Source organism: Python bivittatus, unplaced genomic scaffold (assembly GCF_059951505.1).
Source record: "Python bivittatus isolate LINGU-HERP-01145 unplaced genomic scaffold, Pbiv_v1 ctg000330_np1212, whole genome shotgun sequence".
NCBI lineage: Eukaryota > Metazoa > Chordata > Lepidosauria > Squamata > Pythonidae > Python > Python bivittatus.
This window is the reverse complement of record NW_028277058.1, coordinates 3,208,409-3,352,587: the sequence shown is the minus strand read 5'-3', so window position 1 is coordinate 3,352,587 and position 144,179 is coordinate 3,208,409. Positions and strand designations below refer to the sequence as shown.

At 37.0% G+C, this 144,179-nt stretch overlaps 2 long non-coding RNA genes across 3 annotated transcripts; both read left to right on the top strand.

The window, feature by feature from the left end:
• Window positions 1-32,154: 32,154 nt before the first annotated feature.
• Window positions 32,155-63,321, top strand: LOC148215878 (uncharacterized). 2 transcript variants are annotated; one of them, XR_015796351.1, is made up of 5 exons: window positions 32,155-32,198; window positions 59,853-60,031; window positions 61,319-61,408; window positions 62,581-62,713; window positions 62,933-63,321. It is a non-coding gene; the product is annotated as an uncharacterized LOC148215878 (long non-coding RNA). The 2 variants fall into 2 exon arrangements; XR_015796352.1 differs by lacking the exon at window positions 32,155-32,198 and adding an exon at window positions 32,256-32,392.
• An 8,514-nt stretch (window positions 63,322-71,835) lies between these two features.
• LOC103052137 (uncharacterized) lies at window positions 71,836-97,346 on the top strand. The gene is made up of 5 exons (XR_456394.3): window positions 71,836-71,988; window positions 91,481-91,546; window positions 92,155-92,235; window positions 94,024-95,785; window positions 95,853-97,346. It is a non-coding gene; the product is annotated as an uncharacterized LOC103052137 (long non-coding RNA).
• Window positions 97,347-144,179: the final 46,833 nt, after the last annotated feature.

Here is a 144,179-nt window from a genome sequence, read left to right as displayed (position 1 = left end):
CAGTTCTCTCCTTGGGCCTGCCTTTAAAGAACATTCAGAAACTGCAGTTGGTTCAATATGCAACAGCCCACATACTTTCATGCTCCTGACATTAGAAGCAAATAACAAGTTTATTGGTCCCTACTTTGGTTGCCAGTTGGTTTCCAGATCCAGTTTAAGGCAATGGTTTGGCTCAGCATCCAGATTCTTTCAGGACCACTTTTTGCAGCCAGCTTCACATTAGATCTAGTGGGGAGAAAGTGCTGCAGGGGACTAAGACAAGGAGCCGGTGTTTTTCTGTTGCAGGACCAGAACTGTTGAATAGTCTTCCTGTGGAGATCAGGCTTGGTCCCTCTTTGCTAGTTTTCCTCAAGCTCTTAAGACCAAACTTTTTCACAGAGCCTTCCCTTGAGTTGATTTGACATTGCCATCTTTTATTTTCTTTTTATGGTGGTTGTGTCATCATATTTCTATGGGGCTTATTTTATATTCCATTGAGAGTTGTTGTTGTTGTTGTTTTACTGTGGTGGCATATAAATATGATAAATAATTAAATAAATGGCCGCATCCACTTGCAGGGAGGGGAATCTGCAGAATGAATGATGGGCCACACCTTTTTTCTAATATGTGTCCACAGCTGCTCCTCAGAAGTAAGCCCCATTGAGTTCAATGGACAAACCCTATAATACATGTTGTTTTGCATTTATTTTGGCATTGTCAACCATTTTTTGTAATTACTTTCTTTCTTTCCTTATGTGGATCTCCCAACTAATTTGACTTCCAATATTCCCTTCTTCCACACTTTTCAAGAAAGGAAGAAATTATCTTAGGTATGGAGAGACCCTTTGCCTTTTCCTCCTTTGCTTTTCCACTCCCCCACTTTCTTACCTGATTCAGAGAACAAGATTTTTGTCTCAAGCAATTCTACTGGAAAAATAAGCAGAGTTTGCATGGGAGTGAGAAGATATTTGCTTCAAGCTCCATGTAAATAGGTGAGTATGATTCAGTATTTGAAAGAATTGGATAAATCAGTGCTTTCCATTCTATGAAATCTAACAAAAATATGATTGGAACAATCATTTAAGGATAGTAGATGTTTCCCACATTTCCAGAAAGGAAGTGAGGGAGATAAGGAGAGACAGAAACAGAGAAAGAGAAAGAATACATTGAGAAAAAAATGGGTAAGGACTCAATCTTTCTAGCTCCAGGACTCTCAAAGGCCTAGTTCAAATGTGTTAGTGTTAATACTTGAACTTAGATAGATGTTTGGAATACATATACTTCATACTGGGAATACAATACGTTCTGCTTAGAACTACCAGATCTGGATTACAAATATCCAGATGACCACTAGATGAGGGCAAACATTGGTAATTTGGATTTTTGCAGTCCAGATCTGGTAGCCTATTAATGGTTTCATCCCCAAATGTTTTGCCTGATACCACATTAACCTTACTTCATCTATTATTTTCCATGGCTAGTTGAAAAAAGAAAGTTCTAATGGAAATGAATGGATAATTCCCAGGAGACAATGAAGCAGGATGAGATATTTCTCACAAAATAGGAATACTTTATTTTCCCATAAGGCTTATGTTGAAATAATATAATTATCCACGTATGCATAATGGGTACACATTTAATCCCTCCCACCTCACATACATAAATACACCATTTCTGTATTTTTTTTTTTTAATGTTACATCTCAGCGTACTGTTTCTCAAAAAAAATCTGTTCTTCATTTAGGAATTGTACATGGACTGAATACTCTTTATCACATACCTCTCAGTTGACTTTTTAAAAAATAAAGTGCTATGGAAATGCATCCTACACCATGTACTTCACTGGCTATGGCTATTAAATGCTGCAATCTCTAACAGAAAGGAGGTCACTTAGTGACAAAGTGCTTGGCTTTATCGTACCAGATGTAATGGTCTTTAGTCCATCAACTCATATCACCCAAGAATTTATAGAATAAAAATATAAATTATTGAAAAAAGTGAATAATATAGATATTTTTAAAAATCCTGTAAAGGACCTGCTGCACTACGTAAATTCTATACAATTCTCACATACAGAATTCCATACAAACACACAGACATACATGTATGCTTATTAAAGAAGCTGCTTCTTTTCCTGGACTTACATGGAAGCCATACATGTGTGTGTAACTCTAGGAAAAGAAGCAGCTCCTTTAATAAGCAGTGGACAGAGAGAGTGCCCATGAAACCCTTGCCCATTTTGCTAAGTGACCCTTAACTATATTATTTCAGTTTCTATTAAATATGAGTTTTATTTTCTTGAGCTGAGTAATATTTTCATGACCCAACCAATTTTTTCTTGCCAGTTCTACCCAATGCAGATAAAGAGACCAAAGACTGTGATGAAAATTATTTAAGAATCAACTCCCTAGAATAGAGCCTAATGGGAGATAAATGTCAAATGAAATTGATGACATGAAATGTGCCCATAGCCACTCAATCAACCTTACTTCTTAATTCTCCTCCCAACTAGAACATTTATTCCTGGAAGTGTTAATAATACCAGATAGTCATTATTCTGCAGTGAGGAAGAGCACAAGAGGTCACTTCCTCATTAAAATTGGAAAATTAAGTGCATTGGATTTAAAACTTTGTTTCATCTTTTATTCAACATTATTTAGGAGAAATGAATCCTGCTTAATGAGAGAAATCACATGCCTAGACTTCTGAGATGGGATATTTGGGAGTGGCAATATTTTCTGGGTGAAGTGGCACTGCTTCAGTATCACATTTAAGGAATCTATAGGCTAAGCCAAATATATATAAATAATATAAATATAAATGCAAGGATGAACTTGCTTGCATTATTTCATAGTGCCCAAGATAACTTGTATATAGCCCTTATATTCACATGTGTGTGGTTGGGAACTGCTGTTAGAGGAATTGCCCTGACAACATCTATGTGACTTGTTCTATGTGATAGAGTTTAAGCTGCAGCAACTCACTGAGTGTGATAGCTGCCATTTCAGTTGCAGTGACTACCAGAGTTTATGTAATGGCCACTAGGAATAACCTTGAGGAACAGGAGGAAGAGTAACATCCAAGACAATGGTTAGATAAAAGAAATCTGAGTCCGGGACAGAAAGGTAATTTGAGCAAGTGTCTCAGGCATCACCCTTCCTAGTTTTCATGAAGATAAAGGGAAGGAGGGGGGAAGTGCATTTAGATTTGCAATATTCTGCTACTGTAACCTTATAATAAAAGTAGTATAAGCATGCATAACTCTAGTGTCCTAATCTGGTTACCTTGAAGGGTTGACACTGTTTGGTGGATAATAGAGACAGGTCCTGAACTCTAGTGGAACATTTTAGATGTAGTTCTTAGCATCCTGTAGAATAGAATTCTGAACTGTGCAAGGAGCCTGATCAGTTTCCTTCCTTCCTTCCTTCCTTCCTTCCTTCCTTCCTTCCTTCCTTCCTTCCTTCCTTCCTTCCTTCCTTCCTTCCTTTCTACATTTATATAGCCACCTCTCTTGAACCAAACTCTGGGCAGCTCATAACTCCAAAATAAAACAATATACTGTATATCTACAATAAAATCAATTTAAAAAATTTAAACCAAAAGACCTGGAACCACAGTATATGAACTTTAACTCATCACATTTAGTGATCACTTATCCCATTTAGTGTGTATGTGTCTGTGTCTCTGTGTGTCTGTGTCTGTGTGTGTATTATATATATACAGTATGGGTGTGTGTGTGTGTGTGTGTGCGTGTGTGTGTGCGTGTGATCCAGGATGGATAAGAGTATCATCTGAGCCCAGATTCTTGGCCTTCCACATAGACTGATTCAAAGTCTATGTAGCCAGTCTAGGCAATATCATCTGACCTCCCAAGGATGAGCAGGAAGGTATAATTGGTAGTAAGTATGTCTTAGAAGTAGTTTTGTTGCATGTTTGATCCAGGCTCCAGAGAAAATATTCTTCATAAGCCAAGGGTCTGGTCACCACAATTTGTCTGAGTTTCTCATAGCTTTCGGTGATTTTATTTATCTTCTTGCAGGGTGCAGCCACATCTCTTTTGACCTTCAGACATGCTTCATTCTGTATCCTGTTCAGCAACATGTATTTTTTCCCCCCTCTCAAGAATATTCAAAGTCTATTTCCTCTGCAAGGCTCCAGTGCTCCAAAACAACTTCTTAATTGCCTGCTTCTGGATGTAATACTTGTTCACTGGATGTGTTCCTTTGTTTGGCTTTCTTTTTTTCTTTTTGGAAAAATGCTTCCTTGAACAGTTTCTATGTAGCAACTCTTTTCTTGGAGCTGATAAATTTTCATTCCCTCTCATCAGCTGAAGTGTGGCCACTCAGCATTTCAGTCTTTTGACTTTTTCTTCAAGGACCACTACAAGGTTTCACTCGCTGAAAATAAATGCCAGGTTGCTTTCAGGCAGGAATACAAACATGCTACAAGCACTGCTGTTCAGGAGTACATATTCCTGTCTGTTCATTTTTGTTTCTGTCTGTGATTACCTCTCTTTGTTCCATTCTCGGGGTTTCAAACTAGCCACACATACACTGTTCATACAGAGGAAAAACTTTTAGGAACCCCCTTCCCCCTCTAAATTCCCTGCTGGCAAACTCCTGTTTACTCTTCTTGTTCACTAGTTCACTGAGCTTGGTCCCTGGAATCCGACTGCTTTATATTCTTCATACAGTCTCTGCTTACTCCGAAGGAAGCAGTTAGTCAATCACTCACAATAGAAAGTCAGCTGTTCTCAGGATATATCACTTATATTCAGCAACTATTCAGAACAGAACCTTCTCATCTATTTTAGCTAAGCACACAGTCTTTCAGAATATACAGCATCTCTGGTCACTGTCCTCTCTTCCTTGTCTCTTCTTCCTGTCAAACTTCATAGGCAAACTCCTGTTTTTATTTGTTCATAAGGGAGGGATCTCAGAAATACAGTATTAAACTTCATGGTCAACCATCAATATTTGATCTGGACAGGCACACTCAGAAAGTAAAATTTTCCAGTACTTTCCCTCCAACAAAGCCACATGGAAAAGCTAAATAGTGCCAGCATAAAAGTTCTTCATTTGTTCATTCCTACATGTTCATAAAGGTAGTCTACGGACAAAATTTATTGTAAACCCCCACCCTGCTCTCAGATAACTAGCAAGGATGGGCAGTGCTTAGATTCAGTTTAGAAGGGATGCTTTGAAACAGGAATACAATGCAGCATCTGTGTTATTAAAGCAGCTGCATTTGTTTGCCAGACCATATACTTGCAGTGATTCCTCTCAATAACTGCAAAATCCTAGGAGAAGGTTCAACCATTTTATTGAAGCACATCTTCCAAATTAAATCCAAAGCCTTGCACAGCCATAATAATCAAGTATAAAAGTTAAAGTTCTCAAGAATTCAGAGTTCTGTGTATGTTGTATAAAAGCCAGCTTAGCGCAGAGTCCAGATTACTAAAAAAAAAAAAAAGGGGGGGGAGCTTCAAACTCATACATTTTAAGTTTATCAGTCAAAAGTCTCCTCTAAGCAGATAGGAAAGTATTCCATAGAATTAGACAGTGAAACTTGCTGGGGGAAAATACATAGTTTAAAATAAATCACCACATGCTCTTGCTTCAGTTTAATCCTATTAGCCTCTAAATACAGTAGTTCATTCAATACCTATTGGGAGCTAAGCAGATAGTCCTAAGAAAGTTTGATTGCATCGTTTAAGAAGCCCACATATCTGCAACTGCCTGTATATCATACACAGCTGAGCAACCTTCTTACTTATAAATGCCTTAATTATAGAAAACGTGTAGTGGTCTCTGCTAGTGTGAAAGATACTAAAGCTAACAGTCACTTCTGGGTAGTCTCACATATTTTATTTATGTTTTTCATAACTCCATCATTCGGAAAACTACTCCAAAATATTTAGCACCCATTGCCTGTTCAATTCTTGTCTTATTTATTTGCCTATTACGTTGAACTGCAAAGACCATTTTTATTGTCTTTTGATAATGAATAGTTAATCATCTATCCTGCATGGTGGCAATGATCGTGCTATTAATATCAGCAAACACCGATCTCTGGTGGAATCAAATCAAAGGCTGATTTAAAATCTATGGAGGTGTCATAAGGAGCTCCATTAGGTTTGAAGGTATCTTTTCCAACTAGATGTTGCAGAATTACACACCCTTGGAGAATTCGCTTTTATGTCTCTAATCCCTTGATATGTATTCTTGTTCTACCCAGTTCACTGAGTTCCAAAATAAATGTCTGGTGTAAAGCTTACTGATAACATTTGATAGGCTGAGGAGCTAATAATTGCCTAGATTTGATTTCCCTTTCCCCTTTTTTAGTAGATGGGAATTATAATTGGTCAATATTTACTTGCATGTAGTGAACATAGGTGTAAAGAACAGCCAAGAATGATTCCACCAATCAGTTTTCACTGTATCAATTCCAGAGGTACTGTAGGTCTTTGTCTGAGACTTTTTCAGCTTTCACCAATTTAGCTCTAAGACAAAAACAGATGCCTAGGTAGGGAAGGAGTTAAAACCAACCCAGATGGTGGCAAATAAGCTACACTTGCTGTAAATATAGAAGAGAAAGGCATTATAGCTGCTGTCTATAGACTAGACTTGGTAACTATTTACCAAATAGCAGGATCATGAGATTTAGAAATCTCAATTAATTGCTGGCAGGCAATCCTCCATGACTCCTTTTTTTTTCTTAGAAAAGTTTTCTATTTCTATTTTGTGTGTTGGTATATGCAATGCACTTCGTAACATCAACCAATTATTTAATCCATATAACACATATTTTGCCATTAAAGCATTCTTTGCCACAATGCAATCTTGATGAAAACACAGTTCAGATTAAGTAATTATTCTACTCCCTGCCCTCTTCTGCATCATGTTCTTTGAGATTTTAAGTTAAAGGGCAGGAACTGTCTTGTTTTAATTATTTTGTAAGTAGCTCAGGGATTCTTCCAGGCTGAAGGGCAGGAAATAAATGCATGCAATCAATAAATAGATAAAATATATTTTACATAGAAGGGCATTGGCACTGTCCTAAATGACCTTCCAAATTAAACTGAATTAATGCAGTTTTCAGAACTGAAAGTCATTTTCAGTCATACACTTAAATGGGGGCTACAAACTGAAGGGTGAAGAAGCCATGGCACCTCCTTACATTTTTCCTGACTTGTCTCATCAAGTGGCAATATCTGGAAAGATGTTTTATTTGCATTTCATTGAATGCAAGCAGAACTCTCCCCTCTATGACAAGTCTTGATAAAGCACTGCATGCCTGAAAACGGCTAGGTTATTTATGGGGTTATTCTAATCCGATCCAAGAATCTTTTACTCTTCATCCAAGATTATCCAGTAATATTTTAATTTTTAATTTTTTAAATATTTAATTTAATATTCATATTAAAATATTTTTAAATATTAAATAACATAAAATATTTTAATATTTTGATTTAATATTCATCCAATCATCCAAGAATCAAGAATCCAGGCAACTTCATATCAAATTATGCAAAATGTATATGAATCAAATTATATGTAATGACACAAACATACAAAACAATTAAATAGACCCAATGAAACTGGAATCATAAAAGGCATGAAATTATACAACCAAGAAACCACCTAAAATGGGTTTCGATAGCAACTATTTAATGTTTTTACAAATCTGTTTGGCACTGAAATCAGTGCTCATCCTACCTTCCTTGAGAGGGCCCTCTGAAGTTGAATCTTAGAGAAGGCTAAAATAACCCATTCATTAAGTAATTAAACAACCAAATAACTGCCACTGTTTGATAAGATTTCATGATATTGTAGCTTGTATTTATCTTCTCTGCAGAAGCTGATCCTCAACCTTCACACAGCCTGGTTGAATATATTAAATGTAGAAGCTAGCATGATATAATAGCTGGGGCTGAATGGAGCTGGGTTCATATTCAGATTCTGCTATGGAATCTCTCTGCATGTATCTCTCAACCCAGATTGCCAGACAGGTCTGTTGTTGTAAAGATAATATCGGAGAAGGGAATGCTATGCATACCACCTTGAGTTCCCCAAGAAAAAGAAATATAGAACACAAATAATTTTATGTATCTACCTACTTCTGACTATAATTAAGTTATGAGATATCCATACTATTCTGAAGATTAGTGAGCTTCTCATAATATAGTTTAATACTGTCAGAACTTGATGATATAGCAGAAACTATAAGTAATGAACTTCCTGTAAGCATCCTGTTGGCCAAGATAAAACCAGAATACAGAGCTACATAGGGTTTCTTAAGAATGTACAGTCGGAAATGATTTAAAACAAAGAAACAAATTCTGGGCCAACAAATTCTCCAGCATTTTTGTCCTAAAAGTACTCATTCAATTTTATGAAAGAAAATTTGCTTTTCTAGAGTAGAAGAGAAATTCAGGGAAATATAAAGGGAAGAATGTGGTGTTCTAAGATAGATATGAGGTAACTAAGGCATTAATTTGAAAGTCTTATTTTCCTTTGTAAAATAATTTCTTGATCTATGTTTAGCCTCATGGGCTTCTGTACATTATATAAATCCCGTAATAATAAAGGAAATCCTCTCCCTTGTCTTTCTTTTACTAGCCATTCTACTCCCATTACTAAAGAGAAATGTTTCCCTTGAGAAATGGTTGCATGATTTCCCCTTCTTTTGGAGGGAAAAAAAAATCCACCACCCAATTTCTTTGACTGCAAATTTAGGAGAGAAATTTGAAAGAGCATTTGTGTTCTGTTCTAATAATATATTGCTTTAACACCTGAAAACTATAAAGACAATGCAGGCTACATTACAGAATATTGCCACATTCTTTATGCTTATAAAACTGTTATGACACGTGTCATTCTTCAGTATTTTATCCAGAGTAAAGCAAAATAATATTTTGCTCATTAAAATTCAGGGTAACTCTCACTTGGGTAGAAGACTATGAATAATGGTGACACTTCCCAATTGCACCTTGCAGTTCACTATTTAGATTCAACTGTGAACACTATTTTGCGAATTGATTGCTATTCTTCCAGCTGCAAAGGGGGGGGGAACATAATGAGCTTTATTATAATTAGTTGCTCCTTTGAATTTTAGCATGGGGACAGCATCTTGTCATTTGCAAATCCAGGACATACTGCTAAGAATATTAAATTATTCACCTACAATGCAAACAAAAATGTTTCCTCTTCCTCTAACTTTTTTGTTCTGTGTCTGAAGTTTTGTTCAATGTCTCATTGTGCAACACTTCTAGGAACTGAAGAGGATCGATATAACAGATGTATGCCCCCAAAAAGAAAATGAAAATGAAACCCTATTCATACATACCCATCACACAATTCCCCCTCAAGGTAAGCAACATCAATAGAAGAAAAAAAGCAGTAGGCCAAAGATATTAAAGGCATAAAATAAGAAAGAGTCCAAACACCATTCATTGAACCTCTTTACATGTTTTTTATCTTCTCAAGGCATCCTTGTTTCCATCATGATCACATGCCACTTCATACATTGAGTTTTGTTCTTTGAACTTCTCAATTTTTGTTTTCCTGAGGGCTCATCAACTTTCTTTGTCTTTTTTCCCCTCTCAACCCATTAATTCTTCTGTAATATGACCATACAACTTCAGTGCAATTCATTTTCTCTGTATGACCACACAACTTCAGTGCACTTCCTTCATTTTGGTCACTTGCTTTTCTATTCAACCCAAATTCACTCAGCATTTATTCATTCTTGAGCCTTCCTTTTTTCTTTTGCCATGCAGTTTTCTATTTGTTTCTCTGGAGATACCAGTAGTTTATGGCCTCTTTCAGAGTGAAAAAGACCTTACATGCTGCTTCTTCAGCACCTGGAGCTCATCCTAACAATGTAACATACTGTACATAATATATTTTCATTAAAATGCAACTATAAATTCACAGTTGTACAGCTGGTGACCTAGTAGGGTAGAGACAGAATTATCCACATGTCTCTTTATTCATATATTTACTGATATGTCTGTGAATTTCAATCTCCCAGTCAGAGATAAATCCAGAGACACATTTCACTCATACATACATACATACATACAATTTATATAGCCACCCACTTCATATTAGTTACTCTGAGTAGCACACAAAGTATTAAAACCACCTTCCTCCCCAGAACGTAATATACAAAATAAAGAACCCCCAAAAGTATCCATTCTATTTATAACTTTTTCATAATGCCTGAATCCCAGCAACTTCAGGTGGTTATTTTCTTATGAACTGCCTTTCTTTACAAATCTATGAAGAGGAATCTACCGAAGAGAAAAAACCAGACAGACTTGGTCTTAAATGTCGGCTTCATATAGGCACAATGTGTTTGCTTTTAATACCTAAATTATGCAGTTCTATCATACGTATAATGAGCTTGTCTTGTCTCTTTCCATTTTCGTTCAGAGGAGATAGCAGGAGAAGAAATCCCTGTCAGAAACTGATAATGATTCAAAAAGCACAATCATGAAATGAAACCAAGCCAACCCCCGCCCCCCCAAAAAAGGCTAGTGATAGAGGGAAGTGATTGAGCTGCCAGAGATCTTAAAATTTTACATAAAGACCAGCTCTGTATGATAATTTGTAAACTAAATGTATACTCCTGTGCCTGCCATTCTGGATTGCTACTAATGCACCTGCGTTAGCACTTTGATAAAATAAAAGGAGCTAAAAACAGACAGACAGCAATAACATCTTGTGCAAAATATGCTTTTACATTCCCCACTGGATGCCACTGTTTGATCAAATTTTAGTCTGTTACATTTCTGAGAATTTATAGCTTCAAGATGTTATTCAAATTAAAACACAGGAAGCCTAGGAAACATATTATATTAAAATACCTGAAGCATAACTGTAGTGTGTTCAGTATGAGTTACAAAACAAGAAACAGACTGTCAAAGGTACCTGCTTGTACCTACGTTTAAGGTTTCTTGTGCCCGGTGCAGCTAGCAATAATAATAACCATATAGAATAAAGGTCAGGAGAGATGTGGTCCTAGACTTGAGATATCAAATGACCAAATAAAAGTTCCTAACAGATATGTGGCTTACTGCAAAACATTCCTGGGATTAGAAGATGAGGTTTTAGTAGCAGTTCAAGAAGACAAACTGCTTCCTCATTCTGGGCTGCTGAAAGCTGGCTATTTTCTTCACAGCTGTAATCTGGAAAAGGTTTAGTTGGTAGGGAACATAATGTAAACCATGTCATCTCTATTGTCATACCAAGAATGACATTTGTGCTCCTTTGACTTTCTTAGATCCACATCTTTGCACTGGGCAAAGTGTCCTCGGATGGAAAATCTCTTTTTTTCAGAATTTATGATGGGTTCACATGATGGTGGAGGCAGTCCTCAAAACAATAGTGTGGGGAATGCCAGGCAGTTGGGTGTACTCGGTCTAGAATCATAATGAAGTGGGAAATTAAAATGAGAATTAGACACAGCTACCAATAATGCTTAGAATATCAGAGTCCTGTCCTGTGGCTACTTGAAGCTCAAAGAGAAGTATGATATTTTTAAGACAGAGAATGATGACTTGACTGAATATTCTGTCAAGGAGAATCCTGAATATGTATATGTCTGACCTTCTTCTGAGCATTCTTCATCTAAATATTTTGTCAATATTGCAAAATGACATATAGATCACAGAAGCTCTGCCTGGTTGCTGGAACACCAGCCCAAGGACATAAGAGCCTAGATACAAACATTGTATCTATTCCCTAGCTTTTTGATTGTGTTTTGTTGTGTAATAAGTTTATCTTTGCTGTTCAACAGGACTGTTTAAGGGAACAGGGAATAAAGGGTGTGCAAATCAGCCAAGATCTAATTCAAACTCAAATTCAAAGATTTGAGATTTGAAGATAGCATAATTTGACATTTGAAAGCAGCAAGATTTGCTTCATGCTGTTTGCCCTGATAAAAGATTTGACCATAGTGCATAATATGGAAGCATCAAACTGCTTGCAGCAGCTTCATTTTCGGCAGAATCAAGAGAAAGAAAATAAGGAGAATAGTTCTTGAAGATAGTAACACTGCAAAATTTCAGTGCAATACCTTCAAGGTTTCCACCACAATGCAGTTTGGAAATAATCCCTTATATCTCTTTCAGGAGACAGCACTGCAGCCTTCAGATTGTCCATAAAAGAGCCTATAAAGAAATTATGTTGAACCAATGCAGAAAAATGTCTTACCTGAATTTTCTTCTAAAGTTGTTTAAAAAACAATCTCTTATTAAAGTTGAAAGAACACTTACTTTTCTGGAGTAGTAGGTTTGTTAGCGTGGCATTAGCATGGGAGTGATGCGCTGCTTTTCTGTCAATATCTGAACTCTGGATGTGTTATCATTACTACACATATAACAAATCATGAAAAATATACATATTCTAGTATATAAGCAATGATTTAAAAGCAAGCATATTATCTCAGTCTCATTCACATAGTACAAGACAAGGCAGACAGACAATTAATAGAAAGGAAATGGGGGTGGATTCCGTTGAGGGATAGGAGAATGAACACAAAAGAAAAAATAATGATGAAAAGTAGAAGAATTCAGGAGGAAGTAGAAGTTTGAACAAGAAAAGCAAGATTCAAGAGACCATCAAAATAAATTTGAATCTCTCCCTCCCTCCAAGTGAACTTCCTAAAACTAATTCTACCAGTGAGATCTAAATAATTAAATAAGCACTCTCCAAGCATTGTGATAGGATCTGTGGAGATGGTAAAAGTCATTGTCCATCATTATGTCATTATCAGACAGCCAATCATAATATTCAATTCCTCCCTTCTTTCCATGTATGAAAGAAAAGCTACAGCCATGTTTAAGCATGCAATGCCAGAAAGTCCATCACATCTTTAAACCACTCTTTAAATTCTGAAGCAATTTGAAGGCACCTGATTTAGTTTCACAATCTGAATGATTTGACTGGTTGATTCACCTGAATCTCCCTTGAATCAAATTTACTCTTCAAAGATTTACACAGTGCTTCTGGGAAATCTTTAGTTCCTAATATCCACAGAAAGTACAGCTAAGGCTATTTGGAGCTATAGTTTAACGACTTTTGGAGACCATATAACCAATATACAGTTATAGGCACCCTGGCAAATTATCACCTGGTAAATAATCATATGGAATAGTTTTTAAGAGGAAGAATGTCATGTTATAATTAAACATGGAATGTTGTCCCATGTCAAGCTAACCATCTTCATAAATGTAGCAGAACTTTTCCATGTCTTGATGTCATCCCATTATCTATCGGCCTGCCTTACAAAGCAAACAACATCCAGTTATGTGGAATGGTGGTAATGCACATTATGAATACATTAATATATGGTCACATGTTCATAATATTCATGGAGCTATAATGATTATTCTGTTTTGGCCAGGATTCTGTGCTAATCTCAGTTTGTGTAAAATTCTACAGAACATATCTTTGCTTGAATGACTGGAATCAATCTAGTTTTTCAGTGTTTGATTATTTAAAATTATTTGGAAATATAAATAGTTTCCAACTACAAAAATAGAAGGTGCGGATGGTCCCACTTATCCTCTATTTCTTTGCCATTCATCCTTATCACTTGCTTTTCCCTAACTTTGTGTAGGGTCCTATATCCAAAACGTACATACCATTCTTTTTATTTGTGGCATTGCATACAGTTAATGTTGGATTTAAAACAAACAAAAACAAAAAATCACCCTCTGAATATCGATTGTTTAGAGCATTTGGCTCTGACACATCATTTAATTCCAAGATTTCATAATGGGGTTGGCAACATTTCTGGCCATTAGCAGAAAATGTTGTTTTAGCTTGATCTTAGAAGGCACAAAGAAAAAAAAATTCTCATCTTTCACAATTCTCTCTGTTTCTAAGTATGTTTAACGTTGGCCTAACTAATCCTGCTCCAATCAATCACTGTTTAACTATTTAACTCTGTGGCAGAAGAGTTAGGCCAAGCAAAGTGTTTTAGACTATCTGATCCTTAAAACATCTAGTGGCATGATTTGTGACTGTAATAAGGTAAAGCAGCCAGACCTTGAAATGACATTAGTTGCACTTTCAGACAACTGCAGCAGTTTAAAATGTCACATGGATGGGTGCTTTCTAGAATCAAATGTAATCATCATTGGAGATTTTTAAGAGCGACACTTACAGGCAGAGAGAGCTTTACTAGAACTTAAACGGACTGATTTGAAGATAATATGATGTAGCACAGGAAAGAAATGACTAATCATTTTGCACCTATTTATTCTGCATAATGAAATAACCAATAATACTCTTGTAATGTTTCCTTCATAATATCTTTATTAGAGTTTTAATAATTAAAAGCTAATAGATAATTAGAATAGATACACAAACAAAAAAGAAGGAAGAGAACAAGAAAGAGAAAAAGGAAAGGAAAAAGAAAGGCATATGAAAAGTGTCTCCCCTTCCCTCCAGACAAGTATAAGCATTTACAATAACTTAACACCTTCTCTGATATTACAGAAAAAGAAATTTTCTTCCCATTTCTCACCACTAAACAATAACCAAATTATTAAAAAGAATCATTGATCAGTCTTACACAGCAAAAGCATTACCAGTAATAATAACCCATAAGTTTCAAACTTAACCAATTAAATCTAATTTACATTTTGACTTATAACTTTCTCTAATAAGGAAAACATTAAAAAATGTATCCCCACAAGCATAAAGAATATCAATAACAATAACATATATATTTTTAAACTGGATTTTAGATCCAATAGGTCCCTTTTACATTCCCTTTCCCTAACTTTCCTTAACAAATAGGAAATAAAAGATGTGACCATGTATAAAAAAATCTTTACATCATCTTGCAGTCCTGGTCAGAAAAAAGATTCCAATAATAACAACCCAAAATCAAGACTTATACAATTTAACCATGGTCAGGCAAGACCACTTTGAACACCTCTTTCTTCTTTTTAAGAAGCTTGATCTTCAGTCAGTTCTTCAAATTAAAGTCCCCCATAATAATTTCTTATCATTTTCCCCTGTCTGTTTTCAGAAGCAACTTCAGAGGTTTAACATTTCTCTTCTGTGGATCCAAAGTAAAATAACTCTCCAACTCACTCTTCTGATTTGTAATATGGATATCCCCTTTAATTATTAAAGCATCAGCCAGCAAAATTTATATATCCGTTACAACTTCTTCATGTCACTCTTGTAATCAAACATCTTTAAATCCATGTTCATATCCATGGCATCTTTTTCCATATCTTCCATATCTCTTTAATAATCTAGCATTTCTTTAAAGTTCATTTTAAACCCCCTATTCAAATCATTCTCAGCTTTTGTTTTATCCAGTAGAATCTTTTCTTCTTCTATAACCTCTGTTAGATCCAATTTTAAAAATAAGTCCTGAACACATTGTTCCCAAACAGATTTAAATTCTTCTGTAGTAAGACAATGTTCCTCCATTATGTTAGGAAGTATCTTTTCCTTTAATTGCTCTCTGGCCCTCCCCTGTCTGCTGCTGCCTTAGGATTCTCTCAGCAGCTCATCTTTGGGTGCCATCTTACTGATGTACTACTGGATGCTCTCGCTTTCATCCAGGACCGTGGCTTTGACACTCACCAGACCCCACCAGCCCTCTTTCCAGCTGGTGTACAATCTCTGGATGTTGGACTTGGGGTGGAAACCTCTGTGCATTGTGATGAGCTTCCAGGTCTTCACATTGGCAGCCTCCATGTCCTTCTTTGGCCAGCTCACTATACTGGCAGGGTATTTGATAACTGACAGGGTGTATATGTTGATGGCATGGATCTTGTTCTTCCCATTGAGCTGGCTCCTCAGGACCTGTCTTATCCTTTGGTGGTACTTGGATCTTGCTGTCTTCCTTGCCTTCTCATCATGGTTCCCATGTGAGTGTGAGATACCTACGTAGGTTCTTGTAGCTGGTCTCTATGTCTGCTATGTAGCCTGCTGGTAGTTCCACCCCATCAGTCTTAACTACCTTCCCTCTCTTTATTACCATCCAGCCATAATTCTCCAGTCATAATGACATCCCAATGCCCTCACTGTAGATCCATGTCAGGTGGATCAGCAAGTCGATGTCTTGTTCACTTTTAGCATACAGCTTGATCTCATCCATGTAGAGGAAGTGGCTGTCAGGCCCAGCCCAAGAACAATGGTGAACAGTCCAGTTGAGTTAAGTTCCTTTATTTACTTACACCATATAGACAGAATCTTGCCAGACTAAATCTATACTACTGCAACTAGTGGATATACCCTGGGAGATTCTAGGGAGTGGCTATCATGAATCTCTTATGCTTCCAATGCTCCCCTGCAGACTGTGTTGTCTTTTGTCTCCTTTCCCTTCCTGGAATGCACCCCTCCTTCCTGATAGCCTTGCTTTCTGTTGCTATCCACCACATCACCCTCCTCTGTGTAGATACATTCCATCACAGTGGCTGATGATACTTCCACTCTTGAACTTGTATCCATATCTAGTCTTTGTGATTATCTGGCTGAGGGGGTTTAAGTCTATCCAGAACAACAGTGCATCACCTTGGTACATGCCACATTTGATGGCCACTTGTGCAAGCATTCTTGAGTTGAGTTCCAGTGTTGTCTTCCAATGAGTTATTGAGGAAGGTCCTTAGTGTCCTGTTGACATTATATAGCATCAGGCATTCACAGTTCCAACTGTGTGGCATTGTGTCTTAGGCTTTCCTGTAGTCAATCCAGGCTGTGCTCAGATTGGTCTGCCTAAACTTTGAATCTCGGGCGACTGCTCTGAGCAACTGGTGTTTTGAGCCTCTGGTGTTGTTCCCAATGCCCTTATGAACTGTATTCATGTACTGGCCCATATGGTTCTGTAGCTTGGTGGCTATGATGCCTGATAGGACTTTCCATGTTGTGGGGAGGCAGGTTATTGGCCGGTAGTTGGATGGTGCTTTTCCCTTGTGAGGGTCTTTCATGATCAGCACTGTCCTTCCTTGTGTTAGTCAGTCTGGGTGGGAGCCTGCTGCTAGCAGCTGGTTCATCTGTGCTGCTAGGTGTTCATGCACTGCTGTTAGTTTCTTGAGCCAGTAGGTGTGGATCATGTCTGGGCCAGGTGCTGTCCAACTCTCCCTATTCTTGAAACACTATTGGATGTCTGCTACTGTGATGGTAACTGGTTCCTGTTCTGGGAGATTGCTGTGGTCTGCTTTCAGCTACTTTGCTATATATATATATATATATATATATATATATATATATATATATATATATATATATATGAATTATTTTAATTAAATGAAATACACTGTAGAGAAGGAATGAGTGCATGGAATTACAGCCCTCTACTTTATTTCAGCTAGCATTAGTACAAGGATTTCCATTCAAGTCTTCTGTGCTTATAGGCAACATCAAAGAGGAAGCAAAAGAGACGTTGCACATGCAAGTTTTAGATGGAAATAGATCCTAATTTTCAGCAATAGGAAGTATCACTTTTGTATAAAGGAGGTAGATCAAAGTGGAAACTAAAGACAACATATTGTTTGTCTTAATTTGGAATAGACAAACATCTGGAGGCTGAGGGCTACATAGAATGAGGGTAGGGTAATGATATAAATTGCACAAGATTATCTGTGGGACTGAAATTTCCATTTTTTTTCTGAGTTGAGGGAGACTGTTTCTCTCTTTCTTTTTAAAAGGTGTTATGTCTGTTTTAGGGCTTAATTACAGTTTTATATATTTCATATATTTCTGATACAACATCACAAATATTCAGCAATCTTGGTCAGATGGGGCTTTACAGTCTTTGTCCCCCGCCCACAAAAAAGTTTGCCAACTGCATGTCATCCTGCAGATGAGGGGTGTCTCCAAGGTAGGGTAAAAAAATCAAGATGGCAGCTGCAACCAAGTGATCAAAGCCGTCCCTCATTTGTATATGTGTTACACTTATGACACAAATAAAGAAAGGAGTAAGGCTTTGATTGCACTGAGGCAGGTATCATCTCAATTTTTTCAGGTCTCCAATTGCTTACTGTTGCTTGGTGACTGGAGGCAAAGGAACCACACAACTGACAGTGATGCTTCCTTGACCCTTCCACTATAAATAAAGTAGAAAAGAGAACAGTTGCTCAATCTATTATGTCACTGCATTCTCTTCCTGAACTCAACCAATTAGACAAGGTATTGGATATTTCTGAGAGTGAACATCCAATGGTGGGAATCATATTGTTATTAGAATTTGCCATTCTGCCTGACACCTATTTGCATCACCCAGTAAGATAAATCACACACCCTTCATGAGGATCACTGATTTTTATTTATTTTTTATTGTTTTGCATTAGACGTTTGTTTTGTTGTCCCTTTGCTCTTAAAAGTAAGAAATATTTGTTCTGGTATTTCTTCAAAGAGGAACCAATTCAACTAATCAGATTAGATTTCTTTTGAGGGCCAGTTAATTAGAAAGGAGGAAAAACTGATGGGAAGATTCAAGTTACAGGAAGGAAAAAGAAGGACAGTTAAACAAATAGCAACCACAAATAGTGGTTTACAGGCCGTATTGAGAATATTTATTCAGGAATGTCCGTAAAGAAGGATTTATTCCAAAATGTGTTGGGCCTGATAAACTTTTTCTTGTATACCTCCCTTTTTCTCTCAATTAATTACATCAACAAAACTTTTCAGATTGTAAATTAGTTGCATATCTTTCTTTTAAGGACAACAAACAATGGAAAACTAGAGATTTTTCTTTAAAAAAAAAAACTATAGGAATTATCTATCATACACTGGACATATGTCATCCTCATAACCTAGTGTAAATAGGATTTTGCCAGAACTGCACACAGTTGAGTTTATTACTAAGATGCTAAGTTATTTGCTTATTGATTCTCGTTTACATTGGAGAGCTATGTTATTTTCTGCTTTCAACATAGCACTTGGATGGGAAAATCCCAAAATGATTACTGTTAGAAAGGTTTCTAAATGGTTACTTGAATTTACGGACTAGGTAATCATTCAGATGGAGTTCTGAGATGGGAAATGTACGTAATCAGCAATGTGTTTCTTTGAAGATCCTTTTCAAACTGGCAGGATATGAGCAGATGTATATTACGTTTATCTGAACATTATAAATGTATAGATTTGGTTATGAGCTTGGAATGTACTTCGCCTGGATCACATAGTCATGTAAAGTTTTTAATTACTTTGCCAATTCAATATATTTTTATGACATTCCTGGGACTGTGAATGTATCCTCAATTGGCAAAGACAACACTTGATTATATTATACTGATGGCCCAAGGTAATTTATGAATAGGTTCATTGAACAGATTATGAAATGGTACAGGTTCAAATCCTGTAGAGACACCACTTCATTAACATTTCTCTTATTAATATCTACCTCCCTTATTGAGCTTGGATAAATTAATTTCTATTACTTGAAGTTATAGTTTTATTATAAACTTTAAAATAATAATATGCTAGCATGTCATACTTCAGAAAATTTAGATGCAAATTGTGGTTGAATAATTCAAGAGAAAAAAAAGTATTCTGTAAGTATGCTGTGTGTTCTATAAGCAGTCCAGTAGCACTGACAGCTCTAAAAACAATAATTCCAGTCTAAGGGCAGTAATACATGCAGGGAACATAGATGAAGACACAGAATTCCTTACACAAGCTTCTGCCTATAAATGTATGGAGTCTTATCATGTAAAAGTGCCATCTAGCAGTCTAAATCTCCCTTTTTCAAATGAGACAAAACTCCAGGCAGCAGGACAAGTGACCAGGAACTTGGAAGGAAAACAAAATCCTTCTGATACTAGCAAAATGTATTGTGAAACATCCAATATTTATAGTGGTTATGGAAAAAAAACTACAGTACGTGGATATTGAACTTGTGAGATGGCATGGAATAGTAACAGCAACAACCGTAGAGTAAAAGGTAAATTTATAATTTGTACTTATAATTTATTTGTATATTTATAATTTGTACTTATATAAGTACAAATTTATAATTTGTACTTATAACTATAAAGAAGATCACAAACTAGCTCTTTGTATCTTTTTTCTTTTTCTATTTTTCTATTTTTCTATTACTTTTTTTCTTTCTCTTTGATTTCTTTCTTTTTCTTTTCTTTTTCTTACTTTATATTAGTTTGTATTCATTTTTATCTTCCTTTTTTTAAAAAAAAATCTATATATATAGTGTAAATATTAATAGTGGTCCAACTTCACAGACAATGAAGACCTGTTAAGGATAGGTTGATTCATCACTTGTCTGTAGTGGATTTCACTTTCAAGTGAGACTTGAAGATCTGGCTCTTTTCCCATGGCTTGGGCTAAAATGAGTGGAAAGGCATGCATGCAAGGATGGTTGTGAGTTGCACTTTCAGGTTGCTTTCCTTGATTGTTGTTGTTGTTGTTGTTGTTGTTGTTGTTGTTGTTGTTGTTGTTGTTCTTCTTCTTCTTCTTCTTCTTCTTCTTCTTCTTCTTCTTCTTCTTCTTCTTCTTCTTCTTCTTCTTCTTCTTCTTCTCCTCCTCCTCCTCCTCCTCCTCCTCCTCCTCCTCCTCCTTCTCCTTCTCCTTCTCCTTCTTTCATTTTTGAAAGTATGATGGAGAAGGGGAAATCAATTAAAATTTGGAAAAATTAGAAACTGAAAGAAATTGAAATCAACACATTTGTCATGACTCATACTCCCACAAGGAACAACTGATAGGAGAAAAAAAATAGAGTGCCCCATACTGTTTTTCCTTTTTGGGCCATTGCTTTCTGATTTATCATTGTCAGATTTCCATCACTAATTGTGCAGTGCCAGGTACTTTTCATTTATTACACTACAGAATAGTTAAATGCTTGGCAAGGGACAGAAATGTCAGTAGAAATTCATTTCCAGCTGCATAGAAATGGGATAAAAATGACATTGCATTTCTCTGGGGTATCCTGCTGACCACAATCTGTCTTAACTTGATTACCAAATAAATACAGAAAAGAGCAAAAGTCTTATTCTGTATGTACCCAAGGACTTGAAGAGATTTCATTAAAATTCTTTACAGCAAAATACAACTGCTTTCCTATATTCAGACTTGCTTCTGGCATTGCAGGGTCACTGTTTCTGGTTTTCTTTTCATTTTTTTCCCTTAACTTCTGGACTTAGAACAGATCTGTTGTTAATGTGTATTTGGCCTTCACACTTCACCGATTTAGTAGAATCCACATACATAGGTTTGTTAGATGCTGTTTTAGAAGGTCTTATGGGTGCTGAGTTCTGCATAAAAGCTGCCTCAACCATTAGAAAGCTTCCATTGCAAACTTTTAGAATTTTAAGAAATTGTGCAAAAGTTTATATAGAAATTATCATTCCCTGATGCAGAATAGTAGGCCGCCCTGCTTTGGGGAAATTAAAAGGACATTATTGCATTCTGTGAAATGAGGTACGTAGATTTCCCAGGCTGGAAATAATTGCATGTCCAAATGTCTGAAAATGGAGATCAGTCACAAAACCTTGTGCCTGATGTTCATTCTTAATTCTATGGTTAGCGCTGGGATTAGACCAGGGCTGAGCAAGCCATAGTACTTAGTGCTCCAAGTCCTTTTTAAAAAAAAAAAAAAAACCTCAGAAAAGTAATGGAGTAAGACAAGTCTGTATTTATTCAACCTATATGTGGAAGATATATTAAAAGAAACTGGATTGGAAGAAGATAAGCATGGTTTTAAAACTGATGGAAGAAATATCAATAACCTGCGCAATGCTGATGGCACTAGCCTGAGAGTCAAATATGTAAAGGATCTGCAAGCTGTAGTAATAAAAGTTAAGAAACAAAGTGAAAAAAGGGGCTAAAATTAAATATAAAGAAGACCAAATTAATAACAACAAGTAGAACAATCAGCCTTAGAATTGGCAATGAAAGTATCGAAGTGGTGGATATCTTCTGCCTTTTAGGTTCAACCATCAACAATAAAGGGACAAGCAGTCAAGAAAAACATCTCAAACTAGCACTTGGTAGAGCAACCATGAAGGCTTTGGAAAAGATATTTGGAAGCTGTGATGTGTCTATACTTACAAAGATCAGAATAGTGCAAGCAATTATATTCCCTGTAACACTTTATGGAAGCAAAAGTTGGACTTTGAAGAAGCAGGATAGGAAGAGTATTTATGCTTTTGAACTTTGGTATTGGAGAAGACTCCTGAGAACAGTCAAGAAAACAAACCAATGGATCATTGAATAAATCAACCCAGAGTTCTCACTCAAGGCACAAATGACCAGGCTTGAACTATCCTACTTCAGTCACTTTATGTGAAGACCTTTCTCTCTGGAAAAAGCTCTAATGCTGAGAAAGGTAAAAGGAAAGACAAGAAGAGGACAACCAGCAGCAAGGTGGATCACACAGTTTTCAAAATTACAGTAGAGGAGGGGCCATCCATACTGCCTGGGAAAGATCAGGGGTGTCTACAGCAGGGGGGATAAAAAAAAAAATCAAGATAGCAGCCACAATTATGCAGTTGAAACCTCACATAAAAAAAGGTAGGGAATCAATCAATGACTATGGCTACCATTTTTACTTTTTTGAATCCCCTGTAGACACTCTTATGGGGTCTGCCACTGAGAAGGCCCCCATCTCATGAACCTTGGGACTACAAGAGACATGCAGCTGGACCTCATTCAACCTGACCAGATGTGCAGATGTGATTTTGACAAGGCATTGCTCAATATATCCTGGTGCTGTAGAAGTTATTATCATACCATTTGGCATCCTTCTGAAAACAAATCCAGTGATTTTCAAAATAGATTTTATTCTCACTTGACAATGTACAATGATGAGGGAAAGAATAGGAAATTATCAGGTCTGGATCATTTTCTACTCTGTTCCCAGATTTATTAAGATTTGATGATTTTGGGAGAGAAAGATTTCAAATCAGTGTTTAAGGACATTTTTTCATTTGCTTACTCCCCTTGCTTACTCCCCTTGATTTGCTTACTCCCCTTGATTCAATTTGCTTACATTTGCTTACTCCCCTTGATTCAAGTCTGGCAGAAACTCATCTATTTTTCTCCTTGGGAAAGCCACTTAAAATTGGGTCTTCAGTCCTTTGCACTTAGTTCAATAGCCTTCTTATATTCCTCTTTTTAACTAGATGGGGGGCAACATGTGCTTGGATCATATTAAATCCAGATTAAACTAATTTGCACTTCCTAAAATGGAATCTACAAACCTATCCTTATATTCTTACACTTCACTAAATTTTACAACACAGTTCTCTGCTCAAAAAATTATACATGTAAGTGTATACTTTAAAGAAAATTGTGTTTAAAAAAGCATACATTGGGAGAAATTGCTGGCAAAAAATGTCCATATGGTATTAGGGAAGATATCATACAAACTCACTTACAATGTTTATGCATAGAAGCATCAGATGAAAAGGCATTTGATTTTTCATGCAGACTTTACCAATATTTGGATGGAAAAACAACATGGAATGAACTAAAGCTTAAAAAAGACTATGCATGTAAAAAAAATATAGATAAATTCATCCATACCTGCTTTAAAGATGTTTAGTTCATTCTTATGCATATTTACTTAGAAGTAAGTTGGCTATCTCCAAAAAGGGGGACATAGGCCCTTAAAAATGTCACCCTGTAGATTTCTCATCATGTTTGCTGGGATGTAATTCAGATTTGTTTGGGAGGGATTTTCTGCTAAGGAACTGTGCTTTTGATTATCACTTTAATAAGCTTTTCTATGGCTGAATATCCCAGAATTCTAAGATGCCAAAGCTTACTTCTATATCTGGCAGCTTGAGTTTGACTGAAAGTATTATGTTTAGATTGAAATAATTATTTTTTCTGCTGGTAGTTTCTCTATTTTTGGTCTTGTCTCTTCAGGGACTTTCACTGAAGAATGCTATACAAGTGCTTGAATTGGATTAGATTGGATTTTCAATCATTCATTTATTCATAAGCTTGCTCATAACTGCCTGCATCAGGGTTTTAAAGCCCATTTGTTTACAGCCAGTTTATGGATAAGTAGCACTCTTGTAATCATTTTATTTGTATCTGTTGTCCCAGGCAATCCTGCCAAGATAGGATCTGAATCAATACATTGTTTCTCATTATTACACTTACAGGGTCTCCATTCTTCCCACTGTTTGTTAAAAATACAGCGAGAGGGAAAGTTCAAAGCTGTAAAGTCATACTAACATTAGCAGTTCTCCTTCTTGCATTACTTGGAAGGAAGGAAGGAAGGAAGGAAGGAAGGAAGAAAGGAAGGAAGGAAGGAAGGAGGGAGGGAGGGAGGGAGGGAGGGAGGGAAACTACTTATAGATTGTGCAGCTCTTTCTGCATATGGCAAAGATCCCATCCCTAAATATAACTGATACCATGTAACCTCAATTTCCATAAAAAGAGTGGAAGTTCAGCAATAGCCATGTCTAGGGAATTTCCCCCCAAATGCTGGACTAAAGCAATAAGAAAAATCTGGGACTAGAAAATCCCAATCTAGTTGTTGGAATTAAAAATGCAAAGTTGAGCATTTTGTATACATTACTTAATTACATACTTCAGTCTAGCTTTATCCATTGGGGAATGTTATGATGTGATTAGCCTTGGGAGTTTGTTTAAAGTATGCTAAGTGTGTGTGAGTGGGATGGAGAGAAAGGGGTGTGTGGAGAAATGAGAGATTTTGGAACACATTTTTATTCAACAAAGATAAGGCAGATAGCTATGACTCTTCTTGTCCTAATTCAACCCCCTCTGAAAAGCTCTGACTCCACCTATTGTTAAAAGTGATAGTACAGCCATTAAAAACTTCTACTTCTTTGCTCATATAAAAAGCCCTCGTGGGGATGAGAGGAATTGATCACTGCATTCAGTGATCAACATGTCTGTCCTCAATCCATGGTGGCCAGACCATTGTTGTTCACTGAGCCCCAACCTTTGGGATGAGTGATAAATTCATAGGAATATGGCTCGTTGGTACTGTATGGGCAGCACAGAGGGTTGACCAGAGATACTGAGAGAGTGGGCAGGTCAGGCATAACAATCAAATTTGATTTTTAAGGATTACTATTGGCTTGGGAACAGTGCTGAAGTGTTTGATGGTAGTGGTTGCTACCATCACTATAACAAAATATCTAGGAGAAGTCACACCTGTCTAAGGCTAGGGTCGAAAATATAGTTTGGGTTGTTGCTGAAATCATAAGAGATAGTTATGGGAGAGGGTCAATATGTTGAGCAGAGTACAGCAGTGCTCCCAGAAACCCTTTGCCCAAGGAAAAAATACACACCAGCATGATAGGTTTGCAAACTGCAATGTCCATATCTTGTTCTCCAAAGAAACTCAGCCAGAACATATATACTATCTGGTTGTTTATTGATAAAAATGCAAAACTTCATAAAATACAAGTTGTATACAAAATATAGGAAAAAACACTTCTTCTCATAAATTCAGCATCCAAGACTTATCCACAAACATAAAGTCTCTAGCCAAAAAACTCTCAGAGAAGAGGTACACTTCTTGGTTATTTGTTACAACTATATAACCCATAAATCTACATAGTGGCTAACACTCTACTGCAATTGCTACTGCAACTGCAACTGCAACTACAACTGCCAAAGCTGGGCATACATGCTCCAGTTATATTGTCACTCTATACCCACCCACTGGATAACTAACATACACAGGCCAATAGGTGGCAGTAAATAGCAGTATACGTGCACAACACACAGTCACAAGTTACACTAACAATAACAAATTTATCACATGACTCATATAGCCATAATATTGTTGTACAGATAACGGGATGAACTTCTTTCCCATGAGAAAATCCTGACACAATATGGGGCTTTGGGAAAGGAATATCAGACCTCCCCTCTTTGTTATGCAAATAACTAGTCTGCTTTAGATCTTTCTAAAGACCTGGAGGCTAGAAGTGACTCCCATATTTTTGTGTCTTTGCAAAGATCTTATAAATTCTAGGTAGTTGATTGTCCAAGAGAAAATGGATAACCAGGGGTCTCATTGCATTGAAGTGGCTAAGCTCTTACTACTTTCTAAATTAAATAACAGAAAAGAGAAACAGATCCATGTAATGTATTGGTATCTTAATGATAGGAAGAGAATCTTTCCAGAGAAGACAAAACTTTATTTTCCTGAATCATGCTCCAGTACCTGGAATGAGCTGAAGGAGACTAGCCCCAAACTATCAGATACCCCAAACTACCAGATCTGTGCTGAAAAAATCCAGTTGACTATTAGATGGCTATAAAGTTATACAGAAACCACTGATACTTTGCTTCTTGTAAAAATCCAGAAGTTTGCATATTTCTGGAGTAACAGATGTAGCCCTTAAATTATGTCAGGTGTCTCTTTCAATAGCTCATGTGTGTGTGTGTTCAGTGTTAAGGAGAAGCCCATGAAAAATGACACTGATTATATTAGTCTTCATTCAAAATACTTGAATAAGTTACATACATTCTAGAATATGCTTTCTTTAAATGAAAGCATTGCTTCACTCCTTCCCACCTAAGCAGAACCAATGGACATTCTTCTAAACAGTACATTTGGGACAGTACATTTAATGAACATTCATTAAAGATGAATTCTTGAAGATTCTATTGTATGCATTGCATTTAATCCAGAGTCTGAACTATTGCACAATGACATAAATGCAGGCATCTTACCATTTTCAAGTCATTCATCATATTAGGGTTAGAGACAGCCTCAAGCTTCTGTATTTTAAAAGGGCTGCTATAAAACCTGAAAAAAGCTGTTACCCATTTTCCCTGTATAATGATACAATGTCCTGGGTTGCATCATTGTTATAGCAAAAAACTAGCAATTTTGGCTTAGATAAATTTTGCAGTGTTATCTTCAGCTGATGGTACTTTAGGTCAGAAGGTAACAAGATTTTATATGCTGTCCATTATGGATCTTTTTTTGTAACTCTAAATTATATGAATAATAAAAGAAATGAGTTTTAATTAGTAGGGGTAGGATAAAGAAAATGCCAATAAAACTATTGAAACCTGAGGCTGTCACCTTCAGGTTCTGGGAATTCCTTTCCCCTTCTTGATGACCTTTTCTTGTTTAGCTCAGCCTTTCTTTATTTGGGTGATATAGACAAGCCCTTGGACTATCTATCACAAGGGACAGGAAGCTGAAGTTCTCAAGATGTTGCTGGACCACATCTATTGGTCATAGTAGGTAGTCAATTCCATAGACTCCAGGTTGGGACCTTTTGTCCTCCAGATATTACAGAGGTTCCAACATTTCAAGTATCCCTAGTTTTGTATCTCTGGCCTATTGTGATGGAATGGAATTATGAAGGCCAAGCTCAGGGAGACAAACATTTTCTTAGCTCGTCAGAACCGCGTAGGAGGATCAAGAGGATGAGACTGGCACCTCCCTGAGGAATTCACACTGGGAAGATTGATGTCAGGCCTAGCCCAAGGAACTCCAAGAGACAATGCTAATTCAGTTCAGCTATGTTTATTAGCTACAACCTCTAGCAAGAATCTTCCCAGACAAAAACCCCAGTTCCCAAAGTCCTCCAGCCACAACAGTGTGAATTCCTCAGGGAGGTGCCAGTCTCATCCTCTTGATCCTCCCACGCGGTTCTGGTGAGCTAAGAAAATGTTTGTCTCCCTGAGCTTGGCCTTCATAATTCCATTCCATCACACCTATGGACTTGTGCTCTTCGTGCTATCTTGGAAAGCATCATAATTGCATTCTAAAGGAGTCTATGATTCCAGTTGGTATGATAATATTCATCATGCAGCTTGTTTCCCCCAGTGGCCAAGGAAATGCCACAAGCTGGATGTGAAGGCAGTAACTGCTTCCCACTGTTACTGCCTGACAATATTGTCTCTAGCAGTAGCTTGTTTCTGTATAAGATGTTCTCATATAGATGTTGGTAGACTTAATATTCATTAATCCTCTTTTATGAATTGGTTGTGGATATGTCTCATTTTTAAAGCCAGTCGGAGTCCTAGAAGTCTAACTATATGAAAGCCAAACAAATGCAAACTCTCATTGGTGATTTTTCTAATAATCAACCTAAATTATAGGCATTTGTTTCAGTGCAATTGGTGGAGGCTGCCTGATAAATTAGAATGCCTTAAAATTTTCTGTGGCTGAACATATGAAAGGTTCTGAACCTCGCTCTTCTGTAATAAATCCTAATGCCAGAAATGAAGTGTTGATTTGGGCATTGGTTATTCCAGAATTTCATTTGTACTAAAACACATTCCTCATCATCTGACAATACTTTAAATTAAAATTACTGGCAGTGCATTTGAATCACCTTGTGGATATTTCATGTGGAGGGTGTTTAATAATCACATCTGTTGTTAGCAACAGCAAGCAATGAAATATGCACTCAGGTATTTCTTCAGTTTGCAATTGCTGTAGAAGAGTGAATGCATTATTAGCGCAGTGTAATTACGGCAGGGGAGAAGATCTATTTTTTTAAAAAAAATGAAAAATAAATGTATATGCTAAAAATGTCACTTTGTTAAATCACAAAGCTTGTCATAATGCAGCTGCCAAACATTTTGGACAAGGTCTGTTCTTCTCTCTTTGAAAGTGGATCCAAAACGCAGCTGGTGTCCAACTTGTTTTCTGGTGGGACCATTTGTATGCCAGAGCAGTCAGTAAACATTTAAGCAAATAACAATCAAACACACTGGGCCAAATTCATCACTGAGACAAAGCTGCATTTGTCCGTCCAGCAGGCTCTGAAGTGGTGTAGACCACTGGCTTTTATCACAGCTCAGTGCAGTAATCTTAATCATCAGCTAGAGTGTGTTCTGGAAACTTGTCTGTGTGTATGTGTGTGTGTGTGTGTGTGTGTGTGTGTGTGTAGCTGATGGCTGGTGATAGTCGCCTTACAAAGAAAGAGGAATTCTGTTTGGTAACCTTTCAGCAACACTCATAGCTGAGATAAAAGAAAATGAGGAAATGCAGCTGTCACTCTCTTTCCAAATGAAGAACCAAATTGAGGAGAAACATCTGTTGTGGTTGGCTCTGAATACCAATAGCTGGATCTCATTCCAGGATTTGTACAGGCTTGCCTGTACTTCTTCTTTTGCAAGTATCTCAGAATGTGTAGTACTGAAAAACATGCATTGTCATTTTTTTTTTCCCAGCATGATGGAGGGATTCCTCCTCTTGGAAGAACTACCAAGAAAAGTTGAGCTACGGTAGATTCCAGTTTCAGCAAAGATAGACAATACTTACACTATTTTAATAATGTAAAGGAAAACAGATATCATAAGGTTCTTCTATAGAGATCGTATCATAAATTTCTTCTACAGAAACATTTGGAATGATAGCTCTGATGCCAAGGAATTGGCTCCATTCTACACTTTCTCCAAGGACATTTGGGTAACATACATGACTTCCCTTACACATAATCTTTATAACAATCTTCTATTCTCAGAACAGGCTGTAAGGTTACTGACTAGTCCAAGGCCACTAGCGAGCTTCATAGTCAAAACAGGATTTACAACTTGGTTGTCTTCAGTCAGAATCAGGTACACTATCCATTGAATCACACTGGGTCCTCTGGAGGTTTTACCATGGATAACTGAAAGCCAGTGGTATAACAGTCAGTCCTGAAATATGACTGGAGAAACAGAGGGTATAGTCTACAACCAGGCTTCTTGGCTAATATAGGCACTATGCACTTAACCTATTACATATGAACTGGGGGGTAGGAAATGAAGAAGAAGAACCAAGAAATTGCCTTCTTGGAGGAAAGGCAGAATATCCATGTAATAAATAAATAAATAAATAATGTTCTCTATATGAACAGCTCCAAATATATAGCTACCATGAAAAGGAACCCTTCAGCTATATTACAGAATTATATTAAAAACATTGTTTCTATATTTATTTGTATGAAGTGCTGATAGAGAAAGACTTCAACAGCCTTTCAATTGATGGGATTTTATGTCTAGGTACCCACTGGCTAAATTATCCCCACTCTCGCTAAAACTGTCTGTAGCAAGTAATTCTTTCTGACAATAGAGATACTTATCTAGTGCTAAGTACATCTGCTAATTTGCTGACATCTATGATAATATCCCATTCATGAAACTAAGCAGATGGTCCTGCTTAGAATACTGTAAACTATTTTTTTCCACCCATTTTGCTATCTGAGAGTAAATTTAAGCTCACTTAAGTTCTGGATATACAGCTTGGATTTCAGAAACCCGAGAAAGTTAGCATTATGACTTTGAAATATAGTTTGCATTTGACCTGGGATTCAGTGGCCTATTCAATCCTGTTTAATTTCATTTCTCCCTCTCAGCTCTCTTTCTAACATGAATCGTTAAGCAGATGGAATATGGTGTTTACATGCCACCTAAAAGAGAAATGACTTTTATAAGCAAGTAACAACCAAAACATGGCTTAGCAAAAACAAAAAAAAGCAAAACAAAACTTTTATTTCCATAGTATTCAGTCTAAGCAGGAAATACTTGCCTTGCTTCTTTATTTGTTTTTAAGTATATGCTGTGTCACTTTTCTTTAAACTGCTCCTCTGGGCTAAACTAAAAGTGACAATAATTGCACAAATGCAATTAAATGTGAGTGTCTTATCTAAGGAGAAGCTTGAACTGCATTGGGGCCTTGGAGAAGGAAGAGCTGAATTTTTTCTACCCACTCCATGGACTAAATGAAAATCCCCTTTCCACTGTGGCTATTTGAAATTAAAGGCAATCTTCCACTTGCAGCAATGGGACTTCTTTGAGATGCAAATAGTGACTTCATGAACAGAAAAATTAAAAAAAAAAAATGATGGGACTCTGACAGAGAAGGAGAAATTCTCCTCTAGAAGGGCACAATCCCAAAATTGTTCTGGCTTTCCCCAAGCTACTATTTGCGTAACAAAAATTGACATGTTAATTGCACTGATGAGATTCACATTACAATTAATTTGGCCATTATGAAACAAACAAGAAAAGTTTCAACAATACAGATGCTTTGCTCTGCTGTCAGAAATAGGCCATCAGAGGAGACTTCTGCTTAGGGCTTAGAGTGGGAGTTCAAGTTCTTTGCAGTTCTCTTCCCATTGTTCTTGTCACCTAATGCTATCCCTGCTTATTTTACCCATGACTTCCTGCTCCTTTTAGAACAGTAGGTTAGTGCAATTCCTGATCTGTGCTGTTCTTGCTACTTTCAAAGCACATAAAATACAAATACTTGCTCAGGTTTTCCTATCGTGAGGCTAGTCTAGATGTTATTTTTACATGACAACAGTATACTGGAGTATTTATTTTGGTATGCTTTAAGGTTGGAGGATGGAAGAGGTTTTCCCATTCCATTACCTCTGGCTGGCAAGAAGGAGGGAATTCTTTGCTTTTTCATTGCCCAGCTAGCATGCATACATGTGTAGGTAGAGTGAAATTTGTTCTTCAGCACTTGACAGTGTCACAGCAGGTGGTGCCATCTAACTAAGTTTGCTAAGCAGGGTCAATCCTGGTCAGTATTTGGATGGGAGATGGATGAAAAAATCCCAGGGCTGTTGGCTAGACTATGAAATTAAACTAATAATCCTGGAAGAAGGTAATGACAAACCATTTCCAGACTATAGGAAAGACAATAAAATGGATGTATCCAAACACACACAAAGACCTGACCCTGATTCTAAGAAGATGTAGCTTTCTAAAATTGTTTAAATGCTGATTCATTTGTAAGTTCTCTGCCCTTTCTCACTGAGCATTTTTACACTGGTCTTCTTAGCTTATGCATATATAATATATATAAATAGTTTATAAATATGTATGTATTTCTAACATGAATTTGTATTTGTTTCTAAAATAAATTTTAGTTACCCCAAGGTCATTGCTCTTGGGGCTATGCATAATAAAATCCCAGCTAAAATAAATCCAGTAACAGTCCATGAAAGCTAGAAACAACAAAGTTACTAGAAACAACAAAAACTAAAAACTGACAAAACAGAATGACTTTAAACACTGCATAGTAGCAGGAAGGCAGAAAAGTAAAAGGCTTGGGAAAAGACAAAGGTCTTTGCTTAGCACAGAAAGGATGGCAAATGGGATGCCAAGTGAGTCTGTCTGGAGTGTTATTCCATAGTTGACAGAGGGCAGTATGATAGAAGGAATACAATTGAGTAGCTATATTTACCATACCTAAGCATGTAATAAGGCCATTTGGAAAAAGACGTCTGATGAGGACATCAGAATTCAGGATGGCCAAAACATGAATGAATCTAGAGTAAGTCTGGCACATCCATTCCCTTTTCCCTTTCCCCCTTCCCCTTAAATACTTCCTTTCATGGTAACTGATTGGACAAACCATGACTCATATTTGTCCCTGCAAGCCAGGACTTGACTGCATATGAAAAACCTACATTTGTTCCAGGCTTATTCTCAGCTGAGTCAAACATTGTCTGTATGTGAGATAGAAAGGTAAGCAAAAATTTTGTTTGCATTTGTTTGAGAGCAGGCTGGTAGCCACAAGAGAACGGTGAGTAGCCACAGAACAGTGAAATAAGAGAGCGTTGTTGCAGAAAACTTTTGGTGGGGCCATCTGAGAAAGTCTAAGCTTCTATTTCTACTCTGCATTTGTTTTTCTTTTGATTTCTATTTTGTTTGTTAGATTTCAGCTGTCACCAGCTTTCTTAGCTTCAGAAACTCTTCATATAGCACCATGAATGCCAGATAAATCAAACTTCCAACCTGAAACAGGCACGTGGGTTGCTCACCTTCTCACCTTAAGCTGTCTGAGCCTCTGCAGAAATGAATTGCAGGCAGTATTGTAAAGTGGAAGCTGATCCCACTATTCCTTTCTGCTCTTGATTGCTGTGCCATTTTCGACAGCACTTTTACCATCTGTTTAACAAACAGAGAAAGCCCACAGGGGTCTAAGTCTACCTACACCATCCTCCTGTGCCAGTCAACTTTCCTTAAAATCATTGCCATTTTGTTCTTCCATATAATTAACACTCACAACAATCAGTGGGATAAATATTATCTTGAATAAGCAGAGCAACAGCTTCTGAGAGCACTCTTTGGTATGTAAACCTATAAAAATGTATAGGGCAACACCTGGCCTTTTAAGAGTTTTGCAGGTTATTTCCAGTGACCTTTAGAAACTGCAGAAATAGAAGAACATATGAATCATTCTTTGGAATCTATGCTCTTTCTCTCATTCAGAACTGATACTGAATTCTGGCCTGGGTGGGCCAAGGATGTTTTTCTTCCTGTTATACAATACTATTAGATGGCTATCATTCTATCTTTTTAGAATGGTAGCTAGACCGTAAATTTTTTTTGCCTTGGATTTCTTTTTTAGAGTGAAAATGATACGATCCACCAATTTACACTTTGCTGTGTCACATGTAGCAATAATTCACAGAATCTAGCAGGGCCAGCTATTCTTAGCACAACTTTTTGTACAAGCAGTGTGTATTTGGGATAAAAGATGTGTCCAGAAAAGTTTAACTCTTGTGAAAGCTTAAAAAAACAAGTGAAATATATCTAGATCTAGATCTAGGCAGCTGGATAGCACACTGGTTAGAGAATCACCCTTTGATGTGGCGGACTGGGGTTCAAATCCCAGCTGGTACTTACCTTACCATCAGGGGTCCTTGAGCAAAGACCTCCTAATACTTCACCTGCCTACCTCAAATATGAGAGTGACACGAACTAAAAGAGTCATGCCAGCTCAGACGTCACCTGGATTCACAAGACCTGTGTAAGATATTGGGGAACCAGGACAATTTGATGATAAGTGGGCTACTGGAACAAACCCTGCATTGATGAGACAAGAGAACCTGGAATTGAGGGAATACTACTACAACACTAAACCTAATGAGAGGGGATATATGAAACACATGAGGGAACTATGGATGGCAGAAGACCCACACCCATGAGAAACAGCTAGTTATCCAATGTTTCAACGTAGGGAAGAAGAAGCTGCTGTCACAACTTTAAATAGACCAACTACATATTACATCCTGGACTCAAGCAGACCTGGAAGAACAACTGGATGTGCAGCCAACACCTGAAGCTGGAATGTCACTGCCACCCTCTCCATTACAGAGCACAGCAGCTGATAAGAGGCATAAGATCATGGATAAACTAACTACAGTCAACCCTTGAGACCAACAGCAGACACTTAACAGTCCAGGAAGAACATATGGGAGAAAGAGAAGATACATAACACCAGTGTAAAGTGTCTGAAGAACCTGAAATCAGACCACAGCAATCTCCCAGAACAGGAACCAGTTACCATCACAGTGGCAGACATCCAACAGTGGGTCAAGAACAGGAAAAGCTGGACAGCACCTGGCCTGGTCATGATCCACACCTATTGGCTCAAGAAACTAAGAGCAGGGCATGAATGTCTAGCAGCACAGGTGAACCAGCTTCTAGCACCAGGTTCCCACCCAGACTGACTAACACAAGGAAGGACAGTGCTGATCATGAAAGACCCTCACAAGGGAACAGCACCATCCAACTACCGGCCAATAACCTGCCTCCCCATAACATGGAAAGTCCTATCAGGCATCATAGCCACCAAGCTACAGAACCGTACATGAATACAGTTCATAAGGGCAATGGGAACAACACCAGAGGCTCAAAACACCAGTTACTCATAGATAGAGCAGTCGCCCGAGATTCAAAGTCTAGGCAGACCAATCTGAGCACAGCCTGGATTGACTACAGGAAAGCCTATGACTCAATGCCGCACACATGGATCTGTGAATGCCTGGCGCTATGCAAAGTCAAGAGGACACTAAGGACCTTCCTCAAGAACTCAATGGGACTGTGGAAGACAACACTGGAAGTGAACTCAAGACAGCTCGCATAAGTGGCCATCAAGTGCAGCCTATACCAAGGTGATGCACTGTCTCCACTGCTGTTCTGGATAAGCTTAAACCCGCTCAGCCAGATAATCACAAGGATTGGATATGGGTACAAGTTCAAGAGTGGAATCACCATCAGCCACCTCCTCTACATGGATGACATCAAGCTGTAGGCTAAGAGTGAACAAGACATCAACTCACTGATCCACCTGACACAGATCTACAATGAGGACATTGGGGTGTCATTCGGATGGTAGAAGTGTGGCTGGATGATAGTAAAGAGAGGAAAGGTAGTTAAGACGGATGGGGTGGAACTACCACTTACAAGTTTCCCTGACTTTCTCTAGTGAATGCAGCACAAATGCTACATCATCCATAGCACTTTTAAAGGCAACCTTTCCAGATTGATTGATTGATTGATTGATTGATTGATTGATTTGAATTTATTGGCGACCAAACTCCAAATCCTCTCTCACTCCTATGTTGCCTATATTAGTTCATCACATTTCCTATAAATCATTTTTTTTTCTTTTACAAAAATAGAAGAAGCTGTACTGTATATTTTTCCTGGATGAAACCCAGAGCTTTCAGAAGGGACCCTCCCTATTTTTCTGGAACGTAAAAGAGGGGAGAAATGCTTTCAGACTTGCAAGACTATACCAGACTTACTGTAACTTTATATTAAAGGCAGCATTAGTAATCAGTTTGTGCTTCTTGTTTGGAGTACCTCGAAGAGCTGTCTGATATATAGAAGGAATTGCTGGAATCAGAAGAATTGTAACGCCTATGATCTGGCTCGCAAAGCACTGCAGGATTCAGGCTTTATGTGGCCATGTTCCCCTCCTTGCAGATAGCCATCCCACCAATTTCAGGAAGAGCAGCAGCCACTAAGCAGAGAAATGGGAAGCTCACAGCACCTCTGTCCAGCAAGCAATAGATGTACAGGGGTTAGGTTGAATTAAAAAGCAGCAATGAAACCAGACTGCCTGTGGGAAACACTTTTGAAGCACAGCAGAACAACATAGTTAAAGCTTGCCTGCATACGGGGATAGTGGCAAGCTGAGGCTGACATCATCAAGGCACCTCAGTGTCACTGTGGAAGCATTGCTCACCTGCGGTCGGTGGGTCAGGGGCCCTCAGACTGAAGTACGTTTTAATGAGATCACTTTAGTATTATAGCTTTTCTTTAAAAAAGAATAGCTTTCAACAAAGCCTATTTTTGGCTCACCCAATACACTCATCTTTTTACATACATTTTGTTATTACTTTGCCTTACAGAAAAAGATGATAGATAGATAGATGATAGATAGATAGATAGATAGATAGATAGATAGATAGATAGATAGATAGATGCAAGCAAGAAGGTGATTTCAATATGTAGAAATGACCTTCTTGCTTACGTCACTCCATTTCTTACATTTCTTACAGTTAATTACTTTCTTCCAAGGTATCTAAACTCATTCTTCTTCTGAAGTGTGTGTCCATGTCCAAGTGTGTATGTGTATGTATCTAGATGCTCAAGCACATCTAGAGAAATGCCTCATGGAAGAAGCTGGCTGGTATTTCCATGTTGTCCATGGAGGGAAGGATGGCACCACAGTTGCACAATCCTTGCAAATGATTGTGTGTGTTGTGCACGTGCGTATTGTGTTTGTGTGTGTGTGAAATGTCCAGAATAGTGCACAAATGATGATGCACAATTGAAGTGACACTTCTGGCTCCTACTATTTGCTTTGCTTTGCTCTGTGAGATATGGATCAATAGGGTATTCAATACACAACCTTTTGTAATATTCTAAAGTGGTTGCACTTTTGTTTATTGCCTCTATGCACCAATGTTATTGGTGAGTGCCTCAAGGGCTAGAGCAACCATTGCAAACATTAAATATTAAAGGTCATTTGGGATTACTATATTTTAACAATGAAACACATTACTTTTTGACATTTTGAGAACAGAACATAAAATGGAAGCGATATGTCTGTGGAACTATATACCACTTTTCAGTTATGGCAAGCAACATCCAGGAAAGGTTGAACCAAATTTTATTAAAAATATAATCTAATTTGAAAAGGAAACCTTGTAGTTATTGGTAGCATAGAAGACTTTAAAATTAGATTTATTAAAGTAAGAGGTTTGTCCCTCCCTGAATTAAAATTAAAAATTATTAAATTAAATTAAAACCCACAATTTTAATCTCGGCTTGCTAATATTTAGCCTATGGCAAGGGAAATGGACAGAAAAAAATGTTTAGTGCTTTCTTCTAAGCATGGAAATTCCACCATTGTACATGCAATGTAAGTTCTTCTCACTAGCAGTGCTGATCTTGGAGCATGTCTCTATTGGAGAAGAGGAAAGAATTCTTGGGCAGGCATTCTTCTGTATGAGCTGACCATATCTTCTACTTTGCCACTCTCCCCTCTCCATCATATTGACTGCAGTGGTCAAGAATCACATAGTTAGATTTCTGGAACTTCTCCGATGAAAGAATAATGAAGTCCATTTACCCATAAGCATTACCTGTCCAGGGGTAACTGATTTTCCTTGCTAGACTATTAGTCAGAAACATTACCAATGCTTTTCTTAAGACTCGACTTGAAAACCAAATATTACTGTAGCAATAGTTATACTTATAGCACAATTATTCAAATATGTATTGGAACAGGTCTCCTCTCCCCCTCTCCACCAGTACTTCAGCTATCCTCATTATATATGCATTTATTTTAATTACCTACTAATTTGCATCCTATCTTTCAGATTACAAAAGAAACACTGTAGCTCAGTGGTAGAGTACATTCTTTGCATAGAGAAGACCTCAGCTTATGTCTCCCCATTCCAAGTTGCTCTTGGCAGTAGAAGTGATTCTTCTTTTATATATAATTTTTATTAAATTATTTTTAACAAAATAAAAACAATGCAAATTTTAGAGAAAATAATAAATATAATAAAGACAGCTAATAGATAAGAAACAAAATAAAGAAAAAGAAAGAACATAAAAACAAAAGAGGAAGAAGGGAAAAGAAAAGATGATAAAGAAGCAGCTACTGATCTTAAGAATGGTTATAAATACATTTATATTTTGCCCTCTCTCTCTAAGATTACATAATAATTTCCTATTTTCCATAGTCTACCCTTTCTAATCTTCAAACCCATAAATCACAAGTTCATTTTTTTTTCTTTCTTCAGCAAAAGGAGTTTCCAGTCACTAATAAATGAGGTTATTGTCCTTTCCTTAATCAGACAAGTCAGTTTTGCCATCTCTGCTAATTCTGCCATCTTCAGCAGCAATACCTCCATTGTGGGTATTTCAGAGTCTGCAGCAGAAGTGATTCTTACTGTCATTATTAGCATTCGGTTGTACATTTTGCTTTTACTGCATTTTATGCCATTGTCTGTGATGATGTTGCTCTTTGTATATCGGTTGTACAATGTAGACTGAGAGTGAAGAGCTTTATATGTTTTCTCATAGGGGAAAAATAACTTCCTATTTAAAACCCTGAACGGCCACCCCTGTGAGCCATTGGGCACTTCCCCAGAAGGTCCCTGTACCAAATCAGAGTCAGCTCAGATGTGTCAGATCTACAACTTCAGCTATTTCTGGGAGTTGAGCCAATGTATTGCTGACTCTGCTGTAGTGCATCTGAAATCTGGTCTTTTACTTTGTTTTTACTCTGCAGAGCTTGTAGAAAATTCATTCTTCAATTAGCAGGAGTCCTTCCCCTGCCTTCTAGCAACTTTCTCCATCCCATCACAGAGGTTCAGCCATTAAAATATTGTTGGAATAAAGACAAATGTGCATCAGTTCAAAATGCTTTTGAGAGTTTGGGGTTGGAAATGATAGCAGTATGGGTTAATTCAGGACAAGTAGTGGAATGTTAGTATCTCTACGTTTTGATTAAGATGGCTCACAAATGAGGAGGATGAAAGTTGTTCAAAGTACAATAAAAATCTAACAATTCTACATGGGAACCAATGTTCAGATAAACTTGAAACAGTTTATAAAATAAGGCAACCTTAAACATTGGCAGTATTATACAGTAAGGGAGAAATCATAATGTGGAAGAAGATTATTTTCCTCCAGTGGAAGGATTCTGGTGTACTTAATTTAAAAATGTAGACTGATGACTCCATACTTTCTATGTATGAATTGACCTTTTATTGACAATGTGGAAGGTCTGTTAATACAATTCCATGTGGTCATCATTTAATATATTAAGAATTGAGCTTTGTTGTATATAGATGTAAGTCTTTCTTTCTTTCTTTCTTTCTTTCTTTCTTTCTTTCTTTCTTTCTTTCTTTCTTTCTTTCTTTCTCTCCTTCCTTCCTTCCTTCCTTCCTTCCTTCCTTCCTTCCTTCCTTCCTTCCTTCCTTCCTTCCTTCCTTCCTTCCTTCCTTCTCTTTCTTTCTTTCTTTCTTTCTTTCTTTCTTTCTTTCTTTCTTTCTTTCTTTCTTTCTTTCTTTCATCTTGCCTTGCCTTGCCTTGCCTTGCCTTAGTTTTTTCTTTCATTCTGTTCTGTGTTTGTTAGTATTCTTTTTCTTTTGTAGATCAAAACCAATTACTTTTTTATAAAAAAGATCATAATGTGAAAAATGTTTTAGTAATTAAATAAAATGCAATGCTGCCAGCAAAGTATTGCTGAAACTTCCTTCTCTTCCTTCCACAAGCATTACAGAAAAGCAATTCATTGGAAATGGTACAAAAAGAGTAAGAGAGAAGAAATAAGGGGGGAAAATTGATCCCATGTTAGCTGATGGAGTGATTGCCCAATTCACTCTTTAACTTGCAAAGGTCAAGAGCCTTTTAACTTTTATTGCTAAACAGCAACAGGCCATCCTCACAGGCAATGTGGCATCAACCTGCCTTCCCAGCGTGGCTTTTAATCAGAGGCATGATATCTTGGGGCTTACAGGCTATATACAGTTTATATTAGTCTTTTTGTGGCCTTTTGAGTGACCCAAGATGCAAAAATTTAGTGGAATTATATCAGATATGGGTAGCAGAATTATTCCTATTTAAAAGAAAGAGGAATAAGCAGTAAAATGGCCCTATTAAACTTTAAATACTGTAGGCTAAATGTGGCTTTTTCTTCCTAAAAAAAAAAAGAAAAAGAAAAAACTGAAAAATGCTAGAAAAGTGGGAGGAGGGAGGAGGGGAGAAGAAAAAACTATCAGTTCATCTCCACTTCTTCCCATGATGTTAGAACATCACCACCATAATCCTGGTGGCCCTTGAAAGCTAGGAAATCAACAACAGAAGCCTGGCTTACATGAGAAAATAATACTCACTCTTGTCTTAATTGCTTCCAATACAACTTTTTAATTTCTTCTTCTTTCTTATTTTTTTTTAAAGGTGTCATTCTGAAGTAGAATCCTCATTAAAAAAAAAAAAGGCTTGCTAAACTGGTTAGCTAAAGATATGTAAGGCAAGTGACATTTTTATCTCCACCTTTCACACCAAGGAAGTTATTGCAAATTTCCCCACGATTTTGTAAAGTTGTACTTCAGAGTGTGCAGGTTCACCTTGGTTTAGGCACATATGAGTACTGGTGGAAGCCAAATGGACATTCAGTGGAGAGAATGGGTGTGCAATTATCTAACTGCTACGATATTAGTTTTACGGCTCACTATATAACGTGAACTTTCAAAGTGATAAAAACCCAGTTGGGAATAACTAAGGAACCAGAGACACTTTGGGTGTTACAAGATATTTAATTTGATAGCAAGGTTAAGAAGCTTGATTCAATATAGTATATAGTCAAATGGTACCCTGAGCACTGGAGACTTTTATTAGTTTCCAAGGCTGCTTAAAGGCACAGACATTGGTGGAATTTCTTCCTCATATTGACAAATGGTTTAAAGACCAACTTCAGTGCACAAATAACATTAGACTCTTTCTGTAGCATCTGACCCCAAGATTAAAACAGCAAGTACCATTGATTTGACAGTTAAATATCTTTTTAGTACAGATTCCCTCACCTATGAAAATACTGACCCAATAAATTTCCAGAAAAAGCTGGTGTTCTTATAGGGAAAGAAAACTCATGTAATTTTACATCTCAATTTATAGATTTCTAATTACCATTCTGTTTCATGCTCTATTCGTTCATAGAGCACAGATTTAATATATTTGCCATTAACAATTAGCAATAATCACAATGACATTCATGTTCCATGACTAGTTCATAAGAACATTTATAAATCCAAGATCAGTACTGTATGTTCCATGGTATAATGGAGGTAACATACTTACAGTTTTTAAAACAAAACTTTTCTTGTTATTTCTGAAAAAATAAATATAAATATAAATGGGCATTATCCTTCCTTCAAACTACTTCATGGTCTTCCTTCCTTCCTTCCTTCCTTCCTTCCTTCCTTCCTTCCTTCCTTCCTTCCTTCCTTCCTTCCTCCCTTCCTCCTCCCCTCCCTCCCTCCCTCCCTCCCTCCCTCCCTCCCTCCCTCCCTCCCTTCCTTCCTTCATTACTTCCTTCCTTCCTTCCTTCCTTCCTTCCTTCCTTCCTTCCTTCCTTCCTTCCTTCCTCTTATATGGCCACCCGTCCTATGTGCCATAACTCTAGGCAGTTCACACTAACAATAATAAAAACGTAAGGGAAACAATAAAAACCAGCATCCAAAAAACAACTCTCAACACCCTAAAACAACATTTCCCAATATATAACCTATCACAATTACTGGTCTTCAGTCTTACCCTATTCCTATTTTTCCATATTTTCTCTACTTTCCTATTGTTTCAACAGGAAAATAACAAATTTCTTTTGTAAATCCAGTATAGGAAAGTTATCCAAATCATGGTTCGGGTATGTTATTTGTATGTCCCTTTTAATTATTCAAACATCAACCATTTTCATTTGTGTATCTTTTTCCATACCATTCTTGTAGCTTGTCATTTTTAAATCCACATTCAAGTCAATTTCAGTCTTGTCTGGCAGCGCTTTTTCCTCTTCTGTAACATCATTTACACACCATCTATCTAAGATGGCAGATATTCTTAAAATTAACTTCTGAGTCTATTCTTCACAAATATCCTTCAAAACGCCCAATGTTAAAGTATTTTTCTCCATTTGAGTTGACTTTTTCTTCTCCTTTAATTGTAATCTTTAGTTTCTCCTAGTTCCTTCTAGTGTCCAACCTTCAAAGTCCCACCCTATCATGTTTTTTTTTCCCCCTAAGGAATCCAAACAACAGCAATTTCCCATGAGAAGGATTTTTATAATTAATTCCAAAGTCAAGAATTTGGTTTTCTGAATCTGGGGCTATTATATCATCATGTTTACCTATTGTCAAGTATTAAATACTGGAAGCCAACAATTGGTATTAATTTTCTGATTTGGGCAACTTTGGAATATACATATATAGCACCTTTGGTTGGATGGACAGTATTATGATCTAAATACACTAGAATTTTAGTATCTCTGGAAACAATTATGTCAATTAGAAAGTTATGGAATGTAATGTCTAATAAAAAAAAAAAAGATTCGACCCCTTTTCCCATGCTAAATTGATGGGGAAACCCAACTCTGAAAATTGGGAAAAAATTGTGATATGGAAAAATTGGATGGAGGTGGGGAAATTGGCTATGGATCAACTGATAGATGTTGAAGATTATTTTTTAACATATGCTGTGTTAAGAGATAAATATCAGATATATAAATATCAGATATAACCCAATGACAATATTTACATCTATAACATTTGTTAAAAACGTTGTTTGGACCAGCATTATTTTCAGCTTCTGAGACACCTGAGATACTAGAACAACTTGTTAAATCCTTTAAAACTAAAAAACCTACTATTAGGTTTTATAGATAGTTGTTATCAATAAATCAGTTTGATACGCAGATGTTAAGAAATTAGTGGAATAAAAATGAGAGGTTCTCATATTGTCTAGATAATAGGAGAGTGTCTTAACTTCTGTAGCAGGAGTATCAAAGGACCTTAAACTACGACTTATACAACAACAAAAAAATAATATTTAGAATTTATTAGACCCCATTATGTTTGTATAGAAAAGGATTGTCCATAACAAGATTTTGTTAGAGATGTAATAAGGATAATGCTTCTTTAAAATACATGTTTTTACAAAGTCCTGTACTTACTAAGTTTTGGAAGAAAGTAATGGACTATAGTATATGACTGTATGACAAAAGCTAAAATTTTCAGAGGATAATATTCTCTTGAATTACATACCTAGTACATGGAATTTGACAAATGGACACTGTAAATGGATTCTCCATGTCCTTACTATGGCTAAAAGACTGATGTTGCAGCATTGGAAAGATAAATGTGCAGCCCCATTCATTCAATGGATTAAAGACCTGATTGTACTTGCCACCTATGAGTGAATTGCTTATAGGCATAGATTTTGTATGGATAAGTATAATGAAATACGGAACTCATTTATACAAAATTCACTAGGTTAAAAAGAATGATAGTTATATAAGTGTATTAGAAATTAATATATACACAGTTAAATAATATTTACATTAGATAAGTATATATAGAATTGTAACTGTTGTTACAACAATATATTATACGTTTTCTTTTTCTTTTTTCTGTTATATTTTTTCACTTTTAAAAGCACTTTTTAAGCGTTTTCTTTGAGAATGCTTGAATTTGCATTACAATTATCTTTGTGCTTTATCTGTATTTGCATTACAATTATCTTTGTTTTGGTTCTTTTTTTTTCTGTTATTATTTTAAAAGCAATAAAAATAATTTAAAAAATTAATTTCAAAGTCTTATTTCAAATCCACCAGGGCCTTTAGTCCGTTTTTAACTTTCTAAAATCAACACTCTAAACACCCTTTTGCTGTTTTTTTCTCAAAAAGTAAAATTTTGCAAAGTCCTTAAACTCATACTTAAAACTTCTTTCGCTAAGGGGACTCACCCAGTGAATGGGATACAAGCTTGCCATTCTGAATGTTCCTAATATTTAAAAAGCAGTAAAAAAAAGTAATCCCAAAAGTGATTAAGAAAGGAGACTCGGTCGAGTTTTAGGTCCATATAGGCTACACTATGACTGTGAACTTAGATGAAATCCCCTGACTCCCAACTGCCTTGCTCATTAGCCAACTGCAAAAACTTCGGTTCCTGCAGTCCACTCATGAGGAGCAGCTGTCTGGAGTACCTGTGGCCAATCTCATAATCTCTCCTTTTTCTGGCTGCCACAATCCAGCATCTGGCTGCCAATCTCCACTGTAAATGCTGTCCCCAGTCTGTCAGGGATGTTTAGTTCACTATGTCCTCACCAGAAGTCAATAAATAATATATTTTATATACATTTGGTAAACATTTCAAATATACAAAGTGTCAGGTGATAAATGCTCTCATTGCTTAGATTACATGGTTGTGTAAATGCACTGTGATATAAAGTCTTCCTCTGATTGGACTTGATTCCTGGTGACTTCATATACATATGCATGTGGTCTTCTAGCAACAATTTGGAAATCCTTCCAAGAACTTTTTTAGCGTTCCATTCTAGCCTATACTCCTGTGCTTTCCTCATCATCAGACTTCCTAAACACATACTAAGGCTTGATCCAGGTGGACAATGTAGGTCTTACTTACCCATTATTACTGATTAGGATAATATACTGTACATACAAAGCATAAGTTCCAAACTGTTTATTTTGTTGAATATGGAAAGTATAAGGTTATGAGTAGAACTTCTCAACTTGTACAGAAATCTAAAAGACATCTGCTTTGGGTATTTTTTGTTTGTTTGTTTGTTTGTTTAATAATTCAAAGATTCTCTAACTTGTCTTATACAATTGGTCACCTAAGCATTTAGTAATTCACAGTAGGAAATAATATTGATAGATAATATTTTGTGTGTGTTTGTGTGTGTGTGTGTGTGTCTAATACCTGTAGGAAAAACTAAAGTCTTTTTTAAGACAAGTTTGGCTCCTGGTAACTTCATGGACAAATCCACATAGTTTTCTTTGCAGGAGTGTAGAAGCAATTTACCACTGACTTTTTAAGTTTTTTTCTTGCCAATATCATCTATATCTCTGATTTCCTGGTGATCTGCAATTCAATTACTAGCCAAGTCTAAACCTGCTTAGCTTCTTTGGGATCAGCCAATATACAGTTTCAAGACAAGATCATACTTTATGGAGGTACAGCAGAACAAATGACAAAATCAATATAAAGCAAATAAAGCTACAGCATTTTTTTCAAAGACAAGAGAGTCCTATATAAGGATAAGCATTAACTAAAACAAATATGACTTCAAAGCCTCCAATGGCTTATAAATATGCACAGCAAAATATTAATACTCATGGCAGGTTTGATTTATGCTGCTGCCTAAAAATGGATGAAAATAATTTAATACATTCCTGGACATTTATAAAAGTATATTAGGAAAATAGGGAGGAGATACAGAAAAAGAAATCAGTTCAGCTACATGTTCTCCATAACCCTTTTATCAGGCAAAAAGCCCTGGACGGCTGCTTTGTGACATTTTGACAATTCTCCCAGTCAACACAAAGCAAACTTTTTATTCTTTTTATTTCCCTCTCATTTTTCCACAAGAGATTTTTTTTTTTTAGATGCAGTGATGCAATCATGGCTGCAGCTACTAAGTCAGGTTGGGGAGTATGGGGGGGGGGGCTGGGGTGAAAAAAAGGCAAGATGGCGGTCCACTCACTGCAGTTTAAGCCTTGGATCTTTTGGTAATGCATCAGTGTCACGCACATGTACAAAGGGGTCAGGCTATGATTGTTCTGCCCTGGTTGCCATCTTGCCTTTTCTAACCCATCCATCCACAAACACAAACACACACACGCACACATGTGTGCACACACCCACACATGCTACTTGGAAGAGCCTACTGCCACCAATTTCTGTCCATTCTTCACATGTAGAAATACACACACACGTGCGCACACATACTTTGCTCAGGGCAGGTGGAAATCAGGATGACAATCAAAATGATCTTCCTCTGTAGAGACACTCCTTCTCTAGATGTTACCATAATGATTAGCTAATTAGCTAATATCTTCCCCACAGATTTAGTCTGTTGCTAAATCTAACCCCAAATGGTTGATTTTCTGATTCAGATCACCTTGCTTTGCTGTTTGCTATATCCTATTAAACCTCCGCAAGACCCAGTTAAGTGTGGTCTTTGAACAGGGCCAAAGAGTGTTTTCTTACTGGGTTTTCTTTAAAATATTTGGCTGGTGAAAGATTCTGTATGATCTTATTATCTTACTTCACTTCTCAACATGTGAATAAACAGATGCTTGTGGAAAGCAAACCATTAATGTGGCCCCGTAAAGTAGAATTTTTCAATCTCTAATTAAAAATGGAAAAACAACAAAAAGTGTAGCTCTAAGGTTGGAGGGCAAATAATCACAGATTTTCAGGTTTACTTTGCAAGTGCTATGCTTCGCCCAGCCAAATAAAGAGCTGGTAGTGAGAGCTGCCAAACATTTCCATTCTTCTGAGGCTGTTCGGAATGTTATTTTCTGCCTTTTACTTTGCTCTTAGACTGCTTGATCTCACTTACTGTAATGTTTCCTTCCAGCCCTTGTTTCATCTCACTTGCAAGAAGAGTGCTGCTGCCAGTTCTGCCCACATATAGTTATTTTTCTTAAAGCTGCCTTGCCTTTTCTCCCTGTGCTGTGGGAATGAGGAAGAGATTATCTGGTAAATGGAGAGAGGGGGAAAAAAATCAAGACTACTTTTATACTGAGTCAAAGAGCTGATCCATGCAGTTCAGTGTTGTGTATAATCACTGAAAACGGTTCTCTCAGATTTGTTTCTTTGTTAGATTTGTTTTCTGTCTTTCCTTCAGGATTTCAGACTGGAGTCTTTTTCTCACTTCCCTGGAGTTATCTGGAATTAATGCATAGCATGTGTGCTAGTGCTACTTAATAGAAGTTGCAACTTGGATGGTTGGTGCCCATTCCTAACTGTGATGTCACCAAAGTGATGAAAAGGGTGTCTGATCTCATGATGCCTTTCATACTTGGATCACAATATTGCAATGCATGTTTCTTCACTGGTCCTTCCCATAAATGTGTGTAGTAAGGGTCACACAAAGCATTCCTAGGTGTAGTGTGTCAAGTACATCAATGTTGAGGGTAACATCCCTTCTTCGAGCACTGAGTTAGCTCATGGTTTCAAAGGTTTTCCCAGGTCTTCTCTACATGGGTGTCCATGTGTAGACCTTCACTGGCAGAATTTTCTATGCATGCTCACATAAATAATTTGAGAAACCTTCTGAATCTGCTGCCAAGAGTCTTCCAGAGATTAAGACTACTTTTGTTTTAATGATGGAGACTTTCTTTTGCCAACTCAAGTCTATGTTTTTTACTCTCAGACTACAGTCTCTCTATCTCATATGAAGGTGCTGTGGTTTGCACTGCAGTGTGTAAAACCCACTAAGAATTGACAACCAGGAAGACCCAACAGGAGACCGTAGATCAGAGGGAGGCTGCATCTATACTAATATTAGTATTGATTGTTATATATTGTTTTTAGAATTAAACAGATCATCGTTTCATGCTAGTAATACAAAGTTTGAGTTAATTTTTCTATTTTATGAAAGTTAGGAAAGATTGTGAGAAAGTTGGGACAAAGGTAGTTAAAAGGTTATTTCAGAAATAATAATATGGTCCAGTTGCTGAGAAATCTGCTGAAAAGTGCCTCTGCCTTAATTAATTTAGACTGGGAAATTCCTATTCTGATATTCTGTATTTACCCCAGACTACCATTAAAATCTTTTGGAGTGGGGCAGCTATAACAAATTGCAATTATCCTCCTCCTCCTCCTCCTCCTCCTCCTCCTCCTCCTCCTCCTCCTCCTCCTCCTCCTCCTCCTCCTCCTCCTCCTTATTGAAATATATGTCCATCTTGTTTTTGTGGTCTTAGGTGAGGCTTAACAAGGTGGCATGGTTTTCCTCTATAAGACACTTCACATCATCTTGAAACCTTGATTAACAGTTCCAATAACCCAAAAGGGCTTATGTCCAAATACTGCACAAGTACAAGAAGCCCTGTCTACACTGACTAGGACACTGTCAGCTTCACTGTATAGACAGACCAGGAAATTAATTCCACAGAAAGTCTAGCACTACTTTGATTGAAATTGGCTATTAAAATAAAATCTTCCAAGTCTGATTGTGCTGTACCTCCCCCCACTCCCCCTTCTTATGTCTCAGTGAATCAGGGAGGGGTATGCCTGAGCTGTTTCTGAATATTTATTTATTTGTCACATTTATAGAGCTGCCCATCTCACACAAAGAAACTCTTGTTATCATATTTCCCAGAGCTTAAAAAATGATTCAGCCCCTTTTGCCTAGACAACATTCCTGCGTATTTCTGTCAAGGTCATCTTCCTTGTTCTCTACAGAAACACTGAAAAAAGCTTGCATGCATGTGAATGGCTGGAGGAGGCCTCAGAAGCCATAAAAGGCAGTCACGCTCAGAAGCAAAGGGCTACATTGCTTCACAAACCAAATTCCTAGAAGAAGAACAGCCATAGTGATACCTTTTGCCAGGAGCAATTCCTGTGCTGTGCCCACTGATCTATACATATATAGGATATTTTCAACCCCATCTTGAAAGTAGCTCCTCCTCAACTCCAGATTCTTTAGTGTTGGGAATCATGCCAGAGAATGAACAAGAAAGAAAGAAAGAAAGAAAGAAAGAAAGAAAGAAAGAAAGAAAGAAAGAAAGAAAGAAAGAAAGAAAGAAAGAAAGAAAGAAAGAAAATTCATAAACAGATACATGCACCGAACATCTATAGAAACATTTTGCTGTCAGTGCAGGTCTTTCCAAATCTTACATTTTTTCTAATTGTCGTCATCATCATCAACATCATCATCATCATCATCATCATCATCATCATCATCATCATCAATAAGCCCTGGATATGAAGAGCAGAAAAATAATGACAATGAATCATGTCCTTCATCCATGCAGTGGTGTTGACAGATTCTACTTACCAAGGAGCATAGGTGGGCGTGGAATGTTGCAAGTACACCAGACAGCTGAAGAAGGAAAAAAGGTCATTGGAAGAATATATGAAGGATAGTGAAGAAGATGCACTGAAGCTAGTACACCATGAAGGCTTACTGAATACTGAAGACACCAAACTGGCCTACAGGAAAGAACAAATAAAGAATAGAAAAGAGACATGGCAAGGAGTATTACGTGCCCAGTATACCAAAAAAAAAAAAAAATTAGCAGGTGAAGCAGATAACAAGAAGACCTGGCAATGGCTAAGAGCAGGAAAATTGAAGAGAGAGACAGAGGGGCTAATTCTGGCTGGACAAGACCAAGCCTTAAGAACAAATGAATACAAAGCCAGAATTGAGAAGACAACAACAGACAGCAAATGTCGCCTCTGTAAAAAAGCTGAAGAAACAGCAGACCACCTAGTCAGCCGCTGCAAGGAGATCACACAGACTGACTACAAACAACAGCATGATAAAGTAACCACAATGGTGCATTGGAATATCTGCCAGAAATACCATTTGCCTGTAGGCAAGAACTGGTGGGACCACAAAACAGACAAAGTAATAGAAAATGAAGAAGCTAAAGTGCTCTGGGACTTTAGAATTCAGACAGACAACCACCTGCCCACACAACACCCCAGACCTAACAACTGTTGATGAGAAAGATAAAAAAGATAAAGATAAAGTCTGGATAGTGGACATTGCAATACCTGGAGGCAACAGAATAGAAGCAAAGGAACTGGAGAAAATCACAAAATATAAAGACCTGCAAGGAGAAATAGAAAGATTGTGGCAAAAGAAAGCAAAGATAGTACCAATAGTAATAGGCCTCTTGGTGCAATGCCAAAACATCTGGAGCACCACTTGAAGACCATCAGCATTGACAAAATCACCATCAGTCAATTGCAAAAGGCAGCTTTACTTGGAACAGCTTACATCCTGCAACAATTCCTTTAACACCATCAAACAACAACACCTGCCTATCCCAGGTCCTTGGGAAGGACTCGCTAGGTGGATAAAAATGCCAAATCCAGTCTAAACATCTGGCTGACTGTGTGACCAACAATAATACTAACTATTGGTTAGTTTTATATAAAGCAAAATGGCATTGGACCAATAAGTTTGTTAAAATTTGGTTTCCGACTCAAATAGGGAAATATATGCGATACAGATGAAAGCCAACCTATGACTCATTTTCTTGTTCAATTAACAAGTGATTTAGTGCTTTCTTGGCAGTAGATGAGGATTTGAAAAGTCCTAATATGTAATCAGTGCTGTATTTCACTATTTAGGCAATTCCCCATTGCAGGCCTAAGAAACACTGAGATGTGCAAAGAGCTTTTTATATATGCTTAGAGGCAATTAAGTATTTCTGAGCAATGCCAAGTTAAAGGAAGTACAGAAACAAAATTGCCTTGAAGGAATAAAACTACTTTGAATGCTGTTGAAATTATTTCAGTGGGATAGGGATAGATAGATTTTTGTTGATTTGTTCGACATAAGTTAATATTTCAATAATGGGTGACACAGACCAATTGGATAAATGGCTGATGTCCTATACTTATGCAGTCTGTTAGGACATAGCTTTGAAATCCAGCTGATCCCTTGAAACGTTAACATGGGTTCATTCCACAACATTTTGCAAAGCACTATGTGCACTTTATTGCAAAGTTCTGGACATTCAACACAACAGGTTGCTAAGAGCCAGTAGCTGCTGTTCTCTGATCTTATCATATATGCACTTAGGAATAAAATATATGGCAGAATTACTCATTGCTGCAAGTGTGATTTGCTTTTTAGTCTTAAAGACCAAAGTAGAAACTTGGAAACAGAAAGGGAATGTTCCGTTAAATAGTTGAACTGTGGAGAGATAAAAGGGAATGTGCTGCTCCCCCTGGACCTAATTAAGAAAAGATGCAAGAACAAAAGCTATGAAGAAGACCCCTTCTTTCTGGCAAGTGATATCCAAAATTGCACCATCCTAGATCATATCGCTAGAAGGTGAGGTGGCTAGATGCTATCACTGATAAGCTTACAAGAAAGAGACAGTTATTGCAAAATGATGTCTATCAAATCACAAAGAGTTAGAAGTGACCAAACCAAAGAACAGTAATATCAGCTACATGAGTTTACTGGTCACAAAATGATTTGTCAACATGTCCTTACTAGGCACATCATTTCCTTGCAATCTCTCCAAGGCTGTAGAATGATCAGGGTGCCACACTACATATTACACTGCCCATGACAAAAATCACCATCACATAGGCCTATTCCACATTGTGGAAATAAAAAGATTATGAAAAGCTGATAGAAATATCTGACAAGAAGCCACAGAAATTCTGCTGTATGCTTAATTCTCTTAAATTCAGCACTACCCTCTCCAACCCAAAGGTCAAGAGACAACTTCTTGCTAGTCTCCAAGTAGCCTCCAGTGATCTCACAGCCTCTTACATTCCTAATTTACTACAAATGGGATGCAAAACTATGAGACAGTACTGCCATTTTGGACATATTCTACCCAATTAATGATTCCAAAGTAAACCAAGAGAAGTCCCCCCGCCCCCCACAACACTCTAGGAACTGCCTGAATAAAGTGTGGCATTTCTTTTTTCTTTTCAGCAAAAAAAAAAAAAAAAAAGACTAAGTTTAGCAGCATTTCTGTGTAAAAAGCTGTAAGCCTCTCTAAGGAGAGAGAGTCCCAAGGAATCACATTTACAACCGTTCTCACTGCACAGCGGAGCCATTATAGTAACAGCCTGGAAGAGTCTGATCAGTCAAACAAGCTATATGCCCTCAGACCATCCGGAAAAGAATGTACTCTGTTAACTACCTCATTGGTTGGGGCAGCAATTCAGTTTGGATTTCTATGCTTTCTGAGCATCCATGCACTAATATTTGTGAAAATGACAGCACTTCAGCTACTATGTTTTATTTGAAAATGGGGCTGGAGGAAGGAGAAAGAAAGGACCAAGCATAGGGAGAGATGGGCAATTACTGTAACTACTGTACCATGTTATCCTATTACTGCTATGTGCAAAAGTTTCTGAGCTTTTGCTTCCAAAATGTCATGTCAGACAAGACCTGGATTACTGTTGAATTTTTTTAATCTTCTGAGAAGAGAAGGCCAACATTTTTATAATAGGCTGGAAGCATTGATACTCTATTGTTGGTGACAATACTGCAGCTTTTCAGGTTCTTTCTCGGCACTGGGTGCATTGTCGATTTGACATTTTCTGTTCTGAGTCATTTAAAACTATATCTCCAGGAACTGGCTATTAACAATATATGGCTAAGATTTCAGAGACCCAGGCAGAGGCTTTCTCTGTGGAATTATATAGTTCAAAATGGAGATACCAACACGTCACTGCACGCAAAGGCTTACATCAATAAAGAAGTGCAATCCAGCCTTTGTAAGCTAGTTCAGCTATTCATACATGAATTCATACATTGTCACTTTTAAAAGGAGCCCATTTCCAGCCCAGGAGGGGATATTTTGATTGGAAACACACTTCAGAGCAGAAAGGGTTAAACCCACCCTATTTGCAGTCTGCCATGATTGGCTGTTATTATTTTTAAAAAAGAACAACAATGTGTTGGGAGACTGCTGGTGCATCTGTAGCATAACATTCTCATTTGACCTTTAGTCAAACAATTATTCAGCTTTCAGAACTGAGCACTGGTGTCCATCCCTTTGTTCGCATGAATGTGAATGTAAAACTCAAAAGGCAATCTAGGGTTTGCACTAGATAAACGTTTCCCCAGCCTTTTCTCATCAGCATTGCACTACCTTTTCCACTATGGAATTACAGAAGATAATTGAGCAACAGGAAGCACATTGTTGGAATAATCACATTTTATATCTCATGCCAGCAATGAAGTAGATGAGAGAGGGCTTTCTTCTGGATTCCCCCAATGCTAAATTATGCACTCCCTCAAGAACTGCATTTTGCCCTCAACCTCTTAACATTTAGAAACTATGTGAAGATGTATCTCTTCCACCAGATTTTTAATTATTTTTTATTTTACGTTTAATTTAAATTAGGATCTGGTTGTGTTTAGCCAGAAGAGGTGCAAGTTTAGTCTAAAGAATAGGGAAGACATGGTCACCATCTTTCACAACTGAAGGATGGTCACACAGAAAAAGGAGTGGGCTTAATTCTCCATTGGTCCAGAGGACAGGATTATAAACAGATTTCCTAAAGCTACAAGGAAACTTCAAGCTAGATATCAGAAGGAGCTTCCTCACTGCACCCTATCAACCAATGGGACAGGCTGCCACATGGACTGTTGGGTCTCCTTCAGTGGAGGTTTTCAAACAGAGGCTGGATGGTCATCTGCCAGACATGCTCAACTGAGTGTTGCACTGAGGGGGGGAAATGACTAGATGGTGAGTAAGGTCTCTTGCAATTTTAGGATTCTAGATTCTCAATTTCAAAATTTGGGATTTCATTTTGGGGGGGGGTTGGTTTTGTTTTTAATTTTTGTTAACTATCTTGCTAATGTTTGCTTAAGTAAAAAGATGGGGTGTGAGATAAATAAACAGAAATAGAAATGACATATTTGCGCTTCTGCATTCAATTCTTATATGCTCAGTCCCTTCTGATAGACATTCACTCAATGGCTGTTATATGTTCTCTTTCCCCACCCTTGCCTGCAACTCCAAGGTAAACAGGATAGTGGACTGATGTGGTAAAGAGTTAAAGATTTATTATGACATACCCTTTCACGAATTAAAGCTAGGCACCTGTTTTGCCAAATGTTTTGCCACAGTAAATTGTGGGCAGCAAGTTCTGGAATTTGGAGGCAGCCAACATAGCAATGCGATGAAAACAAAAGTGATTTATTGGATGAGCCCAGCAAGGAAAAAGAATGTATTAAAGGAAAATGATACAGAGCTAAAGATGAACTTTTACATCCTTACAGCTGTTAGAACTCCCTTCTTCTCCTGTTCAGAGAACAACAACAAAATAAGGCCAGTTGAAGTATAGCATTTTCCTAGGGTCCAGTACAGACTGAGATTCCACCTCTCAGAAAGCTCCCAAACTTTTTGTAATATACCATTTTATGATCCTAATTAGGTATTTCTATTGCTTCTATTCATTCACCAATTAGCAGTCAGAAATATCTGTCTGGTACCAGCTTCGCATAAGATGTATGTCTCAGAAACAGAAAGTAACAAAAAAATGGAGATTTATGTATGTATATATGTATGTACAGTATGTATTTATTTATTATATTTATATAGCTGCCCATCTCATGAAAACATGACTCGGTGGTGTACAAACATAACAACAGTTAAAACTACATAACAATCTAAAAACAATCAAACATAAATAAAATAAAAAACATAAAACCCAAGATTGAAGGAGAACAACAGTCACTTGACCTCATACAGCCACCTTGCAGATTCCCCATGGGAGCCTCAAGACTGAAGGAAAAAACATGTTTTGAGGGCTTTCCAGAAGGCTAATAAAGATGGGGCTCACTTCACCTCAAGGAGAATGATGTTCCAGAGGGTGAGGGCCACATCAGGAAAGGCTACCTGGGTCCCACCAGATGGAGCTCTTTTGAAGACAGGGCCCACAGCATATCCCTCCTGCTGGAACTGGTGGGACAGATACATGTGATCAGGAAGAGGCGGCCCCTCAGATAACCTGGTCCTATGCCATGTAGGACCATTTCTGGCTTTAGAAGTCAGAAACAGCACCTTGAATTGTACTCAGAAGCAAACTGGCAGCCAATGCAACTCATGGAACAAAGATGTCCTCCTAGGAACACATATAACTGTCACACAGCCACACTGCACTAGCTGCAGCTTCCAGATGTTCTTCAAGGGCAGCCCATGTAGACTACATTACAGTAATTCATTCTGGAGGTGAACAGCACATGAGTGCTTGTGAGTACAGCCTCATGGTTCAGAAATGGGCAAAAGTGGTACACAACATGAAGCTGTGCACAGGCCTTCCTAGCCACAACTACCACCTCCTCCTCAAGTAGGAGTCATGAGTCTAGAAGGACCCCCAGATTGCCCACTGAGCCTGTCTGGGGTAGTGCCACACCACGTAGTGCCAAAGATGGTGTATTCCCAGAACCAGAAGGCCCCAAAACCCAGAGCCACTTAGTCTATATGGAGGTGCTTTAAGCAGTCTGAAGTATAAAAAAGGTTTTATACTCAGACATGGTGCATTCTTCACCGTGATAAATATTCACAATATTTGTATTATAGCAACATGGATAAATACAGTCACATTTATGCATAGATTCAAGCCACTTCCCCAGCCCTTGACTGAACTCCCAAATGTGATGGACACTTGGGGGGGAAACATCCAGTAAACAGGAGAGATGCAAACATTTCATTTCCAATCAGCTGGGGTACAGCCAGGAAAACATTAAACAAGCTAGAACACTCTAGATTTGTGTGAAACAATAAGATCACTCTGTCCACATATCTTTAGTGCTTATATATTTGGAAATGTAGCTAGAAGAATGCTAGAAAGCAAGGGAATTAACATCAGATGAAGCAGAATGATTACTCTGGGGGATAATTTGGAGTGGAAATATAAAAAATAATCCTAGTTTAGATAATTAGATTTTTTTTTTAAGTCTAAAATACAGCAGTTCACAACCACTAGAGACCTTTGCCCTAAGGTGAAAGAAGACTGGACATCAGATATTGTGGCTTGAGATATACTTGTTAGTATCTCTTTATTAAGCATCATATCAACCATAAATGGCTGACATGTATTTGCTGATATATATTTTGCTGCATTCTGCAGACTTCATCCAAATAAAGCAAATCATGATTTCATTTTGCGTAGGCTACATTATAAGAGCAACCACACAATAATATTTAAATATATCTATTTATCAAACCAAAGAAGACCATATTAAAACTACATTAGCTTATCCAAGTTGACAAGAACAAATTTAAAAAGAAAAAACTCAACAGATCTCAGGTAAGCTATAATCATGTGTCAGAACAGAAAGTGCTGGAACAAACAGATAAATCACCAAGCACTAAATCATGAGTGGAATGTAAATCTGTGAAGAATTCAACCGAGATTTTAACATTGCATAAGGAAATTACCCAGATTAAGACAGTATTTCAAGCAAATTAAGTTTGCTTGCACGTAGCTGTCATTTTCAAGGCTGGACCTATAAATGAGGTAGATGTATATTACCAATCTTTTCACCACATGAATGGCTAGGGAGTACAACTCTATGGAAACCATTTGAGATCTATCTATCTATCTATCTATTTTCAAATTTATATATGCCACCCATCTCACTGTACAAGTGACCCTAGGCAGTTGTTATATAGGCTTTATCCCACCAGCAGAAAGGACTAGAGTGATGGTTATACCCTTTAGACAAAAAACCACATGTAGGGAATAACCATGTGTAACCAGAATAATTCAGCCTGGAAAGCATAGTAATCTTATCCCAGGGAGAACAATGAAGGTGAGATCAGATTCTCCCCCCCCCCCCACACACACACAAATTGCTGTCTGTTTCACTACAAAAGAAAAAATAAATAAATAGTTATTTGATTACAAAAGGCTTGTCAGATGAAGAAAAGGCAGAGGCTGTGGTGTGAATGGTCAAACTGGGCAATATAATATCTGCTTCAGAGAAAAACAATTGAGAAATATGAATTTCACAAGATGTGGAGATAACAAGAAAAAGAAGTAGAAGAAGGGAGAGAGAAACTGATATTAGCATTCCTTCCTTAATGCTCTTTTGAGAGTTCAAAGAAAATGCTGACTGCCTAAACACGCATGATGAATACCAAGCTGGAAACTCACCTACTTAAGAGAGAAGAAAGAAGAACCATTCAAAGGGGATGGGGGGGGGGGGGGCGGGGAGGATACAGGAAAACAAGAATGAATCAGAATTTTTGGTTTCCTAGACTAGTGATAGGTTTAGATACAAAAAAATTGCCATTTCAAGGTACAAAAGAAATCAACAGTGCTTGTTTAACAAAAGAACAGAATATACACTGGTGGTAAGATTTACACTACTTTATGATGCTCTTATTTCATAGGGCTTTCAATGCAATAGTTAGTAGAGAGAAGCTTGATTAGATTGCAGTGGGAAGAAGGCTATCATTTACAAAGTAGTAAACACGTGTTCCTTCTCCCAAGATATTATCACTGTGGTGTAGTAGGAGGGCAAATTAAGTAGAAAGCAGAGGAGAGAACAAGAATACTCGAATGGGAGTAATGAGAGAAGGGGTTCTTCAGGTGTGAGGGAAACTAGACTATCTAGAAGAAACTCCAAAATTCAACCTGAAAAAAATCAGGAACACATGTTTACTACTTTGTAAATGATAGCCTTCTTCTCACTACAATCTAATCAAGCTTCTCTATACTAACTATTGCATTGAAATAAGAGCATCATAAAGTAGTGTAAATCTTACCAACAGTGTATATTCTGTTCTTTTGTTAAACAAGCACTGTTGATTTCTTTTGTACCTTGACATGGTATATTTTTTGCTGTGAAAGTTGTATGGACATGATATTAAGTTTGGGTATCAGGTGATGAGACCTCCCAGGTCAGAACACATTCAACATTCTAGAAGAGTGTTGAACATTCTCACATAGAATTGGAGATGCTGACATAGCCAAGACCAAAGCCACAAGAAAATCTGGTTACCATGGTTCCAGTTTTGAAAGATAATTCCCTTGTGTTGCAAAGATATAGGTTGTAAGAAGTATGACCTGAGGGGAACATGAAACTGAGTCTACTAAATAGGATGTCTTAGTAATAAATAAACATAAGTGAATCATAGTGGTCCAACTTAATTCAGATGACTACAAATTTCAGATGGCAGTAATAGCTGATAAGGGTTTGTTTGTTTGTTTGTTCGTTCATTCATTCATTCATTCATTCATTCATTCATTCATTCATTCAAATAGGTACTCACCTATAATTCAATAAATGACAGAATCATATACATTAGTATTAGTGACTATAGCATAAAAATCATGTATTGACTATAGGTTCTGTAACCATTGGGGAATTTTTATAGAAAATTTCAAGTGATATTAAATGTAACATCAACAAAGAATTTAATACTACTAACGGGCAATTGATATGCAGTGGTTGGGGAAATAGACAAAACTTGAATTTCTGGAAGATTTGGATGGGATACATGCTATAATAGAGGAGATAGTTTAATATAGTTTCAAGAAGAAAATTCTTTGTTCATTGCCAATACTTCAAGCAACATAAATATGGGCTTTACTCCTTACTATCATCATATGGACCACAGTGGAATCAAACTGATCATATCATAGGAAATAGAAGACAGAGAAGAATAATTTGGTTAGACAGGGCACTTCCAGGTATGGATTGTAAAATATATCATAGTGGCAAATATTTAGGTTAAACTTAGAAATTAGAGAAAGTAGGCAGATCAACAAATTACCAACATTTCAAAAAGGCAAAGTTCCAAGTAGCTTTTAGAACAAGCTATCATGATAGCCAGGGAAAGACAGAAGATGAAAGCATTGGACAATGAGAAGGACATATGACAATTGAATGCACAATGTCAATGTCAAATAAGAAAGAATAAGAAAAGATACCTCAGTCAAGGATGTCAGCACAAGGACAGAGAGATAGAAATAGAGATAGAGATAGAGATGATATAGATAGAGATGATGTGTCATGTCAGAGAAATCAAAGATGTGTATAGCTAAGCCAGGATTACAAAAGAATAATCATGGAAGAGACCTCATAGAAACAAATGAGGTTTCAGAAATATGGCAAGACAATGCCAAAGTCCTTTACAAATGGAAATATAGAATGACAGAATGATATATGTAGAAATAGAATATATATGAGAATTGACTTCACCAGAAGTTTGACAAGTAGTGGACTAGTTATCAGATAGAAAAGCAGCAGGGGAGTTGCTTAAAACTGTAGCAGGAGCAGTTAAAGTGCTAACAGCAATGTAGCAACAAATATGGAAAAAGACTATGTTTTTAGGAATTGATAAGAATCTCTATGTATAGCTATGCTGAAGAAAGGAAATGTACAAATTTCCACATCATAGCACTAATTCTTCATACAAGTGAAGATTTCCTTGAGATTTTACAAAGAAGAGTAGAAACACAAAATGAGAAAAATGCCAAATGAAGGTTTTACAAAAGCAAGAGGAATATAAAATCACATTGCTAACACAGGATGGGTACTGGAAATAGCAAGAGAATACAAGAAGAAGATTTACTTTTGCTTAATTAACTAGAGCAAGGCCTTTAACTCTGTTGATCACATCAGAATGTGGAACATATTAATTTAAGATAAATGGATGTTTCAGAACTATTCTTTTGAGGGAACTTTTTGATAAAAACAAGCTACTCTAAGAACTGTATTTAGAATAGAATTTATGAGTTGTGAAGGATATGGAAAGGAGTGAGACAGGGATCTATATTGTTCTCATATATGTTTAACATATGGCAAATATGTTATAAGAATGGGAAGATTGAAAGATATGACAGCTAGGATCAAAACTGACGGTCAAAATGCTAATAGTTTCAGATACAGTATACAGATTATACTGGTTGGTTAGCTGAAAGTAAAGCCTCAAACACTCATTATGAATGTAAATTAATTAATTAATCTATTTATTTATTTATTTGTATGCCGCCCATCTCCCCCAGTGGGTGACTCTGGGTAGCTCACAATAAAAGTAAAAGCCTCAAACAGTTAAAAAATAAATATCCCCATTCATTCAAGAGAACTTCTGAGACTCCACGTAGGCTTCCCATATTCATATTTCTTAGAAAATAAATGCAGTTTGTGGTTGCAGCCCACTGATTTTATTTTGTAGTGTTCTTTCCTCTGCACAGATTCAAGTCAAGGACAAGGTAATAAAGAGCACTTTGGAGGGCTACAGGTGGCAGTGGGGATTATCCTGACAAGTTTAATTTCAAATAAGTAGGGATTTGGGACTGTCCGTGCCCACCATATCACAGCCCCTGTCTCATTGGAAAACATATGCTAGAACTACATGTTCCCAGAATTCCAAATGTGCCCACTATCACCCGAAGTTCATTATCTTTTCTTTTCCCCCCAGACTCAACAGTCACACTGTTGCTGGATAATGAATTCCTCCTCCTCCTCCTAACAGAGAATTTAAACAGGAAATATTAAGTGCATCAGACGCTTCAGCAGTTCGAGTCCAGCCTTCGCGTTAACAGGGTGAGCTCCTGTTTCCTCCCCGGTTCCTGTCAACCCAACAGTTCAAAAACTCACGTGAGTAGATAAATGGGTACTCTCACTCTGGTGGGAGGAAAAATCCTGGCGGCACCTTGCAAAAGGAGTCAGGAGCAGTTGCCAGTAAACGTGAAAAAACAGCGCTTGCCCAAAAGGGCATGAAGCAATGGAAACCCCGCCTTCTGAGCTCACCAGCTGGGCTCTGCTCTAGGAAGGAGGCACTGGGAAACCACTTCCAGAACACCTTGCCCTGAAAACTGCAAAGGACTCATCCAAAGCAGTCACTGCAGAGTCGGTAACAACTGAGCACAGATAAAAAAAAAAAGAGAGAGATAGGTACACCTTCAATCCCAGCTTGCTAACATAAACGTTGTATGACTTTCCAAGGGTCTGAGGAGGTATCCACTGATCTGAAACCATTCATTTCCCAAGAAATCCTAGAGTAGTTATAATAATTTTCACTAATTGGAATGGGAAAGACTTCAAAAACAGAATGGATGAAAAGAAAACCCCACTTCACCCATTTCCATTCTTAGCACGAATAGAACCTCCATGTATTCTCCACCAACAGTAGTTCTCTTCCACCTAGAAATAAGAACAATCTCTACCTCTCATTATGTAGATATTACTGTGCACTTATGCAGTCATTTCTAAATCACTTCTGAGACAGCAACAATGGAATAAATATTTTAAAAAATGAAGGAAAAGTAATAATTCCAATTTCTGCTCTACCCAGGATTTGCTGGCACAGTTAGGAACTGATCATCCCTCTGCCCCAGGTTTTCCTTCATCCTCTTAGAATTTCTTTGTCTAAAAATAAGAGTGCTTTTCCAAGCTTACCTCACCCCACTCCACTGCAGGATAGATGTTGGTCTATTTTTTTTTTCTCATTCTCCTTTAAAGCAATTTGGACTAAATGACATAATCTACCTTATTCTTTGGCTCTGCACAAAAGGATACCCTATTATAAAAGGATATCCTATTATAAATATTGTTCTCTCTCTCTCTCTCTTTTAAATTCACAGTTCAGTAGCAATTGTGCTTGTCAAACAAAAGAACATTAGCAAGGGGAAAAAAAAAAAAGCTTGAGCTTGTCATTAAAATAGAGATAGAGGAAGTTTATACCAGCCAGCCATTGACAGAATAACAGTATTTCAGAGGAGACATCTAAGTGTATCTGAAATTAAAGCTCCTCTGAAAACAAAGATGCATTGTGACTTGAAACTAGAAGCAGAAAAGCATCTTTCTTTCTTTCTTTCTTTCTTTCTTTCTTTCTTTCTTTCTTTCTTTCTTTCTTTCTTTCTTTCTTTCTTTTTCACAATACAGGTGCAGAAAGAAAAGCTGAATTGGCAATTGCCTTGTCAGCATTCTTCCAGGGATGATTGAAAACGCTGAATGCCATTGTCTTTCCACATGGTGAGGAAGCTAATGTCAAGGACACTGTTCAACCTTACATTTTTTTTAAATAACTGAAGAGAACCAAGAGAAGAATTAGTGCTCATGAAAAGCCAATGTCTCTTTCATTTTTTGATTTATACTTGCTGAAAAAAAAATAGTAAATGAGATTGCAGACAAGGTGATGAAAAGCCATGCCTTTCAATAGGATTGCCTCTTTGAGCTTGAGTCATGTAAGATGGGGAAATTACAACTGAAACACCTTTCTTCTTGGAAATGGAGCTAAACAAAGGATGAAGTAGGCAGTCAAGGGTAGCACACTGAAAGATCAGGAGAGCTACTTGGGTGGGTCACTGAGAGCTTGCTGTTGAATTTACAGACTGAAATGGAACAAAGGATTGAGAGTCAGATGGAAACTGAATGAAGGCAGAATTCTTTGACTGGATCTCTCACCACAGTAATAAAGACTTATGGTACAATTTCTATGTGTTTTGCAACATGTCTGTTAATTGCACAATAACAAATCATTCCTTTGTTCCACTTCATTCTGAATTTACATAAGATTGAAAAGCTGACTTTGTTCAGCTTTTAAAGATCCATCCTTAGGTGGAGTTGTGGGTTTTGTTTTTAACTTTCAGCAAGTATTGATAAATCCTGTTTATATTATTTTAAATGTCACTGTGTTAACATATATTTATTGCATATATGAATGACTGTTATTGTAGAGAGCCATGGAAAAGGCCTTGAAGAGAATATTCAGAAACTGTTACCGAAACAAGGCCAGAAGAGTTTCTTAAGACCTGGAAAAGGAGATAGTATTAGGAAGAGATTCAGGCTGGCTCCTCCCTGATTCAATGGGGTATAAGAGGGAGGGAAGATACAACACAAGCAGACTGGTAAGATTCTGTTACTACAGCTTATCTCAACAAAGTTTAGTTCTAGTCTTCCTGTGGAGTCTGATTCCTGGTCTGAACAACCTCATAGGGGTGAGGTGATACATAAGGTTATACATAGGTCTGAGGTTATACATTATACATAAAAAGGTATCTTTGCAGATCTTTTTTCCTCTGTACAGTTATTGTAAAAGACCATTTTCCCAACTTTTCAAGAATACAGAGATAACAACATCTGCTCTTGTTAAATGGTGTTTATTTTCTGTATTGATTTATTAGAGGCTTTTATGTTACAAACAGCTGACAGAGTCTGAAGGTCAAGCCAAAGGAGACAGTGGGCAGCATCTTGGAAGAACATTCCAAAGGAATCATAGCATCTGTTGGTATCTTTGCTTTGGGTGTTGAACCTGCCCAAATGAATCGGACAATGACAGTAAGCTTTGATGCCACTATGAGTGACTCTAAGTGGCTTACGAAAGCAAGCGTGTGTGTGTGTGTGTGTGTGTGTGTGTGTGTACATAAATACTTACAGTACATAATTTTATATTATATGTGTATATAAATATGCATCATAAATATCATGCTCATAAATCATTCTAATACCAACATGTAGTAGTGGTGGAGTAATGGCAGCATTTTTATTTCATCCTAGGTACTACCTTCATCCCAGCCAGATATTTAAGAGCTTTCTAATGAAGACCCTGTGCTTTTTCTGAGTATAGCTGATTCCACAGAAGAGGACCGCAGAGGGTTATGGCAAAGAGATTGTTTTTTGTGTGTGATGCAGTCAGAATGAATCTGCAGACCAAGCAAACCAGCCAAACACCTCTACATATTTCAGTGCAGTTTCCCTCTTTGTATATGCAAGCCATGCAGAGCAAGGGTGATTTGTGTTATTCCCTTGACCAGACTTACTGTCATGTACTCCAGCTGCCATTGACAGTCTGTCTCTCATAGCAGATGAGTTCTGTTGTTGAAAGATTTGTAAGCTGGACTGTTTCTGTGAACACTGATACAAAGCTGGAATAAATACAGTACTAGTGGGTGGAGTGAAGTTGTACCGGTTTATGTTATGATCTGCTTGAACTGAATTACACATTAGTTATAAGGTCCTGAGGCAAATAATCCCAAAGAAACTTTGCTTTTCAACTTTCTTTGCTCCCAGATGCCATGCTCCATAGTTTACTGGGCTTCTTCTTCTTCTTTGGGGTGGTTTCTAAATGATAAACATTTTGTGTAGAGTGGTTTCATTTTGGGCTATAAGAAGGACAAGGCTATTTCTAAATGTCTTCTGTTATGGCCATTACAGCCCAACCTACACACATCTTCTGCCTCCCTGCGTCTTTTGGTAATGTTAGAACTCTTTAAAGATTCTATAAGAAGTGTAAGTCATGTCCACTTCTTTTTCGTAGTTTTCTTTTTAGGAAATAATAATGATTTCCCCTCACAACAGAGGAACTCATTGATTCCAAAGTTCTGGGTCTCAACAGATCTGGGCTTTTGAACTTGGCTAAGAAGAAAGTTGAAAAATATATCTCAGAGGGTTTTCAGAGGGAAGTCATACTATTGTAGCTCAGTTGAAACTTCAAATTGTTCAAGTCAGAATGCTAGATCTTCATAGACCAGCTGAATAGATTTTAGCTTCTGTTTGTATACATATGTGTGTCTGTATGTGTGTGTGTGTGTGTGTACAGTTATCATAAATCAATTTCCAATCTACCAGTGAAGGTACACAAAGGTGTCCACAGGGTGTGATCAAAAAAGTAAAGATCATACCATAATGGGCACCATCTTGATCTTTTTGACCTTATACCCCTGACCAGAAAGTTATACGATAATTTAAGGAAGAATTCACTCTAGATGGTAGAGCTTATTGAGAGTATGATATAGTTATGTTTAGCTAGCAGATATTTACTTGAGTGGAAGAGGACAAGTCTAGCCCAAGACTTTCCTGAAGTGAATAGGATGGTATCATCCCATAACATCTTCAAAGTTGACCATAAAAGCAAGTAAATCTTATTCCAACATTTTTTTTTATGGGGAAACATCCTTTTTTACAGCTGTAGGGGCTATGCCAACTGCTGGTTTATGAACAAGTGGGATTCATATGGGGTAAGGATAAAATGAAATGACAAACAAGTAGAAGGTGTATTAGGTGGGAATTGTAAGGTTTACCCCGTTTGTCTAAAGAAAATCTCGTGACACTTGTGTTCAACAAAGAAGTTTACTTAAATGTAATGTACATAATTGCAGACAAAGCCAGGACTGGCTTGGCACATTTTACAATACAATTTATAGTCCCCCTGTTCCCACGCTTTGCTCCATTGCTATATTACAAACCACCCGCAGTAATTCCCCCCTTTGCCGAAATGGCAGATTCAGTTCAGTTCTTTTGTCTTTGATTTCTTTTACCCCACGGGCATGGTCGCACCTTCATTAGTTCTTTCTGTTACGTGCAAAGCTGGGGTTTTCCTGATCACGCGCTGATCACTTTGCCGCTCGCCGCCACTCAACTCTTTGTCCGCGGCACCCGAGGCTAATTGGCGCCAATTCAAAACATCCGCTCTGCGGTTTTAGTTAAGCAGTCCCAGCTGGCCCATTAAACAGTTCGTGGTAGTTCCATGTTCCCTTTTTCCTTTGCTTGCGCTCGGGCGGTGAAACTGACTCAGCGCAGCTGGGCAAGTCCCTAGCTGTGCCGCGCCGGCTGAATCTGACAGGAATAAAATAAAATGAGAAAACTTAAAAAAAAAAAAAATCTCTCTCTTTCCTATCCTGGTTAGTGTGGCATAAGATTCCACAGCATGGAAGGAGCTCCTATCTAAGCATCTTTCTCTGCTCAGCTGATACCACTCATTAGATAAGGAAAAATGTGTGCAAGGACAGTAACCGCACCAACAATAGGAAGCAGGACAGAAGAGTGGACATCCTTGCTGAGATAGAAAATGAGCTTGGGGCTTCATGCTTTCTTTCTTCTCTACAGGTTTCTAAAGTTTGAAACAAAGCAAATCTTTGCTTTCCTGCAAGAACTTTCAGTAATTTTGTTAGAGAGAGATAAGTAGCTTGATACTTCAAGTGGGGATTGTGGAAATACAGAAGACCAGAATACATCTGTGTCTGGTATTTGTGTATAAGTGTGAGATGTGAATGAGGCATTTTAGTCTCATGTGTCAAGGCATGTTTCCTCCTTGTGTCTGCCATCTTCTGTTGGAATAGTCAGTTGATGAGGTAACCATCACCTAACCACCACAATATTGCATCATCACCATAATCACAACCATATTCACAATGGTTCACAATCATAATCAAATTCTGCTTCTGTCACTCTCAGTTCTTCATTATGAGCAGAGGCATATGTGGAGCTGAATGACTTTTTCAGTTCTTATTCATTCAGAATGAAGAACAGAGTTTCAACAGAATGTTAAAGATCTGCAAAAACTGGGAGGTTACTAAGTTTCAATCTATATATTATTTCAGAGAGATGTGGGTTAACCCAGTTCATAATGGACTTCACCAACCAATTCCTGAAACAATTTCTTATGAATGGGACAGGGTGGATGAATGAAACATTTGCACTCAGATTTTCAACGTTGCTTTTAATGCAGCTGCTTCATTTGTGTCAGAGCTCTGACATGCATTAAAATAATAGTTTTATCCACAGCTAAAATAATTATTCATAGCAATGCATCATATGCTAGATTTCTTTGGTGTAAGCTGAAAACCTACCCATTTGGAAAACCTGCTGAAGTTTGAACTATTAAGATTGAGTGACACATTCCTAACAAGAAGTCATTAAAATGAATTGCTTGGTCAGTTTGCAAAAGAAAAAGCAGAGGGTTGCACGTACGCTTTGCATGACAGTGCAATATGATATATGGCATTATTTAAAGGATGATTAATGAGAGTGGCAAAATATGAGAGAATAATCAAATACTTAGCATCATTACAAGGCTATTATTCTAAATAAAAGCTTGTAAAAACTTATCCCTACAAACTTAGGGTTGCATCTTTCTGCAGCTCTTCTCATTCCATAAGGGAAGAGGTGTTTTTGGAAAAATATGAACAGAGGACAGGATGAAAGAAAAAAAGAGTCGTTGGTTAATTGATTATGCCCATCCAATAAGATCTGACAAGGTCAGCATGCTTTGGGTCCATCTATTAAGCAGTACTGTCTTGTAGAACTCAAGGGGCCTGCCTTCTCTATCATAGCACCTGCTCTCCACATTAGCATTCCTCACCCCCAAGATCCAGACAGTCCTGATGCCATTGTCTTTCAAGGACCTGGCTTTTTCCTCATGTCCTAGGCTCAGATGGGAGTGGACCCACTATGGAGGAGATGTTTATGTATTCTAATGGTTATAGACTTTCCCTAGTATGAGCTCTTGACATTTATTTATTTATTTGTTTGTTTATTCATTCATTCATTCATTCATTCATTCAATTTATATAGCCATCCATCTCACATTTGTGACTCTGAGTTATTTACAATTAAAAACCTAAACAATGCCAAAATCAATCAATCAATCAATCAGTCAATCAACCAACCATACAAACAATGCAAACATTAAAAAGAATTAAAAAACATACAGTACAGTCACCAGGACAGCACAGTCATTCAAGAACAGTATAGCCATTTTATGGGCTCCATATCATTCTCTGATCCCCAGGCCAGATGGCAAAGCCAAGTCTTTAGGCCCTTCTGGAAGGCCATCAAGGTAGGGACCAGCCTTATCTTTGGGGGAATGATTTGTAAATTTTAATCTATTGGTAGCTACCATCTGGGTAGCCAACACAATCAGTCCTAGCTGATGCAAACAATGATCTGGACTGGACCAATGCTTTGACCCAGGAGAAGAGTATTTCTGACATTAGATAACTCTCTTTTGCTGCTCTGGGAGTGGATGGTGTGCTGAGCTTTTTCAGGACAACTGCACTGGATTGGGAAAACATTTTTATTTGTTGCATTCTTACCTTTATTTGCTTAATCCTTTTGAGATGAAAGTAAATGGCAGCTTTTCATTTCCTAGTTTTAAGTGCTCAGAAGTAAATTAGCAGGTGGCTAATGAGTTTACCTCTTGTACAGATGCAATGATTGTAGATTAAACATAGATGGAAAGATAGAGGGAAATGGAAAGGTGGTTGTACCAAATCTGGTTGGCTAAGGAGCATAGATTTCCCACAACCATGAGGAAAATCTCATTAACAATGTTTATTTCCTGCCAGGGATCAATTTGATGTTTCATGATTTCCATAGATATGTACTTTTCACTATTCTGCTTCAATCCAGAGACACAAATTGAGGATTTGGCAGTGCATATTAATATACTACAAAACACTAGGGAATTAGCAGGTACTTTGAATTATACTTTCATTACTGTTTCTCCAGTCTTTCTCTTTTTGTGATTACAATGTGTCCTGATTCTTTTTTAGTGGACTATAAAAATAATTTAACCTGCAATTTGCAGTAATTGTTAGTCCCAAATAGCTTGCAAAATCCCTTCCTAATAGTGAGAAAGGGCAATAGGGAGATACCTTTGTGCACATTTAGTCTGAAGTAGATCTAAACTAAAGCATGAATTTTTCTGGCATTAGATTTCCAAAAGGAACTTAGATTTTGGTGTCAAGGAAAGCGTATCAAAAGACCATGCAAAACAAAGATGAGAGGATGTAAAATAAGCAGTCCTTGTTAATCTTGAGTTTTTGAGGGTAGCATTGAGAAAAAGTAATTAAATATATTCTTGCCTTTGGGATCTATGAAGCAAATACCAGACCAAAATGTAATTTGCATTGAAGGATGATTCCTTCATCCAATCCTATTGTAAAATAGGAGGCTGTACTTAATGTTACACAAGCAAACTCCACTCACACTATGGGACTTTCTTTCTCTTCAGCTTTGATGTAGCCATGACATGCCCCATCTTCATCAGTTTCTGAGTATTTCCCAGCCCTTCAAAGCAGATTTCTGCTGCACATTTCATCAAATCATTAACAATCTTGGATTGATATTAACAGAGACATAAAATTAGCAGAGAACTAATGGGCAAAACCTTAATCCCAGTCCAGTCTGAGCAGGGGTATCTGGGAAGTTAAAAAAGTCAAGATGGCAGCTAGGACTGCATAATCAAAGCCCTGTCACTTTAAAACATGTTAAATTGATACCACCACCACCATGACCACACCCCACAAGAATGCCTCTGGTTGCTGGATGTGAGTAGAGGTTCACTAGACAAAGCAACATGAGTAGATGTTCTTAAAGCCCCTCCCAATCTTATAATTAAAGGGGAAAGTCAATATCTGAGTAGCCAATTGCCCTTTCTGTTCAACCTTCTGATAGAGGGAGTCTGAAATTAAGCAAGATTAAAATTTGAATTTGTTCTTCTGGGATCTATTGCTCATCCATCATGAGTTTTCCTCTCTAGCATTCAAGAAAAAAATGCTTATATATACTGTTGCTAAATATGTTTAAAGCTGCAGTCCTATAAAATACCCATACATCACTGAATGCTTATATTTTGGGTGGGCATTCAGCCTCAAACTTTTTTTTTTTTTTTTTTGGTAATCCCTGGACACATTCCTCCACATTGCAAGCTCTTGGGAATTCAGTTCAATTCACACTTAAACTATTAAGATAATCCTACTGAATATTATAATGATAATTTATGATTTAAATATCAATAATTATGGTCACAGAATCCTACAGTGTGGAAGGAGTAATCTGGGTCATTGAGTCTAATCCTCTGCTCAATGCAGAAATCCAAATTAAAGCTTGCAGAAATATCAGATGTAGAACAAATTTTATCTGACAAGATAGAGATTATTTTGAAAGTGAATGTACAACTGACAGGCCAAGAGAATGATTTAGAAAAGGGTGTTTCACTGGATCTACAAAATAAATTAGCTGGGGTTTTAAAATTTAAAAGACAAATGACAAACCAAGAGAATGACCTGGATAATTTTTTCCTACTGGATTTATAAAAGAAGCTTATTAAAGCCTTGAAGAATTCTGTGCAATGGGACAAAGAAGAAATGAAGAGAAATCAAATCCTATGACAATATTTGAATAAACTAAAGATTAAGATTGTTAGTAGTAAAAGGAAGGAATATAATGTTGGTTTATTTGATCAAGATAGGTTGTTACTTTTGGCAACCCATTATGGACTTTCTGCTGACAGCAGGACTGAAAAGATGATGGTTTATGGATTTGTTTATTGATAAGAGATGGGATGTAGGATGAAGAGATAAATATTTGTAACTCTAGAGGGGTTAAAGAGTTACCAAATTTGTTTATACTTGTTGTGATGAAGATTGGAAGTCACTTCTATATCTATCTATCTATCTATCTATCTATCTATCTATCTATCTATCTATCTATCTATCTATCTATCTTTATTATATTCTTACTCTTATTTTTCTTTTTTTTCCTTGCACTTTTTACTCTTTCTATTCTCTTTTCTTTCTCTAAGTTTCGTTTGTATTAGAATTTACTACACACACACACACACACAAACACACATACATACATACATACACACACACATACACACATGTATATACTGTATTGTATATAAGAAATCCAAATTAAAGCATCTTAGATGGATAGTTGCCAGCTTCCACTTGTACATATCCAGGGTTGGGGAGCCCACCACCCTTCTGGTAATCAGTTGTACTGTCAAACTGCTCTTACTGTCAAGACTTTTTTTTATATATATAACATTAATGAGAATTTGCCTTCCTGTAATTTAATCCATTATTTTGTGACTTGTGCTCTGTAGTGAGAGACAACAGGCATTAATCTTTTTTACATATCTGTTGAAAAATGATCTGTTTCCTTTCACATATCTGAAGAATGCTGCAATATCTCCCCTGCCCAGGCACATTTTCTCAAGGGATAACCTACTTAGTTCTTTCAATCTCTCTCCATAGGACTTAGGTCCCCTAATTGTATTTGTGCTCTTCTCTGAACCTGTTCCATTCTCTGTGAAAAGGTGCGCTGTCCAGACGTGGACAGAGTCTTTGAGATGGAATTGTAACAATGCAGAATACATGAAGTTATTATTTCTCATGATTTGGGCATTATACAGTACATCTGCGACCTAAAATTGCATTTGACTTTCTTGTAGCTGCATCACACTGCCACCTCATATTCTACTATATCAGATACTATTCTATGTTTTTCACAAGAATGTTTAGTAAACCAGATATCCCCCATTCTCAACTATTTGATTTTTTCTTTTCTAAGTGAAATAAGATACTCAGTCTGGTGTAGTGGTTAAAGGCACCAGGGTAAAAACCAGGAAAATGTGAGTTCTAGTTCTGCCTTAGACACAAAGCCTCTCTCTCAGCCCTGGGAAGAAGTTGACAAGGACAAACCACGTCTGACAATATTGCCAAGACAACTGCAGGGACTTGACCAAATAGTCTGCAGAAGTTCAGAACTGTCTTGAAGGCACACAAAGTAAAGAATATTGCTTTTGTTTCTATTAAATATCATGACATTTATAATTGTTGTTACCCATTCCACTTGCTAAAATTGGGCTAAAATTCCAAAAATGTCACCCATCAGATTGTTACTTGTGAAATGATTGGGTATTGGAACTGTTAACCAAAGCATGGTAACGCAAGTCATCTTCTCCCAGTTTATATTCTGGAAGGTTGGGAGAATAAAAGACTGATCTGAGAAGTATGGGTAGAAGGATGAGTTTGAGGAAATACAGAGGCCTAGACCGAGGAAAACCTCCATCTGTCTGAGTGGCAAGTTTACAAGTACATATTTTATACTGAAGAAGACAAGAATTGACAGCATCTAGATAAAAATAAGTCTATTATCTATCTATCTATCTATCTATCTTTCTATCTATCTTTCTATCTATCTATCTATCTATCTATCTATCTATCTATCTATCTATCTATCTATCTATCTATCTTTCTATCTATCTATCTATCTATCTATCTATCTATCTATCTATCTATCTATCTATCTATCTATCAATCTATCAAATTTGTATAGCCACCCATCTCACAGAAAAGTAACTCTGGATGGCTTACAACAATCCGATAAAAACAACCCCTATATAATTTGGTTTTTCATTGTGAGCTGCCCAGAATAACCTTCTGGGGGAGATGGGTGGTATATTAATTTAATAAATAAATAAATAAATAAATAAATAAATAAATAAATAGTATAAAAATATAAAAATCAGTATTAAAAGATAAATAAGTCATGAATATTTACAACCCACTTTGAACTTACTTACCGTATTTTTCCGACAATAAGATGCCCCCATGTACAAGACGACCCCCACTTTTCCAGCCCAAAATTAAAAAATCAATATTTTAAAGATAGTGCAGAACATTTTTATTTAGTAATTAGTTAACATTGACCTGATACACTCGGTGGGAGGAGGTCCAAACCGTCTCTCTGCAGCTCTATTTCCAGGCTCTTTTGCTTAACTGATTACATTCAAGCACGAGTGAAACTGCCGATAGCTTGTATGTGCAATCAGCCTTCCTCTAAATGGTTTGTTCAGCATCAGCTGACGTCAGTTACATCAGGCTCGTGATTGGAGGAAGTCTGTTTGGGAGACAAGCTATTTCACTCGTGATTGGAGGCTAGCAATAGGAGGAAGCCTCTCTGCAGAAACTAAGTTTGGCAGTTTTGCAACAGCGATTCTCTGCTAACTTCCTTGAATAAGACGCCCTTCAGTTTTTAGGGTAAGGATTTTAGAAAAAAGTATCATCTTATAGTCGTAAAAATACGGTAATAAAAAATATTTCAATTCTGTGTTTAAACATTAACAAAGTAACTGTGCCGGTCTCTATTTTATTATTTAGTATTAGTATTTTTGTTCCACCAAGTAACGTCGTTTCAGACATTTATAAAGAAATAAAAGAAAAAAACTGAAAGAAGACTGAAAAACTGGAGAATTTCCAAATCAGGAAAGGGTTTGGTGGTGGCAGCAAAGACAGTAGATCTTTTAGAAATATCCCTCAGTTAATGTGATTATGCATTAGTTAGTTAGTTGGTTGGTTGGTTGGTTAAAACCGCATGACAGAGGAGGAATGTAACAGCCTGTCAGGCATTTTTCCAAGGATCTGTCTCTAAAGTTAATTTTCTAAAATGTCCTTTCTTGTGAATACAGCTTTTTCAGTAAGCCTTTAAGAAATCTTAAGACAAACTATATCATTTTCTTAGTGTTGCATCAGCACGCTGTGTGTGTATGTTCATGTGTGTGCGTGTATGTGAGTTTGAGAGACAAAGAGAGAAGGGAACGTAAGTTAGCTGGAAATTACTGTCTTGGAGGGAGCCTTTCAAGACTGCCTACCTGGCTGGCTGGCTGGCTGGCTGGCTGGCTAGCTTGCTTATTTATTTATTTGTTTATTTATTTGTTTATTTTATTGCCTCACAGACATGCTTATTAGTCAATGAAACAAACAAGATTTCATATTTAATGGCACTGAAAATAAGAGTATCACAGGTCATATGCATTTACCAAGATAGAAATGAAGCACTGTAGGGTCTCTGCCATCCAAGTTGGAAATAAGAAAAATCTATAGGTTGTTCTTTACAGTTAATTAAGCATCTACAAGTGTACTTTTTCTCAAGAAAATCAATTCCCATGCCCTATGAAAAGCTGTTCAGCAACCTATTTTTTCTCCCTATGTTGGCAAGGATTGGGAGTGGGGAAAGGAAGGGAAAGAAATGTTCATATAAGCAGTCCATTAAAAAAAGACTCACATTCTTTGGAATGGTTTTCTTGGGTAATAATGAATGAGTCAGTTTAAATACAAATGCTCCTAACTTTCTCGTTTCTGCAAGAATCATTGATTTAATTTCCTAATGACAGAAGAGTTAAGTAATAAGTTTGGGAAAGAAATGCAGGCAACCATGTGAATCCATGTGCCAAATTGATATTTCAGTAGCTCTGATAACTTATTAGGGCAATGACCATGGGACATCATAGACCAGGGTAATAAATCTTCAGATGACTAAGTTCATATTTCTCATTTCAAATCACTTTTGTCTCACCAAGTGTCAGTTTTGTTGCCTTGTTATTTTCTCCCCTTAATAGGATTAAACTAAACTAATGATATTAATATGGCAGGCAAGAAGAAAAATGACCTTTCATGAAACAGGAGTACGTATACGTACCATAAAAGAGAAGCACTCTTTCTGACGAATGAAGACATTCAACATATGGCACTGAGAACATTATTGATGGGGTGCTTCTAACTTGGACATGTAGGAATTTCAGACTAATATAGGGAGTTAGTTTTTGTGCTCTGTTTTGTCAGTGAGCATTCAGTATCCGTCTATAACTAAAAATCATATTATCAGGTTTCCTCCTCCCTGTTTCAAATTATTGGTGAGTATTGGTGGGAGAGGAGAAACTTAATCTCAGTGAGTGTTGTGCAGTAGGAAACAGGTTCTAGTCTCTAGCTATTCCTTAAGTTCAATTCTCAGCCAGCAAAATTAATTTCAGGGGAATGTGGGAGCTATAGTTCAGCAAAATCTGGAGATTCTTCAGTCTAAATATTAACAGTGGAGGCTGAGAAATTGCTAGGGTGTCTCCTGTTCCCTGAGGCAAATACAATTCCTTTAATAGCACTGAAGAACAACTTAGAGAACTGTCTTTATATTAAACATTAATATCATGTCAAAGCTGTATTCTTTATCCTTATACCCATCATCCTTCTTCAATTTTGTGGAGAAATGTTGCTTTTGCTTTTTATTTTTCCAAAGAGAACATTTTGGTGAAATTTTCATGGGTGGGTTTCTTACACTTTTTCAATGGCCAAGATGTGTCTGTGAGTGTCCTGACGCTTCTCAAATGGTCTCCAGCTCCATCCCATATTAAATCTTAGAAGAATCGTCATGAGACTTTTTCAGTTTTAAAGAGGAGACAAGCGAACAACTGTCAAGGGATGGACAGGTACAGTATGTAGTAAAATGAAAAAGAGTATCCACCATCAACATGAAATAATAAGGTAAGCTCAGTATGCAACCCAAAGACATTGTAAATCAGTGTTTCTTAAACTTGGCAACTTTAAGACATGTGGACTTCAAGTCCCAGAATTCTCCAGCCTGTCTTAAAGTTGTCAAGCTTGAGAAACACTGTCCTGCGTGTATGCTAGAAAAATAGGAGCCTCCTTTGGAACCTGGAGGACTGGTTTTGGAATGGTATTACTCAAATCAATAAAGAAAATGTATGGCTTAATCACTTCAATGATTCTATAACTAATTAAATGAGACAGAAAATGTGAAAAGAAATGCTGTGAGGGATAACAGTCTCAACAATCTCAAAGGTCATGCTGAAGAATTGTTGAATAAGATACTCTTCCAACCCACATTCTCAAAAAGAAGGGCAACTCATCCTCTCCAATCGGAAGATTGCTATTGATTATAACAAAACAAAATTACAGCACTGATAAAGTGACTGGGCTTGAATTAGGAATATATTGAACAAATATGGAACTGAATCTTGGTTGCTGAATATGACAAAAACAAAAACTGCAATCAGAATATATGGAAAGTTTAAAAGTGAGTAACACAAATATGTGTTATGTCTTCTTGATTCTTTAATCTGTTTATGAATAAACATAGAAGGAATGTTTGTAGTGCCGTTAAAGGTGCATTGGTTGTAGACATGAATATATGAAGTCCTTGGTGTTCTCTGAGTTTGGTTGTTTGATTGCAGACGTTTCATTACTCAACTCGGTAACATCATCGGTGCTTGTGAGTGTGAGGTTTGCTCTCCGTTTATACACAATAGCTTGTCCTGCCAGTGTTGGGGGTGTGGTTTTCTCCTTGGTAGTTCTTTGATTAGGATATTTTCTGCTTGATTGTTTGTCTGGTGTTAATCCCTGCTTATCTGAGTGTAAACTGCTAGAGAGGCTATGCTCTGGTCTTTTTTTTTCCTTCATTCATTTCCTTCCATGATCATTAGCCATATCATTTTTTGGCCACTTTGTTGAGCTATTTTCCATCCAGCTGTGCAGTTTATTGGAGGTTTGTATCTGACACTGGTGGGCAGGACATGCTGTTGTAGGCATTCATGTAGAAATAATAGTTGTTCCTTGGTGAAGGTTGCCTACATGCAAACTTCTCCCATTTGTTGCTTTCTGAAGCTTTCTGGATGTTCACTTCAGGCTACACAAATTCCAGCACACCATAGATAACCTCGAGGAGCAACTGGAACAAACTATGACCCCAGAACATAGAAAAAAGCTGAAACCACCATCAAGACTACATCCCTAAGACAAGCTGAAAAAAGGAAAACAAACTCCAAACTATAAATGTGGTAGAAGGAAGGGTGAACTATCAAAATAGAAAGGTGGTCACGTTAATCTAAACTAAGTTTACCTATATTTCCTTTTCTCTTTCTTTCCTCATCCCTTAATTTCTTGGTTTAGTATTTCTTATTAGGAATATTTCTTATTCTTCCTGTGGCTGAAGTTTTCATTGTGGATACAATTTTGCCCTTCAGCTCCCGAAAGTAAAAACACACATGTGGGCCCATTTTGTGTGTGCCAGGTCTCTGCCAGCCATGTGCTATTGTACTTCTATCTGTAGTGGGTATGTTAATGTTGTTTTTCTTAGTGATTATCCCACATAGGCAGCAGCGTGCACTTGTTTTTGCACTGCTAGTTTTTATAGCAAAGCTTATTAATCCATGATGTGATGAGGGGTTTTATTTATCAGCTGGCTTTTACAGAGCCTAATGCTAATTTCGGTTAAAAGGGAAAGACTCCTAGTCCACTCCTAGTCCACTCCTAGTCCAGCATCTTAACCTCTATTCCACTGTGGCTCTCACTGTACTGTATGTAATCATATTTCTCTTTAACTTTGGAAGGTTACAAAACAAATGAGTTTGGAAAATTCTCTAAGATATTAAGATTCCAGTTCATTTTGCGCCCTTGATGCTGCTGCTCTGGGGTTGATGTTTTTAGCTTCTGACTTCATTACAGCATATGAGGTGCAATGGGTTGAGTGGTTTACTAAGGTCAGGGAGACAAGAAATTGAATTCCCACTGAGCCAACTCACTTCTTAACCTGGGTTGAGTTAAGTCACCATCAGTGTGGTAAAGCTGAAATTTATGGGAAGGCAATGAATGCTGGTTTGAGTTATTTGGAGAAAATATGGCACACATTTTTAGGCCATGTGGGGCTAAGAGAAAGAAACAGTACTTCACAGAAACAACAATAGAAAAATTAAATATAATCAGTGGACCACTATACAACATGTATGCTTCCAAAAGCTAACATCTAAAATGGTTGTGAAAAGACTATTGCCTGTGGTCAAAAAGGTAAACATGGGCTCCAGGAAAGCGTTGTTTGGGGGAGGGAACCCCATAATTAGGAAGCCACAAATAACATGACCCAATTTTCATAACAAAACTTCCTTTGGTAAGATCATATACAAAATAGCCTCTGAAACTGACAAAAATGTCTGAGGAGGACATTTTGGGATGTTCCTGTAAATACTTCAGCAGCTCCTGGCTGCTTTTTTTTTTTTTTTTTTTTTTTGGTGCCTTCAAGTCACTCTTAACTCCTGGTGACTGCCTGGACAAGTCCCTGCAGTTTTCTTGGCAAGGTTTTCAGAAGTGGTTTGCCGTTGCCTCCTTCCTAGGGCTAAAGAAGAAGGACTGGCCCAAGGTCACCTTGGTGCCTAAGGCAGAATTAGAACTCACAGTCTCCTGGTTTCTAGCCTGATGCCTTAATTACTACACCAAACTGGCTGTTCCTAGCTACTTAGGACTTTAAAAAGATATTGACCTAACCTCAATGACTGCATATGAACCTTTGTGTCTACTTATTTCTTATTGTGAAATCTTTATTATTCAGAACACCACTGTACAACTATATTCTGTACATCATGCATATAGTATTCCACAAAATATCTGTACATAGAAGAAAGAGGGATTCTTGCAGGTGTAATTATCTAATCTAAGTTTTTATTCATTTGTTCTTTGCTTTCTGAACTGGAAATAGTTCTTTGCCTCAACAGAATAATTAAAGGATAGCATCTTTAAGTGATTGCATATAGGTTCTCTGTTGCTTTGAAAATTCCTTTTGTTTCCCACTCCTTGGGCTTTAATGAAGAAGTGATTGCTAGGCTTTCAATAAGTCATCATCACATAAAAAGGAATCTGGGAGGAGAATGCTACTGGATAATATCACAGGATTTCTTTTGCATAGTTCTATCTTTCATCTCGGGTGTTTATTATGATCTCTGTGCAAGGCTATCCTAGCATCTGCAGTAACAGTAGTCAAAGCAAGTCATTTGTTTCATTTCCACGATGCGAGATGGTGTTGAAAGTAGTCAGCTGACAGAGAATGGAGCTGTACACACTGTAAGTGGCTTATTATCTCACAGCAGTTTGTGTTATCCATGAATCACCTGTTTTTGGAACTGAGAAGTCACTTTTCGACATGGTTATACCATTCAATTCTCTTTGGCAACTTGCACCTGTCAAATGTGATTCATCAGTACATATTACAGGATAGTATATTACTAATGTCTTCTTTAAACAGGAATTTAAGTGTAGGTTTGAGGTACGTATGAAACCCATGTGGTATTGATCATCCTTTCTAAGTCTGGCTGAGTTTAAAAGTGCTTCATTGAGATCAAAAAGAAAATTGAGACAATAATGCCTCAATAATTTTCTAAAACTCACAGAAATGGGAGAGAGGTTACCCTCCCTGTGTGCCTAAGACGGAAAGCATCCAAGAGTATGAGAAATCCTACTGATTCAGTTTTGTTTGTTAAAACAGTTTCACAGCAAATAAATTTGGGCCTGATCAGCTATATAATTCATTTATGGCACTGGATAGTTATAGAATGTGCAAGCAATGTGATTGAATGAGTTGGCTAATCTGCACGTGTCACAAAATTGTAATCAAAAAATCAATTACTCATAATCTACTATACATATTGCTGTGGGCATTTCAGCCCTTTGTTTTCTGTTGGTTCAAGGACAAGAGAGAATTTCAGTTTGACTACATGGAATTGCTCAAGATTTTATGAAAATATGTTGAAATTGCTGAGCATGTTTTGCCTTGAGAAAAGAAAGCTGAGGGAGGATATAATAGCATTCTTAAGTACCTGAAAGGCCATCACACAGAAGAAGGCTAGGACCTGTTTTCCATGATTCCCTAGAGAAGAGGAGGTGAGCTCCCCTTAAATTGGATATATTTAAGTAAAACTCAAAGAGTTACCTATTGGATGAAAAATGCCCTTTCTGCATTTGGAATAAAGGGATTAAAGGTTAAACATTAAAGTTTCCTTCAATTCTAAGATTTTAATAAGATTTTATAGAATTGTCCATCAGTTGTAAGGGAAGGGAGGGAAAATCTCACCCCCAAATTTAATGAATCTACATTTTTAGCTTATATTTGTGAGTGGAAAGAAGCCATCTCTAACTCTTCAGAATCCATATCCACTCCCCCACCCCCAGAAACCCAGATAATATTGCAAAGCATGCTCTAGATGCCACATCAGATTCCATCCATGAAGTACCAAGATTATGGCAGCTGGGAGCGATTTCTTCAGCAAAATGTTACACTAACAAGCCCAGATGGTGGATCTTCCAATCCATGTGTCCCTGATAATGACTAGGCAATCTTAAACAAGACCACTAGATGGCAACCTGTTGATGCAACAAGGTAAAGAAGCACAAGCTGTATGTCATTCTTATGCTATGGACTAGGCTCAGATATGACCTCCTATCCTTGCTTGGTCAGATTCACTTTTCATCATTCTCCACCCGCACTCCAGGTGTTGCTTTTGCTGCTTCCTCTCTTGCAGTCCCCCATTTTCTTCATGTCCCAGAGGCCCTCGTTTGATGAATAAAGCCTTACATATGTCAGCCTCACTCCCATACAATCTACATGTACTCTTAGTTTTAAGAGTGGACCCCATTATGGATTTGCTTCATGCCATTTTTTTTCCCCATCTTCCTCTTTTTACCCAAGCATTTTGAGGGGTTTTTTTAAGTTGGGTTTTAATTGTTTTATTACATATGAATATTAGTGAAGATGTATGTGAAGGACAGACTCCCACCTTGTTAAACAAAGCTTAGCGTGAGTCTTCTAAGCAAAGTTTCTCTAAGGCTGTTTTCCCAGCTTTCTTTCCCCATGGCTCAATCTAATAGGTACAGTAGGAGTCAGATGGAAGATACCTGATTAACTCACCCAAGACATTAATTGTTCATTCTCCATTCCTGGCAGTTTCTCTCACTCTTATTCCCTTGAAAATCCCTGTTGGGTAAACCTAGTTTGTTTTCAAGCATTTGTGGAAAGTAAAGACCAGATCCACTGCTAGAATTCCTGAGAATTGCCCTGTAACTATGGTCAAGGATTTATTATTGTTATTGGTTGCACAGTCAGCCAGATGTTTATACTAGATTTGGCATTTTTTTATCCATCTATCGAGTCCTTCCCTAGGACCTGGGATAGGCAGATGTTGTTGTTTGATGGTGTTAAAGGTATCACTGCAGGATGCAAGCTGTTCCAAGTAAAGCTGCCTTTTGCAATTGACTGATGGTGATTTTGTCAGTGCCGATGGTCTTCAAGTGGTACTCCAGATGTTTTGGGATTGCACCCAAGAAGGCTATTACTATTGGTTCTATCTTTGCTTTCTTTTGCCATAGTCATACTACTTCTATTTTCAGGGCTTTGTATCTTGTGAATTTCTCCAGTTCTTTCTCTTCTATTCTGCTGTCTCCAGGTATTGCAATGTCCACTATCCAGACTTTTTTATCTTTCTCATCAACAATTGTTAAGTCTGGGTGTTGTGTGGCAGGTGCTTGTCTGTTTGAATTCTAAAGTCCCAGAGCACTTTAGCTTCTTAATCTTCTATTACTTTGTCTGTTTTGTAGTCCCATCAGTTCTTGCTTGCAGGCAAATGGTATTTCTGGCAGATATTCCAATGCACCACTGTTGCTACTTTGTCAGTCAAGTATTTTTATTATTATTATTATCATTATTATTATTATTATTATTATTATTATTATTATTATGACTACGACTACTACTACTACTACTACTATTGCTACTACTACTACTACTGTTATTATTATTATTACTAGTATTCCACTTCTCAAAATGAATTGGCTTGATTAGTATGTCCTGGATTAATGTGTTGACCAGAAGACAGTCATCACATGGATTTTGTATCTCTATGCATTTAGTTTTGGACCTTTTTCAAAAATCTATTTTAGTGAAAGAGAGAGAGAAAGATAAAGATGTGCCCACATGCACATGTATCAAATGCTCTGTGATAATTAACATTTAGAAATAGTGTATTTTTGTGAGAAAGTACATTGAAAATAACATATGTAATATTTTGTTAAAGTTGTTCATGTAGGTTTTCTTTTCTTCCCTCATTTTTCCCCTTGGGTTAGGGTTACCCTAACCCTAATCCTCAGTAAGGATAGATTTATCTGGGAATAGAGCGAGAGGAATGGATCCATACCAAACCAGCAGAGTACATGAGGGCAGTCAGAATCTGCAAGATGGTGGTCGCAGCATAATGATTGAAGCCCTGCCCCTTTTTAACATGTGTTGATGTACAAGAGAAGCTGGCCTTTGACTGCAATGGTACACTTAGCATCTTGCAGATCTTGACATTCCATTCCATGGACCCCTTGCATCAAGCTGGGCTCTCTCAAGCAACTAATATTAATCCACACATCTATCTAGAATGGTTCATTCCTCTGAACCATACCATGTTAACAGTCATATATTTGTAGTAAAGTTGATTCTAATTGAAAATCTGCAGGTAGTTTTATATTTGTTAAATCTTATTCTGTCCTTACAATAGCCTGCTTTTTTCATTAACCAAAGCCAAGCTGGGATTTACTTATTTATTTATTTTAGAATGGTTTATTGAACAATGCATTGGGGTCTGGTTCACATACCATGCTGAGTCCTAATATGTACATTTACACATCAAATAAGTCAAAAGAAAACAAATTACATTGCAGATTGCAGTGGTGTGCAAACAGGGCAACATCTAAGTTACCAAGTAAGAGCCAATCAAGGTAACTGGTTCTCAGAAGCAGTTTCAGCACTGAAGTTGGTCTTACACCTTTCCTGCTCATATTGACTAAGCTGCCCAGCTGGAGACACCAACAGTTGATATATCTTCATTTTATTTTTAATGTTGCCCCTTTCTGAGATCTTTTCTGCAGAGCAGGTCAGACATTTTTTACAAGAATGTATTTCAGAAGAACAATTTATAAATTCACTGAACTTGTAGGAGGAGAAAAATGAGTCCATAATATACATCTTGAGTAGCCTTGGAATACAGGAAATAAATCATTCTGGTTTTCTTATCAGTAGTTGAGAAGCAGAAGTGTTAAAAATGGGAATGATTGTTATACTAGAGGGTCCTTAGGGTCATAGATAGGAATTTGGATGCAGTGACTAATATTTTCCTCTGGGAACAGAAAGTATTCAAAAGCAAAGATATTTGGAACATGCCCAGGATATATAAAAAGGCTTTTTGCAAAGAGGAGGGTCAGTCCCTGACTGTTTAGCAGATGGAGCAGATGTTACTACTAAACTGATGCTTGTTGTTGTCAGTGGAAGCCTTATGGGGAAATATCTAGATGGATATTGATGTATGAAACTTTGGCAGTCATAGATCTTTGGCTACTTTTGTTTGCAGCATTTCCTTGAGTTCTTGTTAACAAGCTAAGTTGTATTGCTAGAAAGGAAACGAATTAGGTGCCACCAGCAAAGACCTCTTAAAATGACCTGATAGGATTTTTTTTTTTTAACAAAGGATGTTGACCCACCAAGGCAGACTCCACCGTAGCTTCTGAAAAAACAGCATGCAGAATACATTGGTATTTGTTGTCCTTATCTGGAAGAGTTCATACAAAATAGCATTTCTAAATAAAAAATAAAATAAAATACAAGCCACCTGAGTAGCATTTATCTGGGAAAACTGTGTGTTATAAACTAGAAGTATGAACTGTTCAAAACCTCCCTGGCAGATCCCACTTTCAAAGAACTCTTCTCTAAAAAATAATTTTAACTAATTGCCACCAGTCAGGTTGAACACCTGGTCTGTCCAATTGGGGAATTCTTAGGCCATCTATCCAGAACTTCTCCCAGAAGTAGAAAGCAAGTATGTTTCTGCCCAAGTTGCAGAATTCAACAAACCTTGTGGCAATCCTGAAACACGAGGCATTTTTGAAGGGTTTCTTGGTAAAAATATAGTGAAAACAAGGGAAGTTCTCAATCACACACAACATTCCAAATAAAATAGCTAGAATCAGCCTAACTAAATTTGTCATTTATTATCTCTGAGGCCTTGGGTTTGAGCACCACTGACTGAAGACAAGATGGCTGGAGAGTGATTTTTAGGGGCTAATGCCTGAATGTTTGTAGATAGGATCTTCCCTTTTTTCTTCTCCTTCTCCTTTCCCCTTCCCTTTCCTCTTCTTAAGGCATACCATATTTCTCCTATTGTTTTCTCCTGAGCACTTATCATAAATTTTAAATAATGTAGGGAATATGTGAAATCCAACCTGTGTTAGAAAAAGAAATTTGAGTTCCCTCAGCACTCTTCTCCCTTCTCAGTCACCTAAGTGATGAGATTTAAGTCCATTCCTCTACTCAAACAGGACACAATTCGTAAAGTCTGCAATACCTTTATTAAGAGTCTGGTCAAGCATTTAAAGAACACATTTGATAATGTTTCCTTCGGAAAGACCCCAAGCACACCCACAAGTAAGCTTTTGTAGTCATTTATACACAAACAGTTGTAGGTGGTACAATTGCATTGGCTAATTCATGAATTTTTCCATATTTGGTCATTTTCTAGCTAATCTAGAAATGCTCTGCTTATAGTTAATTTTGCACATGCATAACGAAGTATCTGTAATGCTATCTGAAGGTACAGTGGCTAACAATAGAAATTTCCAGGTGTCTACAGCTTTCATGCTAGGAAAGCCAGTGATTTTCTAATACCGAGACCTTTTCCTGGAAGAGAAGAATTTGTGTTAACAAGCCCCTTTTGTTACCATATGCGACATTTAAGCTCCTCTATTCTTTTGTGGTCATCCTGGTTTCTTACTTCAGAACAGTTATTTTAACCACATCCTTGCACATGCTAGCTACTGGTCAAGCCCAGTTAGATCATGACAGCTGCCTTGCTCCTTTATTCCATGCATCCCTTATAGCGCTTTGGTGAGACTTTGCTCAATAAAAAACAGGACTCCATCTCTGATGTCCTGGGTTTACTTAACAAATCAAATTATCAGGAGCTAAACTAACAGACTTAATGAGTCCTAGTGGAATTATAAAGGATTGGAGATGTGATACAGCACAATCAAAATGCATATTGGATTGCCTCCATATTGAGTGTATGCCTTTGTGAGGATGCATACTCTGAAACTGGAAATATGTACGAGATAACCTGTGTATATTAAAAGTCAGGTTAATGGCCTTATACAGAGCATACATTGCTGGGCCAGGTTTGAAATGTTTGTGACCCTCCCTTGTTCATTTTGCACAACTTCTGAACAATTTGCAGATGTAGACGTACTTGCTGTCAGCATGACTGGAAGCTTTATTTTTTTCCTCATATTCTTCATTCCTTATAAGCAGTGTCTTTGAATATACAGAGCATTCCCACATATACTTTTTCCAAGTAAAACTGGTACAGGGAACCAAGCCAGCAGAGATAATCATGGTCTTGCCCATATGTATATTTCTTCTACCCACCAGTAATGACTGTATAGATATTAGGAGAAGAATTGTACCTAGCCCTTCTGCTAAGTTTTCTTTTTCTGAATGTGGATTATTTTTTACAGGGAGAAGTATTTCATCATTTGAGTCTTTCTGAGGCAATAGAGATCTCTGATCTTTAAAATTCACTTTAAAGAGATGCAATCCATTTTCAGGTATATTCAGAGTGATCCTGGCTGATCCATTGGCTTTCGGTAGAAGCTACAATGAAATTGTATTTTTCATAATATCATTCAGCAAGCAATACAAATTATGGAATTTGGCTCAGTGGTCTCGTTTATATGATGATATCCTAATGTGTGATATCATTTGCCCTCTTCATCCACCTGTAGATATCCATGAACTGATCTTCCAGTCGCTTAAACCAGATAGCCAGCAATAGCCATAATCACAACTCATTTATGCAACAAAGGAATAGCAGATATTTCTCCAGGGACTCCATCTGGCCTTGAGATACCTAGTTCCAGATCTTATTGGTCTGACTTATGATTTATTGTCCTGATTCTTTTTTAATGGGTAGTGATATTGACACTCTTTTATTGCTATTCTGCCTGTTATAAATCCAGCTTCACCTACCTTACAGCCATTTTCACTGATTCATCCAGAATTTGTGTTGCTCCACTTAACTCTCAAGTTTAAAATAGCCTGGCAGTTTTGCATTGTCTGCTTAGAAGTTTAGCAGCTCCATTTCTGATTTGCATTTCATCACAACTTAATGGATGAACAGCAATGCGTTGGTGAATTAAGGCTTGCAAGATTAGGGAGTTTGTTCACCAGATTTCAAATCTCTGGTGAACAGCTTGCTGCAGCTCTACAAATCATGCTGTCAAAACAAATTGCACAGTTAAAATATACCTTTACAAGTATGCTTGCAAGTAGGTAATATAAAGGTAATTGAAAAACCCAGACTGTGTACAAAGATTTGGTAGGTGAGGAAGTTACAAAGTAAGAAGGGGTGAAATGAAAAAAACCTGAACAAAATAAAAATCTAAATAATTATAAATGTAGGAATGTATTTTTAATTCATCGCAAGCTGCAGCTGCAAAGCCTAACAAAGGAAGAGAGTTGTAATCACCTAATGCAAACTTTCAGAACCAAATGCAAAGAAAACTTATATGAACTTCTAGTCACAGCAAATTTGCAATATGTGCATTGTGTGATTTGCATTAACCTTAGCAAGCTTGTATTCAATGCCTTTATTGCTCTCCAGCGGAAATGTTGTAATTATAGCAGGGGAAAACCAGTGGCCGAGAGGCAACATTAATTGTGTAAGAAAAACATTTGTTAATCAAACATATCATTCAGGGAGAGAGAATGGGGCAGAGTAGGGATAATTCTGCTTCAGGAGACCAATGAAATCTCACTCCATGTGAAGTTATATAACAATTAGAACCATTGCCATGGTCCATGTATTCCTCTTCAAAAATGCATCAGTGTTGACTGCCTGGACTTATTTGCACTAAACACTGAACACCCACTACTGACTCTGAAGGAGAGAATAATTTCATGGGCTGCAGTTCAAAAGGGAGATTTAAAGGTCCAGAACTAAACAGGGAAACAATTGAAACATTCAGGAGAAAAAGTCACTTCTTTATTCCTTTCCCCCCTCTAAGTCTGTTTTTAGACCTAGAGATAAAAACATATTATTATTATTGTTGTTGCTGTTGCTGTTGCTGTTGCTGTTGCTGTTGTTGTTGTTGTTGTTGTTATTATTATTATTATTATTATTACCACTCCTCCTCCTCTTACACATTTTATAACACAGATCCTACATCTCATACATGATCAAATCAGACAACTCTATATAAAAAGAGTGTCATATAATAAAACCGCTCCTATGTTTTGTTTTCTTAGCAGGGTGGGGTGAACATTTTTTGTAGTTTTTTTTACCCCTTTTCCTCTTGTTTCAAAATTGACAAATATTACATTTTTTTTTTTCCAGAAACAGGTTGGAACAACTTGAAGCTTGCTCTGTTGATCTTTCCAAACTATCTGCATTTGCACTTAAATAAAGGAGGAGGATCTGTTTGCATGGAGGAACATTAAATCATAGGCATCATCATATGAAATGGTAGAACACAGATGCAAGTTTTCCACTTTTATTGAAAAGACCAGCTTTTCCTTTGCCTTTCTTCTGTTATGATTAGCACACCAGGATTGCCACTAGACACTGACATTTTACAGAACTAATGTGGTAGCCCTAGAAGGTGGAAGAAATTGGATATTATTTCCCAATCTTGTTTTATCCTCAGCTGAAGTCAAAATTTTGAGTAATTTCTATCACCTGTTCAGGGTGAGCAAACTTTTCAAATTCTAGGGCCACACTGGTTGCTGGTTGCTGACTCTTGCATCAAGGGCCACACATTATTTACACACATTAATTCTCCTTCCCTCCTGACAGTAGTGTTGAGCAGATCAGCGGGAAGAAAGAGGCAAGAACAAGATTTTGTTTTCCTCCCAAGTATCCCTGCACAGATCAATGGTTTCAACTACCACTAGCAGCATGAAACTAGCAATCTTGAGCAAGGTCATTGTTTTAGCCTTTCTCCTAGTAATCTGTCAATATCTGTCAAAAAAGCAGTCATGGCTAGGACGGCCTTTACACAGCTTCATGTTGTACGCCAGTTGCACCTGTTGCTAGATCAGAGGGCTCTGCTCACAGTCACTCATGCCCTAGTCACCTCCCAATTGGATTACTGTAATGTGCCGTACATGGGGCTGCCCTTGAAGAATATCTGGAAGCTTCAGTTCATGCAAAATGCAGTGGCGCGGGCAGTTATGTGTGCTTCTAAAACTGCACATGTTACACCTCTGTTCCATAAGCTGCATTGCTTGCCAGTCTGCTTTTGGGCCCAATTCAAGATGCTGTTTTTGACCTTTAAAGCCCTTCAAGGTATGGGTCTGGGTTATTTGAGGGACCACCTTTCCCCAATTATATCTGCCCTTCCCATCAGATCTGGCAGAAGAGGCATGCTGAGGGTCCCATCTGTTAGGGAACTGCACTTGGCGGGTCCCAGAAGCCTTCTCTGCTGTGGAGCCTACCTTATGGAACATTCCCCCACCCCCAAGTGAGGTTAGTTCCATCTCTCCAGACCTGGCTGTGTCATTAGGCCTGGGGCTCCTAGGGGACTGGTGAGATCTTGAGGTGGCTCCATTATTGCTGTTAACATCTAATCTCTTGTATGCCTTATGATTTTTTAAATGTTTTAATAAAGACTGCTTTTTTATAGGTTTATCATTTTATATCTTCGTTGCACGCTGCCCAGAGTCACTTTTTGTGATATGGGCAGCCATATACATTTGATATATAAACAGATAGATAGGTAGGTAGGTAGGTAGGTAGGTAAATAAATAATGCTAGCCTTCCTACTGGCTTTATCAGCAGAAAAGCAACAGACTGGTGTGTAATGTGGGTGAGGATTATGACTGTTCCAAACAATATAAAAAATGTAGCGGTAGACTTTTGTGATCTTCAGATTAGAATTACTGAACTATTCCTTACTGCTGGAATGCAGTAAAGGAGATGGTGAAGATATGTGTACATTCCTTCATTAAGGAAGCATATGAACGAAGTCTTAGACTGCATATGTGCAAATGATGGTATAGTTTGTGCTCTTGCTTAGAACCTGTGCTATATTTTAAAACCTGTATGAGGACACATTTTATTCCTCATTAGAAATCAACTCCGTTGAATTAATGTAATTTTCTCATGACCTTTTATCCCCAGGATTCCTAATCAACTGTCTCAGCTGATTAATCTTCCTCTGTATACTATAAATTACTCTTCAAACCTTCTTCTTAAAAATTCTGTGTAATTCTTAATTAGTTGTAAAGCATTTGAGATTTTGACTTTTTTTTTTTTAATTCCCCAAACTGGAGACCAGATTTAGCTGAATACAAATGATATCAGTCCTGTGATTCCTTAGTATAAAAAATATTCTGATTATTTTTTAATTTTAGATAATATACTGTATTAATCCTCTGAACCTGAAGATGACATATTGATGATTTATTTTTTCTCATAGGAAAATATAAGTTGAAACTGAAAACTTCTGCCCAACCAATTCAGATTGTGATAGTAACTTGACTCTTCACAAAGAATAAAGTTAAGTCTGCTGCAAGCATTTCCTAAAGACCAAATCAATGAATACATTTAGCATAATAGTCAATACGAAGATGTGAGAGTTCCAGTGATATTTCTATTATTAGATATGAAAATCTCCCTGAGCTCTCAGTTTTGGAATCCTTCATTGTAGTTTCTGGTAATCCTCCTCTCTGTTGTTCCTACGTAATCTTCTCCAGTAGATTAAGAAAGCTTTTCCAAAGAAGCTGTAAATGCAGAGCTGTGTTCTCATAAAAATTCTAGAAAGGTATTCAAATGTTGGCTTAGCATGATGAACAATATATCTGGTGTATCTGACAAAGACCCATTGGTATGAATATTTCTTCTTAATATAGCATGTGGATGATTTTGGGTGAATGTTTTCTTGGGCACATACGAAAAAAAAAAAAAGTAGAAGAGAAGAGAAAAGGAAAGAAAAGAAAAGAAAAGAAAAAAGAAAAGGGAAAGAATCTACTATAGATATTTATGCCCGTAGACTGCATTTCACCTTAAGTGTTCTGTGCATGTGGGAGTGAGCATATGAGCACAAGGAGATATCCCATGTTTCAACTTAATAGTTGGCTGGATTGGGCTGAAGACCCATCTAGCCAAGCATCCTTTCTCTCATAATGACTATCAGAATGCTCTACGAAGCCCGCAAAGAGGACATGGTGAATTAATTCTTTTCTCACTGTTATTGAAAAGCACACTTTTGTGACCCTGAGGACAACATGTATCTCCTAATATGCAGCCTGTTCATACAAGTAATGGATTAACTGAGCTTCTGTCCTTCAAAGGAGAATAACTTGGACATTCTAGCAACTGCTGAAAAAAAACAAAGGAACAACTTCACTGATGTCTTCCTCCTCCTCCTCTTCCTGTTGTTTACTTGAAAAAGATTTCACCGTATCTCTCCTGAGTCCCTCTGATAGCCCCTGTAAAAAGCAATGTACTATTTGTATGACTGTACTATTAGATGTTCTTTTCTGTGGGAAAGGACTGGTTTTGAGCCCTGGCTTACAAAGCAAGAAGAGGAGTAGGGTATTTAAGCAAAAGGTAGAAGTTGTAAAAGGTGAGGAAAAATATAACTAAGGGTAGTAATGAGACTGTTCTGATCATTAGAGTATTAGAAGGATGTTAATAGTAATTCTCTTGGACGTGTGATGGTGGCCTTATTAAAACAGAATCTGTGCAGAGAAGGTTCTTCTATGATTGCAGAGAAGACGTGAAGGTTCAACAGAACTTGCTTAATAAAAAGACCTAAGGGATCCAAAGGGACAGGTTAAATGTGTATAGAAGACATAGAAGATGGGCTGACATATGCAGTCTTGCCTTAATAAATAAATTAGCCCTAATGTGCTCTTCAGATCACTGGAAGAGGGCTAGTGAGTTACAGAAACAATCATGTTCACATCCTTATTCATATTTGGAAATGCATCTGACAAAAGCATTGATGCTCCTCATACTTTAAGATTTGTCTTTTTAATTTCAGTTTTAAATAAAGGACACTGGAGATTGTGCTCTCTAAATTAATTTCCTTCTAAACGAAATGACATTTCCTATCTTACTTTTGATCACAGTGTCAAAGGAAATGATCCTTAGAAAAATCTAATGATTGACATTAGCAAGTCTTTTTTTTTTTTTTTTTTGCCTCCCAAAGCAAGCTTTGGTATGTAGTATTCATATTAAAAAATATTATGCTTCACTTGGCTCCTTTGATAATCTAAAACTAGATGCACGTTATTCCCTCCCTGGAAAATATGTACGAGATCTATTAGTGAAAAGAAGTAAAGAATCTTCCACATTCAAGAAAAAACATTTCAGATAAGCTGTGTAGGATTTTTATTAAACGGAAGTCAACGCATAACCCAAGCTAGAGTTATCCACTTCCTTTTAAAAAGTATCTTGCACTGGAACAGGATTATCTGAAACTAATTTTGTAGGCACTTCTGCCTTCTTTCATAGAGCCATGACACCACCAGCATGTGCACAATCAGTTGCTTGTCATGGTGTCCATAGAATATTGGTAAGCTGAACAATGGTTGTATATCCAGCCCAGCAACTGGTTTCATTAATTGCACGGCTGCCCTGCTGAGAACCTTTCTAAGGCTGAATTGTCTATAGCACATTGATCTGGTTATCTGAGTGTTTCATATCACATGAATGTAACAAGCATCCCACAGAATTAACCTAAGGGGCAGACTAATAAATACATTCTTTCTGATTTCCACATGTTCTTGCACATGGATTTTCTACAACAGTAAGTCTGTAAGCAGGACTGAGACAGTATTATTTTTTTCCCAGCTCCAACATCTAAGGTTTGAAGCTCCACTAATTTTGAGCATGAGATTCCATTTATTTCTCAGGGCGTGAAAACTGTCATAACTCATTAACATCAGGCATGTATCTGCAGCACCTGTTTTGCAGGTCCCAGATCTCTCCAGAGTGGGCAAGGCCAAACACCTTTCATTTGAGGGGAAGTTACAAAGGTTTTCAAGGAGTAAAGCAGGTGTTAAGCCTTGCAAAAACTTAAGCCCTATATTACACCCCTAAAAAATCTCAAATCCACCCCCAAGTTTGGCTGATGGAACTTAGGTTTTTGAGTGCAACCCTCAACATACCATGTGTGATACCACATTCATACTATCAGAAGTTGCTTGCTCAAAGTTTCTATGGACAGAATCACTGATGCCATCCAGGCAAGATTTAAGGACACCAATTTTGGGTCCCCCACAGTAGAATGAGTTAGAGGTTTCAACAATGCAACAGAACTGTCCTACTGCAGATGGAAACAAATAATGCAAATTGCCATCTAAAAAAAAAGAAAGCTCTTCTTCAACGATTAAATGAAATCTAAAATCTTTTGGACTTCTGCTTTGCACACACCAGCTTCCTGAACTTCTGTACCTATTGACCAGTAGGGGCAACAGATGTAGAAATAGTTTATAGAGGATTCTGCATTTATGGCTGACTTTTAGCAAGACCTTTAAGATGTGGTTCTCTCACCAGGCTTGGGAATCCAGATGTGTGGCAGATCCCATGCAGTAGTTTTCTTAATTTGTTGTTGGTGGTTGTTTTATCTTGGCTGCTGATTATATTTGTGCTGTTTTTATATTGTTTTGCATAGTTTTGCAAAAGTTTTGCAAAAGCATAGTTGCTAGCTGTCCAGAGTCATGAATTTGAGATGGGGAGCTATATAAATTGAAATAATAAAACAGAACAAAATAAAATAAAATACATCTATTTTTCTTGTTTAAATTGCCTCCTGTTAGAATGATAGTCCCAAACTTTCATCACTTCCCTCCTTTCTCACTTCAGTCCTTTCCTCTTATGCAATTCAGGTCTCACCAGACTGATTCTTTCTCCATAATGGAAGAGACCAGGCTTTTAGCTGTAGACAAACTTAGGTAACTCAGACTTTCCTATCAGTATATTATTTCTTAAATAAAACTTACCTATTTTAGTGTTTCTCTCTATGTGCTTTCTTTCCACTGAGCAACACTAACAGCTAACTATCATCTAACTGAATAATTGGAATGGGCATGTTCTTTAGGGGTGTGTTTAATTCCCTGTCCAAACCACTGACTATCATAACTTTTCATTCCAGTGATTTCCATAAGTTCATATAGGTTGTATGAAAAATTGCTCAGCTTGGTTTTGATGGAGGGTTTGCCTTTTTATGTTTTGACCACTATGAAGAGGGAAGGCTACGAGTCACAGCAATGAAAAACAAATGCATGCTTCCCAAAACAGCTGGACTAAGGTTAAAAATAAGCCACTATTCCACCAATGCATTATTCTTGATTTTTTAAAAAAATTCAAATGGTTGGAAATGTTCAGTTGCGCTGGTACAGCACAGTTGCACAACATCTCACACCCTACTGCTTACAAGGTGCAGTGACATCTAGATAAAACGGTAGGACTTTCCCCTATTCTCTTTTTATGTCTTACTTGGCCTGAACTTTTTTTGTGACATTGTGTATCTCAGGATGCTTCCTTCCTTTTTTTGTTGCAGGCACACTGGGTCTCTTGACTCTTACCTGAAGAGAATGTAGAGGCTAGACATTCACCTATCCAGAGGCATCTTCAGAATCCAGTGGGTTTGTCAGAATGATGAAACAGGCGTTGCAAACTTACAACACAACCTTCAACCTTTACATGTTGGCATAACAGCTTGACAAGAGGGCAGGGCTTGTGTCATGTTCTTGCAACATTCCTTTTATCGTGTGCCCCCCTTGACCACCAGATGGATGCCCAATGCCCGTCTTCTTGTATTTCTTATAATAAACTGTATTTCTGTTAAAGTTTCAAGAAACTGCTTCACAAATCCTTAGTTTAGATACCCACTATCCAGAAACACTGAAATTGCTTCCTCCCATGGTAAACACATGCAAGGCTTGATTGGAAAATAGGTTGGCTGGTGTTACAGAATCTATCACAGACATTTCTCAAACATGAATGGAAACTGGGCTAAATTTTAGCCGTCACTAAATTTCAGGAGTCACTAAGGAAGTTTTCTCAACCTTTGCCATTTTAAGATGTGTGGATTTCAACTCTCAGGATTCTCCAGCCAACATGCTGCACTAAGGAAACACAACAGAGTCCTGGAACCACAGCCATTCACTCACAGGATTTCAGCTTTTTCCTTTCTTTCTATTTAATTTGCAGCTTCAGCAGGCTATTCACAGCCTTAAAACTCTTTTTATATGATTCTCTCATTCGAGTTTGACAACATTTGCTAATAACATAGCCTCCTGTGCTCATTAAAAGGAAAAGAGAGGAGGAAAAAAAATGTAAACCACACAAGGGTAATGCATGTAACCTTAAATATTCCATTACGCTGTGCCTATTTCAAAAGGCAAGAACCCATTAGCTGTCCAGTTAACAGCTGTCTTTGAAAAGGAGAAAAATGACAGTCATCAGGTCTAAAAAAAGTCCCCAAGGGTTTCTCCTTTCAGTGTTCCCAAGAAGAGAACTGCAATAGTGAAATAGTGAAAATGAGTAGTTTGGGTCCCTGGTGAAAAGTATCCAAAGAGAAAGTGTTGTGTGGATACAAAAGAAAAATGCCCATCCAAATTTTAAGTGTCTGAAAGATGTATAAAATGAGAGGCTTACAAGAATAGGGCTAATGTTCTGTGCCATTGATAGCTCTTAGAATCTTAAAGTAAATCCTTTCAATAAAGAGCTTTTCAGTTACATCAAAAGGTAGAAGAACCTCAGGCTTTGTTTCTGCTTCTTTTATGGCTTCCTGAAATCTAAATGTTGCGGAAGGAAGGAAGGAAGGAAGGAAGGAAGGAAGGAAGGAAGGAAGGAAGGAAGGAAGGAAGGAAACATATTTCTCTCTGGAGATTCCCTCAGCACTATAGTATGTTATATTATGATGATGGATTGTGATTTATTGTATAGTAAACAAACCTCCCCAAGTGCAACTATGTTACTTCAAAGGTTAAATAGCATTCCAGGTGGGCCTGGGTAGAATATTTACAGTGGAGAAGGAAAAGGAAACCCGCTGTGCTTTCCATTGGTATCAAGTGTGAGCCAGCCCTAAGGCTTCAAGGCCACAGTTTAAGGAGTCTGTTCTCACATGCTGGATCACAAAGCACAGATGTGAATTCGTATTCTGAAGCATGCTTGATACTCCTACAGCCCACAAATTGCTATCGCTATTGAAAAAAAAAAAGTATGAATTTATTACATTCAGATTTTTAATTTATTAGGGCACTCTTGGCTAAAATTAGAATTATGGTGTTTGACATTTATTTTGCATATACATTTAATATTGACAGAAGAAGGGAATTCAGGAATGCTGAATTGTGTTTTATATCTGCTTTGCAAGATAATTTATTAACAGCATTTTGAGATTCCATCTTTTTGTTTATTTCAGGTCATGGAATGAATAAGAACCAGACAGCAGAACCCGAAGGATGGAGAAATGACAGTGTCACTCAAATGGTTTTTATCAAATGAAACACTGACAGTATCTAGAGGAAAAGAGGTTTGCAAGTACAATTGTCACAACAATTTCAACCCGGGTGACTTTTACTTGACTGCAGCCATCTACAGATTCCCTTATGTTTTATTTGGGGGGAAAAAAAATCTTTTTGACATGGTTGACATATTATGGATATTATGTCCTCTGGGTTTCCTCCACATGCTCAAAAATCAAGAACTGTCCTCAGCATGAAACTTTAATGCTTGGCTCAGTTATTCATGACCTTACTAGTCTGTCCTGATTAGGTGGAAGATTAATTGCCCTTTGATTCTTTTTTGGAGACATCTCTGAATGTGTAATAAACACACTAATATCAATGAGTGGCTCACCATGCAGAATACTTATGTTACATTTAGATAAAAATGTCAACCCTATCATTTTAGCTATTTAGTTACTTAGCTTTGTGAATGAAAATACTGTATTTATAAAACATATATTTACAAAATATTGGATTTGATTCAAAGAGATGAACCAAATGTTCCTCAGATACATCCATTCTCCCAATCCACATTCTCTTATAAATCATGAATGGCCATTTCACCCCTGGAAATCAAAACTCTTTTTAACACATCTCTAAGTTAGTAAGGATATGTATGTATGTATATGACCACAAGCGTGGTGTAGTGGTAAAGTGGTGGGCAAGGAGTGAAAAGATCCAGTTCTTCCTTAGGCATGGAAGCCAGATGGGTGACTTTGGACCAGTCATTCTCTCTCAGCCCTAGAGTGGGAAGTTGAAAAATATCTACCAACTCATACTGGACCAGCTTGGTAGATTTTGGTCCATTACTTTCAATGAAGAGAACTTCTTCTGCATTGAACTGATTTGGAATAATAAGAGCAAGAATAACAACAACAGCTCATAGTGAAGTGGACATGGAATGCTGAAAGTCAGCAAACAATTGAAAAAGAAAGAAAAAGAAAGAAAGAAAGAAAGAAAGAAAGAAAGAAAGAAAGAAAGAAAGAAAGAAAGAAAAGAGAGAGAGAGAGAGAGAGAGAAAGAAAGAAAGAAAGAAAGAAAGAAAGAAAGAAAGAAAGAAAGAAAGAAAGAAAGAAAGAAAGAGAAAAGCTCTGTCTGAACATGCTAAGGGTAGCCAAGAAGAAATTCTAAATGATCTAGGTGTACTAAAAGCAATGAAAGCAAGGATGTCTATAAAAATAAGCAGCTGATGATGATAAGGCAAAGCTGGCAAAAGAAGTCATTACATGGTCAGTACTGTACATTATCAACATTTAAGAAATGTTGAATGGTTAAATGGCTAAAAAAAAGGTACATTTACAAAGGAAATGGAAGGGTTCATTTTAGTGGTTCAAGAACAGTTGCTACACAGAAACGTAATGAAAGCTAAAGTCGAAAAAGCTCAGCATGACAGTAAACACCAGATATGGAAGTAATAGGAAGACACTGTTGAATACCAGGCAGGTAGTATAAGATGACTGCACAAAGGAATGTTCAGAAAGGTACAATAGCGGCCACCTCGATTCATTGGAATCTTAGTAAGGCCAGTTTTGCCCAGATGCTCTGTATCTTTGACCATTTAGAGGTCTACCAGAATCTTTTTAAAATGTTCAGAAGAATCTGATTTAGACTCCCAAAGTAGTTCTTCAAGTTCCATGAATTTGGCAAACAGTTTTGAGATGTGAGCGTATCTAAAAGGTAACACTACCTCATCATCTATATAGCTTCTCAAACAGAGTATTGGTAAGAAGTAATAGATGGTGAGGTAGTGCTACCTTTTAGATCATAAAGTAATAAGCTTTGTTGTAAGAACTAGGCAAGTACAGTGGAAAACAAGCAGACCCTGTAGCTAAGCAGGACAAATGCTAAGAGAAACAACCACAACAGGAGATCAGAGACACTGCAGCTCACTGGTGAGATGTAAGGCAAGATATTCACACCCACCCTGGCAACTCATTATTTAAAAAGGTGGAAGAACACCACACTTCAGCCACGAACATGTCTTAGAAAGTTGTTACTCCTTTTTAAAACGTATTCTGTTTTAAGCTGGTAGAAACGTTTGAAGGAGAATTTTGCTGACCAGCTATATGGTTCTGTAACAAGTTTTGTCCTCAGTGTTAAATTATGGAAGGAGCAGCAGTCCCCGACTCTTTTGGTTCCACCTGGACGATTGCATGATGGGCGAAGGCGCTTCCTCTGGATCTTCTGCCTCATTGTGCAAAGGTTGGGGAATAAGGGTGGGGATAGGCACTGTGGGAAGGCTGAATGCATGTGTCTCTTTCCTCTCCCGAGTAAAAATGTAAATAGTCCTTGACTCAAATGCAGTCAGCTGATCTTTGGACAGCACTGCACATGAAATTATGACACAAAAACACAAATATTACTGACATAGAATTCTCCCCAACAGCATAACTGGATTTCTCAATGCTAACCAGTTTGACAATCATGTAATTAGTGCCTTCTGTATATTGTGATAGATTCCTTATATATAAAAAGAAAGAAATGTTTTGTTTTTAATCCTCAATTATCCCGACAAGGGCTCTGTTGATTCCAGAATATATGGAATGTCCAGTGAGAAAAGGAAACTGGGGTTGAGGGTAAGGTAGAGTAGGATAAAGGCAGTGGCTTATGGTTTATAACAAAGATTTACATTTTTAGACCTCAGAACTATTTCCCTAACTCTTTGGCGTGCCTACTAATGCTTTGAAACATTGCTACCCAATTGCCATTTTTAATGTGACAAAAGGGAAGACTTATTAAATACAAGGCTAGAGGGTAATCATATTAACAGTATTCAAATTTAATTAATTTTAAATATAGGTTAAAATTAAGCTACCTTTCCAGGCCACACCTGTTTCTTTTCAGAGAACAGATGCCATGCCATTTAAAAAATCCTAGTGTAATCAAACTAGCAGAATGTGTGTAAACACAACCCTACACTATACGGGGGTAGTACAGAATGAAGAAAAAGAATTTGGGAAAACAGCTTTTTTATCTTTGTCCCAGTCTTTAAAAACACTACCCTCAACACACACATTATCACATTCACAAACAGAATGAACCAAAATTAATTTTGCTAATGCTAAACGATACAACCAAGGCAATTATCCTTTTTAAAAAATAGTTTTCATTAAAAGATTTTGCATATATAGTAAGAAGTACACTCAGAGAAAAAGATATAGTAAATGTGAAAGAAAGGAAGGAAGGAAGGGAGGAAGGAAGGAAGGAAGGAAGGAAGGAAGGAAGGAAGGAAGGAAGGAAGGAAGGAAGGAAGGAAGGAAGGGAGAAAGGGAGAAAGGGAGAAAGGAAAGGGAAGGAGACAGAGAAAAAAGAAAATAGAAAAAGAAAGAGCTAAACTGTGTGATTGGAGCTATGGAGAGTTCATTGGGTGTGCTCAAAGTGTTAAAGACAGAGAAAAGCAAAATGGGGGTGGGGGGGGAAGCTTGTCCTTTACTTTCACCCTGGCAATTGTCATACTTGACATACTTTCACTTTTGGGTCATAAATATTACAATGGCAACCACAAGAAAAGCAGCAAAAATAGGAGAAGAAAGGAGAGGTTCACTAGAGCAACTTACAGACAAGGGCATCACACCAGATTTATTGCAGAAAATGTTTGAGGAATTTGACAAGAAGATGACTGAAACAGTTGCCAATAGTTTGGGATGCTTTTAAAAAGGAAATGGAAGAAGGATTTGCAGGGATAAAAAAGGGTATGAAAGAAGTTAAGAAGACTGAAGAATCTGTAGGACAATTGGCTGGAGATGTAAAATTGATGACAAAGTGGAAGTTTTGGAAAGTAAGACCGAAGTTATAAGTAGAGAGATGGAGAAATATTTGGATAACCTGGCATTACTGGAACTGAGAGAAAAAAAATTGTTCATTACGCTGCACTCAAAGTCCTGCTCCCTTTTTACATGCATCACATGCATTACATATATGTAAAAGAGGGGTGGGGCTTCAATCACGCACCCCATCTTGACTTTTTGACCCCTCCCCCAAAAGGTATCCTTAGTCTTAACCTAGTTTTCCTAGCAACCACCATGAACTGCTTAATAATACACTTGTAGTATCATTTGCTAAGCTAACCTAAAACAGGAGATAATTCTGTGAACGTCTTATTTTATCACTGTTAAATACTCAGGAATGTTAATGTACAAGGTAGATATTTACTGAAGTTTATTTTTAATCATTAGAGTAAAAACTGCCTTTATTCTCTCTTTTCAAACAATTGGCTGGAAGCATTAAGCCTTTTAAAAAATGGAGGAAAAAAAAGGTGGGGGGAGAAAAGGATATTTACTGCAACTGAGAAGCTATTGCTATTATCCTTAGTTTTATTCCTAGAGGATTCTACAAATACTTCAATGAAAGAAAGAGATGCTTTTTTATCCATTCTATCTCATGAAAAATGTGCAGTTTGGTATATTTCAAGCAACATGTTTTAATACTTATCACTTTTCTTGTCATTAGAAAGCTGGACAATGTTTTTCTTTCCATCATTTCAGTTGACTTTAAAAAATCCTCAAGAAAATAAATATATGGAGACTTCAGGAATTGTTTGAGCTCAACACTTAAAAAAAAAAAGAACATATTTGAGTCTAATGCATTCAATCTCACAAGAATTCAATCTCTCACACACATAATCAAGCTAAATGAAAAGCTTTTGTACTCACTTGAATTAGTGCACGTTTCTGCTGTACTAAAAAGCTTTTTGTATTTGCTCTGCAAGAGCATAAGAATGTTTGCCATTATGAAAATTGTACAAATGAGCAAGATTTAAGCAGAGAACTGCCTCATTTATTGGGCTGGGCTAAGTGTTATCTAATCTATAGAGTGTTCTTTTGTTTGGATAAATAAGAACAAATTGATGGAGGGTGGGGAGAAAAACAATGGCAGCACGGCATACTTTACAACAATTATTCATTCTCTGGCTGAAGAACTTAAGATATAAGAAAATAGATTTTGGTTGAAACTGTTGCTACAAATCCTAGTGGGAGAGAACCAATTTTCAGTTTGGTGAAAAGTCTCATGAACTCATGTTGTCTTCATATGCATTTGTCTCTGTGTATGGATGGATGAGTGTGGAATTTGACCCTGAATTTAGGACCATCCTAAAAAAATAAAAGAGTAGATAGAATGGTAAGAATCCCATGCTTCCATATGGTCAATTAACAGCTGCCTATTTCTGAAACCAGATTCCCCCAGATGTGACAATGTGTTACCCTAACATATGTGAGTATCTTGTTGGATCTACATTCAAAATGGTAATTTACTTTGACCAGGACAAAATAATAATAATAATAATAATAATAATAATAATAATACAATATCATTGATTTAAATTAATTGCTTGTAAAATGAGGTGTACCATTTATAAATTTCATGGATCTCTTGTCTGCATATATCAAGCATTTTCTCTTACACACAAACCATTCTCACATGCAGAAATATCCATACACAAAGCAAGTAAACAAATAGTAATACATTCCACTCTCTTCTCCCAGTAGAAACAACAGAAAGGAAGAAGAAAAGAGTATTAAGAAGTGCTAGTCATGGGGGTCCACAGAAGGGGGACAAGGGGAGCATGATATGAAATATGCATTGATTGCAAGCAATCTCCACCCCTTGTATATTTTGTACAACTTTGTGACACAAGTAGGAAATGGTGGTGCTTCTGTCATGAGGTCATCACATCATTTTGGCATAATGATGCTTCAGGACAGACACCTACAATGGTAGCTGCACTGAGATGACAAGGGAATAAAAACAGAGCTGGGGGAGAAGGGAACTGGACGGGAAGAAAGAACAGAAAGAGCAGCCCTGTTTGTACAGTATGGAAAGGGTTAACATTTACAAGATGAGCAGCAGGGATGAGCCCCACCTCTCCCATATCAGAAATCTTCAGGGACAACAGAGGTATCTGGAATCATTCGCACCCCTTTAACAGTACACAGAAGTATGCATTGTTGGTTACTATATTCTACAGTATTTCAAACATAAATGGCCATATGTTAGATCTGCCACTGTAAAGAGCATGAATATGACCCATGACAATAGATGATAGGTGATAGTTGATTGATAGATGATAGTGTAGATAGATAGATAGATAGATAGATAGATAGATAGATAGATAGATAGATAGATGGCATATCGTGCTGAAGCAAAGAATAGGAATGCCTAAGACTGTTGGCTTTCCAAAAGGCCCTGAAAACATGTTTTTTCTTCCAGCCAGAATGTTGGATGAGCCTTTCCAGAAATGTTAGGACCTGAATGGGACTGCTCTGTTGGCCTTGGTACTTCTGTATTGAGTGTTTGTGTGTTTTGTTGATGTTCCCTTTTCATTTATGCTTTTAACCATACAGAAGCTGCTCAGAATCACAGCTGCAAGTTGGATATCCATAGAAATCATCTAAATAAATAAATAAATAAATAATCTATCTTATTTTCGCTTAATTCTTCAATTTAATACATTTTAAGTTTGATGTGAACATTTGTACAAAAATTGGGTCATTAATGTATATGTTGGGTGCACTCTTTTAAAATATACATTGTTTCAAGCAAATTTGACACTATAATTTCACACACTTTGTCTGAATTTGTAGTCTATATAGGTAGGTAGGTAGGTAGGTAGGTAGAAAGAAAGAACATATTCAAAGTGCATATATAAGTGCATATTTATTAAATTGCATAAACAAATAAATAAATAAATGTGTTTGTCTATGTGCATGCTTGTGTATGTTTGGTGAACTGAACAGTAAAAGCAGAAAGTGTGTTTTGCTGACTTTCTTGTAAGTTTGGAAAATATTAATATAAAATAACTTATATAGTATCTTGTATGGCATCTTCTGGTTTGTTAGAGTGATGCCATGACTTATGACTTGTCCACTCCAGAGCTTAGTGGCATCTCCTTAACTTATAGCTTTATTGATAAAAAGTTCTGTTCAAAAGCACACACACACATCACCATCTACAGTAGTTTCTTTTCCATCCCCACTGGAAATTATATTGGTACTGTGTAATTTTTTTTTGCCCTTGTAGAAAAGTGACTAAGAAGAGATCAATTTGAAGGAAATGGTTAGGGCAGGAAGGATTGAGCAATTCTCTCCAGTCTTTTTCTTATATTTAAACTTTCATTTTTAAACTACTTTAATCCAGGACTGCTATGGGCTGACAGTAAAAAAAAAAAAAATTAAGCATGGAAATAAACTTATAACTACAATTATGTCTAGTTTGAGCTTGTGTTATAGAAAAAAAGGCACAGAAAAAGTAATCTATATTTTACTTGGCACATCAATCCATTTGCAAGGAGAAAAAAATGGCCATGTGTGTTAGCCTTCTGTCTCTGTGTGCAAAATTGCATGTACTCCAGAGTGGATTATTGGCAGGGTGAATATTTCAGAAATATGACATGTCTTTCACAGGGGAAAGAAAGAAAGGAAAGGAAACCATGCCAAATGTGCTTTAGAAAAGAGGCTTGTAAGTGTTGCTAGAGGAGCAGTGTCAAGACCGGGAGCCAGCAGAAATCAAAAGCAACGCATGAATGTGTGAGAGAAGCAGAGACCTCAAATAAAGGGTGTATAAACCAAGGGAACACGCAGCAGGATGCTGGAAGCAATTCCTGTCCTTGAATTCAGAATCAGTTTTCTTTTGTATTGAGGTATCCACTTTCAGGGGCTTAATGTTTGCCTGCTATGTCAGATAAAGATAAGTTCGTGCAACCATCAGTTGAAGTATCCATAGGTGGTTTTTTTTTTTTTAATGTAAGCATCCACACACCTGCTCCTGTCTCTCATCCTCCCTTTCTCTATTATCACTTCACTTCACTTCCACACAGTGCCATAAATACAGTGGAGAAGCTGCCCCAGAGTCTTACAGAATGCAAATGTAAGCTGAATTTGGAGATGAAATAGATCACAGGAGGAATATATTGGAAACAAAGAAGCAACAGCAACAAAACCCACATTATACCACTGAGGATCTGCTGAGCTAATGGTGTTGCCAGAATTTATATCATCCTGGTCTGAAATATGAATTTTCCCATATCATAATATTTGCCATACAATCTGTAAGTTGGTGTCCATGTAAGTCTTCCTTGAATGCTTCGGAAACAGCTATGCTGGAAACTAAGGAAAATAATGTTAAAGTTGTTACCTAGTACTTTTGATATCCCATGTTTTTTTTCCACTGAGCAATCCAAGTATACCAGATCTTAGGCCATAATGCCATGTTTCTGAAGTATTTACCATGCCAGGGAGTGAAATCAGAGGACTCCAAGTGAGGTTTATTCTGTGTGTTTTCACTGCAGACCTGGAATCCACCAACTTTTCATAGGCAGATCATAAGATAGGATCTTGGAAATTATTTTTCAGTTTTACTTATAGTCATTAAATAAACTCTTTCCAGAAAATTAGTTTAAAACATCACTGATATACTACAATTTGCTCAGGTTGCTTGGTGCCCACAATCATTCTTATCAGTTGAAGATTCTGGATTGCTGCTAAAAACATATAAAACAATATTGTATTGTAGTTTAGAAATAACTAGTAAGATATACCTGTAGTTGGATCTCAATCTACTTCTTTCATCTTGCTTTCATCTGAAGTCAATTAAAATTAGTGATCTTATTATGGTGAATGACCAATTGAACTAATAGTGTTCAGTCTAAAAGAATGTATCAAGTGCTAAAGTTAGCTTTTCAGGGGAGTACAGTCCTATCAAGAGTCAATCACAAACAGCAAATCAGCAAACAACATCTCCCCTAGATCTGCCCATTTCATCCATTATTCCATTTCTTCCGCCTCCAAACTCCCTTCAGGTACTGGATAAGGATGTCCACTGTTAAGTGATCACAGCATCATTTTTTAAAATAATTTTTCTTCTATTTTCCTAATAAAAATCAGAAAGTAGAGAATAAAATTGTATAGTAGTGTCAGAACTAAGTTTTGGCGCACACAGGACTCAATTCCAGCTATATATATGTAAGAACCATGGTACTCAGTTCCCAATGAAAGCAACTGTCATTGAAACCAATGCAGGTTGAAAGGAAAGTTCATTTATTGGAAAGTAGTGAACAGCTCTAGAAACATAGCTGGAACTGAGTCCCAAATACACCAAAACTTAGTTTTACCTCACTCCCATTTCACACACACCCTTCTGTCTTTGAATCTCTCTTGCTCATGTTGAAGATGTTCTCAGGTTCCCACATTGGTACAACCTTGGGCTTTCCTGACAACCAGATAATGGCCCATATGCACCTACATTCCAACCTTCTCTCCCTTCCTCCCTCTCTACTGCAATGGCAGAAATGAAGCAGGCGAACTAGAAGTGCAAGTGATTGATTGTGAGGATTCTGACATGTAGGTAGAGATTTAGCTAAGGTTAGGGCTTTGGAAACCCAGGATTAAGTCCATTTTCAACCATGTGTAAGTCACTAAATCTCAGCCCAACCCATCACATAAGGGTCTTCCCATTGGATTAAAACTGGAGGGAGAACTATGTATGCTACCTTGATCTCCTGGAAGAAAATGGGTGATAAATCAAATGAATAAACAAAATAAATACATTAGGAAATAAATGAAGAAGTATCAGTACTTCAAAGTAGGCAAGGTCAAGAAATAAGAGCAGGAGAGGTTTATTATAATGGGTATAATAACAGAGGTATTGAAAACCTGTCCAAGTTTCTCTTTACTACATCTTATACTAAACAAAATTAAGAGAGAGGTATTTTGAGCTTCTTCCTCATACCTCCTTCTTTTCCAGGACTGAATAATACTTTGAACCTTCTTCTTCCTTAACAGTTCATTTATCCCTTCCCCAGGGCCAGGTGTATAGTCCATCACAGGAAGCAAAAATGAAGCAAAGTGCATCAGAGGTAAAGTCAACACATCAGTGAATGAACGCTGATGGATACAACTTAACCCCATACTATCATTAATTCCAGATACATCTGTAACATGTGGCAGAGAACCCCCCCAAAAGAGAGAAAACAATTAATAGAAGAGCAATGGGGATGATAAAATGGCTGAAGGGACATTCTTGTGAAAGAAAATTTAAAGAATTAAATACAAATAATTTAGTGGAGCAATTACATATGGATGGAAATAAAGACATGATGACTCTAAGAAATATCTGAAGCCTAGAAACAGCAATGAGAGAGGGAGGAAGGGATAATTTAGCCTGGTAGAAGAGAAAAAGATAGTTTCATTTAAACTGAATATTGGTTTCACCTTAATTGAATACTGTAATGAGGATGGATTGGGAAAACTGATGATGAGACTATAAAAATTATTTTATATGAGCCTATTTTAACAGAATTAATGAAAATTGGTATTGCTAAGTGTGTATGTAGATCATGTGTGTATGGACACAAACACATATCCCACACATGTACTTTCTTACATCTTTATTACATTTGTATCCCACTGCCATCAGTTCAACTCTCAGTGGCTTACACAACAAAATCAAATTTAAGATATTTATAGTAAGTTTAAAAACAGAACAAACCTCCTAACAATTAGATAACAAGACAACTAGGATCTAGTCTACCTTCAGCCACAAAAGCTCACTGAATGACTTTGGACTAGTCATCTACTCTCTATGCAATCAATCTCACAGGATTGCTGAAGTGGAGAAAAATAGAAGGTAACTCTCTGTACTCTTCCTTGAACTTCTGAATAAGAGGCAGGGTATAAATCTAATCAACAATTAAAATAATAATAAATAAATTCTGAATTATTGTCTATTTCTTTTTTGAAGGTGTATAACTGTTAAAGATTCAGGATAACTACTATAGGTACATTTAAGAGCTGCTTTGTAAAATTATGTATTTCAAAATATCGGAGCTGGCATCATTGACTCCTTATATGCCTTTCTTGGGACCAGAAGTCATTTTCTATGTGCAACATATAGATATTACTGCAAAGAGAGGGAGAGAGGGAGAGAAGAATGGAGGGGCTGTATTTTCTCATCTAATCATTGATAAAAACAAATCCCGTGTCATATAAGATTGCTTATCTTCTTACTCTAATTTCAAATCTCAATTTAACTCATCTCTGCACATTCCATAATTTTGAATAACTTCCTCCTGCATAAGTACTTTTTAATTTTTCCAATTCTTAAGAGTTACAATTCTAACCAATATCAGTTACAGTATCAATTACAATTCTAACCAAGTTACAGTTCTAACCAGATTTCACTACATGTTATACAATTTTTAACTATATATCTCAGATTTATACTTTATTCCAGCGCTTGCATAATTTTGAGTTCACCCTTTTCATTCAATATCCCAAAATATCTGGCTGTTCATTCCTTTTTTCTATATTATTGGATAAGAGAAAGCAATAATAAGTGTCCTTTTGAACATTCTGCTGTAATAGATTAGGAAATTTTATAATAGAAATTTGATATTAATTATTATATATATACACATATAATAGATAGATGGAGATGTATTACTAATCCTATTGAAAGTTAAAATTTTTTGTAATATATGATTTTATAGATTAGCTATGAATGATTAATAATTGTTAATTGATAAGTATATAAGTATATTTTGAATAGATGATATGAGAATTTAAGATTATGAAAGGGGCACCAACGAGTTTAACTGGTTGACATACGGTATAAAATGGAAGATGCTTTTTTATGCCTTTTTATGTTTTTGTTTGTTCATGTTTGTTTTGTGTTTGTTGTAAAAATAAAAAAAACATTAAAAAAAAAAAAAAAAAAGAATGGAGGGGCTGAAGGCCTGGGACAGAAACAGATATCTGTATAGTTTTCATGGGAACATGATGTCTATAGAGATCCCGAGGGGACAAGGGGGAAGGAAGTGATAAAATGTCCATTGTGATATCACAAAGTAAATCCTGTGATTTATGTCTTATCAGTACAGGTAGTCCTCACTTATCGACCCCAATTGGGACCGGCAACTCTGTCACTAAGTGATGAGGTCATAAACTGAAACATCAAGTGACTACACCAACTTACAACATCAATTCGTCAGTTCCATCTGTGGTCATTAAGGGAATCACCCACAGTCATTAAATGCAACATCCTGTGACCACCACTTCTGACTTCCTGCTGGCTTCCCTATTGACTTTGCTTGTTGGAAGCAGGCTGCGTAGGTCACAAATGGTGATCACCATTGTAAATGTTCACCAGTTGCCAAGCATCCAAATTGTGATCATGTGACAGCAGGGACACTGCAACAGTGGCAACTTCAAGGACCAGTCTCCTTTTTCAACCCCGTTGTAACTTTGAATGGTTGCTTAATAAGCAGTTGGTAAGCGAGGACTACCTGTATATAGAATCTTTTGCTGGACATAAAAGAAAACCCAAAAAGAAAACCCAATCCAACCTGCTCCAGCCCCAAGGTATGTTGCATTAAAGTCAGCACATTTGTAACCCAAAGTCATTTTAAGCTGAGATAATATGCAAAATCCAAAGAGCTGAGAATAAAATTAAAATGATAGAGCTTTTAAATAATACAACATCCTTAGCTATCCATTGTCTACCAGGAAAAAAAAATGAATAAATGCACTTTGTGAAGTATAACTAATAACTAGGGCAATGGAATGAATATCCACTAAATGTCTCTTCATCATTTCATAAAATGAGGATTGTCAGAGGAACTCAGAACTAAGAGCACTGTTGTGAACAAAGATAGGAGGAATAATGTTCTGGTTGCAGCTATATTAAGCTATATGTATTAAGCCTGATGGGTAAGAGGCAAGAGCTGGAAATGGGTGCAGGACAGAATCTCTGAAGCTTGGGTTCTCATTTCCCCAAAGGCATTACAGTGTGTGTGAGAGGAAGCATGAGCAAAGGTGATATGGGAAATTTAGAAGCTATTATTCTTTCCTTCTTATAGCTAGCAAAGAATATACAGGTGGGGGAGACCTACATTGGCTAATAAGAGAATGAGCTCCATTGTCTCCAGGGCCTCTTGCAAAGAAAAGTGAAAGCAAGAAGGGCTATTAATATTTCCTCAGCTCATTCATGAATCCATTTTCCAGGTTGTTTCTTTACTCTAAGTGAACTGGTGTTGAACCTTGGCAATTCCACTTTTCAGCCAAAAGCAATTTGTTTATTGTGTTTTTTTCCAACCACAGCTCCCTGCTACCACCACCCACTTTTAATTATATAACTTTATTTTCCCAAGCCATATTATGGCATTAAAAAAGGAAATAGCTCTGTGGGGACATATTCTTTGCAGCACAACTGGGCATCAATGGAGCTAAGCCCTATTTGATTAGACAGCTGCACTCTGGTGAAGAAGAAAGATCATAGCATCTGCTTGTGAAATTCAGAAGCTTTCAGAAGAAATTCAGAAGATTCATAATACCTGCTTGGTTCATCAGAAGCTTTCAGTTGCCAGAGGAAAGAGATGTGAAATTTGTATTTGTCATAGCTTCTCCTCCCCAATCTTTTCTTCTCCTATGCCTTATCCTTTTTAATGTGGCATTCATTTCCATGACCATAGGAGCACTATTTAGTAACACCAGGATCCAAGAAGTTGAAATATAAATCTCAGAAGCTCAAGGCGACCCTCTGCCACATGCTTCTTAGCTCCTGATGAACTTCTGAAGTTTAGACTTGGTTTGATACATTTTTTATCAGCCACATCTCTAAAACTTATGTTTAGGAAAGATGACAGCAAATGTAACATTTTCAACAAATGGCAAAATTCAGATGATGCCAAAAGAGTAGGAAGATGCTATTGTTTTCTGGTTCTGAGCATGTGGAAGAGCTTTCATTCAAGCTGATTTCTCACACTTCCCAGTTTGAATACTTCCACAAATGCTTGCCTCATGCTCCATTCATGCCAAAAAGTAAGCTAAACTTTAAAACAGGTCCTTTAATTCTCTAGTTGCAGAAAGGGCAGCTCCATGGCTAATGTCAGGGAAGACCACAACAGTGTAGACTGGCAAAAAGCTGTCTTTGATATTTCTGATCTGTTGGATCTGTACTTTTTTCTTATTTTGTTTTAAATGGAACTATTTAAAATATATATATATATATATATATAAATTGGGTGACAACAATCTTACCCAACCCTGGGGGTGGCTGGCACCTTGATGATGCTCCCTGAGTGACTGCCAATTTTATATCTATCCTTGGATCTATTTATTTTCTATTTATTAAGATTATTGTATATTGTAATTTTAATTGATTTGAAAACCACCCAGAGTTGTTTCAACAAGATGGGCAGTGACAAATTTGATATATAAATAAATAAACAAAATAAAAATAAAAACCACAGTGCATTTAAATCATTGTTTAAACAAAGCAGTTTATACATTATTCTAAAGCCCATTCAGAATAGACACCAATCACCTAGTGAGGTAGTAGTAGGTTGTGGGGTGGTGACCCCTGTAGGGACAGAGATGGAGAATGAACACACAGTTTATGTGTCAGAAGGCAAGTACTGGACATCCTAGTGCCACAGTTGCCCTGTCTTTCTATTCTACTATTTGCACTGAGCTTCAAAGTTAGGCATGGATAACACTGTTTCAAAGGAATGATTACCACTTCTACTAATACCAAATGGAGATTGTGCCCAATAAATCAAGCATGGCTGATTTATTAGGGTCAAATTGCAATTGCATAATTAATCCTATTTTCATAATATATTCTGACTGAACTAAAAGTGCATAGTTTGGATTTCTGGAATGTAGAAACAAAGTCCTTTGCACAAACTCTTTGAAAAGTCTAAGCAAAAGTGTGCTAATGTGGTACATGATGGATCTCCTTCTATTTATTGATCTATGAATTTAGAACCTATTCATTCTCAACTAACCAACATTTTTCATATCTTTCTTTTTCAAGAACAAAAGATGAAATAGCCCTTAATCAATGACAAGAGTATTATATCGGTTACTGGTGAAAATAGATTAGCAAGGATCTGGCACATTTTACTCAGCCAAAAAATGTGAAATGTGATATTTTTTGTATTATAAATAGCTCACTTGAAGGGCAATGGGCTTCAAGAAGAGAATGCAAACAAGCCAAAGTATTTGATTATACAAACTTTTATTTATATATGCTTATTCAATGGTTAAATAGTCATTATTAAGTCCACACATGCCTGGGGTTGGATCCCCTTAGTAACTCTACCTACTGGCATTGTTTATATGATATAGATTTCCTTCTGACATGAATGATGTAAATTTCTGTTGGCAATAATCAGGGGTGTCCTCAGGGTGGGGGTCAACAAAGTCAAGATGGAGCTCACAACCATGTGATTGAAGCCCTGCCCTTTTTAACATGCATCGTGATGCATGTAAAAAGGGGCATGGCTTTGGTCACAAAGTTGTTGCTGCCATCTTGACATTTTTTCACCCTTCTGCAGACACTCCAGGCAATCAAAATTAATTGTACAGAAGCAGCTTTTATACATACCACTGTACACAGGGAAGCTTCAGTGCAAGCAAGAATTTCTTACTGTAATAGTTCTGCATTCTGGAACAAACTTTTGTGCATAAAACTGTATCCATGAAGGTTTTTTTCTGACAGTTGTGTGGAGTTGGCTAGGAAAGGCGGTGAGGAAGGGTTTCGTGTTAGGACCAGGGCTAGACCTAAATGTATGTGGCTGCTTCAAGTGGTAGGTGCTACTGTGCAGTAGAATGAGGCAAGAAGAGTAAGTTATGGACTATGTAGTAGAATGGCAGGATAACCTATGGACTACACAGTTTAACTAATGCCCATTAACTATCCTGATACCTTCAGAAGAACTGGAGAATTATTTTCTATTTAGTAATGTTTAAAAAAAGAAACCTTCAATTTTCAGATGTTTCCGCTTTTGTAGATCAAATGAAAGGCATTATTATTTCATTATTTCATTTTGCTTCAGGCAGCAAAATGTTTCAGACAGCCCTAGGCATGCACTTATTCTTACCCGCATGTTGAATACCATGCTTTAAATCATGAATGGACAGTCTGTGAACTATGAGCTTCATGTAACCCCACCATGACACCAACAACCTGAGTTTGTGCTGTTGAAATTTAGGAGCAAAATAGATTAATTTTGACAATGGAATTTCAGGCCTTTTGGTGGGGAGGTGGTTATGAGGGGAATTCTAGTAATTTGATTTCCAGAAGCCTTCTGCTCCTATTCCCACCTTTAATCTCCCAAAATCACACTAAGGTGTGGGGGGCAAAAATTCAGCCATATTCCTTCTGGCAAATCACTCTATCATCAGACCATAGCACTTCAGAAGGCTAGGAGATTGAGTTGAAGCCTGACTCCCTGTTTGGTATAATGCCTGAATGGAGAATAAGTCATTGAGAAGCTTGATCTTGATGAACACACACACACACACACACACATACATACACACACACGCAGAGAGAGAGAGAGAGAGAGAGAGAGAGAGAGAGAGAGACATCAAGTCCCTATAGTTATGTCTATCTAGCCCTTGCGAAATTTCAATCAAATACTGATGGTGGCTTCATTAGGTTTTAGGGAGCATGCTTGAAAATAAAATTTCTCAGGAAATTTCTTGAGAAGTAATTGAGGGGAGGTATGACTCACCCATTTGTGTGGATTTTTAGGATTCATTAATAAGCAGCTCATGTAATTTTGGGTATGTGTGCTTTTGAGAGTTGGGTGTCAAACTTCCTGAAGTGTCACTCATCAATGTGCTTTGTTTCTGTTTTTTGTTGTCATTGTTTCTAGTCACCCCCACAACAAAGTGGTCTGAAAACAAACCATGTTGGACTTCTTATCTAAAGCCATCAGTTTAAGTCAAGATGTGAGGCAGCACTTATTTTCCCCCGCTCATGAAAACTGGAGTAAAAGGAAAGTGTCATCAATATCTTTTTCTTTTTACCCCCTCTCAACCAAGAAATCAGTATCACACTTGATGTTTGAGAATGGCCTGTTGTGGAATGAGACTTTATAATGTTTCTTTGGACATTGTGAGAAAGCAAATAACAATGAGTCTAAAGAGGCAGTTCACTCTGGAAATGAATAACCATACAGGCATAATTGTGTCTGAATATATAAAGATGTACATAGGCTTGGGGGATACTTGGTTTCAACAGGGTAAGGAACACTGTATCACTAAAGCCTGGGCAGATTATCACATCTTTGGTTCATTTCTATTCCACCTCTTTGCGTAAATGCTCCATATTATGCTGCACGTAGAAATAATGATAACATGGCAATTTTTTTTAATTCAATAAAGGCTGAAGTCTATTTACATCTGCACAGGAGTAAGAAGCTCTGAACATAGTATGGAAAACTGTTGTAATTATGTGTCTCTCCCATCATCTATATTTACAAAAACAGTAACACTAGTGCACCTAAAGAGCCAGTTTGGTGCAGTGGTTAAGGCATCAGGCTAGAAACCAGGGGACTGTGAGTTCTAGTCCCACCTTAGGCATGAACCCAGCTGGGTGACTTTGGGCCAGTTACTCTCTCTCAGCCCTAGGAAGGAGGATCCCATGCCCTATCACAAGATTGCCATAGAGGTCCATGTACCATCCTCCATCCTTGCATCCTGCAAGGCAGTTAACATTTTTATTCCACCATGCCTTTGGCTGTAATTAATTTAGTGGGAAGATTCCATCATGGCCTTCAGTTTTAATAGAGGTTGTTTTTATTCTTCTTGACTTGTGTCACACCATTGACAACGTCTTACAGTTAGGTCAGTCTACAAATGTCATAAGTAAGAAAGCAAGTAAATAAATAGATAACCATGTATCCCATATCTCCTTGCACTTTTTAAGTACACTGTATGCTTAGATTTCCTATTTAGTATAATTTACCATCAATTCAGTATTCTTTCATAAACTATGCGCCATTCCTATACCTGAGAGTAGGTCTCACTTAAAGACATTTAGTACTGAGTTACTAAATTGCCTGTGTAGTATCTCAAGGATTGCATCTCATTTTCTAACCCATGACCTATACAACTCTGATCCAGAACAACCAATTTATTCTACTATAATCATACAGTCAGTTTCAATAATCCATCATAAAGCATGTTCTACATTTTAAATATAAAGTAAAACTAATGGCTATTGTTTAATTTGATTTTATGAAAAATTGTACAGAGAAAGTAGATACATAATGGCTTGTCCATTTGTTTCCAATAGTCTAAGACAGAGTACTAAGTGAGGAGTAGAAAGATTGATTTTTGTTCAATATTTCAGTGGATATATTTCAAGTGGAGATTCTAATTTCCTAAGTGTATGACTGATTTAAACTATTTATAGAGATTAGTAAATGTATGGTATATGCATGTATATGTATACATACACACACACACACACACACACACAATTAATTTAATTAAATCGAATGTAATTTAATTTAATTTAATTTAATTTAATTTAATTTTTGGATTTTGAGGCTGCCAAACTCCAAAAAGACTCTGGGTGGCTTACAATATTTAAAATACACAATTAAAGAAATGCAACCACCTGGTTAATTATTGTTATCATTACTATTATCATCAGTCTGAACCACTCCATTCCAGGATGAAAGCCTCTTCACACAGGTTTACAGATCGTAGCATACTACATTGGTCCAGTGTGGACTGGTAAATAGATACTTTTGGATTTCCCATCTAGGGCTGAGAAAGAATGACTGCCCCCAAATCACCCAGACAGCTTCTGTGCCAAAAGGAGGACTAGAATCAGGGAGTTTCCATTTCTGGTTCAGCATGTTAACCACTACACCACTTTCATTCTCTCTCTTGATAAATTTAACTTGAATAATTGTATCTACTTTTAGTAACTTGGTTCATATATTGGTCAAAAACTTCTTAACTGAATCCAGTCAAAACATTAGATTAATAATGGACCTTTTTATTGGGAACTAGCCTTTTGGAACTAAAAGTTGTATACTGAAGTTGCAAATTTGCATGCCAAACATCAAAGGTATTAATACATTTTAAAAAATAAAGTGAATATATTAGGTCACATAATTTTTTTAAAAAATGTGCATATCAGTGGGAATAAAGTCCAAGTTTCCAAGTCATCTAAGTTTCAACAACATTTCTGTCTAATGGTGGTACTGATGAACTTTCATAGCCTCCAGGCCAGAAGCCATCAAGGACTTCTGAGAAATGGGAAAGGAGAAGAAAAAGGAAATCAATATATAGCTGCCTGCAAGATTTTATTAACACTATATTTTCATGTCTCACTTTGCCCCTTTAATGATTTAGTAATCTACAAACTAGGGCTAGCCTGTTATCTCATTAAAGGGATTATTCTTCCATTAATTTCAATTGCAAATTCCATTAACTTTAATGGGTGTTATCCACATACATCAGTTAGTGATCAGACCCTAAAAGCTCATAAAGGACAAGAAAAAAAATTACTGCACAATGATGGGCAAAGGATCAAAGTAGCACAGGATTAGAACTTTAATGCATCTGTTTTGTTTTTCCTTTTGTCCCAAATGAACTTAATTTACCGTCATTTCCTGAATTTGACTTTGATTTCTGTGGAGTCCTTGGGGTTCTCTGAGCTTGGCTGTTTTCTTGCAAACATTTCATTACGCAGCTAGGTAACATCTTCAGTCCTAGAAGGGAGTGGGGTTTGCTCTCTGTTTATATACAGTGGCATGCCCTGCCAGTGTTAGTGGGGGTGCTCTCATCCCCCGGTAGTTTCTTGATTAGGGTATTGTTTATTGCTTGATTGTAGGTCTGGTGATAATCTTGGTGTTAATCTCTGCTTAACTGGGTGATGATTGCTGGTGAGGAGATGTTCTGGTCTTTTGTTTTCCTTTCTATTGTCTCTTTTGAATAGTGCGTAGATGTTGTTTATCTCTATGTGCCTGTTGATGGCTGCCTTGTCTGAATACCAAGCTTCCAGGAATTCCCTTGCATTTTTGGATTTAGCTAGGTCTAAGATGCTGACAGTTTCCCAGTTGAAACTATGGTTAACTCTGTCCATGTGTTGTGAGATTAAGGAGTTTTCAACATGTCTTCTGACTGCTAGTTGGTGTTCATGGATCCACTCTGCAAGCTTTCTGCCTGTCTGTCCTACATAGTGGTTGTTACAGTCCTTACACTGTATGTTGTAGATGATTCCTGTTTTTTTCTTCTTGGACTACTGGGTCTTGTGGTTTACTTGAGATGTTTTGAAGGGCTTTAGTTGGTTTGTGTGCTACAGAGATGCCATGTGGTTGTAATAGTCTTTTGGTGGTTTCTGAGACATTTCTGATGTATGGCAGTGTGATCCTTTTCATAGCTTGTTTTGGTTGTGTTGTAGTAGGTTGAGTGGTCAGGCACTTTTTGATAAAGTTGTGTGGATGTCCATTTTGTTAGAAGATGTTGTATAGGTGGTCTGTTTCCTTTTTCTGCTGTTCTGGGTTGCTGCAATGTGTTTGTGCTCACTTGAATAATGTTCTTACACAGCTCCTCTTGTGGGAGGTAGGGATGTTACTTTGGTAATGGAGTACTTGATTAGTGTGGGTTGTCTTCCGATAGACTTGGGTTTCTAATTTGCTGTTGTTTCCTCTGCTCAGGAGGATATCCAGGAAGGGTAGTATGTTGTTGTTTCCTTCCTCTCTGGTGAATTTTATTAAGTTTCATGTGTCTTCATGTGTCAGGTCTCATGTGTCTAGTTGTTCCTTTTTTATTTATAACAAAGTTGTCATCTATATACTGGATTCATACTTTAGGTTGTATGTGGGGAAGTGCTATAGTTTCTAGGCATTGCATTACAATTTCTGCTATGAGTCCTGACAGTGGTGATCCCATGGGTGTGCCTCTGATTTGTTGGTATATTTGTCCATCAAACTGAAAATGGGTAGTAAGGCAGAGGTTGATGAGGTCCATGATTCTGAGTGTATTTGGTTAGGTCAGGTGTGGTGTAGTACTGCTGATATGGATTATTTCATTAGTTCTGGGTTTATGGATGTAAAGAGTACTGTGACATCAAATGAGACCATAATTTCATCTTCATCTATGTGTACATCTTTGATTTTCTGGAGGAACTGTAGTGAGGAGTTGATAGAATATTCACTCTTCTCTGTGAGATATCCAAACTTTGATTTCTCTATGTTGATTTAGAGTTACATCTATAATCCTTCTAAAGATCAACCTTATTTCATCCAATGTTCTGACAGAAAGATGTTCAGAGGGTCTTTTATCCAACCCTGCTCCAAATCATACTTCTTTCATAGACATATAATCAATTTCAGTAATCCACCATAATGTTTGTCCCATTTTCCATGAGTAAGTCAGAAGTCTGATTAATAGTTTTCTTTTTTAATTTTAAAAACAATTATCCACCACCTAGAAAATGTTGAATAAGAGGAAAGCAGTTCTAGAGCTAGACTCAGGGAACTTAAGAGAAAATAATAATCATTCTAGAAGCTACATTTTTTTTAGATTGTTATTGTTTATTCTTCTACATTAATATCCCATTTTGTGAATTCTGGGACTTAAAACATGAAGTTTGTTTTTCATCCTTGAAAATGCATATTCAGAGATCTCCCATTTCTTCTTCTTTTAAAGAAAAAAGTATGCCATGGCTCAGAGAGCCAAACATTTAATTGCTTAAATTCCCTTTCCAATTGCAATAGGTAATTAAGTACTTTGAGACTTTCCAGTGTCAGCTGTGTTAGCTATGTTCATTTGCATTTCCAATGTTGTCATACAGTTGCATGAATAGTTTGTTAACTCCAGCTCTCTGCATCCTATGAAACTTTCATTTTCAGAGGCATAATTTTCTGAAGGGTGTTAATGAGTTTATAAAGAAGCGATCATTTCAATATTCCAGAAAATGTAATAAAGGCAAAGAAAGTAATATAGAAGAGAAAGCCCATGATTTTTCATCACTGCCTGGGACTGTTTTCTGAAACACCTGATCAGAACCTAGTGATTTTTAAACTGAAGCCCTGATTCTGTTGAAGTGAACGGCTACACTCCCCTTAATTTCTGTAGTCACAGGTTGGAAAAGGAAGTTTCCAAGTTTTTGATCACAAACTCAAGACTGTAGACCTAAGAGCATGTGTAAAACCTAAATGAATATTTGGTACTGAACCCATTCTATCCCGATGGTCATGATTTATTGAAAAATACTGGAAAGAATACCACCAATCTCTCATTTTTGCAGTTCCAGACAAAATAACTATAGTTTACATAAATCCTCCTATCCCACTCAGCAGCATCCACCATAACCCCCAATGATGCTGTCATGTTGCTATCTGCATGATAACATGATCACACATATTTGCTGTTATGTACTTGTGTCCTGACACCTGATGCAAGCACATGAGCTATGCATATTTCATCCTTTGTCTCCCCCTTGTCCCTCCGTGGACTTCATTGTCCCCACACCCACCCATCCTGCCATGGGTAGTTACTTATAGCTACTGTTATAGGTCATGTAGGCTTAGTTTATGTTGTAGATTAAATAAGACAAGGAGCAGAAGTTTGAAAAAGGAGGGAAGCATTGCCTAAATTAAGATTCACCATGCCTTTATTCAAGAGACAGATGAAAGAGCAATTTAAATGTAATCAAATGAACTGCCAGTTGTTGTGACTAAGGAATCTGCTGACAGTCTGGCTCAAGAGAAGAATGTTGTTCTCAATACAGATACTGTGTCTGTCCGATTAGTTTTACACACACAGCTTTTTGACATAAATATGCTCTCAAGCATATGAAAGCTTTCAATAAAAGAGAGGCACGGGGATGGCCGACTTTGAAATTACAGCTACATTACTTGAGTTGGGAGAAGCTTTGATACATTCTGCTGAAAAATATAATAATGATGATGGTGATTTTTTTTTTTAAGGATTTCAAAAAGGAGATGCAGAACTGTAAACCCAGGCTTGTAGAAATCACTGTGGTGCTGTTATTCAGATGTTTACAGTGGCCATGCTGTATTATGTTTGCATCATTCTGTTTATCACTTCTATTTCTTCTTTGCCCCTTTTCTTTTTTTTCAAAATGGTGTTCTTTGAGAACGACAACCTTAACATTTGTGTATCACTTGCTCCACCTCAAGGATTCATACTTCAGAAATATGTCTTAAATACGTCTGTTAGAAAATACATGTCCTGTACGTTCACTGTTACAAATCTTCTTGATGAAGAAGTTGATGTTTACACCAAACTATGTAGAGGGTTATTGTTCCTCACTTATAGAATTGGTTATCTGGTTTTTTAAAAAAGTTAGTAATAAAAAGAGAAGACAAAAAAGGGAAAAAAGAGACAAAGTACATACACTGTATACAGGAGAAGAAAGCTCAATTTTTAAACAAAGCATTAATTCTTGACCACCCAGAAAATGTTCATTAGTCTTTCTATTATGTCAATAAAGAGACAGTTTATTAGCAAAAAGTGAACACACGTCAGCAATGCAAGACTGTAAATCTGCCATTGTCTTTCCATTATAAAAGAATGGTCTCCTCCTTCTCCTTCTCCTTCTCCTTCTCCTTCTCCTTCTCCTTCTCCTTCTCCTTCTCCTTCTCCTTCTCCTTCTCCTTCTCGGTTTATTCCATAGTTGTTCATATAATGATAAATTCCAAAATGTTGGCACGTAATTGAAAGACACATTCATATATTTAAACCATATTAGTCTTTCATAAACAACCTTATTAAAAAAACATGGATATTGAGCTAACTTGGATGAATAGGATTTGAGGAAAGACCAGATCATATGGGTAAGTGTCTCCTCCTTCATTTTATTCTTCCAGGGTAATAAAATTAAACCTAATCCTTTTAAAGCATTCTCTGAGATATTTAATAAATAAGAAAAAATGCTGGATTACTTTTATCACACTATCATAAGACATTTTGTTTATTTATTTATTAGATGTATATATAGCCTTTCATTCAGGAGTTCAAAACTGTGTAATAGTGCTTCCTTCCCCACAAAAAATAAAAATTTGTGAGTTATGTTGGGCAGCAAGAGAATGACTAGCCCAAAGTCATTTAGTGACCTTCTGCTGTTTAAGATAGATTAAAACTTGGTTCTCCCCATTCTTAATCTAACACCTTAACCACTACACCACATTGGCTCTTGTAGTTTTTATTAGATATATGGCTAGATATGTTACCATTCTCCACTTTGGGAAAATCCTACTTCTTTTTGCATTAACTCAAATTGATGTCTTTACAGAACAAGAGCAATCTGTATGTAGTCTGGATGTTTTTTAATCCAGTTTTATAACAGTTGTATGCATGTATGTATGTATGTATGTATGTAAGTATCCATGTATTACTCACATTTATATGGCCATCCATCTCACACAAAGTGACTCTGGGCAGCCTATAACAATTGAATAAAACAGCATATAGATAAAAACAATCATTATAAAAGGATAAGAAATAATTACTAAAATAAGAATATTATCATTTAAAAAAAATACAAACCCCACAGAGAAAGCAAGAATATCAATCACAGCGAAGCCATCTAAGAATGTCTCCAGTTCCCAAAGACCCCAAGGCCTGATGACACAACCAGGTCTTGAGGGACTTCCTAAATGATAGCAGGGAAGGAGTGAGCCTAGCTTCAGGGCGGAGAATATTCCACATAGAGGAATTTGTGGTGGCTGCAATATACAATGACTTGCTCTACTGAAGTGTTTTGATTTTGCTTAATTGGAAAGTCACTTTTGATACTATTGATTAGAACATTCTGCTTGATTGTAAAATTATGTAGGCTGATTAGAGCTATTCTGAGTCAGCATCAACCTTATTTGTCAACAATGCCATAAAGAATTTCCTATTTCTTTTCTTCACCTTTGCCTCTATAACAGATATGATATGTTATTCTATATGTTGTATAGCTGATATGTTCATGCATTTCAGCATTTCCCTTCCAATGTTTTGAATTATAACTATGATTTATTTTTGATTGCATGATGAAGCAAGATAGGAGCTATAATTCAAAACATCTGGAAGATGGGACATGTAAGGTTGTTGTATGCCATGTATCATTATATTTCCTTAATTGTTGGTAGAAAATCTCCAGTGCTAAAGTAGAATATTGGAACAGCAGTCACTATCTACATGGGTGAAGTAGATTTGTTTATATTTACCAATTAAATAGAAGTATTCTTTTACTCCAGTGAATGCACCCTATGATTTTATCACAATAACTCCTACAGTTATCTGCAGTAAAGGAACGATTTGGAAAGATTGTTACGCATACAAACTTATGGTCCAATACTGTTTTGTAAAAACCTTGAACATTTCCATGATAAATAACTGTCAGTTAAATGTGCATGGTGTACATTCAATTTTTGAACTCGGGAGACACAGACTGATAAATAATCTAGAAACTTTCTAAATGAAAGAACATTCAGGATCTTAGCTAAACTGCAGGAAAGACATCACTATGAAAATTGATGAGTTAATAAAAATATAAAACCATACTTTTAGTCATTGCTTTTAGGATGAAGTGAGGTGTGTCTGTCATAATTAGAGATGCAAGTAAAGTATGTAATTCCCTGTCTTAGACTATAATTCTCAGTGGCCTGTTATGCTCAGTTAAATATGAAGTAAGCATTATAGTGCTTTACTGGTTCAGATTTTTATCAGAGCCAAACAGAAATTCAGTCCAATTCTTCCTACTTCTTCCTTAGTGTTACAACTCCCCTTCCATATATTCTGGAAAAGCAAAGACTAATTTGTTTTTGGATGACCTTGGGAATCTTCCACTCTCAACCAATCTAACAATTATTAAAACCCAAAAAATAGACATTACCTCTAAACCTTGCTATGTAAATGGTTAACTTCTGTTTGGGACATACACACTATTTTTGTAAACTGTATCCTAATTTTGTACCTTTCCTAGTTCAGGCAGCAAATGAAATCTCTCATTTAATGGTGAAACATGAAAATTACAAACATTCACAGTTCCCAAAGACTGCAATCTAACTCATCACTATGCTATGGAGAACCTGTCCTTGATAGTGATAAAACATAAGAAGATAATGATGTGAATGCAGGATTACCTTCCTGTTGTTGTTAAATTATATATTTATTTATTTATATTCATAACTCAGGGCAAGGTATTTAGTGCTCTCTTGTCAGCCTTTTGAGGTAGACCAGACGTGAACACCAAAGTCATGAACACTAAAACTACTTTTATTATAGAGTTACAGTAACAGTAGCTTGCAACTCTGAATTGTTTCTCCCCTCCCTCCCTTTATCCTAAAGAGAGGGTCCAGTCTGAGAAGTCTGTCCTGGACTCAGCTTTTTTTAATCTGACCATTGTCTTGGTTGTGGTTCTTCCTTCTATTCCTCAAGGTTATTCCTTCTTCCTGTTACATCCTTCCTCCAATTTTTTTCTCACAGCAAGAACTCTGTGAGATAGGTTGGGCTGAAAGAGAGTCACTGACCCAAAGTAATCCAGTGAGCTTCTATGGCTGAGGGTTGATTGAACCTAGGTTTCCACAGTCCTGGTCCATCATCTTAATTACTACTTTTCAGTGAGATACCCTGAGTTCTGATTCACACCTTGAGAAGCAATAAACATCTAAAACCCTTAGTCTTAAGATAAGCCTATTTTTATGTAACAGAGCCTCATTTCTTGAACCATTTTACTTCTTCTTAGGACATGTCTCAGAGCCCTCAGTGTATCTCTCTGTTAGTAAGAAGTAACTTGTTGAGTCACACATATAGCCTAACTCAAAGGTTTCCTACTTAAAAGTAAATTGTATTAGGTCCAATGTGTCTTGTTCTCAAGTAAACATGCATCTTCCTTTTTCTATATTCTATCATATTTTATATAATCCCAAGTATACATTCAAGCAAAATTACTCTTAAATTGTTCCATTTAAAAAAATAGAAATATGTTTAAACTGCAGAGTCTACATATTCAGGTACAGTCTTTTCCCAGTTCTTCTCCTATTATGCTTAGTGTGAAAGTTATTATATTACAACCTGAAGACAGTTCTATTACTCCAAAGCTTTTGAAAATCATTCTCATGTCATGTCTTGCAAATCTATTTGTAAATCTACTGCTTATGAATCTCCTCTTTCCACATTTCATTCCATTGTACTATTGCCTTGTAAGTATGCCCATACATAGTGGAATGCTTCTTGTGGTGACAGATGCTACATTTTTTTTCTCAAAGAGCTTCCTTCTGCCTCTAACAGATAAGATGGCACACAACACACAACACATTAATCTCTCTCACAGTACACTCTCAAACTTAATTACAGCCTTAGCAAGGCCATCACGAAATGTGAATAATATATGTGCTTAGCCTAAGTGCTATATATTTATGGGGCATATCCAACCCCCTAATTAAGGCATCACCCAAATTGTCACTCCAGCTCTTTTGCTAAGCTTTTGTTGTTCACGTTACTCCTTTGCTGTTGACTTGAAGTCTCTGAAAATCACAAAGACTTGCAAACAAAGGTGACACAAGCTTGGACATTTATCATTTGAAATGGGTAAGGATAGAGGGAGGCAAGAATGAGATGAGTTGCATGGCTAAAGAAAAAGAAAAAGAGTCGACAGCATTGGAGACCAGCTGCTGTGGTGCAATCAAAGATAGGAACTGCTTGTGTGTCTTTTGCTAGTGGACACTTTAGAAAAATCTGGATGGCCATCATCTGTGACATTCATTTGATCAAGTAAAGATATTTTTATGTCCCTAAAGTTTTTATAAAGAAGCTAACATAAACAACTAGAAATAAAGGTCTACTTGATTATTGTTTAAGGAGGGAAACCTAAGTAGTATTTCTGTTATGGAAATGTGCAAGTTCTTCCTTCCCTTTTTTCTCCCTTTTGAATGTCTCTTTCTGATTTCAACTCAGTTATACTTGCACATTTTTTCAGTCCCCCCTGTTCTTTTTCATCACTGATAAATAGTACTCATGTCTTATAACCAACTTCAACATAGAGCTTAGATTTGAATGATATAAAGACCCACTATCAGGGTGATATTTATTCCAAGGAGGACAGTTTTTTTTTAAACTGAACATTTCATAATAGTTTTGTAAAATTAATGAAGTTATCATAGATCAGGTACACTAAACATGGACTTACCATATAGCCCATCATAATTAATAAACATGGCTGTTTCTTGCCCACATGTATGACATACAGACTGCAAGCTGCCACAGTAGATGAAGGTTGCTGAGAAAGTATATGCATTCAGTTTTTAACTGATTCCCATTCTCATATATCAATGTGCAAATGTGGAGGAAGTTTGGTTAATAAAGGGAACATATGAAACAAGCAGATTATGGAGACAATAGCAGGGGTATATAGCCTTGAAGAAATCTCCTGAACTAAACTCTAATAGCCTTATGAGATGGCATAACCACCACAGTCCTAAGCTGGTCAGAACTGGTCTTTATCTTCAGATATATGAATAATGTCTACCCAGAATGCAAATTCTATGAATCTTCTAGAAAAGCAATATGTGCATGACATGATGAAACCTTTTTTGGCTATTCATAATTCATTATATGAATAATAGATAAATGAATACGTATATAGGAATCATATTTTTTTTCTTGTCTTATCCAAATATTCTTCTTCCTTTGTAGATAAATGACCAATTATCATCATTTTTTTTTTTATGGAACAGTGCACCTTATTAATTCTCTCTAGCTTTTTGGTTGTTTTGCGTGGGGTATTTTTCCAATACACATGAAGGCACATGGCTGAGGCAGCAAGATCACCGAAAAAAAGTATGTGCCATTACTAACATACAGGAATGTGGAGGAAAAACATCTTAGTTCTGACAAAGGGAAAATAGTGAGAAAGAAACACAAAATAATGCTGCCTTGATTCTGTCTGGTATGGAGTGGGGTGGAGGGAGACTGTCAGGCTTTCAAGTTTCTGTCAACAACAACGAACTATACTCTACAACAATAAAATAGTGTTCCTGAAATCCTTGCAGTGTCTGGCTCCTGATCTAGCATATCTGAAAGATCTGATAATCAGATAATGTTAAAGCACTTTTTAAAGAGTTGCTACCTCAGTCCTGGGCAGATGTCAGATTCTTGAGCGGTTATTAAAGTTGGATGACATCAAATAATGTTTCTCTTGCTGGATATATACATATTCATAAAAACTGTAACCAATCATGGTCATGAACTTTATAACTTCAGCAAATCTTTGGTCTTATCAATTCTTGCTTCCAGCCAAAGATTTCACCTAAGAAATCCAATGACATTTTAAGCACAATGTTCATCAGGTAAGACTGAATTCTCCACACTTAATTCCATGTGATCTAAATTTAATTCTATATATATGGGCCAAAAAGAAATGATTCTCTCTGGAAATATGTTAAAACTGTTATCAAGCCACCTGTTATAAGAACAAAGTATTGATTTATTTTGTTTTTGTAAGTCTTGTAATATACTGTTGTTTCAAAGAAAAAACTGCTTGCTTGCTTGCTTGCTTGATTGATCTGCCATCAAGTTGGTGTTGGCCACATAGATAGACCTTCTCCAGGATGAAAGGAAAGAACTAAGGGGAGAAGAAAAAATATATTAAGGAGGCAATTCCTGCCAGCTCTGGCAGCTGCTTGTGATGTCATGCTAGTACCATTTTTTTTATGGTTGTGATTTTAAAGTAGTGAAAATCTTCTGCAAGACTTACACAAGAACAGAAGGAGTGCCCTGTTGTACTGGATCCCTGGCCCATCTAGTCCAGCAGTCTATTCTCACAATGGCCAACTAACAGCACAAGGAATCCCACCAGTATCCCAGCAGATGGTCTTCAGAGGCAGTCACACTGCCATCAAGGCTAATAGCCATTGATCCTCATAACTTCCATGAATTTGTCCAACCTTTTTTTGAAGCCTGCAAAGCTGGTAGCCAGCAATATACCTCGGGGTAATGAATTCCAAAATTTAATTACATGTAAAAATAATAATAATTTTTTTTTGGTCTGTCCTGATTCTTCCAGGATTCAATTTCATTGAGGGACCTCTACTTCTAGCATTTTGGGAAGGGGAAAATAGCTTCTCTACACCATGCATAATTTTGAACCCCTCAGTCATGTCCCCTTCCATTTGCCTCCTTTCTGGACTATAAAGCTCCAAATGTCATAACCTTTCTTCATAGGGAAGCTGCTTCAGCCCCTTGATCATCTTAGTTGCCTTCTTCTGAACCTTCTGTAGCATTACTGTAATCTTTTTGAGATATGGTGACCAGAACTGCACACAATATTCCAGATGCTGTTGCATTATTGATGTAAGGGAATTATGATACTGGCATCTTAAGGTGTATATTTAATCACTCAAAACCATGAAACTCACCAAACTTGGAAATGGGGATGGAAATGTTGACCTCATCCACCCTGGAGGACTTTGGCAGCTCTGGGACCACAAATAGGGTGCTGGGGGCAGGTCTGAGCTTTGGGGTCTAAGTCACCAATAAAGATTGCCTAGAATACCTCAGTTACCTCATCTCCAGAGGTAAGGGTTAGATTTCTAGGACACTGGGATAGCTCTCTTAGCTGGAGGATGCTGTGTGCTAGCCTTCCTAGCTGTTTCTCCAAAATACCTGACATTTTCTCTTGACCGTTTTCCTTCACTGGGAAAGTGAAGGCTGTGTGTGTTTGTGTGTGTGTATTGTGTGTGTCACATGCTTATTTAGCTAACCTGCTGACGTCAAATGCAGTGATAACCTTGAACTCACGTTGGCATTTGTATGCAGTCTAAGATGACAGAAGATGCCATTTTGTCTTTCAAGTCACATAACAAAATGCCTTAGATGGCATTATTTATCTCAGGACAACAGCATTCATACTGGGCATTTCCTCTAAAAGTATTTATCTATGGTGGAGAATATAGAATTAACTGTTCTGGAAAAAAAACAAATATGGCTTTTAATAACACAATAAAAAGGAAATGAGAGATCAAAACCACACAAACACACATATGAAGAAATTCTCTTGGCTGTTTGATCTTCCAGATAAGAATGCCTTCTCCTTAAGCAGACGTTTCTGAACAAGACTGAAATTAGGAGTCCTCAGCTGTGCTGAAAAGTGGGAGATTGTTTCTTTTTAAGCCTATTTGCCTTAAAATTGCTTTATTGTTGCTTCAAACACTTAAAATGAAGGTGTGACTGAAAGTCGTCTCTATTGGCTGCCTGTCTGCTCCAAGTTCCAAACCACTGAACTTGTCAGCTAGTGAATTGTCCTGGGACTGTGTACCAACAAGAGACCTGTCGTGTCAGAGCTCTTTAATCTTCTGCATGTGAAACAGCGAATCTGAAATAGCTGAACAAGGATTAACTCCTAGCCATAATGTGATGTGTTGGGTGTGTGTGCATGTGTGTGTGTGCATGTGTGTGCACATGGATGGGCAAGCCTTTTTTGCCCAAGTACATTAAGTACCTTTATTTAATTTAGCTGCACAGAACACGAGCTCCCTGCATTGAACCCTATATAGGAATAAGTCAAAGCATCCAGAGTTATTTAGTAGTTATTTAATTAGTGCCTATGATTTTCAGAAGAAATAAGGAAAAAAATTACTGGTTCAGTGGATTGAGAACCTTCTGCATTAGCATGGATCTAGTTCTCTCTAGGGATTCTAGGTATTACAAGGCTCTTAGGGGACTAGTCTTCTACAATCTTTTCAAAGGAAGGCCCTGTGTCAGTGAATACACTCTGGACGTGACTAATTCATAGGGGTGAGAAGAGTGGTTGTGCATTGCCTTGACAAGGTTCTTTGCCCCATGGAAATGATGTGATTGTCTTCACAAAGATGCAGCAAGATGATAAGATTCACCTTCTTCAGGAGCTTTGCCTCTTCCTGCCTCTGGACTATTGATTGATACCTTGGAGCATCCCCAGAGCATTATGTTTTTAAACCCTGAGACATCCCATTGCTTCACCAAGAAGATTTGGAGATCTGCTTTGCACAAATCTTCATCAACGCAAAGTTTTTGAAGAGTCCTATTAATGAAACGCTATTTCTGTCTATTTTCTACAAATCATGTGAAAGTATAAACATGATTCTTCCCTTTCTGTGTGACATGTTACATGAGATCATCTTAATGGAAGCAATAGTTTAAATATTGACCAGGCATAAACTTAGTCAAAATTCAATCTGTGATGTCAACCTTACTTTCAGACTCTTTAGGTAAGGAGTTATTTAATCAGCAATTTAGAGCTGGTCCAACAGCTTAGGAAACCTGCAAATATTAAAGTAATATAAAATATAACAGATATAAAAGAAAGTGATTTTTTTTCCTGAACTTATATCACCACAAAAATATATTCTAGCACACTGCAAATGGTTTCCATCACGTTATCTATTTCATCACATTATATCGTCCACCCAATTAATTCTTGCCTATAGATTCCTTTCTTTACTTTTAACCAAATCAAATGTTTCATTAACAGCTGTGTGTGGAGTGTGTGTGTTATGAAGTGAGAGAGACAGAGAGAGATTTTCCAATATTTTATTAAATCTTAGCAATTTGCTTTCTGTAACAGTGAACATAATCAGTACAGGATTTAGGCTAATTACATGACCAATAATTTGTGATACAGCATTTAGCATTTGTTGCCAATCTGTTTGCATGTATTGACTTCACCACCACATAGGATTAATGTCTGTTTTAAACATCTTACAATGAAAATGATTAACTGAAAGCATCCTCTTGAGGTTTGGTGGAGTTAAATACCATCTAAGCATCAATTTATATTGTATATCTCATACAGAAAAACTGATGGACATATGCTTAATGGATTAACATTTTTTTCCCATTCTTGAAAATCCTTTTTCCACAATCCATTATATGTAGGTGTATTATTATTACTGAGCATGCAAATCACATTAATGCCCCAGGCACCCTTTAAGCTCTTCACCTGAGGGTTTTTTTCCCCCTAGTGTTTTTCCCACAGGTGCAGGCTTTTTTCAGATCAACTGAATGTTGATCCATTGGTTGCAACAGGAATTGACCAACTGGCTTGTCGCCTGAGCCTGACATTATGGGCTGAGAGAGAGTGACTGGCTGGGTGATATACCTACATACTGTATAATGGATTGTGGAAAAAGGATTTTCAAGTTAATCCATTAAGCATATGCCCATCAGTTTTTCTGTATGAGAGATACAATATAAATTGATGCTTAGATGGTATTTAACTCCACCAAGACTCAAGAGGATACTTTCAGTTAATCATTTTCATTGTAAGATGTTTAAAACAGACATTAATCCTATGTGGTGGGGGAGTCAATACATGCAAACAGATTGGGAAGAAATGCTAAATGCTGTATCACAAATTATTGGTCATGTAATTAGCCTAAATCCTGTACTGATTGCATTCACTGTTACAGAAAGCAACTTGTTAAGGTTTAATAAAATATTGGAAAAATTCCCTCTCTCTGTCTCTCTCACTTCATAACCCACAAACTCCACACACAGCTGTCCATGAGAATATGGCTGTTGAAACATTTGATTTGGTTAATAGTTCAGAAAGGAATCTATAAGCAAGAATTAATTGGGTGGATGATATAATGTGATGAAATAGATAATGTCATGGACACCATTTGCCTTGAATTAGAATATATTTTTGTGGTGATGTAAGTTCAGGAAAAAAAAATCACTTTTCTCTATCCTTATCTTGCAAATGAATTACCAAAATAATAATAATATGGGACCATTATTTAGACCAACATAAAAGTGCCTTACATAAGCATACTTACTGCAAAGAAAGTTGCATTATGTTCAGTGGGAGTTTATTAGCAAAAAGATTTGTGTAGGATAGTAGTCTTAAGATCTTTGTGGTCTCCTATCACCACAAAGATTCTCCATGCCAGTTCATCTTTTTCTTTTCATGCAAAACAACTAGCTCACCTTTTACTAACGTGTGTATCATAAAAGCATTTTTGGTTGAATTAAAGGTTTTAGGTGGGCTTTGTGGAATAGCATGTGGAGACTGTATCTGGAAAGGACAAGGGGCAAGTGAACACAATCACAGCAAGAACAATGTCTTTTCTTGAATGTTATTCAGTCTGAAAACAAATTGTTTAATTTAATTATGGAAAATTGGCAGCAGCTGAGGAACAATCCTCAGTGTGCAACCATGTTGTAGATAATGGACTCAATACGCCACCTGAGTTCTAATGAAATCGATAAAAAAAAAAATGGCTATTCTGAATCATCCTAAATACATCCATCAATTCTATGCACATTTTCTAAGTAGAAGTTGACTAAGTGAACATCTACTTACAGCCCAAACTATTGTAAGGGCTTTCCATCTTCTTCCCTTGGTCATATGTTTGCTGTATCATTCATCTCCTCCTTCTTTCTTCCTTACAAAAGTCCATTGGGTAGTGATCTGTACTACTACCTTTTTTTAAATGCTGTTAAATATAATGCAGATTGATAGCGTGGTCACACAACAGTGGTGGTCAGATAGTTAAATGAAACTACCTCTATTAAAAAATCCTGAACACCGTCCCATTCAATAGGTCATTTTATTTCTAAAACAGATCTCAACCCTAACCCTATCTGTTTGCTTCACTGGGTGTGATGAAATAAAACTGTAAGATATCAGTTGAAATTAGCATTCATAAGGCTTGTTCAGCTGAAACATGCAAATTACCCTGGGGTAATATACTACAGTTCATTTCCATTTTCTGAAGTAGCAACACAAGCTATACTTTTCTTGAATCGGAGACAACATCTGTTTAGTTTGGATCAAATATCTTTTCATTAGAGCTGCTTTTTAAGCTACTTTTTTGGTAGCAATTTGGTGAGTTATAGTTCAATGAGGTTTTTCTGACTATCTATATAATATTTTCTAACAGAACTGTCTGTTGGCTTTCAACAAAGCATAAAGTTGATAGATTCCTTCTCTCTTCTCTCTATAAACCAATCAGGAATTCACTAACATTTCATCAGCTTTCAACGACTGATGAAGAGTACAACTAGGGGAAAGAGCTAAGTCTGTTTTTACAGACACAGCTCTGCCCCAGTGTCCTCAAGGAAAAACTGGAATCTACTTAACGTATTGGTAAAAACTATTATGTCACTCCTCACATTTTAAAAAAAGTTTCCCCCCCCCCCAATGGGCATCTCTTCCCAAGTCCAATACTTAGTGGAAGCAGAGTGTGTATTATATCACACCTTTCCACAAAATGGAAACAAGTGATGAAAAGTACAGATGAATGAAAATTAGGACCAACAGAATTCACAGATAATGATTTCAGTTTTGAACCCACTAAAAGCAAGTGGAAGATATGTCCACATGGAAACTGGCACTTTTTAGAATGGTGTGGGTAGGGTTTGCAACTCAAAGAAATACACAAAGAAGTTTATCCATTTGAAGAAAATATTGGAGAACTTAATTCAGCAGAAGCCCTTGTTAGAAGATGTGTCCCTGGACATAAAGAATATCAAATAAAAATATTTGTAATATAATTGTCTTGGATGCACAATATGGACTTAGCCCAGTTATCAGTGAATGCTAACAGATATTCATTATATTCCGAGTTTGATTTATTAACTTTTATTAACATAGGATATGACACCCATACTTCCACCTAAGCTACATCAACATAAGAGAAACAGGGAAACAAGAAATTCCCTTTGTCTCCTAAACATAGAGACTCATTTAACTATTTTCAGGGTGAGAAACAAATACAAGGATGATATATGAAGGGCTTCCCCTTATTTCTCTCACATCATTTGCCCTAGTGGTCAAAAAGGAGCTCATAGGCCCAAAGAAATGATGCAGCCTCCAAGTGTAAATATGCCCAAAGCATATTTTAATGTAGAAAAAGAAAGGTTCACAAAAAGTGTGCCCATTTGGAGAATTGCATGTCAGTATTATAGGCCCTTTTCCCCCCCTGCTAAATCCATAAACAATGGAGAGGAACAGAACATGTGATCAGTAAGATGAGAAATATGGCAAACAGTTACTTCAACAGAAGTGCCTCTTCTGAAAGCAAAGAAAGAAATCTGCAGAAACCCACCCTTGATTTTTTTGAGTTTGGGGGGGGAAGCAAATGGAAGAATGCATTTCTCCTATTTCCTCCTAAAGATCTGTCCTGTCATGCTGGAGGGATACAATATGGCTTGGACACATCGCCCAACCCAAGTCATTACTCAGCAATCTATCATTCTGGCAGGCTGCGAGTGCAACCACACATTCATTTCATTATCTTTTGAGATCCTGTTTTGAAAACCTGCTTCAGTGAAATCTGTAGCCCTAGACTATCATTTTAAATTGCTGCATAAAAATATGCCAATGCAATTTCCAATAAAAGTTTGTTTGACCTTTAGTAAAAGACCATCTCTGCATGGTTAACAGTTTTTCCTGTTCCCTGGGTATTCTATTGAGGTTCAAGAATCCATGACTGAAAAGATAAAAGGGATGGCTGGGAGATGAGCGATGAGCATAGTCTGGTGATGAAGTTGAAGGAAGAGCTAGTAATAGTATCAATGACATTACTAATTACTTTGCAGACAGAATTTAAAATGAGGATCCATTTGTCATCATGGCATCATCAATCCAGTCTCTATTAGCCTTAGGCAATGGTATCATTCTTGCTCATTTTTGCTCATTGGATTGGTTTTCTGGATTGGGTTTTTTAATTTTAATTTTAAATTTTAATTATTATTTTGGGGGTTATTTCATTTTGCAATTGGGAAAAGTTGCAAAGAACATTCTCAGATTTATTTATTTTTTTCCTGGAGGGGTGGGGGCAAAGCCATAATGTAGGATTGTAATGTTCCTCTCTTCTATCTGGATATTTGTACCCTGCAGACAGATTCCACAGTGTATCATCTTCATAATTCTTGATTCAGCCTAGAACTTTCCTCTTCATGATTATTGAATCAGCCTAGAACTTGCATCTCTTCAGCAATCCAAGACGGGCTAACTCCATCTTTGTTTGCTAGATATTGTTCTTCTTCTCCCACTCCAATTTCAACAGTGCTAACTTCCCGGCTGCTTCTTAGCCCATTTCAGCTTCCTTTCCCCATGAGAGGCTCTTCATCAGGGGTGGGGGGGGGGGGAAGGTAAATTTAAAAAAAAAACTTATGAGGGGTTCTTCTCTCAGCTACTTCCCAGACTCAAGGTATCAGCCACAAATAAAGTTTTCATGTCTGGGAGATCATGTGACAGGATGGCAGACAATGCTTACCTTCTCCATTCTATCATACTGAGAAACACTGATCTTCAATAAGTAACAGCAGTTCTCCCAGCTTTCCAGCTGGAATCCTTCACAGCTCCAACTTGAGAGACTAGAAATTAAACCTATTACTTTTTGCACACAACAGAGGCTGTACCCCTGAACTACAGCCCTTCTTCTCATCTTGGAAATATTGATACACATTCTGTAAAGATTTTTCCACTCAGGATATAAAGAAACTATACCTGCCAGAGTTTGCATCTCACATTACTTTCACCCTGAGGTGCTCTTGGTCATTCAAAGGGCAGATCAAGGAACTTGACCTGCATTGGATAAACAGGAACTCCATCTTTGTTGGACTGTTCCTTTAGCCCCAAATCCAAGTATCTTTGTATTTTTGAGGGACCCAGATTACCCACTGAGAAAAGTTGGGTTGGCTTGGTATTACAACTTAATCAAGTAAAGGCTATATATCTATGTATATCTCTGTCGACCTGAGCTTTTCAGTTATTAGATCTACCAAAAATAATAAACAGTAATTCTCTCTACTGACTATGTTGACTCATGTCTCAGTTACATCACATAGGAAGTAATTTAATGTGCTCTATATGAAACTTCCTTATGTTCCAAGTGTTTGGAAACTTTAGCTGATCCAGAATGCTGTGTTTATGCTATTAAATGATGACTGTGTGATCTAATATCCTTCTCACATTGATCTGGAACAGCATAGTGATCCCATTTGCTGGGGTGTCTTAACTTGGAAAATCAAATTAGTTTGCCTTCTTGCTCAAAATTGTGTCAAAATGGGCTGACTCAATTCAGCCAGCTGCCTTGATTTGATGGCAAAAGGACCTCGGCATGGATGGCATATGTACTTAAACATATTTTAGCATCCAGAATGAAGAGAGTAGGTTTCTCTGATCCAGCTCTTTGAAGAGAAGTGCAGCTTCAATTTTGCACTTTGCTCCAAAAATAAGCTTTGATCAAAGTTTCATCGAATCAAAGTGCCCCTTGAAAGCTCTGCATAGTAGATTTTATAGTATAGGCAACTCCCTTGTTAAAAGATCTTCACTATCAGTCTATTTCTAGATGAAATTCAAAGTGCTGCCTATGATCCAGAAATCCTATTTGACTTGGAACCATACTATAGGATAAGATAGCATTCTCCTGTAGAAGCCATGTGGATTATTTGATCTTAGAGACCTCTTAGGCTTGCCATTATCAGTTGGAATACACTACAATAGGAGATTAGGCAGAGACACTGTTACTCAAACATGTGTCTAGGTTCTTTCTTTTTCTTTTTACTGAATGCATTTTTACTCGTTTTAATTGCCTTATGTTGAACTATAAGCATTATCTTTGTTGTTATTACTATTATTGAGCATCAATACCAGCAAAAGGTAAAATATATATTTAATTTATTCAAAGTATCTACATCCCACTTTTCTACTTATAAGTAACTGTGTTCCCTGATACTCTTCAGCTATGTAATAGTCCTTGGGCTCAGCTTGCCATCCACTTCTTAGCAGGTCAAATGCAAGAGATCCAGGCAGTATCATAATGCATTTTTTAAAAAAATTCTATATTACATGATAAAATACCATACCATATTACTTCCACTCAAAGGCATCTTCTGAAATCTAGATCTGGACTGTGTGAAAATGCAGACGACTGCCGTAGCCACAAAATCGAGCAATTCTCTCTGTTGCCATCTACTGATAGTCTGGATTTTTGCTGCTTGGATTTGGTTGTCCTAGCTAAGAGAAAGGGAGAAGCCAAGAGGAAAAATAAAAAACATACAGTCTGGAAAGATGGATCTTCAACAGTGCAACTTCCTCCAATCTTTCATGAATTGCTGTCAGGTTCAGCCCAAGAAACTCAGTGGGACAATTCAGGAACAGTTCAGTGACTTTATTAGCTTACACCTACTAGACAGAACCTTGCCAGACTAACTCTAACCCCCAACTACAGCAACTAAACACTCTGAATTCCTTAGGGTGGTGCCAGTCTCCTTCTCTTCACTTTCCCATGCTCTGGTTGAAGGCTGAGAAGTTGCTTGGGATATTAGCAGTTACCAGTATATTACCAGTATATTAGCAGACTAGATAACAACTGTGGACCTTTTAGCAGGATATGAACAACGTTTCAGATTTGATAGGAAAGAGGTAATTCAGAACAATGGGAGTATACATGCAGCACCTGCCTCAAACTCATTAAAGCACCTGTTTTTACACTAATGTAGCTATTGCCTATTACCAAAAAAAAAAAAAAAAAAAATCAAAAAAGGATGACAGCAAGCAAGCAAGGTCTTCCAAAACTTCATGCTCCAGACAATGTGCATGTCAAATCCTGCTAGAACTTGTTATCTATTGTCCAAAGCACAGAAAAGTAGGAACAAAGGAGACAGAAGAATAACTACACATGTACAAGAGACTAGTTCTGTGCTATAGAATTAGAAATCTTTTTAATGCAGCCTCAGAGCAAAGTCAGTGAACACTACCCAACAGTACCTGAAGACTACCAGTAGATTTTAAAATCTCTATTTTAGCAATACAAGTATTTCACATTCACTCTCACAATCATTCAGACCATACATATCCTTCCTTGCAATGGCCACAGGGTGAGAGAAGTCCTTCCAGGACTCTGATATGATCTTCAATAGAAAGGAAGATGGGACTTCAAACTTCTTTGCCCCTTCAGCTGTCTTTTATAGGAAATACTGGGTTATCTTAACTGGATTATTGGCTTCTCAATGCCATTCGTCCATTTTTAGTGGTCATTCATCTAATCCTCTGATTAGTTATCAAGATGTTCTTTGTAGTGACCACATCATGATGATTGGGAGTACACAAATGATATTTTCCAGAATTCTCTATCCCTTCACTCATTGCCTTGGAACATCTTGGAATGTCTTGCATTTTGTACAATTATGCTTCATACTGTTAAGATTTACCAACTTTTTAACTCTTTAGTCCCTGGCCATCAACTAATCCTATACTATTAATTTGCCCTATCACACACATTTTGGCTTATATTTAATTTAAGGAAGGGCTAGATACTCTTTAAAAAAGAGATAAAATTAGGAAAAGATTACTTCCTCGTATGGATGCCATTACAAATTATCATGTTAGGTTAAAAGGCATTCACAAAAGTATGGTAACTTGACCACGTCTGTAAGATTTTAGCAACTCACCTCATTAGACTTTCAATTTCTATCAGATAGCAAGATAGTTGTGACTACAAAGAAAGATTCCTATTTTTGTTGTTGTTGTTGCTATTTGTATATTGTTCGATTGTACTTACCAAATTTGCAGTTTTCTGAATATGATAGACTGAAAGAACTTGACCTTAAAAATGCATGTGGGGAAAAACAAAACAAAACAGAGAGAGAGAGAGAGATCCATCCTGCAGAGTGTTTTGCTTTTATAGGTCTGGATTTCAAATATTGTGCATTGAGCCATGTTGATAGTAGAGAAGGCATTATTTATTTGTTACATTTATATCCTGGGAGAGCAAGGTAGCATATATAGAATTCACTTCTCCAGGTTTTCTACACAGCAACAATTCTGTGGGAAGCTTAGGCTGAGATATAGCGACTGGCCCAAAGTCACCCAATGCATTTCCATAGCTTACAATAGAATTAAACACTGATCTTTCGAACACTGGTCCTAGAAGAATGTGTTTATTATTATACCACATTGGCTCCATCCATTTTTTAAAGAGGCTCTTCATCTTAAACAACTTCATACTAATCTGTCATAACCATTTAACTCTCACCTATGGTGGATGAGTCTAGTATTTCAAGAGATGGGGAAAAAACTGCTCAGATGAAGTTATCCTGTTATTGAACTATGAAATGGAGAAGCTGAAGGATTAGGCTGAATTTGAGAGGCTACTTTTTGGTATGGTATGTAGAATTACCCTTTTTATGTAGCATCCCAGCTAACAAGAGTAGATAGATGTAGTTTGCAAGTGTGGAATCTGGCACTGTTTGGTTTGCTTACTTTTGCTAGTCCTTCGAAAGCATATATCAAAGCATTATATCAATATAAGCAATTTTATCCATGGATCAATATGATCAGTATGATGGCTCTTTTTACTTAATCCCTCCATCTGTGCAGCTGTACTTACTCCCTGAGCTTATGGCTTTATTTTCTTTCCCCCTTTTTCTGGAAGTTTGTATGATTAAAAGGTAATGGCTTAGCTCATTGTTAGCATTTCATTCAGAATTCTTTGTCCCTTTGATCTTAGAATTTGGCTTCCCATGTTACCAACTTACCTGAGATCCAGTTGAATCCATTTATCTTCCAAGCTTCTTGTCTTGGAAATGAATTCAGCAGTGCATCTCCACTGCTGTTCTTAATATTTTAGTTTAACTTGATTTCTTATCTATTTGTCTCCCACTGACTCAACATATATATTTTCTTTTTCTGTATTCATTTTTGCTATATACTAATAAATCTCTTGGAGTATAGAAATGCTAGAGAAGGACCCCGAGGATCCATCCTGCTTTGACACATGTTCCTTTTTTAAATCACCAAAATGACACACCAATATGATTTCTTTTAGATAAAATGTTGGCAGTTGATTGAATTAGTACAGCACTAGTCTCAGATTTTGGACTTGATTACTAGCATATTTCCTCTCTAAGGACATTGCTGTGATGCAGTTTTTATTTGGCAAGAACCATGCAAAGAGTTGCAAGGAGCAAATGATGATTGTCCCAAGACTTCTCAAGTCAAAATACATGTAACTTAACTTTACTCAGGAATAAGTCCCACTGTGTTCAGTGAAGGTTATTTCTAGGCAATTTGGAATGCAGGAATGTCAAGTAGTTATAGTCAGGTATCCCACTGCAATGGGGCAAATGACTTGTTAGTGAGATTGATGACCATTATGTTTTGAAAGTCCATCATTAGACTTCAAAAATTAATTCATAGTCCCAGCATTTGTATGTAAGCTGGTTTGTCTGAGTTTCTCCAGGTAGAAGGCACCTAACCCTCTTTAATTACTCTGTATGTTACAATCCAAATTGTGGGGGATGTTTCATATGCTAACTTTTAAAAAGAAAGGTGTCTGTAATTATTTTTTCCCTTAAATAAAGATAACAATGAAAGACAAAAGATAAATCTCTTTAAGAGAAAAAGCTACAGGACCCAAAATGCATGAATATAACCTTGTGAATTTCTGGCATTCTGTTAACCCTTCCCTGTGAACATGCTTTTCTTCTGCAGATTTCAGGTCAGATTATATCCTAATACCACATTTCTTAGTCTCTAAAATTAAATGCATGCAAGATAGATGCCATAACTAACTCAGACCCATGCTCCTGTGAAATTAACAGTCTCATTTGACAATAATTTACATACATTTTTCTATGTTCTTTGAATATATCTTTGTTGAATGATAATGATTTTATTAAGCAGATAGAAAAAGAGATAGAACTTTTTTCATTTCAATATGAAGTTGATTTCATCACTGTGCCTGAAACAGCAAAAGCATTTATTAGGGGTCATCCATCCTACCTTATTCATCTCCTGAATGATATAAGTATTTGGTTTCTGTTAAACATGAACTTAACAAGTTGCATGCACCTGAAATGGACCTTTATTACATTATCCCAAATAATAATAATGCGAAAAATAGTTAAAAATTACTAAGCACGTGGCCTTTAGATTTAAACAAATTACATGAAGAAATGTTGTGGCTCCAGTTAATCATATGCATGAGAAAATGTATATTGATTCTAGAACAATTAATTCACAGGTTTTTAAAATGTTCTATTCTATATTGTATAATTCCAACTCTCTCGTTATCATATGATGAGAGACTCACAAAAACAAAAAACAAACAGAATTTGAGATTATCACAGACTATCATAGGACAAGGTTACTATCTTCACTTTATCCCTTTATGTTCAAGAACATGTGAGGACAATTAAGGGTCATCAAGTGGAGGAAAGCTCTCAATTTTTAAGTTGTGCGTGTGTGTGTGTGTGTGTGTGTATGTGTATCTCTCTCTCTCTCTCTCTCTCTCTCTCTCTCTCTCATTTCCTTTAGAATAAAAAATAAAAATGCAGGGCTCCCACCCCATCAGGCTGATAATTCCATCTTGAATTCCATGAAGACCATTAATTTCCCTACAGCCTTTTGGAAGGATGTTTGAGGTTTGTCAGAAGTTCTCCATGGGACCAGGTTTATATATTGTGTCTGCACTGCTTCACATTTTTTTCCCCCTGTTTCCAGATGTCAAACAGATGAAAAGAGCAAAAGTTTAAATAAGTAAATAATTCTAAAATGAAAAGGCACACTCACTAGGAAGGCAAACCCCATGACGCATGTACTTACTTTACATAGCTTTTCAAAATGTGTTCCATAAAGTTACGAGGTCTGCTGAGAAAAGCAAAGTCTAAGTTTTTTTTTAAAAAAAAACAGTCTGCATATCTCCCATTTGGAACATTTTGTTTTCAGTGTTCGTGTTTGTGTACCATCAGTCTGCTAATTTTTTTTTCAAAGAAGGAAGAAATTGGTAAGCTTACAAGTGGAACTGGGAATCATTTCAGCCTTGGAGATTAACACAAAAATGCATCTGGAATGAGATTTGGGCAATGTCTGTGGTCTTTTTACTCAGACCACTCTTTCTTTCTGCTTTGATTACACTCTTACTTTCTGCTTTCCCTGGTCCCTTCATGTGCTATCTGTAATACCTTATTATGTCTTTAATACTCCCTTTTTTCTGATACATTGCTGTTTCTCCAAAGCACCAGAGAAGAGCAGATACCTTTTACCACAGCTTTGAACTTACCTCTTGTCTATGAGTTTTGAAATTAGGCTGATGAAATTAAGTGAAACCCCACATAGAAATCTAAGATCACCAGCTGCCCAGTGATGCTTTTCGGTAATAAGTTGATAAATCTAGATATAAGGTCTATGTATTCTTTGAAAATGATTCCGAGGAAGTTCTTTGGAACATGCAAGAACATGAATTTCTTACTTCTTTAAAGCAGCTGTGGCAGTGTTGTTTTCAGGCTTCTATGAAAGTCTGGGGGAAAAAAAGATGTGACTGATTTAATTGACTCATTAAAGCAGATACATCTTTAATGCAGTTCATTATAGCAGGTAATCTTTTCCGGTTCCCACAGAACTATGCTCAGGCACGTCTTCCAAATCATTTTTGAATCACATATATCCCTATTAGATACTAGGTTTTATTTTTGACACAACCCAAAGCTAGCTCTTCTTTCCAGTACACTGGGTTTAGAAAAGATTAGAAAAAGATATTTTGAATTATGATCCTGTGTTCACATAGATATGCTCATCACTTTTATGTATCTATGAAAATTAGAGCATTTGGGTTTCTATTTGGTGATGTGAATATTTCACAAGTAGTGATTAAACTTTCTTATTTACTGCAAGATTTTTCATCTGCAGAAAGCAATAAATTATTCATTGTTAGCATTAAATTCAATTCAAAAATAACTATGAATATTCTCTCCACCTCCTTTTTTTTACATCAATGTATGCAAAAATGTTCTAGAAAGAGGAATAATTTCCCATTAAATCATATTTGAACACAAAATGCAAACTAACTCTAAATTTCATAGACATTTGTCCATTGTAAAGTTTCATTTTGCTGAACTTCCCATGAATAAATGACAGCTAGCACATTTTCATCATGGAATCAGTCAGGTTTGGGGGTTTTTTTGGTTTTTTTTTTCCTTTCTTTTCCTTATGTAATGCTCTACTCCAGAGGTTTGGTTATAGTAGTCTTGAAGCTGTATCTGTATTTGCTATTTTAGTAGATGGCACTGCTAGTGTTAAGCACTTCCCTTATGTTTTCTTGCATTTATACAGAATTATTGAAAGATTATCCATAGATTAATTAGTTCTATAATTCCTCTTTAAACTTGTTTCATAAAAAGGAAAAAAAATGAAAGAAAAAACTAAAGGTGCAAAAACAAAAAGAGTAGCAGAAAAATAGAAAAGAAAGAAAAAAGATATAAAGAAGTGGCTTCCAATCTTCTTTACACCAGTTATAAGTACAATTATAAATTGACCTCTCTCTGTGGAGTCCTTGGTGTTCTCTGAGCTTGATTCTTTTCTTGCAAACATTTCATTACCCAGCTAGGTAACAAATTCAGTGCTAAAATGGGATGGGGTTTGCTCTCTATTTATCTGCTGTGGCCTGCTTTTCCAGTACTGGTGGGGGTGGGGGTTCTGTTTTGCTCTTCTGGTAGTTCATTGATTAGCATACAGTATGTTGACTGCTTGATTGTGTGCCTGGTGGTGACCTTTGCTTACAGTATCTGTGTGATGATTACTGGAGATGATTGCTGGTGATTGAATGCTGGTGAGGCAATCTTCTGATCTTTTGTCTCTTTTGAATAGTATGTAGATGCTGTTTATCTCTATGTGTCTGTTAAGTGCTGCCTTGCCTGAATACCAGGCTTCCAATAATTGTCTTGCATATTTGGATTCAGCTTGGTCTAAAATGCTGACAGTTTCCCAATTAAAACTATGGTTGAGTCTGTCTGTGTGTTGTGAGATTAAGGAATTTTCAGCATGTCTTCTGACTGTTAGTTGGTGCTCGTGGATGCGATCTACTAGTCTTCTGCATGTCTGTGCTACGTAGTGTTTGTTACAGTCCTTACACTGTATGTTGTAGATGACTCCTGCTTTTTCTTCTTGGGCTACTGGGTCTTTTGGTTTACTTAGGGTATTTTGGAGTGATTTTGTTGGTTTATGTGCTACAGAGATGCCATGTAGTTGTAATAGTCTGTTGGTGGTTTCTGAGATGTTTCTGATGTATGGCAGTGTGATCCTTTTCATAGCTTGTGTAGGTTGTGTTGAAGTAGGCTGAATGGTCAGGCACTTTTTGATAAAGTTGCGTGGATATCCATTTTGTTGGAAGGTGTTATATAGGTGGTCTGTTTCCTTTTTCTGCTGTTCTGGGTTGCTGCAATGTGTTTGTGCTCGCTTGAATAATGTTCTTACGCAGCTCCTCTTGTGGGAGGTTGGGTTGTTACCTTGATAATGGAGTACCTGATTGGTGCAGGTTGTCTTCCAATGAACTTGGGTTTCTAATTTCCTGTTCTTTCCTCTGCTGATGAGGATATCCAGGAAGGGTAGCATGTTGTTGTTTTCTTCCTGTCTGGTGAATTTTTGTTGGTTCAGCCCAAAGCACTCCATGAGACAGTACAGATACAGTTCTGTTGCGTTTATTAGTTTCCACCTCAAAGACAGAAATCTCTCCAGACTGGATCTAAACTTCCCAAGCCAGCAAGCCAAAACACCATGAATTCCTTAGGGTGGTGCCAGTCTCATCTTAACCTTCCCACGCTCCTGTTGGGGGCTAAGGAAATGCTCATCTCCCCAAGCGCGGCCTTCATCAAACCATTCCATCACAATTTTATTCCTTTGAAGATGCTGTTAATGGTTTCATGTGTCTTCTCTAGTTGTTTCTTTTTTATAATAACAAATGTGTCATCTACATACTGGATGCATACTTTAGGTTGTATGTGGGGAAATGCTATAGTTTCTAGGAGTTGCATTACAATCTCTGCTATGAGTCCTGACAGTGGTGATCCCATGGGTGTGCCTCTGATTTATTGATATATTTGTCCATCAAAATGAAAATAGGTGGTGAGGCAGAGGTTAATGAGGCCCATGTTTCTGGGTATTTCAGTCTGGTTGTATTTGGTTAAGTTGGGTGTGTTGTGTAGTACTGCTGATATGGATTCTTTCACTAGCTCTGGGTTTATGGACATAAAGAGTGCTGTGACATCAAATGAGACCATAAATTCATCTTCATCTATGTGTATATCTTTGATTTTCTGGAAGCGCTGTAGTGAGGAGTTGATAGAATATTCACTGTTCTCTGTGAGGTCTCCAAGCTTTTTTGTCAGTTCTTTCTATATGTTGTATGTTGGAGTCCCTGGTAAAGATACAATTGGTTGGAGCGGTATGTCAGGCTTGTGTATTTTTGGTTGTCCATAGAAGCGTGGGAGGATGGGTCCACTGCTTTTCATCCACCACTGTTCTTCCTTTGTGATCTGGCTTTTCTTAGTTAGGTCATTGAGGGTTCTCTTGATTAGGTTGTCTAGTTTCTGTATTGGGTTGGTGTTAACAGGGATGTAAGTTTCTTTGTCCTCTAATAGCTTGTTAGCTTTTTGCAGGTATTGTGATTTATTTGCAGGTATTGTGACCTCTCTCTCTAAAGTTACATTTTGACTCTCTTCTTTCTATAATCTATCCTATCTAACCATCAAAACCATAAATCATAAGTTCTTTTTTTTTTCCTTATATACACAAAAAGTCCATAAGGGTTTCCAGTCACCAATAAATGTAGATATTGTCTTTTCTCTCATCAGACAAATCAGTTTGGCCATTTCATTGAGTCCTGTCATCTTCACCAACCATTCCACTGTTGTAGGTATTGCCAAAGCTTTCCATCTTTGTTGGTACGATAATCTCACTGCAGTTAACATATATAAAAACAATGTTCCGTGACTTTTTTCCAACTACTTATCCATCAGTCCCAAGAGGAAAAGTTCTGGTACAGTTGAATGTTAATCTTTAAAATCCTCTGAATCACTGTATGTTTTTGAACCCAAAATTTTCTAGCTTTTTTTACACATCCATCAAGCATGATAAAATGATCCTTCTTGTTGTTCACATTTCCAACATAAATTTGAAGTATCTTTATACATTCTAGATAGTTTTTCTCGTGTCATATACCAATGGTACATCATTTTATAAAAATTCTCTTTAAGATTATAATATAGTGTAAATTTCAGTCCTTTCACCACATGTTTTCCTATTGTTCCATCTGTATATTATAACCAAAATGTTTAGCCTACTTTATCAAACATTCTTCCACTTGTTTTTCTTCTGTTTCAAATTTCAATAAAAGTTTATACATTTTAGCAATCACATGTTCATCATTTGTACCAAGTTCTGTTTCAAAATCAGTCTTACAATGTCCAATACCATAATTTTTTAATCTATTCTAATTCTTTCTGATAACTGTAAATAAGAAAACCATTGACAGCTATGTCCTTTTGCCATCAGTTGTTCTCTTGACTTTATTTTATATTCCCCTTGACAGAATTCTAGTATCTCATGATATGTTAACTGTTTGGGTTTGCCTATTATTTCTCGTTTGCAGAATGCTTCTTATGCTCAGAGCCACAAAGGTGTTTTGGGGCACAACCTGGATTTGTATCTATTCCATATTCTCAATGTGGCACATCTAACATAATTTTTGAAATCTGAATTAACTTTGACTTTATTGTGCCACAAATATCCATGCCACCCAAACCTCAGGTCAAGTTCTTCTAACTCTAAATTCTTCTATTTCTCAGCAATACCCACTCTTTCATCCAAACCAAACAGCAAGCTACTCTTTAAACTTGTACCATTTTCTAGTTTTGCTGTGCTCAGAAGTCATCTTCTTTTCTGTCCTATTACATCTCCTTCAAAAAGAATTCAAAACCAAGAAATGTAGAAGAAAATTAGGTAAGTAGCATTTTTAAAGTTCCTTTGAGTGCATCAGACAATGGAATTGGTGAGGCTAAAGAATATCTCCTGGGGGAATTTAATATAAACAAGGACAGTGAGATAGAGTCAGCAGTTTGTGAGCTTTTAGCCAGAGGCATAGATGTTGCAATGATTTCTTTGTAAATCTGTTTTTGAAATAAAAGTTTCACTGCTGTCTGTTGTTCTGCTATAGAGTAGATAGAAAAAAGGCTAGCTTGCTCAATTCCAGTGGGTTATAGTTATACACTGATAACTAAACAGGGTAAAATAAGACTAGGCAGATTGCAGATTTGTACACTTTCTTTTAATAGTTTGTTTGCTGTAAAATGACAAGGCTACTTAGTAGACCTTGGAATAAGTTAATAAGAAGTAGGTCAGGGAATGCGGTAAGTGCTGCATTTCCAGGGACATCCATGAGGGATCTCAAAAAAGTAAAGAGAGTAATTTTGATAGCACAGTCTTGGCTGTCATCTTGAATTTTTGAAACACCTTCCCCCATGGAGGCCACTGTGCGCATCAGATTAGCCACCTGTAAATAAATATGTACATCTGAGTTATTATAGGTTGAAGATTCTTAATCCATAGCTCTCAAAGTAGCCAGTAAGAGGTGCAAAAAGATCTGATCCAAGGAAATACACACACACACACACACACACACACACACAAACATACAGTACTGTGCAAAAGTTTTAGGCAGGTGGGAAAAATGCTGTAAAGTAAGAATGCTTTCAAAAATATATACTGTACTTGTTTATGTTTATCAATTTACAAAATGCAAAGTAAGCGAACAGAAGAAAAACTCAAATCAAATCAATATTTGGTGTGACCACCCTTTGCCTTCAAAACAACATCAATTCTTCTAGGTACTCTTGCACACAGTTTTTGAAGGAACTCGGCATGTAGGATGTTCCAAACATCTTGGAGAACTAACCACAGATCTCCTGTGGATCCAGGCTGCCTCAGATCCTTCTGTCTCTTCATGTAATCCCAGACAGACTCGAGGATGTTGAGATCAGGGCTCTGTGGGGGCCAAACCATCACTTCCAAGACTCCTTGTTCTTCTTGACACTGAAGATAGTTCTTAATGACATTGGCTGTATGTTTGGGGTTGTTGTCCTGCTGCAAAATTAATTTGGGGCAAACACACGCCTCCCTGATGGTATGGCATGATGGATAAGGATCTGCCTGTATTGGTCAGCACTGAGGACACCATTGATCCTGACCAAATCTCCAACTCCATTTGGAGAAATGCAGCCCCAAACTTGCAAGGACCCTCCACCATGCTTCACTGTTGCCTGCAGACACTCATTATTGTACCGCTTCCCAGCCCTTTGGTGAACAAACTGCCTCCTGCTACAGCCAAATATTATTTTGACTCATCAATCCAGAGCACCTGCTACCATTTTTCTGCACCCCAGTTCCTATGTTTTCGTGCATAGTTGAGTTGCTTAGCCTTGTTTCCACGTCAGAGGTATGGCTTTTTGGGCGCAATTCTTCCATGAAGACCACTTCTGGCTAGACT